The sequence below is a fragment of the Carica papaya genome, chromosome 5 (genome assembly GCF_054855325.1).
Source record: "Carica papaya isolate Zhongbai chromosome 5, ASM5485532v1, whole genome shotgun sequence".
Lineage (NCBI taxonomy): Eukaryota > Viridiplantae > Streptophyta > Magnoliopsida > Brassicales > Caricaceae > Carica > Carica papaya.
The window spans coordinates 12,340,349-12,484,527 of record NC_142313.1 but is presented as its reverse complement, the minus strand read 5'-3'; the positions used below and the strand labels follow the sequence as shown (position 1 = coordinate 12,484,527).

General features: G+C 35.8%; 5 protein-coding genes and 1 long non-coding RNA gene across 29 annotated transcripts; 3 read left to right on the top strand and 3 right to left on the bottom strand.

The window, feature by feature from the left end:
* The first annotated feature begins 14,657 nt into the window (after nt 1-14,657).
* Nucleotides 14,658-31,884, top strand: DCL1 (dicer-like 1). The gene is made up of 20 exons (XM_088220201.1): nt 14,658-16,408; nt 16,490-16,600; nt 18,403-18,613; nt 19,488-19,882; nt 24,770-25,001; nt 25,463-25,635; nt 25,728-25,850; nt 25,948-26,108; nt 26,193-26,426; nt 26,529-26,679; nt 26,792-26,974; nt 27,832-27,990; nt 28,070-28,165; nt 28,256-28,881; nt 29,216-29,316; nt 29,399-29,598; nt 29,752-30,663; nt 30,792-30,956; nt 31,061-31,434; nt 31,539-31,884. The coding sequence occupies exons 1-20, from the start codon at nt 15,275-15,277 to the stop codon at nt 31,714-31,716; spliced, it is 5,919 nt and encodes a 1,972-aa protein (XP_088076327.1). The 5' UTR covers nt 14,658-15,274; the 3' UTR covers nt 31,717-31,884.
* On the top strand, nt 19,891-22,668 carry LOC148253755 (uncharacterized). The gene is made up of 2 exons (XR_015819201.1): nt 19,891-21,223; nt 21,443-22,668. It is a non-coding gene; the product is annotated as an uncharacterized LOC148253755 (long non-coding RNA).
* Nucleotides 31,885-32,301: 417 nt separating the features above from the next.
* On the bottom strand, nt 32,302-35,522 carry PPA3 (pyrophosphorylase 3). The gene is made up of 9 exons (XM_022041576.2): nt 35,291-35,522; nt 34,481-34,612; nt 34,365-34,393; nt 33,968-34,033; nt 33,785-33,892; nt 33,400-33,465; nt 33,101-33,221; nt 32,938-33,019; nt 32,302-32,663 (listed from the first exon to the last, which is right to left on the bottom strand). Exons 2-9 carry the CDS (start codon nt 34,608-34,610, stop codon nt 32,621-32,623), a joined length of 645 nt encoding a protein of 214 aa, XP_021897268.1. The 5' UTR covers nt 34,611-34,612; nt 35,291-35,522; the 3' UTR covers nt 32,302-32,620.
* Nucleotides 35,523-53,710: 18,188 nt separating this feature from the next.
* LOC110825490 (Protein kinase superfamily protein) lies at nt 53,711-56,419 on the bottom strand. The gene is made up of 3 exons (XM_022055952.2): nt 55,409-56,419; nt 55,120-55,203; nt 53,711-54,916 (listed from the first exon to the last, which is right to left on the bottom strand). The coding sequence occupies exons 1-3, from the start codon at nt 56,166-56,168 to the stop codon at nt 53,865-53,867; spliced, it is 1,896 nt and encodes a 631-aa protein (XP_021911644.2). The 5' UTR covers nt 56,169-56,419; the 3' UTR covers nt 53,711-53,864.
* A 30,784-nt stretch (nt 56,420-87,203) lies between these two features.
* LOC110814199 (Protein kinase superfamily protein) lies at nt 87,204-92,196 on the top strand. 9 transcript variants are annotated; one of them, XM_088220051.1, is made up of 14 exons: nt 87,204-87,679; nt 87,819-87,936; nt 88,344-88,402; nt 88,673-88,737; nt 89,224-89,317; nt 89,426-89,506; nt 89,672-89,783; nt 89,928-89,982; nt 90,120-90,403; nt 90,486-90,856; nt 91,049-91,157; nt 91,314-91,346; nt 91,441-91,511; nt 91,668-92,196. In XM_088220051.1, exons 1-14 carry the CDS (start codon nt 87,434-87,436, stop codon nt 91,902-91,904), a joined length of 1,935 nt encoding a protein of 644 aa, XP_088076177.1. In that variant the 5' UTR covers nt 87,204-87,433; the 3' UTR covers nt 91,905-92,196. The 9 variants fall into 9 exon arrangements, with proteins under 9 accessions (XP_088076177.1, XP_088076176.1, XP_088076174.1 ...); XM_088220050.1 differs by having other exon boundaries at nt 91,287-91,346; XM_088220048.1 differs by having other exon boundaries at nt 91,049-91,235.
* Nucleotides 92,197-93,786: 1,590 nt separating this feature from the next.
* On the bottom strand, nt 93,787-137,082 carry LOC110814158 (protein LATE ELONGATED HYPOCOTYL-like). 16 transcript variants are annotated; one of them, XM_088219607.1, is made up of 12 exons: nt 136,952-137,082; nt 136,807-136,858; nt 136,582-136,718; nt 136,284-136,398; nt 135,932-136,123; nt 135,735-135,846; nt 135,416-135,477; nt 100,653-100,876; nt 96,514-96,735; nt 96,236-96,424; nt 94,690-95,844; nt 93,787-94,575 (listed from the first exon to the last, which is right to left on the bottom strand). In XM_088219607.1, exons 6-12 carry the CDS (start codon nt 135,806-135,808, stop codon nt 94,168-94,170), a joined length of 2,334 nt encoding a protein of 777 aa, XP_088075733.1. In that variant the 5' UTR covers nt 135,809-135,846; nt 135,932-136,123; nt 136,284-136,398; nt 136,582-136,718; nt 136,807-136,858; nt 136,952-137,082; the 3' UTR covers nt 93,787-94,167. The 16 variants fall into 16 exon arrangements, with proteins under 16 accessions (XP_088075733.1, XP_088075731.1, XP_088075737.1 ...); XM_088219605.1 differs by having other exon boundaries at nt 136,582-136,698; XM_088219611.1 differs by lacking the exon at nt 136,582-136,718 and having other exon boundaries at nt 136,746-136,858.
* Between the last annotated feature and the right edge of the window lie 7,097 nt (nt 137,083-144,179).

Here is a 144,179-nt window from a genome sequence, read left to right as displayed (position 1 = left end):
TGCATACTTTTATGTCATTTTGATGTATGTTTTCAATCTTACCAGAAAAATTCAAAAAATCTAATAATTGAAAACCATCGAGAACCATAGTAAAAAATACGGTGTCTTGGACATCAACACAGTGTAAGAATCTATCACCCTTCTCCACTGTTACGGTTAAATTAAAACTAAATCAATAATAAATAGAAAATTATAAACAATCTGGCAATTCCTTGATTAATTAAATATAGGTTGCCAATGGAGCCAGTAATCAATCTGTCCATATTGCTCTCTAGTATATTGCATTGCCTATATGCTATTTTGCCCCTATTTTTATTTGATTTTAATTACTTATTTATATTTCACCTTAATTAGTTTTATTTTTGCTTCATTTTCACTTTCTGCTTGTTAAAAATCCCACATTGAGTTAGTGTTTCATTTTATTATTATTGTTATTGTAACATGGGTGCTTTTATCCACCTATGATATTTTAATTATCTTTTATTTAACGGTTGATTTCTTTACTAATTTATAAGCATAAATTTCGTCTTCTTGTATTTTTGAAGTATGGGTTTAAATGAAAAAATATGGATGCGTAAACAAATGCGTGGAATATGAGGGCTTATTGGGTGTCATGAAAAAGAGTGTACGGACTTGGTATATAAGGTGAACCCTACCATAGACGTTACCCTCAGCCGTATGGGGCTGGAAAATCCCACACCGGATGAGATTGAGAGTTTATAGATTTCGTCTTCTTGTATTTTTGAAGTATGGGTTTGAATGAAAAAATATGGATGCGTAAACAAATGCATGGAATATGAGGGCCTATTGGGTGTCATGAAAAAGAGTGTACGGACTTGGTACATAAGGTGAACCCTACCATGAACGTTACCCTCAACCGTATGGGGCTGGAAAATCCCACACCGGATGAGATTGAGAGTTTATAGATTTCGCTATATTAGACAGGATATTGAGACAGTTTTTAATTGTGATGTCCATTAGACGAGGTATGTGGACGACCGATTTAATTACAAAAAAAGTGTATGTATTCATGTGTAGCGAGGATCTTTATAGACCCCTAGTGATACTGGTAAGAAAAAGTAAAATGATATAATAGTGATAGACATGGTAAGAAATCCGACTTTAGGCAAATAGTGAAGAGTCAAATGTTATATGTCTATTGAAATGTATACTATTAGATTGTTATTCTGATTTTATCTTAATGTATGGTGTGTGAGAAGTAACAGGTTAAGGGAGAAAATACTAATATTTTCAGTTAAACGAGTAATGAATGCACTAGCATTCAGGTTTTATTAAAAGTATACTCCATTTGTCGTTTTATATTTTCTATAGCCATTTGATTTTTTGTTAGTGGTAAGACATTGATATTCTTATTGAGTTAGTGTAGCTCACCTATTTCTTATTAACCGTTTCAGATCAAGATGACTAAGACCTGGATCCTAAACAGTAAAAGACCAGCTAAACAATTATCTCTTCCGCTTCGCCAATTTCGATTAAAGGTTATTAATGTTTTTTCTCGTTTTAAGTTCAAAGGCATTCTCGTAGTCCCTTTTTGGGCGTTTTAAGTAAACGTGTAAGGAATGTAACCTTTAAATTTTAATTCTTCTGCTAAATGAAAATTTTTAATATTATTTATATTACTATTATCGGACTAAACACTCAAAATCTCTGATAGAGGTTTGGACTTTTACAAATAGTCACTAAAAGATACTCATAAATGAAATTTTTTTATGTTTAAAAATTACTTCTCTCATTTTGCCTTGTATTATTCTTATATTTTTATTAGTAGAGTAGGTATGATGATTAACGTACACATTTTGTATTCACTCAATGTCTACCTCGTATTCGTCTCTACTTAGTAAAGCTTGTCAACTGAATAATTAACTTCATTAAGAAATTTCCTAATGTATCAATTTTTTTTAAAAAAAGAAAAAACAATTAATTTATCTTTTAACAAAAATTTTAACTTATGCAATTGATTTAGTAGATTAAGTTACAATTTTTATTCAAAATAAAGAAACTGAACTATAGTAATTTTAAATTAACATACCAATTATAGTTAAACTCTAAACTAAAAATGAGACAAAATTCTAAATTATATATATCAATATTAAACTGTAACAACCCTGGAAATTCAAAAGGAAATACATATAATAATATGAGTGCAGAAGCGAAATAAAAGATTAAGGTTAATATCCCTTACACAATAACTTAAAAGTAATAAACAATATTACGAAATAAGTTCTCTAAAAGAAATACGAGAAATGAGAAAAATAAAGAAAATTATAAAGTATCTAGCATCTACTCGCCGTCTTCTTGTGGATCGGGCTCGGGAACCAGGTCATCTTGATATGAAATTGTTAAATAAAGAATGAGCTACACTAGCCCAGTAAGAACATCACACTATATCACCGTCACAGAAGTAAATGTTGGTAGAAAATTAAAAACAACCAATGGAGCACGAATTTTAAATCAATACAATTTTTTAAAATAAAAACACTTACCCTTTTTCTTACTCTTGTAGAACCTGTGAAAACAACCTATAAAGATAATAACATCATACAGATCACAATTTCATGCATAATCAGTAACATAAAACATATCATAAATCCGTATTCATTAATAATAACTGATTATCACCATTTCTCATTTTTACCAGCCTACTAGTATCCATGGGGATCCATAGGGGTCCCCGCTACACGTGAACTATTCCCCTTAATAATCTTAATTCCAGGGCCATCCTCATACCCCGTCCGGTATGAGCGCCAAATGACCAAGTCTCCATACCACGTCTGGTATGAGACAACATTCACGGTAGGGTTCCCTATGAACCCGGTCCGTCCACCATCTCCCAGGATATCTAGTGAGGCTGTTATCTTATCCATTTATCAAATCACATCTCATTCCTATTTGTCCTTAGTCTCCGTTACTAACTCAAACATGAATACATAAGAAGTAACGTGCATCCAACAAAGCAAGCATATATTAGATTTCGAAAATCAAACAGTAGTGAAGTAAGCAATGATACATGCATTTAAAATGATAGAATAGATAGACCAGATACCATAATGCATTTAAACTGTAAAATAAATCAAATAGGAATCGACAAATAAATATATCTGGTTCAGGCTCCATTAGCAATCGTAATTAATTATGCATATCTATTTAATTTGTAAAAAATACAATATTATTATTTATTCAAACTTCAATTCCATGATAGGAAATAGGGTGAGGGGTACTTACTTGATTTGACACCGAAAATTAGATTTTCACTGCGCCTACGGGCGGTCCCTAGGTTCCCTGAATTTTTTTCGGAAACTAAAATGCGCTTATGGTACCTATACATGTCCCAAATAGCCCAAAAATCAGACCTAAGACCTACTCTGCCAATTTTAAAATTCTGGCACGACGGCTCCGTCGCGCTCTAGCGACGGCAATCCGCCTTAGGTTGGCTGTTTTCGACCGAATTCAACCAAACTTGCATCGGTTACTCAAAAAACACACTTAGGGCCCTCGGTGGGCTGAAAAAATACAGAAAATCGAAACTTATCGGCGGTGGGGCTCTCCGGTGCGACGGCTCCTCCAGCTCACGTTGCGATTGAGTGTTTTGCTTCGATCAACCTGCAGATGAGGAAACGGTGATCACAACGGTGGAAAAATCACATCGAACGGGGATCGGGAAGGGCCTCATCGGAGGTGAAAATCGAAACACCCCGCAGCGGCGCCGCTGAGCTTCGGCGGCATTTTCCGGCCAATTAGCTGTGCTTTCACTTTGATTTGGCCATAGGTGGGTTTAGAATCAAATTTTGAGCAAAAGGTAGAATTTTTACCTCGTTTGGAGGCCAAAATTGCTCCGGTACGGCGGCAGGTGGCGGTGATCGGCTCCTCGGCGGTTGGACTGTCTTCTCCAAGGAAGGGCTCTGGTTGCTAGGGTTAGGGTTTGGGTGCGGATAAGGTTACTTATACCCATCCGCTTTTGATCTAAGCCGTCCATCGCTTTTAATATGGAACATCCGATCACGATTAAATAGGGAATGAATCTGGATCGTTCATCATGATTCAATCTGGGCCGTTTGTACGTGATTCAATCTGGTATGTCTGTGCGCGATGCAATCTGGGCCGTCCGTGCGCATTTTTGATCGGGACCGTCCCTGCGCGCGGGAACGGATCTCAACCGTTCGATCACGCGCGCGCAGATCGCCCACGTGGCTCCCTCCCGCGTGGCCTCCCGCATCAGCGTCTCTGCCACCTGGCGCGTCCTGGTTGGCCGGGATTGTTGACCGGGGTAGCTGACGTGACACAACTTTTTTAAATTACGTTTTGGCTCCCAGTTTTTGATTTTTCTTTCAAAAATACCCCCATAACTCAAATTTTCACATTTTTTCTCTAAAATTATTTTTAATTAAATCCCTAAATAATTTTTTACTCTTTTATTATTATTATTATTATTATTATTATTTCTATTAAAATAAATTAAATTAAATTAAATTTTATTAATATTAAATTATATTTATATAGAATAAAATAAAATAAAATAATATAATATAATATAATATAATAATAATAAAAATGAAAAGAAATAGTTGGGTGTTACATAAACTAACTAGTATTTATTTGAAAAAAAAAAAAAACAATGGAAACATCATGATCCAGTTAGCAATCATTAATTTTTCCAATTGTGAACATAATGATTTTGATATTTCTTTTAGCATATTAATAACTCGAAATAATAATTCTTAACTTAATTATCTACTTTTCCATATTTGTTATTTTTAAAAAAAGAATTCTATTTTTTCTAAAAAATTCTATTTTATTAAAATGGTGAAAATGAGCGATAGGGTATTAGGAATAACCAACTGATACTATATAATTTAGATATTTTCATCAACCTAGAACTATTTGAATATTTAAATTATAATAAATTTCCATAAAACCAGTTTATCAGCGCAATTTAATTAAAAATACAGACATATATATATACATATATGTATTGACAATTACTTGGCTTTTGCAGAACCCAAAAGCCTGTTTAGGCCCCTTTATTAAAGTCAACGTGAGGCTTCCTGTTCTTGTTGACCGAATCTCCCTCAAACCTTTTATAAGTTTGATCTGTGTGGTCAGCTTTCTTGAGAACATTTTCTTCTTGCCAATGGAATCTTATATATTAATTTCTTATCCTGTAACCCGATCCGACCCGTCCCTTATCAAATTTCAGTCAATATATTCTTTTCATTCTCAGGAATTGGATGCTTCTCTTTTATTATGGTTCCTCTTGCTCTCTTTATATACATAGATATATATATATATATGTATATATATATATTCAATATCAAAATTGTTTGAAAGTAATTTTGGAATTCATATTATCAATATTTTGTTCCCAGCACCTTATAAATCTTCTTTTTAATATTCAATTATTTGTCTGGTAGATATTTTGTATTATTTAAATAATTAATAATTTTTGTGAAAATGTTTTCATATTATATTTATTTTTTCTTACTAGTTTCGATCTCTTTAATAAGAGCATATATACTTTTTTAATATGACCATTTTTGTTGTTATAAATTTATAGTAATGATACATGATTATAAGAGCAAAATTGTGTTATTTATGTATATTCAAATATCGTTTAAGTAATAAATTATTGTACAACCTCCAATCTACCATAAAATCAATATATGACTTTTAATTACTATATATTATATAATGTTTTTCTAAGACTTTCCATAAATCTTTTTAATAGGACGTTGGTGATTATCATATCACAACATCTATCACCAAATTACATTAGAATATGATAATTAGCACCCAAAAAAAAACATATATATATATATCAATAGAAATAATTGTAATATTGAGAATAATATATGTTAATGTGTAATAACTGGAAAAAGGGAAAAGAAAAAAAAAAGAAAATTTGTTTGGAGGAAACAGCGCCGTTTTGAAGAAGGAAAAACGACGTCGTTTTGAGTAAGCTGGTAGGATATAAATGGGGGTCGGGGAGGAAAGAAAAAAAAAAGGAAAAAGCAGGGAAGGAAGAGAGCAGGAAGGAGGAAAGAAGAGAAGGAAGAAGGTTCCAGAAGAGAGAGAGAGGGGAGTCAGAGCGAAGAAAAGCGAGAAAGGAGAGAAAAGAGGGCCGCAGACAGCGAACGGTGCGATCGGCAAGAGGAAGGAAAATGAAATGGGAGGTACGGTAAAAACTTTGGTTGTGTAGGTGTTGTGTGAGTTGTGATGTTATTTGCTGGTTGCAGAGGCCAGATAGTCCGTAGGTAGCTAGGCGGAGCGGAGAGGTGGAGTGTAGGACGGAATGGCAGAGGCGTTCGTGGAGGAGGCCGTGGGAAGGAGAGGATGGCGTTACTGGGGCATACAGGAGGTCCGTGGGAGAAAGGGGAGGTCGTGTGAGGAGAGTGTGAGCACCAAGGGAAGTCACTGAGAGGAAGAGTGAGTAAGGAATTTGGCGTGTGTGGGGGATCCGAGATGACGAAGGGAGTGGTATGCAGGAGCGGGAGTGCAGAGGGAGTCGCGAGCAGAAGGAGCAGGAAGAATGACTTCGATGAGTGTCCAGTGAGAGGGGTGAGTGTGGTGAGGGTGACAGTGAGAGTCCGGATTGTGCGAGGGAGGGGACTGTAGAATAGGAATCGATATGTATGAGGAGTTTCGGGTGAGGAAAGAGGCGTATGAAACAGTAGGGAGAGGTAGGTTTAGAGGGGGATGAGAATGTAGTTACTGGAGATGGGGATGGCACATGAGGGGATTGTAGAGTGTGGTTTAGGGTGAGAGAGTATGAGCGCGTTGGTAGTGGTGTAGCGGGAGTGTGGGGAGGGGAGATAGGTTGGTAGAGTTGCTGTAAATTTAAAGGTTGGCGAGGGAACATCGCCAGCCTATACGTGAAGTGTTGGTGTGTGTGGCCTAATAAGGTCGAGAGGTAGAGGAGTAAGCATGGGTCACTGATGTTGGTGACGTGAGATAATAGTACTGGTGTGCGTGCGTGGCCTTTTGGGGTCGAGATGTGGAGGAGTGAGCATGAGTCACCGATGTTGGTGATGTGCGAGAACGGTATTGTGTGTGTGAGTGGCCATTGGGGCCGAGAGGTGGAGTGAGTATGAGTCACCGATGCTGGTGACGTGAGATAATGGTATTTGTGTGCGTGCGTAGCCTATTGGGGTTGAGGTGTGGAGGAGTGAGCATGAGTCGTCGATATTGGTGACATGCGAGAACGGTATTGTGTGTGTGTGAGTGGCCATCGGGGCCGAGAGGTGGAGTGAGTATGAGTCACTGATGCTGGTGACGTGAGATAATGGTATTTGTGTGCGTGCGTGGCCTATTGGAGTCGAAGTGTGGAGGAGTGAGCATGAGTCGCCAATGTTAGTGACGTGCGAGAACAGTATTGTGCGTGTGAGTGGTCATTGGAGCCGAGAGGTGGAGTGAGTATGAGTCACCAATGCTGGTGACGCGAGATAATGGTATTTGTGTACGTGCGTGGCCTTTTGGGGTCGAAGTGTGGAGGAGTGAGCATGAGTCGCCGATGTTGGTGACGTGCGAGAACGGTATTGTGTGTGTGAGTGGTCATTGGGGTCGAGAGGTGGAGGTGTGAATATGAGTCGCCGACGTTGTTGACGCGAGATAATGATATTTGTGTACGTGCGTGGCCTTTTGGGGTCGAGGTGTGGAGGAGTGAGCATGAGTCGCTGATGTTGGTGACGTGCGAGAATGGTGTTGTGTGTGTGCGTGGCCATTGGGGCCGAGAGGTGGAGTGAGTATGAGTCACCGATGCTGGTGACATGAGATAATGGTATTTGTATGCGTGTGTGGCCTATTGGGGTCGAGGTGTGGAGGAATGAGCATAAGTCACCGATGTTGGTGACGTGCGAGAACGATATTGTGTGTGTGAGTGGTCATTGGGGTCGAGAGGTGGAGGTGTGAGTATGAGTCACCGATGTTGGTGACGTGCGGTAATAATATTCATGTGTGTATGTGGCCTCTTGGGGTCGAGGTGTGGGATGTGAGTCGCCGATGTTGGTGACACGAGATAGTGGTGTGTGTGTGTGGCTTGATGGGGTTGAGGGGTAGAGAATGGCGTACAGGTAGTCGATATTGGTGATGAATGTGAACAGGGGCGCTTAGGGTATGACTTCGGCTGGGGAGTCACGTTTGATAGACAACCCGAATAGTCTAGTGGGATAAGTGGGGCTGGTGTTGTACTAGGGTACTATTGAGGCAGGAGGTAGGTGGTATAGACAGGGTACTTATGGGATACTGGATTTTCTGTTGTTGTATGTGTTATTGAATAACTAGTCTTTCGAGGTAGGTAAATGATGGTTAGTTGTAGGGTGGTCCTAAGGCATGACTTGGGTGGTGTAAGAGAAATGCTTATAGATATACTAAATTCCTTGTCACCGCATATTACACCTGCAACTTGATTTTTATCGTATTGAGTTATGTGAACTCACTTCTTGTCATTCACAGATAAAGTAGGGATGGAGCCGGGATATGAGTTGCTGGTTACGGAGTCTAGTCTTTAGCGCCATAAGGCAAGGGTTTCTTTGTGGCGGGTTGCCGTCTGTAATAGTTTATCTTTATATGGATATTGACATGCTGAAAATGTATGATATGGTGTTGTTATTTGATATATATGTAGACTGCAAATTTACATTGGGTTTGAACAATGAATTGTGGACAAGTTTTGTTTTTGTGGGATGCTATGGGTATGCAATTTGCGTGTTGGGTCATAGGATTGTTTATCTTACGCGGTTGGAAGGAAAAAAAAAACGGGGCATTACATAATGTTACAAAAAATTTAATTCAAACTAATGTTATTATTGTAACACTCAAGTGATTCTAATTTTTTTCTTATTATTTTTTATTTTTCTTTTTTTTGTATTTGAATTTTTTGAATTTTTATTTAATTTAATTTAATTTAATTTAATGAAAATAAAAATAATAATAATGATAAAATTAGGTAAAAATATCATTTGGATTTAATTGAAATTGATTTTGGGAAAAAAGGGTGAAAATTTAGATTATGGGGGTGTTTTTGAAAAGAAAATCGAAAACCGGAGGTTAAAACGCAATTTAGAAAAGTTGTGCCACGTCAGTACCCATGTCAGCGGCCCGGTCAGCAGCCCCGGCCAACCAGGACACGCTGCGTGACAAGAAAGTGCTGAAACGAGACGAGCCACGTGGGCGATCAGCGTGCGCACGATCAGAAGGCCCAGATCCATTCCCGTGCGCACGGACGGCCCAGATCAAACGTGTACACGGACGGCCCAGATTGCATCGCGATGGACGGCCCATATTGCATCGCGATGGACGGCCCAGATTTAATCCCAATTAAATCGCGATCGAACGATCTAGATTTAATCTTGATGGACGGTTGAGATTAAAAGGCAAAGGGTATAAATAACCCCACCCACAAAACCCTAGCCGCTAGTGCCTCGCCGGAGAAGAAGAACCAGACGCCGGAGGAGCCGACCGCCGCCACCCGTCGCCGCATCGGGGAAGTTTTCGACCGCCGATCGAGTTAAATTTTCTCCCCCTGGCTCGTTTTTCAATGCTGAGTCCACCTATGACCAAACCGGAGCCAAACCACCAGCCAAACGGCCGAAAAACCCAGCCGAAGCCTAGCGGCGCCGCCACGCTCCCCCTCTATTTTTGCCTATGATGAGGCCCTTCCCGGCCTCCGTTCGATGCAAATTTTATACCACTGTGATTACCGTTCTTTTTTCTACAGGTTAATCGGAGCCAAACATCAAAACGCGACTCACGCCGGAGGAGCCGCCGCACCCGAGAGCACCGCCGCCGGTAAGTTTCAGTTTTACGTAATTTTTTGGCCCACCGAGGGCCCTAGGGTTGTTTTATCGCAGGGACCGATGCAAGTGTGGCCGAATTCGGCCGAAAACGGCCAACCCGAGGAGAATCGCCGCCGCTTGAGCCGGAGCACGGCGGAGCCGCCGTGCCGGAATTCCGATATTGGTCGAAAGGGGCCCTAGGTCTGATTTAAAATTTTTTGGGACACGTGCAGGTACCTGTAGTGCGTTTCAGTTTTCCGGAAAAAAATTCAGGAAAATTAGGGACAGCCTGTAGGCGCACTGTAAAGTCAAATTCAGACCCCGAAACAGGTAAGCACCCCTCACCCTATTTCCTATCATGGTATTAAAACTAAATAAATAATTAAATTGTACTTTGTGACTTTATAGATGTATAATTAATTTAGGTTGCCAATGGAGCCCGAATCTGATACAGTATTGGTTTGTTATTGTTTGATCTAATTTTCAGTATTAAATGCAGCATGATGTTTGATGTAATTATGTTTTGGTCTCGTACGCATGAATTATGGTTTCTTTTATTATGGTTTGTATTATGGTAAACCCGGTACTATATTGTCTTATTTGGTGTCAATTACTAGTTTACATGTTTTGTATGATTGGATGATTGAGATTAATAAAAAAAGCAAAAAGGTTATGTGAATTGATAAGTGGATAATGTGGACAGCCTGACTAGATATCTTGGGAGATGGTGGACGGACCGAGTCCGTAGGGAACCCTACCGGGAACGTGATCTCTCATACTGGACGGGGTATGGAGACCTCATGTGTTTTGGTGCCCATACCGGACGGGGTATGGGGACGGCCCGTTTCACCCTCATACCGGACGGGGTATTGAGGTTCATGGTTTTGGCGCCCATACCGGACGGGGTATGGGGACGGTCCTGGAATCAGGTTGTAAATGTTAATGGTTCACGTGTAGTGGGGACCCCCTATAGATCCCCAGGGATACTAGTAGGCTGGTAAAAGAGGAAAATTGTTGCCTGATGATTGAAATACAAATGCATGATATGTGTTATGTTATAAAATATGTATGATTTCATGATATTATAAGGTTATTGTTTTCATATATCGTTTTCATGGATCTCACCGAGGTAAGTGGACACTAAAGATTTTTATATTAATAAATGAGTTCATTATAAATTATGCTCCATTGGTCATTTTTATTTTCTACCCACCTTTACTTCCGTGGCGGTGAGATAATGTGATATATTTACTAGGCTGGTGTAGCTCATCCCTTATTTAATCATTTCAGATCAGGAAGACGTTGTTCCCGAGCCCATTCCGCAGGAAGACGGCGAAGGGGACGCCTAAAGATTTATAGTTATATTTATAGTTTTTATTTCGAGTATCTCTTTCAGTTAGTTTGTTCCTTCATATTTTGAGTACGTTTTGGTTATTGTGTAAGGGATGTTAATCAAAAATTTTATTATGCTTCCGCATTTGAGATTTTTAATACATATATTTCATTTAAATTTCTGGGGCCGTTACAATTATTATAAGTAAAACATATCCTCTCTGGTATGTAAATATTGCATATGCGTAAAAATTATATATCTATTTAATCAAATTAGTGAATACAAGTATTATGACAAAACATTCTATATTTTGGGTTTAGGATAAATTTTATCATAACGTTTTGTTTGTTATTTTATTTGAATTAAGTTACTAAAAATATTGTGAAGTTGAACATTTATTTCTTAAAGTAGTTGTGCTTCTAAATGTTACAATTGACTTTATAATCACTAAATATCATTATAAAATATCATAATAGTTAATATCGTGGCTACTCTAAAGCATATCAATTTTTTTAATAACACATAACTAATATCAACTTTAAAAAAAAAAATCAAAATTTGATACAATTACAATATTACATAACATGTTGTTTTCACATTATTGACAATAATATCTTTTTTACTACTGACTTATTAAGATGAATACACATAATGATCATTACCTAAATGTGGTTAATGAACACTTACATCTTCCACTAATAGGTTACAAGAGAATAAAAAATTATTTGTACTCATATGTTCTCTCTTTTGTAACTAAAGAGTACACAAGAGGATCATGAACCATGTTAATATTTTTAGGTACACATGAATTTGTGTATTAACCTTAGTAGATTATTATTAACAAGGATACCGTGTGTTAAATTAGTAATAATGTGAAAGTCACCCGTCATATTGCTAATGTCATGTCAAAAGTGACTTTATTAGTTAATGTCATTTCTAATAATAAAAGAACATATGTGGTAATTAAAAAAAAGCTCATATTCTAGCTTAAGGGGCGCAACCTTGAAACGAGAGAACACAAATTCTCTTTAGTAAGGAGGTGTTTCTATAGGTTGTGTGATGAAGAATCAACATCATAATAAAAAAATACCCCCATAAAGAGTTTGATACTCTTGTTAGAATGATTGATTAAAAGATTTATTATTCTCTTATGTTAGATGTTCTCATTAAAGTTTGATGCATTTTACTTCATGGAGTAACTTGCTTAAGTTATTATTATTATTATTTTATTTTCATTATTTTTTCTATGTCATGTAGTCTTATATCTCGGTAAAGAATTCAACTAATATCTTTAGGAATCCATAATAAAAAATAAGCCAAAAACTACACATTCACTAGTTTATCCATAATGTAAAGTTTTTCAAGAATATTGTGAAGTAAGTACACAGAGGATCCTCACTCTTTTGGTGAATTTTAAAGAGTCTGGTACTAGGTTTTTTCTATATTTGGTTATTAACAAATCACATCAAGAACTTATCTATAAAGTTTAAGTTATAAATAGATAATAGTTTATTGAGGCTATTTAGATTGGTTTATTCATTCTGACGCTTTAAGTTTACATAATTTTTAGTTTTAATAGGAATCAAACTATAGTGCTCTGAACTTAAAATGTATTTAGATTACTTAACTTATTTTTCTAACATGCATACTTTAAAAATTATGAATTATGTTGATAACTGGGAGCTTAAGCTAATAATTTAGTTAAATGACTGAAAAAGACAATGAAGAGCTTCTTTCATTAAAAATTATTTGTGTATTTATATTTCACAAAACTTATCAACACATAAGATTCTAATATTTTGATTAGATTTTTTAAAAATATTTACTTTGATCCCTATTAAGGTATTTAAATGCCATATTTCTCTATATTTAGCTATTGAATCCACAAATTTGGATATATCTAATAGTTGAGATCTAAAATAAAATATTGATACCTAAAATTATCATTAAAAATTTTGGTATTTTATAAAAGTATTTTCTAAATTTTATCGTGATAAATAATTTAAGAAAGGAATGGTTGTCTTTTTGGATCAAAAAGGTTAGAAGTTTTTAATTTATACATTTTATTTGAAGTATTTATTTATCATAAAATTGGTTTTCTAAAAATTCATTTATTTAGATATAAGCAAATTATTGTTTTAGAATAATTTTTTGCATTCCCTTAAAATAAGCTTAAAAATATGGCAAATAATACCACTTTTATAGTAAAGTATTTACTTGTTTGGCAATTTATATACTCGTTTGAATTTCTTAAGTATTTAACTAAAAAACGTGGTAATATTTTTGTTACCAAACAAGCATATAAATTTAACAGATTTTTTAAACTTATTTTAAAAGAATAAAAAAATCAGTTATTTTCGAAGTAAATGAATTAGAAAGAAAATTTATTTTTGTATTAAGAAATCGAAAGTAAAGTTAAGATCAATGAGTTTTTATTATAAATTCACATATTTTATTGATTATATGATATTAATATATTAATTAAATATAATATTCTAACGAATATATATGTGACAAAAATTTTTAATGAAAACATTTTAGAATGCGTAATTTATTATTCAAACCTAAACTCTTATAAAAAATAAATGATAGTATCCATTATTTATTAAAATGAATGGTGGGTTTACTTTAAACCTTAACTATATCTTTTTCCCATATATACATACAATTACATTATTTAAAATTTATTATACAGTGAATAATTTATACTTTATTAAAAATTATATTTTATTTATATTAAAAAATTTAAACATATAACTATTATATATATATATGATTAAGAGTACTTTTGTATTTAAAGAGTCCAATAGTACATAGTTTGTAATCAATTAAAAATTTTATTTTTGTATTTAAAAAATTTAGATAAATAATTATTATATATATTATTACACTAATATTTAATTATTATCTTAATATAATATATATAATTAAATTTTTAATTTAAAAAATTTAGATAAATAATTATTATATATATTATTACACTAATATTTAATTATTATCTTAATATAATATATATAATTATAACTAATATTTACCCATTATCTTTAATTTTACTTTAAAAAAAGACAAAGAATGCATCATGTTTGCTTTAGATATATACATAGATTATTAACTAGGTGGTGATTCCAGTTCCCACATAAGGAAGATCTCGTCGGATTAAAATCAAAAGGGCTCAGAGTAAATCCAACGGCTACCAAGGCTCCAACACATTGGACCCCTCTACGACTTGTACCACCTATCAAATATACCTGGATTCTTTTCAACTTGCCACGTGTTCACTACACACTTTCGGCAACAGAAGAAAAGTAAAGACAGCAACCAGCAACAGCTTGTTTCCAAATATCCCCTCATCCAATCATATATCTCCACGTCACCCCAATTTCGAGCCCATGTGGCATTTTCCTATTGGCTGTACTGAAAATTACAGTCTCTCTTGTTTTACTTCTTACCGTAACTCACCAATTACGGTAAGTAAAATCCTGGAAAGTGTTCAAAAATATTTGTAAGAAAAGGTTTACTGAATATCCGTGTTGGGAAAAAAAAGGAAGAGAAAAAGAAAAACTCGACCGTCTCCTTAATTACCCAGAAAACCCTTTCTTGTTTTTAATCTGGCTTGATTTAGAAGGACGGGTAGCAAGAAAAGTAGCTAAAATCCCAGCAACAAAGACCGGAGGCTGAGTACAACAGATATATACTTATATATAGAGAGAGAAGGAGGTGAAAAGAGAGCAGAATCGGGGTTGATAGACCGTGGAATCTAAGAATCACAGTCAAGAAATTTCTGGGGGTTTATACTCATAGTGGATTCTTTCTGTTTTGATTAAACCCCTTGAGACTATTGGCGTGTTTCGTACGGTCTATCCACCCTAATCTTTGCACAACTACTTCCGCCTCTACACTCTCTCATTTCCCCGTTTCTTTTCTCTCTTCCTCTCTAATCCCTTTTTCTTCAGCATCCGTCTTTCTTTCTTTATTTTGTTTCTATTAATTACCAGTTCCGGTTATGTGTTGTATGGGGTTTTGATTTTTGTGTCAAGATTTTGATTTTGTTTATTTCGGTGTTAAAAGATTTTGATTTCTTTTGTTGGGTTTTGAGAGAGTGTTGTTGTGCTTGGTGTTTTAGTGTGTTAACGTGTTTTGTAAGTCTGCTGTAATGGACTGTGGTGGGACTAGGGTTCCACTGCCCGCAGCGGCCAACGGCTCGTCCACGGAAGACGTCCGGCCGTCTTACTGGCTTGACGCCTGCGAAGACATTTCCTGTGACCTTATCGGTGATTTTGTCGATTTCGATGCTCCAGTTGCTCAAGAGTCAGTCGATAATGCTTCGAACGATTTCTTTGGGGGAATCGATCGGATTTTTGACAGCATCAAGAATGGTAGTGGCCTCACGCCGGTGGCCAACGCCAGTGTGATTGGAAATGAAGTCCAAAACTGCGGAGCTCAGGATGGTTGGTTGCAGAATGGTGCACTTGGGGATTGCAAGAATCAAGCCGGGCAGGCAGTTCCTCATTCAAATGGCGTTAAAAGAGACGCCTTTGAAAGAAACAGGCAGGGCGAGAATGGTCAGAATGATGGCAGTAGTTCGCTGGATGCCAAAGGAGAGAACATGTTGCCGGGTTATCCTCTTAAAGAGAATGGAATGCACAAGAGAGATGGTAGGAATTGTGAAGGGCCAAGGAATAGCGAATTTGACTGTGAAGATAGGTGCAGTAAAAGGGCTAGGATTGCTAATTCTAAGAGCGAGAAGAATCAGTCATGTAAAGGGCAATATTACCCTAGGGATAGAGAAAGAGTTCCTAATAGGAAATGGCTGCGTGATTGGGATGAGAGTGAGAGGAAGGATAGGGATCATGCTAGGAGAAGAGAACATTACAGTAATGGTAGGAGGGATGGTAGAGATAGGGACTGGAGGGATAGAGAGCCAAGGGGGTACTGGGAGAGGGATAAATCAGGGTCCAATGAGATGGTTTTCAGGTTAGGCACGTGGGAGGCTGATCGCGACAGAGAGGGGAGAGAGACCAATAGCAAATACCAAGAATGTTATGTAAAAGTGGAGGAGAAGCCTGAGGACCGTAAGGAAAAACTTCCTGAGGAGCAAGCTCGCCAGTATCAATTGGATGTGCTTGAACAGGCCAAGAAGAAAAATACCATAGCTTTTCTTGAAACAGGTGCAGGAAAGACCCTCATTGCTGTTCTCCTCATTAAAAGTATTTGCAATGATTTGCAAAGTCAAAACAAGAAAATGCTCGCAGTATTTTTAGTTCCAAAAGTCCCCCTCGTTTATCAGGTAGTTTATTTTGTTGGCAGTTGTCTATTCTGGAATTTAAGTGTTGGTGCCCACTGACTGCTGAATTATCTAAATTTTTAGCAAGCCGAAGTCATCCGTGAAACTGGTTACCAAGTAGGCCATTATTGTGGTGAAATGGGTCAAGACTTTTGGGATGCTCGTAGGTGGCAACGAGAGTTTGAAACGAAGCAGGTAGCTTTTCTTGTTCTTTTGGTTGGCAATTTCATGATACTGATGTAGTTGTCCTTAACATGCTAACATCATTTTTTAGTGAACAAAACATGAATCGTGTTTAAGTTGGTACATTGATGTCATTGCTTATGGTTGTATTTTAATTTCCAGAAGACCTTGCATGCAATATCAATATCACAAGCACTCACACAATATACTCCTAGGAAAATGTTAGCTGTTTGTTCTGGATTTATATATGTAAGCAATTGATGATCAGCTGCTTTTTTCACTGAAGCTCCTAAGCAATTGACAAATAGGATGGTGATGGTGTGGCATTGAAGTACCTTATCAGGAAAACTAACGAAATATGAGAGAAGAAAAAGCGAAATAAGTTCATATCTTATGAAAAAACCACCAAGATATTTATTTCAAAAAAAAAAAAAAAACACCAAGATATTGAGAGTAAAAAGAAGTTAAGGAGTGTTTTAGAGTTGAACCCAATCTACTCTATGTTCAGTTTGTAAAATGCGCTCTTTACGGCATTCCAAGAATCCCATAATGTCCTAACATAGACATGCTAGATAAATAGGTGGTGTTGATTACAAGAGAGGGGTATTTGTCTAGACTAATTTTATTCCAATACAAAATCACCTTCTTGACCTGTCTTTTATGTCACTAAGATAATAAAGAGTGAGGTGACTTATCTGATTAGTGAGTTCTTTGGCACATTCTGTCCTTCCTCACATTGATTATCTCTCTCTAAATCAATTAAAAAGTGATAATTTATGTTCAGTTAATCAGTTCTTGTAATCTCTAAGTTTCAATTTAAAGAACCATTGACACATTGGCCATACTTTCCCAAAAGCATTTTCTAATTATTCATCAATAAATGGTGAATCACTTAGCCTTCTAGGTTTCGAGGGAGGGATAACAATAATCTCTTTGTTTACTGAGATGGGACTGTGTTCATTAATAAATGGTGAATCTGAAAAACTTATTTCTCTTTGCCAAACTATGATGTTTTATTTGTTAGAGAATTCCTCCACTTGATAGATACTTTTTCTTGTGGAGGTTTAGGAGGGAATGAATTCAAGTGAGTGGTTGTGTGCTCTACTTGTTGAGAGCCATTGGTGATACAGATGTGCATTTAGGCCTGCAGGTGATTCAGTTGCTCACTTATCCTGCATCATATCATCTCTTTCTTGCTTTACCCATATTCATTTTTTGTTTCTGAGGATATGTTTTTGAGATTTCCTTTACACTTTTGATCATTTCAATCTTGGTTGGTTCTGGGAAGGAAGTAGCAGTTCTGGTTTAGTACTATTAATGATATTCCTGCTACCGGTGAATGATATGTTTGGAGAGGAATAAAGGGAAAGGATGAAGAAAATTCTCGTTCTGGGGATAGTGATCTTAAGTGTCATTTAGAGATGCCCTTGACTTTCATGAAAACAGTTGGCAGATGGTATCTGGAACCTGCTCTCATCAGGTGTAGCTTGGTTTTTGATTGTTGTTCACTTAGATAGGTGCCTTTGTATTTAGTTTGATCCTGGCGGCTTCATTTTATGGCTGCAAATTTTCATACATCTCTTAATAATTCAGGTCAATTTTGATTATGCATTCTCTTTTAAATTGGTTGGTGTCTTGATATTCTGCATATCTTATCATTTGAACTTTTGTCATCATTGCTTTTGTGTTTTTGCTATTCCATCGTAAATTTGGTAGCAAAACATAAATACATTGTTTTGGCGTACTCTTTTCTGTGATCTAGTAGCTTAAGATGATGTGCTTAATCTTTTCTTTTACATTATTCATTGTTGCAGGTTTTAGTGATGACAGCCCAAATACTTTTAAACATTTTGAGGCACAGCATAATTAAAATGGAAGCCATTGATCTCCTTATTCTGGATGAGTGCCATCATGCTGTTAAGAAACATCCATATTCTTTAGTGATGTCTGAGTTCTATCACACTACCCCAAAGGAGAAAAGACCAACTGTTTTTGGAATGACGGCTTCACCTGTTAACTTAAAGGGTACTTATTATTATTATTTTTTTAAATAACTTAAAAGGGTACATACTTATTTTATGAAACCAGGTTTTCTTTTCCAAATGTATAGAATGGTTGAAACCCTTGTTGGCTAAGATTGTGCTTTGTTGTGAAAGAGAAGTTTAGCAAAATGCCTAGCGTAGAAGTGATTTTAACGGCCAAATTTGACTTTTGATAAAGGTAACTTCAGAAACTAAAGATAAATATTTAGGAGATATGACCTATGCATATGAGATATGACTTTTAAATAGATAAATAGTGTCCATGTCTTTGTTAATTCTACCATGACTTATGTTTATGATATATGACTTTTGCTCACCATGTCTTTATCAATTCTACACTTAGTTTATTCGTATGTTTAATATTTTTAAAAATAAAGTGTCTTACTAATTCACTATTAGTAGTTTACTATTTGTCATACATTATTCAAATATTCAAAATAAAATAGTAAAAGTGTAAAGTAAATAAAGTGCATATTAAAATAGAGCTAAAAATTTCAAAAATAATTAAAATGGGAGAAATTTCAAGAAAAAGTTCGTAATAACAATTGTTTGTAATGGTAATTTTTATTGTTATATTATTATTATTTTTTAATAATTTCACCATCTGCCACTAACTTTAGATCATGATTTACTAAACACAATAACCATTACAGCACATATCAACCCTTATATGCAATTTTTTTTTATCAAATGATGTATAATTTAACTTTATTTTTACCTAAGCTGTTCTTGAAGCACTTTTAAGCAGTCGGACCACAAGCATAAGCTTGGCTAAACAGGCATCAATTTATGTGCAGAACCATCTGTGTCTTATATCTTTTGATATTCTGTTTCTGTTGATAATTTATTACATTCAGGTGTTTCAAGTCAAGTCGACTGTGCAATGAAAATTCGTAATCTTGAGAGCAAACTAGATTCCATCGTTTGTACAATAAAAGACAGGAAGGAGCTGGAAAAGCATGTCCCAATGCCTTCAGAAATTGTTGTGGAGTATGACAAAGCTGCTACCTTGTGGTCTCTTCATGAACAAATAAAGCAAATGGAAGTAGCAGTTGAGGAAGCTGCACAATCAAGCTCTAAAAGGAGTAAATGGCAATTTATGGGAGCAAGAGATGCAGGAGCCAAAGAAGAGTTACGCCAAGTTTATGGTGTCTCTGAACGAACAGAGAGTGATGGAGCTGCTAATTTGGTTCAAAAATTGAGAGCTATCAATTATGCACTTGCTGAACTGGGTCAATGGTGTGCTTTCAAGGTACTGGTACCTTTTGTTTGGGCTGAACTTATGCTGTTTTAACTGTTTATAGCTGTAGCAGGTTTTTTATTACTGTAGCATAACTTATGGTAACTTTGCCTGGAGATGATTTGCAAATATATAATTATCAAAAAGATTATAAAGATAAAATATAAAAATGATATTTTATCTTAAATAATACTAACTTTTAGTATAAAAAAATGAAACTTATATAAAAAATTTACAATCTTATGAAATATAATATCTATAATTAGAACAAAAAACTTATATCCCTAAAGGCCAAGATTAAAAAGTGGGCAAAGAAGGATGAAGGAAAAATTGAGTGTACTAATAGAATCCCTAAAGGAAATAGAAGAAATTGATAAGATGGAAGAGGAGTGGTTTCTTTCCGTGACTGATCTGGGCAGAAGAGAGTTTCTGAAGGGGGAGGTGGTGAATAAAATGCATATGGAGGCAATTTTGTGGAAGCAAAAGGCGAGGGAGAGGTGGTTGAAGGAAGATGATCGCAACGCTAGATATGTCCTGTGCATGGCAATTCATAGAAGATGTCGTTATGTTGAGGAGCTACTTATTGGCAGTCACATTATCAAGAGGAATAATGACATGAGAGAACAAGCCTGTGGTTACTTCCAACAACTGTATGAGGAAGAGGTTAGAAGTAGACCAAGACTTGATAATTTAAAAGTTAGGTAGTTGAGTGAGAATAGTAGAGCTGAATTAGAATGAGAATTCGCGGACGAAGAGATATTAGATGGCCCCAAGGATTATAATGGTGACAAAACTTCAGGACCAGATGATTTTAATACGCAATTTTTACAGGAGTTTGGGTATGTTATAAAAGTAGATTTGCTTGCTGTATTCAAGGAATTGTATGAGTCGGGTTCTTTTGTGATGTTGCTCAATTCTGCCTGTTCTCATTGCTAAGGTGGAGAGGGCAAAAGAAATAAAAGATTTTCATCCCATTAGTCTTGTGGGATGTGTTTACCAGCTTATTTCCAAGGTGCTGGTTTAGGTGTTTGTCGAAGGTACTTGGGTAGGTGATTGGTGAGAGTCAGCACGCCTTTGTGGAAGGGAGATAGATTTTAGATGCTGTGATGGTGGCTAATGAAGTGGTGGATGATCTGGTAAGCAACAAGAGAGAAGGTATTTTGTGTAAACTAGATATGGAGAAGACCTATGATCATGTGAATTGGAAGTTTATGGATTACATGCTTGGAAGGCTCATATTTGGGAATAAGCAGAGGAAGTGGATGAATACATGTATTACCACGACTTCTTTTGCTGTGATGGTTAATGGATGGTCTTCTTCTTTCTTCAAGGCAACCAAAGGCCTTCATCAAGGTGATCCTCTTTCTCTTCTCTTATTTATCATTGTTATGGAGGCTTTTAGTAGACTACTGGAGAGAGCTAGAGAAGTAAATTTGATCAAGGGGGTAAATGTCGGCAGAGGTGATTCAAGGGTTGAGATATCTCATTTGTTCTTTGCTAATGATACTCTTATTTCTGTCAATTGGGGAAAGAATGATGCTTCATCTCTGATGCATTCTCTTATGCTTTCAGGTCGTATTTGGATTGACTATTAATTTGAAAAAATCTGAATTGGTAAGAGTTGGTGACAGAAGAGATGAGGTTGGACGTGCAGGGGTGCTGGGATGCAAAGATGTTCATATCTTGGAATTCCTTCAGGGTCTAGATACAAAGAGGTGAATATGAGGGAGGATAGGAGATTGTGGAAAAGGCTTGTGGAGGCTCGTTAGGATATGGGGGAAATGGGTGAGGAAGTCAAGGATTTGAATAGACCACATGATATGGGTTTATGGAAGAAAATTAGTATGGAGAAACACAAATTTCTTTAGTGCACAATGTGGAAGGTGGGTAAGGGTGACAGAATCTGTTTTTGGAAGGATGAATGGGTTGGTGAGGGTAGACTCAAAGATCAATTTCTGAGGATTTTCGCTATTGCGTCTTCAAAGAACATGGTGGTGGAGGAGGCCTATTTGGCCGATAGCAGGAGTAAGTGGTGGAATGTGAACGTTATAGGAAATCGTAATGACTGGAAAATTGAAGAATATGAAGCCTTGTTACTCCTGTTATCTCATATTAAACTTGATGATCGCAGGGATCAATTGACGTGGAAATTGAGGAAACAAGGGGATTACTTTGTCAAGACCTTGTACAAGCATTTGACTAGGGGGGATGGAAGTGGTACTGCCCAGTTTCCGGTTAAACGGATTTGGCAAATGAAGGCACCTCCAAGAAATGCTTTTTTTGCTTGGGTAGCAAGTAGAAAATGAATCCTGACTATTGACAGACTGATGCGGAGGGCCAAATTTCTGGTTACTTGTTGTTTTTATGTAAAATGGATGCAAAATTATGTAACCACGTCTTGCTTTGGTGCTCGATGGTGTTTAGTATTTGGTCCATGGTGTACGGTCTCCTTGGGATTAATTGGATGATGGCGGGATCGGTGAGAGATGAGCTGTGGGCTTGGGCAGGATTATGTAAAAAAAAAAAAACTTATCTTCTGATTCCTTTATCTATCTTTTTGGCTGTGTGGAACGAGAGCAATGTTAGAGTTTTTGAAGGAATTAAGAGGGAGTTTGTTACTATTAGAGATAGATGGATTCATATTTTTGCTTTTATGGTTTTGGGTCATGACATTAATAGGTTGGATGATTTTGAGAATGTCATTGATCTTTAATTGATGTGTAAATATCTTGCATATGGGTGGTACCCCTTTGGTATTATTATTAATATCAATACTACGACATTTTTATTTACAAAAATGATTAGAACAAAAAACGAAAACTGAAATTTTAGTCACTTGACTATCTACTAGCAAACCCCAGGCCTCTAAAGCAGTTGAGCAATTGATGAGGCCGGATGTGATAGGTCTGATTGCAGTTAAGCCAATGAAATAAATATTGTATTCTACTGCTTTATACTAGACAGTACATACCTTACTGTTCTAATACTGGTAATGGATAGATAGAATTTGGTACCTAATTAAGTACTATTCCAAATTGGTCAATACCATCCAATACCTGTACCAATTGGCATCAACTATAAATTTTTCAATTTTTTTACTGAAACTAAAATAAAACATAAGGTTAGTTCTAATTTAGGAAGCTTAACTTAAATGTTTAATTTTAATATATTTATAGTTATTTTAGTATTGTATTTTATATTTTGTGCTTTAAAACATGAGCTTGACTTTTTTAATGTATTTGTATAGTTAACATTTAGATGTACATGATTTATTTTAGAAACATACTACTTATGTTTAATATAAGTTACTAACTTATTTAGTTTATCATTTTTCTATGAATTTGTTATGATTATTATTATTGTTAATATTATCTGTCTATATATAGTTTTATATACAAAATATAAAATAATAATAAATCCGAAACAGCTATTGAAATTTTCAGTAGACTGATAAGTACTATTCCAGTCCTAGAACCAGGATGCAGACCTGTATGGCATTTATTATTGTGAGTTAAACGTGATCCTTGAATCTGATTGGTGATTGTGATTGTGATTGTGAATATGATTGTGGTTGCTGGTAGTGCTGGTTACTAACCTGTAGCGCTAGGAGTTGTGGTGGTTAGTATTTTAGAAATGAGAGGAAGAAGAAGCTTATTTCACTTGTTCTTTTGGCTATTTTGTGGATCATTTGGAAGAAAGGAAATAGAAGAGATTCAAGGAAACTTGTTTTCCTTTTGATAGAGTTCAGGATATTTAGGTTCCATACTTTAATTTTTTCTTAGACGGCAGTCCAATCCAATTCGGCGAAAGAGTTAGGGACTTAATTGGCATATTGACTGCTTTTAGATTTATACACATTTTGTAATACTAGGGCTTTCGATGGTATAGATGGTGAGATAAAAAAAAATTAAGGATAGATGGCTTCATCCTTTTCGGTCTTTGTTTTTGGGATATGACATTTATAGGGAGGATGATTTTGGCAATGTCATAGATACCATTACGTCGTTGTAAATCTTTTGTACAATGCGGCCCTTTGGTGCCTTTTAATGTACTTTACACTTTTTATCTCAAAAAAAAAAAATTATGCACCTTTGGTCCTTTTTGTATATTTAGGTGGCACCTCATTGGTGCTATTCAATGATATTCCATTTTTCATTGTAAAAAAATATTTAAAAATAAGAAGGGTATTTTGGTCATGAGAAGAAATAATTTTAATTGTCCTAATTTGAGTTGGAGAAGTAAAAAAATTCTGGCTTGAGCTGGTTGTAGTTAAGGTGAGTGGAAGTGTGTGTTTGAGCTGCTCTTTCCCTTTATATATGTTTAATGTGCTTTCATAATGTGGAATTTGATCTTCATTTGTTTCTGTGTTACGAGGTCGCTTGAAGGATTTGTCAAGAATTTTTTCCCTCCTTTGGGTTGAGTTGCATTGGATGCATCCCAAAACCTGGAACTTTTCATGTTAGTTGTTGTGTGCTTTTGGGAGGATTAAGGTGCATTTAGTGCTTTGCAGAGGGGCTACTTGACTGGTTAATGGGTTCTCTAAATCAAAAGAAATGCAAGAACTCTCAGGCAGCATTCTTATTCTGTTAATAAACTTTGAGCGGGATTTGCATAGCTTCTCTCTGGGCTAAAGCACATGGTTTCTTTAGATCCTGTTTCTACGATACAGATGGATTGGCTTAATTGATAGTTTTGCTTACTTTTCTTCTCTTGGATGTTGGTTTCTTTTGTTTTCTGGAGGCTTGAGGTTGTATTTCTCTTTTCTTCACCTAATATATCTTTTCTTATGTATATCTATATTAGAAGTAAACTTGTTTGTCTTTTCTTTCTCTTTTGTGATTCTTGCTAAGAATTGTCATAGGAATTTTAACTTACTACTCTATTTCGAATAAATTTCAGGTTGCACAATCCTTTTTGACTGCTTTACAAAACGATGAAAGGGTAAGCTACCAGCTTGATGTGAAATTTCAGGAAACCTACCTGAGTAAAGTTGTCTCTCTTTTACAATGCCTATTATCGGAGGGTGCTGCTTCTGACAAGGATATGAAAGCTGTTGACACTGAAAATGACACTGAATTGGGTGGAAATAATCTTGATGACATTGAGGAGGGCGAGCTTCCTGATACTCATGGTGGGTCTAGTTCCAGTATTAGTGACTTTTAAATGCTAAATTATTAATTCTTGTCTAGAGTTGATTCATGGTTGGGAAACTTAGATTGGTCCCTGGTGTCAGTGATCTATGGATGGAATAAATGCATCAATGTGCGTAAGGTTCTTGTTTTCTTATTTTTGGCATGTAGGCACACAAGGGGAAGTTTCTTTTCTGTAGATTTACGTTGAATAAGCATGTATGCTTAAATGGCTAATGATGTTGTTTTCCCTGGGGTAATCTAAGTGAAGAAGAAAAACAACCTTTCCTTTTTTTTTTGAAAAACAACCTTTCGCTTGCTGGTTTGCCTTGTAGCAGGCAAAAACTGCACTCTCTTATTTTCTGATTAATATTTACTGTCTGCTCTTGCTTTATGAATTAGTTATGTGATTTTGATATAAAGCTTAAGATATTTTCTCAACTGGTACATGCATGTGGTGTAGCCGTCTCTGGTGGGGAGCATGTGGATGTAATAATAGGAGCTGCTGTAGCTGACGGAAAAGTGACTCCAAAAGTGCAGTCATTGATTAAAATACTTATGAAGTATCAACATACAGAGGATTTTCGTGCAATCATCTTTGTTGAACGAGTTGTGGCTGCTTTGGTTCTTCCAAAGGTTAAGATATATGATTTTGTTCGAGCCTTAGTGACCTACTGTCCCCTTGCGAGTCCCTCTCAGGGTTTTGTTATATTTTGCCAAGTTTGCAGGTTTTTTCTGAGCTTCCATCTCTAAGTTTTATCAAGTGTGCAAGCTTGATTGGGCACAACAACAGCCAGGAGATGCGTACATGCCAAATGCAGGACACAATTTCCAAATTCCGAGATGGTCGTGTATGTTTTAAATTTTTTTTTTTTTTCCGAGTCAATTTGTTGGAGCTGAAGCATTGTTCAAACACATCTGAAAATTTCTCCTACATGTATATGATAGGTAACACTGTTAGTTGCCACCAGTGTTGCTGAGGAAGGGCTTGATATTAGGCAATGCAATGTCGTCATTCGCTTTGACCTTGCAAAAACTGTTTTGGCATATATTCAGTCAAGGGGGCGTGCTAGAAAGCCTGGATCAGATTATATCCTGATGGTTGAGAGGTACAGATGTTGTCTCTTTATTTTGAGCATTTTCTTCCAACTAGTGGTATGAAAAATAAGATTTACAAAAAAAATTATTTCCAGGGAAAATCTTTCTCATGCGGCATTCTTAAGGAATGCTCGGAACAGTGAGGAGACCTTGCGGAAGGAAGCAATCGAGAGAACTGACCTCAGTCATCTTAAAGATACGTCAAGGTTGCTTTCAGTGGATGTGATGCCCGGTACAGTGTACCAGGTGGAAACCACTGGAGCCGTTGTGAGCTTAAATTCTGCTGTTGGACTCATCCATTTTTACTGCTCTCAGTTACCCAGTGACAGGTATTGATTCATCACTTAAACATTGATTGTTTTATAGCTATCGAACTGAAATACTTTGTTTGTTTGTGAGGATGATTTTTGCTCCATTGGATTGTTATCTAGGTATTCAATACTTCGTCCTGAGTTCATTATGGAGAGGCATGAGAAGCCAGGATGCCCCATTGAATATTCATGCCGGCTTCAACTCCCTTGTAATGCACCATTTGAAAAGCTTGAAGGTCCTATATGCAGTTCAATGCGGCTTGCACAGCAGGTATAAAATCATGTTATTGCAATTATGCTAGTTCTGTTCAACTTTCATTCAAGAAGTTTATTGCTGTTAATTACTGAAAATTTATGCAAGCATATTTCTGTCCAATATGCAGGCTGTGTGTTTGGCTGCTTGCAAGAAGCTCCATGAAATGGGAGCATTTACCGACATGCTCTTGCCCGACAAGGGAAGTGGTGAAGAAGTGGAAAAGGTTGACCAAAATGATGAAGGAGATGCACTTCCTGGGACTGCTAGACATAGAGAGTTCTATCCTGAAGGTGTAGCTGATATACTTAAGGTTAGTTCAGACCCCCTCCCCCCTTTTTTCCTCCTTGAAGAAAATGAGCTGAAAAAATTTTGTAACAACATAATCAGTTATTGGTCTACATATCTCACCTGCTAGAATAAGATTGAAATTTTCAAATTTTAGAAACATGAATGCAAATGATTTTGGTTACTGGATTACTTCTCAGACCAGAAGCATCTTGTTTATATAACTAAAGCCACTGTGCTTCTGTCTTGCCCCTTATCCACCTTCTTTGTGGAGTAGTTCTATGGTTGTCAGTAATGTATGATTGCATAAGTGCTTGCTATTTAAAAAAAAAAATGATTGTATACTTGCTTGCGTATCATGGAAAAAATAGTGGAACATGAGGAAATATTCTCTTGGCATGCAGAGGTACAAATGTCTATCTACCTTCAAATCTTAACCAATATAACACTCAAATTGTAGAATGTCCTTCTCAAAACTATACCAAGACAAATGACTGTTGACATGGCAGTTTGAATGTAAAAGATTTTGTCCTCTTTTCCTTTTCATCATGCTTAACATGAGATTTTAAATCATCTTACAACTAAGGATAGGAATGTCTATTACACTAAAAAAATGATAGGAATGTCTACTTTTTCTGTTATTAGTGGTTAAATTCCATTGCCATTATTGATTTAAGTAGAAATTCATAGCAGTAGATTATTGTGGTGCATAACGTATGGTTTTTTTATCTTTTGGCCAAGGGTAAGTGCCCTTGTAACATTTGAAACCAAATAGTGAGTGCTAGGTAGGGCAACCACTGGACGATCTTGTCCTGCTAAATTTTTAATATATGCTTCATTATTCTTGTCTTTCTTCACATGACACTGGCAAGTGATTCTCAGGGAGAGTGGATCTTATCTGGAAGAGATTGTTGTGATGATTCCGAACTTCATCTCTACATGTATGCGGTTAAATGTGTTGACAGTGGTGTTTCAAAAGATCCATTCTTAACTCAAGTATCAGATTTCGCAGTACTTTTTGGCAATCAGCTGGATGCAGAGGTATTCGTTGTTCTTGTATATTATAGCACATGTTCGATAGAAAAAGAAGTGTTAACAATGTCATGCTTAATGTTAACAGGTGTTATCGATGTCGATGGATCTATTTATCGCTCGGGCCATGATCACAAAGGCCTCTCTTGTCTTTAGGGGTGCAATATGTATTACTGAACGTCAGGTTATTTTTTATCTAATCATCAGAACAATATTGAAGTTCGTGTTTCTTCCTTTCATTGATTAAATCCCTGAATTTTTCTTGTGTACACAGCTGGCATCCCTTAAAAACTTTCATGTTCGATTGATGAGCATTGTACTAGACGTGGATGTTGAACCTTCCACCACGCCTTGGGATCCTACAAAGGCATATCTGTTTGTCCCTGTGGTTGGCGATAAGTCTGTAGATCCTTTTAAAGAAATTGACTGGGATTTGGTTGATGAAATAACTAGAGCAGATGCATGGACCAACCCCCTTCAGAGAGCTCGACCAGATGTTTACCTTGGTACAAATGAGCGGACACTTGGTGGAGACAGAAGGGAGTATGGATTTGGAAAATTACGTAACGGTATGGCTTTTGGACAAAAGTGCCATCCCACTTATGGTATCAGAGGGGCTGTAGCACAGTTTGATGTTGTCAAAGCTTCTGGATTGATTCCTAATCGAAATGCTTTTGAAATGCAAAAAGTGGATTTATCAAAAGGTGAACTTATGATGGCCGATGGTCTTGCCAATGTGCAAGATCTTGTAGGAAAAATTGTAACTGCAGCTCATTCAGGGAAGAGGTTTTACGTGGATTCAATACGCTATGATATGACTGCAGAGACCTCCTTTCCTCGGAAAGAGGGCTATCTTGGTCCTTTGCAGTATAGCTCATATGCTGATTACTATAAGCAAAAGTATGATCCAGCCCTTTCTCAAAATTTTTTCCTTTTGCATTCTTGTTCTTAAGTGAAGTTTATAGCCAAAGAGCTACTAATTTCTTTGTAATATGAGGACTTGATAGCCATAATGCACCTCAGATGTTGTGCTGGGAGAAATTAAAAGCTCATCCTCATCTGTGAAGGAATAGCAACTTCTGTCAGTTCTAATATTTGTGGGTTTCACAACCACACTACTTAAACTTCTTGTTGACGGTAGTTGTAAATCCTCATAGACTGGAGGTGCTTTTGACTTCTTCATGCACAACAAAGGGTGTATTGGGCTGTTGAGTCTTTGCTTTATTGTTAACAGGTATGGGGTTGAGCTGTTATTTAAGCGGGAACCTTTAATAAGAGGACGTGGTGTTTCATATTGCAAGAACCTCCTCTCTCCACGATTTGAACACTCAGAAGGTAATTTAAGAAGCCATACTTGCTTTTGGATTATTTTTCCTTGCCTAATATTTGAGTTAAAAGTGAACGCATTATTATGTAGCACTTGAATGTGAATCTGAGGAGACGCTTGATAAGACATATTATGTGTTTCTTCCTCCTGAGCTCTGCTTTGTACATCCACTTCCTGGATCACTCGTTCGAGGTGCCCAGAGGTTACCCTCGATAATGAGGAGGGTTGAAAGTATGTTGCTTGCGATTCAGCTCAAGGATATAATAGATTATCCTGTCCATGCATCAAAGGTATTATGTCTATCAAAGCTGAATGGTCTTTGGGGCTCTCAACCATTCCTCACTTCATTCAACAAGCCCCTCTCCCCTCACCTCTCATAGAAAACAAAAAGAAAATGGTTCGGACCCGCTTCGTTAACCAATATATGTCTACTATGTCAACAGATATTGGAGGCCTTGACTGCTGCTTCATGCCAGGAGACATTCTGTTACGAGAGAGCAGAGCTTCTGGGAGATGCTTATTTGAAATGGGTTGTCAGTCGATTCTTGTTTCTTAAGTATCCCCAGAAACATGAAGGTCAACTCACTAGGATGAGACAACAAATGGTGAGTAACATGGTCCTATACCAGTATGCCCTTAGCAAGGGACTGCAGTCATATATCCAAGCAGATCGATTTGCTCCATCTAGATGGGCTGCTCCAGGAGTGCTGCCGATTTTTGATGAAGATACAAAGGAGGACTTATTTGACCAGGAGAAATTGCTTACTGAGGATAAAGCAGGAACTAATCTCCATGATGATGATTATGAAGATGGTGAAAAGGAAGATGGTGAGCTTGAGAGTGACTCAAGTTCCTACAGAGTCCTTTCTAGCAAGACATTAGCAGATGTTGTCGAAGCATTAATTGGTGTCTATTATGTTGAGGGTGGCAAAAATGCAGCTAATCACCTCATGAAATGGATTGGCATTCAGGTAGAGTCTGATCCTGAAGAGATAGAGTGTGCAGTAAGACCAACCACAGTTCCTGAGAGCATACTAAGGAGTGTTGACTTTGATGCTCTTGAAGGTGCCTTAAACATTAAATTCAAAGATTGGGGCCTTTTGGTTGAAGCTATTACTCATGCGTCACGGCCATCTTCTGGAATATCCTGCTACCAGCGACTGGAATTTGTGGGAGATGCTGTCTTAGACCATCTCATTACAAGGCACTTATTTTTCATGTATACAGATCTGCCCCCAGGCCGCTTGACTGACCTGCGAGCTGCTGCTGTGAACAATGAAAACTTTGCACGTGTTGCAGTTAAACATAAGCTCCATTTACACTTACGGCATGGGTCGAGTGCCCTTGAAAAACAGGTTTTCAATCTTATTCGTTATCTGTTCCTCAGTTATTTTAGATGACATGACTCTGAGTTTCTTGATTAAATCTTAATCCTTCATATGAGGATCCTGCTGACATGGTTCTCTGGACATCTGTTTTCCAGATCAGGGATTTTGTGAAGGAAGTTCAAGGTGAATTGTCAAAGCCAGGGTTCAACTCCTTTGGTCTAGGAGATTGCAAAGCTCCGAAAGTTCTTGGGGACATTGTTGAGTCTATTGCTGGTGCTATTTTTCTTGACAGTGGTAGAGATACAGCTGTTGTCTGGCAGGTTAGTTACACATGAAGGCCTTGAGTTGTTTGTACTTCCTATTTTACGTTCTTTCCCTCAGATACCCACGTTTATAGGAGTAATGTTCTTAATCTCTGTCACAGGTTTTTCAACCTCTGTTGCAGCCAATGGTCACCCCAGAAACACTGCCAATGCATCCCGTAAGGGAGCTGCAAGAACGATGCCAGCAACAAGCTGAGGGCCTGGAATATAAAGCCAGCCGATGTGGTAATTTGGCTACTGTTGAAGTCTATATTGATGGTGTCCAGGTAGGAGTAGCACAAAATCCACAAAAGAAGATGGCACAGAAACTGGCAGCCCGAAATGCACTAGAGGTTTTGAAAGAGAAGGATGTGAGTGAAGCTAAGGAGAAGGGTGACGAGGGTGACCAGAAAAAGAAGAATGGCAATCAAACATTTACTCGACAAACATTAAATGATATATGCTTGCGAAGAAATTGGCCTATGCCATTCTATCGGTAAGACATTCTCTATTGTGTTTTGCTGATATTAGAATAGAACTGGAACTGTGCTAAATGATTTGATAATTATATGTATGTATGTATGTATGATCCTTCTTCAGGTGTATCAATGAGGGTGGTCCTGCCCATGCAAAGAGGTTTACATTTGCTGTTCGTGTGAATACCGCGGATAAGGGATGGACTGATGAATGCATAGGAGAACCTATGCCCAGTGTGAAGAAGGCCAAGGACTCTGCTGCAGTCCTACTCTTAGAACTTCTTAATAAATGGTATTCTTGATAGGAGCAACCCTGTTAAATATTGCCATCCAAATATTTTGTTTCCTTCTAGTTCAATTTAAGACTGGAATTATATCTAGGTTATAGGTTTTTCATTTCAATTTGGTCAAACAAAATTGTAACAGGTGCTTACTAGGTTTAATTAATGTGAAAGCAGACTTATTAACCATCAAGGGAGTTCAATTTTGGTAACTCCGTAAGTTGCAACCAGTTTCCGACTCCTCCTAAGCCTGTGTCCATCCCCTGCTTGTTCCTCACTAAGAAAACCTGGGTATCCAGAGATATTACACTTGCAAAATGTAGTTCACTTAAAAAATCTGTACTTTGGGTAAGAGCAGAATATGCGATCTCTTTATTTAACATCGTCTTAAGGCAATTAAATTTGAATATTTTAAAAATGATATAATTTTAAACTTATCTATGAATTAGTAAGATTTTCAATTAAATAAATTTGAGTCTTATTACTTTACATTTATAAACATTCCATGGTGATCAACTTGTCCATATTGATTTATTTTAATGAGTAAACTAATTGAGATACTAAGTTTCTAAAACAATAAAAAGTCAAGAAACTTAAATACAGAAATTGAAATATCAAATGTTTAATTGAAGAATTTGATTGATTATCTGGTGAAAGAATATTCATTATATCTCAGCTTAGAGTTTTTCTTAAACATCAACAGGCATCAATCCAAAAAGTTTGTTGAGAATAATACCAAGTGCTAATGATCAAGTGCTAATGATCATCAACAGGCATCAATCCAAAAAGTTTGTTGAGAATACCAAGTGCGTTAATGATCATCAAGGTTTCATAAATTAACAAAAGTAAATTTTCACATCAAAGACAACTTATTCCAAATCCTTTTGCTTGAGGTTAAAATATCATTGGACCATCACCGGTGTGTCTATCGCCGCAGGGTGTGTAGAATGTATTCTGCATAAAGGTCCCTGCACCAAAGAACCTCAATGAGTTAGAAAAGCTATATTTTTGTTCGTAAGGTAAGGATAAAATTCAAACTCGAATTATCACTTCTACAATGAAACTAGATGAGAGATACTAATATGGTGGAAGTTGTCAACTTTAGACAATTACTAGGCAGACGAGCCATGACTTTTGAGTTTTGATATAAAAGCTCCACTTTCCTGACTGTATATTAGTTTTTTCCTTAGGGCCAAGGCAAAACTCTGCCTTAAAACCTCTTTGATTGTTAAGACAACTTACATCGAGTATTGAATGGCTTCAACTGCAGTCATTGAAGGTAAAAAGTCATTAACAGCCACCTCCTTGTTCTCATTTTTCTTATCTGCACAATATGTTAAGAAACCAATACTCATGCTTTAAATGAAATCATGTCATTTAAATCAGTAAAGTTTGAAAAGGATACAGTCTTCAAAGAATCGACGGATCTCAGAAAGACGATGCGGGGGTAGATCTTTGATGTCAGTATAGTGCTTGTACTCCGGATCATCAGCACAAACGGCAATGATCTTGTCATCTTTCTCTCCCTGGGTTACAGAAATAGAGTACTCATCAGATAAATACAGTTATCCCCGCACATTGAAGAACTGGTACATGACAATTAGTGATAAAGCTTCAAAAGAATATCTGATCAGTAAACTATATAGTTATCCAGCAAACTGAACTGGTAAATAACAATGTTGTAATAAAGCTTCAAAAGCACACCTGATCAATCATGGGCATCAGTCCAATGGCCCTGGCTCGCAGAAAACATCCAGGAAGAACTGGCTCCTATTTACAAAACGAACGAATTAAGAATTTGCAATTTATGATTACGAACATTCAGCTCAAATATATAATGTGCTCCACAAATATGACTACCCAATATTTTCTTGTAATTTTTTGAAGACTATAAACATGATTTACAATCAGTTAACAGAATGTAAAGATGAAAATAAAACTAGGAAGTATATAAAACTAAACAAACTTCAATCCTTTTGGCAACACAATATTTTCATCAACTAATACTAAAAGGTCAGATATGGCTTCCCTTGAAATTAATATTAAGTAACTATAAAGTACTTTCCTAAAAAAAGGTATGAAGTATAACCTGCATGATAACTAAAACATCCAAGGGATCATTATCTTCACACAGTGTGCGTGGGATGAAACCATAGTTGTGAGGATAAACCACCGAAGAGTATAAAACTCGATCAACCTGAGGAATCGTCAATTGTCAGAAAATTCACATATGAAGTGAACAACCTAGAAGAAAATAACAGATGTTCATAACCTTGATAAGTCCTGTTTTCTTGTCAAGTTCATATTTAACCTTACTTCCCTTTGTTATCTCAACTACCTGCAAAATTTTAACAAGTTCAAGAAATAGAATAGACATATCCCGTTCTTCTTGGAACTCAACAAACTTCACAAACCGTTCATTGGAAATTAAATTAGTCACTAAAACATTTTGCATTAGAATCCCTATCATGTTTGCATATGTGATGCTCCTCGAAAGAACATTTACGCATTAAGAAAAAACAAAAGATATAACAATTGTTGGTTCGCAAAGGATCTGATGCCAGAAAATCAAATTGGCGGAGAAATATGTCTTAAGCTTTCATTTTCTTTTTCATTATCAACATAATTCCAATAAGATCTTCTACTGATTTTCATTAAGGTATACTTACAACATTGAAGATCTGTGGAGCGCCAGGTCCTGCAGAAAATGTTCAGTAGCATCATCAGCTACTTTCTAAAACTACACAAGCATCAAATATGATAAACCAACTTAATGTGAAATTACCAATTTCAAGGTCATGCCAAGGATGTGCAGCAACAGATCTCCTAGACAAAGATGAAAGGATTCTTTCATTGAGGCGAGGAGCTGGTCGCTGAACTTCTTCAACTTCACTTCCATTGGCCTTGTCACCCATCTCTAAACATTATTAAGAAGAAAAAGTTACATATGTTGATCAAGTTCACAAGTTCCAACATTTGAATGATTTATTATCAGTTCATAGTTCCTAAGTGCCCAATTTTTGGACGTAACGGTTAGAAGCTTAGAAAAACCCAGAATACGCTAGATATAAGAAAATTATAATACGATCCTGCATCAAGTATTACAGGCGAAATCCCAATAACCAGGTCCATCAATTGTCCTAAAAGATGGCTATCATTCTCCTAAAACGATATCATTATCAAATTATGAACCCAATAATCACCACATGGAAAACTGAATGAAGGAAAACAAGACCAAAAAGTAACGATCTTTCGCCAATGATGTAAAGCCATCGGGAGGGTGGTTCCATGATAACTCTGCACGATCGATTTGGGAGTTGAAAGGCACTCCATAACTTGTGCATCATAAATCCATTGATACATATAAGATTACAAACAAGGGGGTTGCTTCCAAGTTCATCACATCTATGCAAGAGTTAAATCTAAGAAGTTATAAGGTTGTGCAACGGGACTAGCGCCTGAAAACTTGGCACGACAACCCAGAAAAGATAAGATGAAAAGCACAAGTCTTGAGAAGTATAAAATACAGAGAAAAACTAGAAAAGAAAAATCGTTCATGGGTTAGAGATAAAAAAAAAAAAAGAGTGAAGCTTACCGTGATTGTTGGAAAACAAAGAGATTGTAAGAGAAAAAGAAAGAAGGTAAATGTATATGGAAGAGCGCGTTCAAATTAAGCAAGGTCTTAAAGAATATTTATAGGGGAAGAGCGAGGGTTGCAGGGGAGAGAGATTTGGTCAATTGATTTAAGTAGGGCTTCGTGTCAACTGTGGAGAGAAATTAGCCGAGTATTTTTCCTGAATTTTTCTTCTCGTTAAGCCAGCAGAAAATGCAGTAAACAAAGATGCCTCAACACGTACAACTAAAAAATATTTCATCTGTGTAATCTCCATAAGACATGGCAGATGGGAAGGAATCAAATATATTAATTTTATTTTTAATTTCATAATGTTTAATATACTTTTAGCATCGTTTATCATACAATCAACTCCAAATTTGTGATTGTGTTGCTTCCATCTAATTCTAATTTCCAAAAAAATTAATTTTTTTTTTATTCTTTGGTAATTATGTTGATTGATCTGTTGGAAGTGGAAGCACACAATAACAAATTTGGTAGGTACAACTCTATTGATACGAATACACCCAATATTTTTATCTATAAGAGTTCATAATTCGAGAATTGAATAAAATTTTAATTAATGTTAAATATTTAAATATAAAATTGAAAAATATATTACTTTTATAAAATAAAAATAAACAATCTAAATTTAAAAATAAAATAAATTAGAACAAAATCATTCAACAAATTTTATATTTATATCTTTTGAAACTAAAATATATAGATAATCATCATCTTTTAGATTATCAAATAAGAAACTATAAAATGCTACTTTAAAATACAACAAAATATTATTGTTGTGAAACTCTTCTGTAACAGCTCGAACCCCAACGGTGAGTACGGACGTTAGCACAATATTTTCAATCAATAGAACAAATAAATATTAAATATACAGTAAAACTACACTTTATTAATACATCTCTTGTGATAGAATAATTAATTGTTTGAAAATAATTGATACATCTAAATTAATTTACAATATTAAAATAAAACTAATAAAGTTTTTTTTCGTCATCTTCCATTGATCTTTAACTTCCTCATACCTAAATGATGGTGAATTGGGGTGAGATTCACGAGCTCAGTAAGAAAAAAATTTCATAACGAAGACTTACGTACATACATTCATGCAATATATAAAATATAATAATACTTACTATCAAGAAAGCATCAAACAAAACATTACAATTAAAATACACAACAAAATAAATCATCACACAAAATATATTCTAATTCTCACTCTTATAATCTAATTCTTTTGTCCTTTCAAATAATACTTATACTCGAAATATCACATCTAACATTTCATCGCGCGATACCATTTATATTGTCATCAAGGAGAGGCAAAAAAGATCCTCCCATTGTATGGATAGGACACACAATCTCATATTGACCACAACAGTTACGTTTGCTAAGTGACCCATTCACAAATACCTATCTACGTATGGACTAGATTTCAAACACTATCCATGTGCAGGTTCACCATTCCTGATGAACTTTAGTCACACACACACATTTTCCTTCTTGATTCAGACTAAACGAGTAAGTATTCGGTGTTTTTATACTCTACATTCTTTCCAAATCTCTCTCATTTCTAACTGACTTATTTCATACTTAAGATCTTAATTTCTATAGATACAAACACACATACACATAAAATACACGATATCATTACATCTAAGGGGTATATATTTCAAATCACTTTCTGAATCATCCTGTGCCAGATTACACAACAAGCACAGGATACTCAGATTTCTTATGCAACTATACCAAATCACACAACAAGTACAGTGTACTCAAATTTACACGTACACACACTCGTTATACATTTCACATATATTACATATGTATATACATATTAATACACACACATATATTACAATACAGACATGTACCCTTAGTACATGTCTCACACAAAATATATATTTATATTTACACATACAATCCCTATCGATACACACACACATGTTCATACTTAAATATGTATACACAATCACACACAACATACCATATATATATTTATTCATGTATTTATTCTTATCAATTATGTTCTTATCAACTCTGTTCTCATCAATTCATATATCATTTGTTGTATATTTTTTTTATATATACACACATATGTGTAACAACGTATATATATATATATATATATACACACACACACTACATAAACACAAATAAATATAAATTAATTATATTTATATTATATCACACATATATTTAAACATTCACACACAATGCACTATACATATACATGTTTACATAAATATATAATTTATGTCTCTATATGGAATACACATAATTCTTATCAATTGTGTGATAAAAAAGCTTTGGGAATCCTTTCTACCTCGATCTACGGTCCTCTCAGAAACATATATTTTTTTTGTTTATGATAAAAAAACACATATATTAAATTATGAATAATTTTAAAAATTATATTACACAAAATTAGGAACAGATTTTAGCTTAGAACACGCAGTCCCGATCGCCAACGTCACCACGCGCCATCACATTCGTGTCACTGAATGTGCTACATGTTGATGATCAAATTAGTGCACGTTATCGCATGCGACGCACCAACATCATATTGGTCACCACACTTCCATTTTTTCTTCCTTCATTTTTTTTTCTTTTTTTTTTCCTTCTTTTTTTTTCTTTTTTTCTTTTTTTTTTCTTTCTCCCCCCCCCCCTTTCTCTTCTTCATTTTTTTTATTTTTTTCTTCTTCTTTCCTCTTCCCCATGGCCTTTCCCTCTCCTCTTCTTCTTTTTCTTTTTTTCATTTTTCATTTTTTTTTCTTTTGAGAGATTTATCAAGAGTGAGAAATACTTCTCCATTGGGAGGTAATGTCCTGATTGGGAGAAAAGTTCTAATCCTGGTGGAAGCCCCCAAAGTGGCACCAGAAATCTCTTAAATGGGAGTTTCCCAAACGACAAGAATTCCTTAGAAGGAAGGAAATTTTCTAGTGTGAGAAATTTTCCTGCATATCAGGAAGATTCCTTAGTTAAAAAAAATCACAGCAGAGAGATTTTCTAAACGAGAGCAACATTCCTTAAATAAGAGAAATCCCTCAAGTAAAATTTTTTTTCAATATGGAGAAATTTCCAAAATAAGAGAAACTCCCAATAAATACGCTCCATATAACAAATCTTAGATTGATAGGAACCAAATGACGATTTAATTTTTCTAAAAATTCTCGTTGCATCCCTCTAGGAAAACAAATACCCTCACTATTCCAAAATTCTTTTCCAACTTTGTTTAGAGACTCTAATAGTGGTTCTGAATCCTAGAAAAATAAATAACTATATCCTTAGAAAATAAACTATCACCCTAGGAACTAAAATCAAATAATGACTAACTAAAATCCTCATTTTTAAAAGTTCTAGTACTCATAAAAAAATTTCGTAGGTGAGGGGTATAGCTGTAAGAGCTATCCTCACATCCAACTATTTATAAATTTCAATATGTTTCTCATCAAAGTAGCACAGCAGAAGCGTGATGAACCACAATCACCATACCCTAGTGATTTTTCTCTTTAAACTAAAAAGAGTAAATGGATGGTGTGAGAAAACAAAGACTTGTATATTAAGACCATACCTAAGAGAAGTCATTGAATTTTTGAGAACTTATAGTGTACTCGTGAGAATTAGAACTAAACATAACTGCTTGCAATAATGACTAAATCTGTTACTAAAAGAATTGCTAATCACCTTCAAAAATAATCATCAATCTGTTACTAAAAGAATTCCCACCCGAGAGAAATGTTTTTAAGTGAAAGGGATTCCCCAATAGAGATAAACATATTTTTAGTGACAGAAAAATCCCTTACTAATAAGAAACATTTTTCCAAGTAAGGAGATGTGTGATTCCAATTCCTTAACGTGCGATTTAGAGTACCAAATTGTTTTAAGGGGGAGACATTTGTAATATTCAGCTAGGCACCATCTGGGTACAAAAGAAAAAAAAAATAATGTACATAATTAATTATAAATGAAAAAAAAGAGAAGAAGGATGTGGAAGAGGACGTAAACAGAAAATATATATGTATGTATATATACGTAAGAAAATAACAAAAAAAAAAGAAAAAAGAAAAAAAATAGATAGAGAAGAGAAATGGCTAAGTGGCATCGAGGTCGAAAAAGGGAAGTGAGGGGAGGAGCCTTAGCCATGTGAGGAGGAGGAGTGAGCGGCAGTCGTGAAGGTGGGACGCGGCGAAAGGGGAGACATCGTAGGAAGAAGAGGAAGAAGAAAAGGAAGAAGAAGAAGAAGAAAAAAAAAGAAGAAGAAAGGAAAAAAAAGAAGAAGAAGAAGAAGAGAAGAAGAAAGAGAAAAAAAAGGGAAGAGAAGAAGGAGAAGAAGAGAGAGAAAAATCGTGTCGGTAGAGAGAAAAAGATAGAAGAAAAGAAAGAGAAAAAGAAAGGAAAAAAAAGAATAAGAGAAGAAAGAGAAGAAGAGGGAGAAGAATTATGTCGGGTAGAGAGAGAGAGAGAGAGAGAGAGAGAGAGAGAAGAGAAAAAGAAAGAGAAAAAAGGGGAAGAGAAGAAGAAGGAGAAGAAGGGAGAGAAAAATCATATTGGTAGAGAGAGAAAGAGAGGAAGAAAAAGAGAAAAAGAAAGGAAAAAAAGAGGAAGAGAAGAAAGAGAAAAAGAGGGAGAAGAATCATGTCAGAGAGAGAGAGAGAGAGAGGAGAAGAAGAAGAAAAAGAAAGGAAAAGAAAGAAGAAAAAAGGAAAAAAAAAGGAAAAACAAGAAGAAGAAAGAAAAAAAGGGGAAAAAAAGAAAAGAAAAAGAAAAAAAGAGAAAAAAAGAAAGAAAAAAATGGAAGTGTGGTGACCAATATGATGTTGGTACGCCACACGCGACAATACACACTGATTCGATCATCAGCGCATGGTGACGTTGGCAACCAGGACTGCGTGTCCCAAGGTAAAATCTATTCCTAATTTCAGGTAATATAGTTTTCAAAATTATTTATAATTTAATATATGTATTTTCTATCATAATCAAGAAAAATTATTCAAACGATATTCGGATTTCGGAAAAGACCGTAGACCGAGTTAGAAAAGATTCCCAAAGCTTTCTGATCACACAATCAGTAAGAATTATGTGTATTATGTACAGAGACATAAATTATATATTTATGTAAATGTGTATATGTATAATGCATTGTGTGTGAATGTTTAAATGTATGTGTAATATAACATAAATATAATTAGTATGTTTAATTTGTATTTGTTTGTGTTTATGTAGTGTATATATATATACATTGTTACACATGTGTGTGTATATATATAAAAATATACAACGAATAAGATATGAATTGATAAAAATAAAATTGATAAGAACAGAACTGATAAGAACAAATACGTGAATAAATATATAAATATATATATATATATATGGTATGTTGTGTGTGATTGTGTATACGTGTTTAAGTATGAACAGGTGTGTATGTATCAGTAGGGATTGTGTGTGTAAATATAAATACATATTTTGTGTGAGACATGTTTTTAAGGGTACATATATGTATTATAATATATGTGTGTATATTAATATGTATATACATATGTTATGTACGTAAAATGTATAATGAGTGTGTGTATGTGTGAAATATGGGTACAGATACATGATATATCGTACTTGCTATGTGATCTGGTATAGTTGCATGAGGAATTTGAGTATCATGCGCTTGTTGTGTGATATGGTACAAAATGATTTAGAAAGTAATTTAAAATGTACGACACTTATATGTGTAATGATATCATGTATTTTGTGTGTATATGTATTTACATTTAATTATGTATATAAATTAAGATCTTAAATATAAAATAAATCAGTTAGAAATGAGAGAGATTTGGAAAGAGTGTAGAGTGTGAAAATTCTAAATACCTATTTGTTTAGTCTGAATCGAGGAGGCAAGAATGCATGTGTTGTAACGGCTCCGTAAATTTAAATGAAATGTATGTATTAAAAATCTCAAATGCAGAAGTGTAATACAAATTTTGATTAACATCCCTTACACAATAACCAAAACATACTCAAAACATGAAGGAACAAACTAACTAAAAGAGATACTCGAAATAAGAACTATAAATATAACTATGAAGTCTTTAGGTGTCCCCTTCGCCGTCTTCCTGCGGAACGGGCTCGGGAACAACGTCTTTCTGATCTGAAATAGTTAAATAAGGAATGAGCTACACCAGCCCAGTAAAGACATCACACTATCTCACCGTCACGGAAGTAAAGGTGGGTAGAGAACAAAAATGACCAATGGAGCATAATTTATAACAAACTCGTTTATTAACATAAAAACCTTTATTATCCATTTACCTCGGTAAGATCCATGAAAACAACATATGAAAGCAATAACATTATCATCATCATGAAATCATATAAACTTTATAACATAACAGTTACCACACCTTTGCATTTCAATCATTAAACAACAGACTTTCCTCTTTTACCAGCCTACTAGTATCCATGGGAATCCATAGGGGGTCCTCGCTACCCGTGAACCATTAACATTAGAAACTGATTCCAGAGCCGTCCCCATACCCCGTCCGGCATGGGCACCAAAACCATGAACCTCAATACCCCGTCCGGTATGAGGGTGAAACGGGCCGTCCCTATACCTCGTCCGGTATGGGCGCCAAAACACATAAGGTCTCCATATCCCGTTCGATATGAGAGACCACGTTCCCAGTAGGGTTCCCTACGGACTCGGTCCGTCCACCATCTCCCAAGATATCTAGTCAGGCTGTCCACATTTTTCACTTATCAATTCACATAACCTTTTTGCCTTTTTTTCTTAATCTCAATCATCCAATCATACACAACATGTAAATCAGTAATTGACACCAAACAAGTAAACACAGTATCGGGTTCACCATAATACAAATCATAATAAAAGAAACCATGATTTATGCATACGAGACCATAACATAATTACATCAAACATCATGCTGCATTTAATACTGAAAATTAGATCAAACAATAACAGACCAACACTGTATCAGACTCGAGCTCCATTGGCAACCTCAATCAATTATACATCTATAAAGTCTCAAAATACCGTTTAATTATTTATTAAGCTTTAATACCGTGATAGGAAATAGAGTGAGGGGTCCTTACTTGTTTCAGGGTTTGAAATCGACTCTACAGTGCGCCTATGAGCTGTCCCTAATTTTTCTAAATTTTTTTTTGGAAAACTGAAACGCACTATCGGTACCTGCACGTGTCCCAAAAAATCCCAAATCAGACCTAGGGCCCCTTTTGGCCAATATCAGAATTTTGGCATGGCGGCTCCGCCATGCTCAGGCGACGGCGCCGTCGCCTGCGGCGGCGATTCACCTCGGGTTAGCCATTTTCGGCCAAATTCGGCCAAACTTGCATCAGTCCCTGCGATAAAAAAACCCTAGGGCCCTCAGTGGGCCAAAAAATCACGAAAAACTGAGACTTACCGGTGGCGGTGCTCTCGGGTGCGGCGGCTCCTCCGGCGTGATTCACGTTTTGATGTGTGGCTCTGATCAACCTGTAGAGAAAAGAACGGTGATCACAGTGGTATAAAATTTACATCGAACGGAGGTCGGGAAGGGCCTCATCGGAGGCAAAAACAGAGGGGAGTCGCGGCGGTAGCGCCGGACTTCGGCTGGATTTTTCGGCCGTTTGGCCGGTGGTTTGGCTCCAGTTTGGCCATAGGCAGACTCAACATCGAAAAACAAGACAGAGGGAGAAAATTTACCTCGATTGGCAGTCGAAAACCTCTCCGGTGCGGCGGGCGGCGGCCGGCTCCTTCGGCGTCTGGTTCTTCTTCTCCGGCGAGGCACTAGCGGCTAGGGTTTTATGGTCAGGTGTGGGTGGGGTTATTTATACCATTTGCCTTTTAATCTCAACCGTCCATCAAGATTAAATCTGGACCATCAGATCGCAATTTAATTGGGATTAAATCTGGGTCGTTCGTGCCTGATTGAATCTGAGCTGTCCGTACGCGTGAATCTGGGCCGTTCGTGCGCACGTTTGATTTGGTTCGTCCGTGCACGCGGGAACGGATCTGGGTCGTCCGATCGTGTGCACGCAGATCACCCACGTGGCCCATTCCGTGTCAGCATTTCCTTGTCACGTGGCGTGTCCTAGTTGGCCGGGGCTGCTGACGTGGCACAACTTTTCTAAATTGCGTTTTGACCCCCAGTTTCTGATTTTCTTTTCAAAAGCACCCCAAGAATCCAAATTTTCACCCATTTTTCCTAAAATCAATTTCAATTAAATCTAAATAATATTTTTACCCAATTTTATCATTATTATTATTATTTTTATTTTCATTAAATTAAATTAAATTAAATTAAATTAAAATCTAAAAAATTCAAATAAAAAGAAAATAAATAAAAATAATAAGAATAAAATTAAAAATACTTGGGTGTTACAACTCTCCCTCTCTTAAAGAAATTTGGTCCCCCAAATTTGCCTCTTACTCTTGGTCGAACAAATAGGGATACTGGGCTCTAAATTCTGATTCTAGCTCCCAGGTAGTCTCCCTGGGCGTGTGGTTTTGCCACACGACCTTTACAAATGATATTTTCCAGTTGCGGAGTATTCTGCTCTTTCGGTCCGTGATACCGACTGGTACTTCTTCATAAGACAAGTCCTCTTGGAGTGGAAGCGGTTCATGAGCTAAGACATGAGAAGGGTCCGGGTTATACTTACGTAGCATGGATACGTGGAACACGTTGTGGACTCTGGAGAGCTCTGGAGGCAGTGCTAATCTGTAGGCAGCAGTACCAATCCTGTCTAAGATTTCAAAGGGTCCAATATATCGGGGGTTTAATTTTTCCCTTCTGCCGAACCTACTAATTCCCTTGAAAGGAGTGACCTTAAGAAACACCCGGTTGCCTTTCTCAAATGCTAGGTCTCTCCTCTGGTATCTGCATAACTCTTCTGCCTACTCTGAACTGTCTGAATGTTCTTTCTGATTTTAACTATTTTGGATGTGGTCTCCTCTACCAACTCCGGGCCGAACAATGTTCTATCGCCCACCTCCTCCTAACAAATCGGTGATCTGCACGGGCGCCCATATAACGCCTCATATAGAGCCATGCCGATGCTTGCTTGGTAGCTGTTGTTGTAGGCAAACTCTATTAGGGGTAGATGATCGTCCCAATGGCCCCCAGTGTCTAGGACACAAGCTCGGAGCATATCCTCAAGCGTACGAATTGTCCTTTCTGATTGTCCATCAGTCTGGGGATGGAAGGCAGTACTAAGAGACAGTTTTGTTCCCATAGCTTACTGGAATCTACTCCAAAACCGAGAAGTGAACCTAGGATCCCTGTAGGATACTACTGTCACTGGAACCCCATGCAATCTGACTATCTGCCGGATATATATCCTTGCTAACTTGTCCAATGAATCGGTCATCCTGATGGCTAGGAAGTGGAAAGACTTGGTAAATTGGTCAACGATTACCCATATGGCATCATGTCTTGAACGTGCCTTGGGTAGCCCCGATACGAAATCCATGGTGATATGTTCCCACTTTCACTTCGGGATCGGTAAAGGCTAAAGTAACCCACTTGGGCACTGATGCTCTGTCTTGACCTACTGACATACCAAACATTTAGATATAAAGTTGGCTATGTCTCTTTTCATCCCATGCCACCAAAACTGGGGTCGCATGCTTTGGTACATTTTGGTGCTTCCTGGATGCATGGCAAACTTCGAGCTATGGGACTCCATCATGATATCTCTTTTTAACTCACTGTCATCTGGGACACACACCATGTCTTGGAAACGAAGTAATCCATCGGCAGAGATTCGGAATTCTGAGCTCCCTCCCTGTTCTGCATCCTTCTTGCGGGCTACCAGGGCGGGGTCAATTGTCTGGGCTTCCCTTATTCTCTGGATTAACTCGGACTGGACTGTCAGGCGGCCCAAACATGTGACTCTCTTCAGATCCTGAAATCGAACCTGTTGTGTGGCCCCAATTGGTCTGCATTCTGAAACTATCAAATGGGCTAAGATACCTGCACTTTTCCTGCTGAAAGCATCTGCTACCACGTTGCCCTTACCCGGATGGTATAAGATATCACAATCATAGTCCTTAAGGAGTTCCATCCACCTTCTCTGACGCATGTTGAGATCATTCTGAGTGAATATGTGTTTCAAACTCTTATGATCAGTATAGATCTGAAATGTCTCTCCGTACAAAAAATGGTGCCAGGTCTTCAAGGCGTGAATGATTGCGGCAAGCTCCAAGTCATGGGTAGGATAGTTCTTCTCATGATTCTTTAACTGTCTGGACCCATATGCTATAACTTTTCTATGCTGCATCAGGACACAACCTAGGCCCAGATAGGAGGCATCACTATAAATTGTATATCCTCCCGATCCACTCGGTAAAGCCAGCACAGGTACAGTGGTCAGTCGCTTCTTTAATTCTGAAAAACTTCTTTCGCAGTCCTCATTCCACTCAAACTTGGAATTCTTCTTTGTGAGTCGGGTTAGAGGAGCTGCTAGACTGGAGAATCCTTCAACGAACCTGCGGTAATAACCTGTCATTCCCAGGAAGCTACGAATTTCCTCAACTGATGTCAGCTTCTCCTAGCCAAGTACCACTTCAACCTTTTTGGGATTCACTGATACCCCTTCCTTCGATATGATGTGTCCTAGGAAGGCGGTCTGCTCAAGCCAGAATCCACACTTACTCAACTTCGCATATAACCTCTTGTTTCTAAGGACCTGCAAAACTTGGGCAAGATGGTGAACATGTTCTTCTCTGCTTTTTGAGTAGACTAAGATATCATCGATGAACACGATGACAAATTGATCCAAAAACTCTCTGAAGACCCTGTTCATCAGATCCATTAAGATTGTCGGGGCATTGGTTAGCCCAAATGACATGATCAGGAACTCATAATGTCCGTACCTGGTTCGGAAGGCCGTCTTGGGGATGTCTTCTGTTCTTATCTTCACTTGATGGTAACCTGATCGTAGGTCTATTTTAGAGAAGACCTGTGCATCCTGTAGCTGATCAAAGAGGTCATCAATTCGAGGAAGAGGATACTTGTTTTTGATCGTAACATTGTTCAATCCTCTGTAATCAATGCACAATCTCAACGTTCCATCTCCCTTCCTTGCAAAAGTGACTCCGGCACCCCAAGGGGACAGACTGTGTCTAATAAAACCAATGTCTTGCAATTCAGTGATCTGTTTTCTCAGCTCTTCCGTCTCAATGCGGCTCATGCGGTAAGGAGCAACCGAAATGGGCTGGGTACCTGGTTGTAGGTCTATAGTGAACTCGACTTCTCTGTCCACTGGCAGACTGGGTAGTTCGTCCGAAAACACATCTGGAAAGTCTCGGACTACTGGAATATCTTGAATAAAAATTTCATTCTTAGGCTTGCCTAGTCAAAGAAAACAGCAAGATTAAGGCACTAGAAGTTAAGAAAACTTGCCATCAAGGAATAAGTACTGAATAATTTTATTAATTTGTAAATGGCTCCTCGTTAGGAGGATTAAATATAACTTTCTTGCTAAAGCAATCTATGATGACGTGATACGCCGCTAGCTAATCCATTCCTAAGATTACATCAAAATCCCCCGTGTCTAACCCTATCAGGTCTACACTCAGTTTTTTATTTGCTATCTCCACAGCAGAAGCCCTATAGATAACTTTTTCTAGTAGTGTTTCACCCCCGGCAGTAGACACAAACAACAATGAATCAAATTTATCAGGTGATACATTAATTTTGGAAGCAAAAGCATGTGAAACAAAGGAGTGCGATGCACCAGTGTCAAATAAAACATGAGCAATATAGTCACAGATAGTATACATACCCTGTACCACATCCGGGTCGGCGTCGGCATCCTGCTGGGTAAGGTTGTAAGCTCTGCCCTGGATAGGAGACCTTCCTTGATTCTGGTTCCTTGGGCATTCTCTTGCATAATGCTGGGCACTGCCACAAATGCGACAAGTGCTGTTGAGGCGGTAGTAGGGTCGGTCCTCGTGATCTCTGCCGCAGTGCTGACAGATCTTCCCACGTGCTGCCCCTGGAGCCTGAGGAGGGGCCTGGATGGCTGGTCTGGGCCTCTTATTTGGTTGGACAGGCGTAGTAGGTGCTGGCCTACGGAACGGAGCTGAGGGTCGGGAACTCCCTCCTGGTTGAGGATGGGTGTTGAAGCTTCTTTCCACGATCTGTGCCTTTGCTAGGAGTGCTGAATATGTCTTGAGCTCCAGTATTAACAAGTGTTGCCTGATCTCCGGGCGAAGACCCCACTGGAATCTCCTGGCCTTTCGGCCCTCATCCATCAATGTCTCCGGGGAGTATCGGCCCAGCTCTAGGAACTTACGAGCATATTCTGATACTGTCATGTTTCCCTGAATCGGTTGAACAAACTCCATTTCCTTTAGGTGTCGGATGTGCTCAGGGAGATACTCTGCGTGGAAGGCCGTTAAGAACTGCTCCCAAGTGACTGGTGTAGGCAGGGTGGTCTGCTTGAGCTCCCACCAACGTTCTGCTTCCCCTACCAGCATGTAGGAAGCAATGGCAACTCTCTGCTCAGGAACTACTCCTAAGGTCCTGAAAGCACTCTCAATCTCCGCCAGCCAGTACTGGGCCTCTTCAAAAGAGGATCCCCCTGCAAATGTGGAGGGGTTCAGTCTCCTGTACCTCTCTATATAGCCCGGGTCGATCAAGAAAGGAGCGGAGTCCCATGAAAGAGGGACTGGACCCGGCTAGGGATAGACTGGGGTGTCCTGTGGTGGCACCTGATGATATGATGGGGGCACTAGGTTGTGCTGTGGCAGTGCCGGGTAGTACCGTGGCTAGGGCACCGGGTTGTACTGCGGCAGTAGTGCCGGGTGGTACTGTGGAGGAGCAGGCTCGTGCCAGGGTGGCTCGGGATCAGCCTGCTGTAGCGGAGGCTCAACCTGCGGTAGTGGAGGAGGGTCGGGTAACTCCCTTCTCTTCTCTCGCCCTTGCTGGGCAGCTATGAACCCTTCCATCATCTCAAATAACCTGTCTATATCCTCCCGAAGTGAATTATCTCGGGCCGCTCGGTTTAGTGGGGGTCATCCTCTCCTCATCTCTCTGCACCTGCATTTCATAATGAATGGTTGAGTAACGATTTATCGGTGAGTATTTCTCTAAGCATTATTGTGTAAGGAATGGGTCCGAGGAACGCGGCTCTGATACCAACTGTAACAGCCCCGAAAATTTAAATGAAATGTATGTATTAAAAATCTCAAATGCAGAAGCGTAATAAAAATTTTGATTAACATCCCTTACACAATAACCAAAACATACTCAAAACATGAAGGAACAAACTAACTAAAAGAGATACTTGAAATAAGAACTATAAATTTAACTATGAAGTCTTTAGACGTCCCCTTAGTCGTCTTCCTGCAGAACGAGCTTGGGAACAACGTCTTCCTGATATGAAATAGTTAAATAAGGAATGAGCTACACCAGCCTAGTAAAGACATCATACTATCTCACCGTCACGGAAGTAAAGGTGGGTAGAAAACAAAAATGACCAATGAAGTATAATTTATAACAAACTCGTTTATTAACATAAAAACCTTTGCTGTCCACTTACCTCGATGAGATCCATGAAAACAATATATGAAAGCAATAACATTATCATCATAATGAAATCATATAAACTTTATAACATAACACTTACCACGCCTTTGCATTTTAATCATTAAACAACATATTTTCCTCTTTTACCAGCCTACTAGTACCTATGGGAATCCATAGGGGGTCCTCACTACCCGTAAACCATTAACATTACAACCTGATTCCAGGGCCGTCCCCATACCCCGTCTGGTATGAGCGCTAAAACTATGAACCTCAATACCCCGTCCGGTATGAGGGTGAAATGGGTCGTCCCCATACCTCGTCCGGTATGGGTGCCAAAACATATAAGGTCTCCATACCCCATCCGGTATGAGAGACCACGTTCCCGGTAGGGTTCCCTACGGACCCGGTCCATCCACCATCTCCAAGGATATCTAGTCAGGCTGTCCACATTTTCTACTTATCAATTCACATAACCTTTTTGCCTTTTTTTCTTAATCTCAATCATCCAATCATACACAACATGTAAACCAGTAATTGACACCAAACAAGACAACACAGTATCGGGTTCACCATAATACAAAACATAATAAAAGAAACCATGATTCATGCATACGAGATCATAACATAATTACATCAAACATCATGCTGCATTTAATACTGAAAATTAGATCAAACAATAACAGACCAACACTGTATCAGACTCGAGCTCCATTGGCAACCTCAATCAATTATACATCTATAAAGTCTCAAAATACCGTTTAATTATTTATTAAGCTTTAATACCGTGATAGGAAATAGAGTGAGGGGTCCTTACTTGTTTCGGGATTTGAAATCGACTCTACAGTGCGCCTATGGGCTGTCTCTAATTTCTATAAATTTTTTTCAAAAAACTGAAATGTACTACCGGTACCTGCACATGTCCCAAAAAATCTCAAATCAGACCTAGGGCCCCTTTCGACCAATATCAGAATTCCGGCACGGCGGCTCCGGCGATAGTGCCGCCGCCTGCGGCGGCGATCCACCTCGGGTTAGCCTTTTCTGGCTTAATTCGACCAAACTTGCATCGGTCCCTGCGATAAAACAACCCTAGGGCCCTCGATGGGCCCAAAAATCACGAAAAACAGAGACTTACCGGCGGCGGTGCTCTCGGATGCGGCGGCTCCTCCGGCATGAGTCGCATTTGATGTTTGGCTCGATCAACCTGTTGAGAAAAGAACGGTGATCACAGTGGTATAAAATTTACATCGAACGGAGGTTGGGAAGGGCCCCATCGGAGGCAAAAACAGAGGGGAGTCGCGGCGGCGGCGGCGGCGCCGGATTCGGCTGGGTTTTCCGGTCGTTTGGTTGGTGGTTTGGCTCCAGTTTGGCCATAAGCGGACTCATCATCGAAAAACGAGCCAGGAGGAGAAATTTTACCTCGATTGGCGGTCGAAAACCTCTCCGGTGCGGCGGCGGGTAGCGGCGGCCGGCTCCTCCGGCGTCTGGTTCTTCTTCTCCGGCGAGGCACTGGCGGCTAGGGTTTTGTGGTCATGTGTGGGTGGAGTTATTTATACCCTTTGCCTTTTAATCTCAACTATCCGATCGCAATTTAATTGGGATTAAATCTGCACTGTCCATCGCGATGCAATCTGGGCTGTCCGTACGCGTGATTCTGGGCCGTCCGTGCGCACGTTTGATCTGGGTCGTCCGTGCGCGCGGGGACGGATCTGGGCCGTCCGATCGCGCGCACGTGGATCGCCCACGTGGTCCGTCCCGTGTCAGCGTTTCTTTGCCACGCGGCGTGTCCTGGTTGGCCGGGGCTGGTAACGTGGCTGTTGACGTGGCACAACTTTTCTAAATTACATTTTGACCCCCGATTTCTGATTTTCTTTTCAAAAACACCATAGAATCCAAATTTTCACCCATTTTTCCCAAAATCAATTTCAATTAAATCCAAATAATATTTTTACCCAATTTTATCATTATTATTATTTTTATTTTTATTAAATTAAATTAAATTAAATAAAAATCTAAATAATTCAAATACAAAAAAAAAATAATGATAATAAGAATAAAATTAAAAATACTTGGGTGTTACATGTATGGCTGAAGTTCAGCAGGTATGGTGAATCTATACATGAATAGTATTTGAAACATAGTTCAAACATGGATAAATATGTGAACGAGTCATCTAGCAAACATAACTGCTGTGACCAATGTGAGATTGTGTGTTTTATCCTTGCAATGGGGGGGATCCTTTTCGCCTCTCTTCGATGACGATATAAACGACATCGCGTGATGAAATGTTAGATATGATATTTCGAGTGTAAGTATGATTTGAAAGGAAAACAAAAATTAGGTTATAAGAGTGAGAATTAGAATATATTTCATGTGATGATTTATTTTGTTGTGTATTTTAATTGTGATGCTTTGTTTGACACTTTTTTAATTATAAATATTATTATATTTTATATATTGCGTGAATATATATACATAAATTTTCATTATAAATTTTTTTTTTCTTACTGAGCTTGTGAATCTCACCTAATTCACCCCATCCAGGTTAGAGGAAGTCAAAGATCAATGAAAGATAACGAAGAAAATTTTATTAGTTTTATTTTAATATTGTAAGTTAATTTAGATGACTAAATTATTTTCAAACAATTAATTATCCTGTCACAAGAGATGTATATTAAAGTGTAGTTTTACTGCATATTTAATATTTATTTATTTCACTAGTTAAAAATGTTGTACTAACATCCGTACCAACCGATATTGGGGTTCGAGCTGTTACATCCTCAAAATTTGTCTTTCCAATAAACTTATTATTGTAAGTTATAATTGCTATTTCTTTTACTCTTTATTCTAATAACTTAGAATTGAATGCCATAAAGCTTAATTTAGTTGTAAAGAAATCCTTAAGTGCATTGCTTTTTTGGCCCTTCATTAAGAATTAATATGTTTTTTTTTTTAAATATGAAATAAATAATAACTTTTTAAAACATAAAGTAGAATATAATTAATTAATTAATTTATAAAGGCAAAAAAAGACATTAAACCGCATATAAAATTATTTACATATCAATTAGGATATCAATAATATTCTCAACATCTTCTACAAAATAAATTTGAAGAATTATGAAATAAATAATAAACCTTTAAAAATTTCTTCTTGAATCAGAAAGTTTTTACTTTTCTAAATCCAAAACCAAAACTTGAATTATTATTATTTTAATTCTCAAAATTTGGACTCTCATTGTAATAATTCATTCGTACCCACAGTCTTTAGTTGCTTCTTTGTTACTTTTTTTTTTTATGAAATAATATTTTTTTTAAAGTATAATAATTTATAATATTTACCATTACATATAAGTTTTCTCTCAGGTACAAATTTAATCAAACTTTAGAATTTTGCAAAAACTTTATTCATTATTAGGCTGAGAAATTTCAATTTTTCCAAATCTTTAAAGTCTTATTATTATTATTATTATTATTATTATTTCATTGAAAACTTATCAACTTTTTATAAGTTAAATATTAAGGCTCTCTTTAATATATTGCCATTGGTTTCCAAAGCATAATCTCGGTTGCAGCAAATTCATGTTGTATTTTTTATTATTTTTCCAAAATTTTACCATTGAAAGAAACGTAGCAAATAACATTCACTATTAAACTTAGATTAATTACTAAATATTTTGATATATAGTTTCTTCAAAATAGTTAATAAAATTTATTAATCATGTAAATATATTTCAACTTCCAAAAAATAAAAGCTTTTCGTAAATGCAATATAATTATATTAATCATGTTTACAATTTTTCTTTTATATGTATTAAATATTTGTACAAATCTTAATATTATTTTGTTAAAAATAATTATTAACCAATTGAATTACTTTTGGAAATAGAAACTTCTTTTTAATAACAATATTTTTTTTTAGAAAATATATTTTTCTTACAAATAAATTTTTTTTTTTTAAAGTATAAAACTAATTTGACACATAATCAAAACAAATACTAAATAAAATAAAAATAATATTACAAGAATCAAATATATATTGTAGCGTATTTATTAAATACTTAAAAGAACCTCCAATATATTATTTTAAAAATTTTGGCGTCTTAAGTATATATTTTTTATTATTTTCTTAATAGATTAACAGTGGGCAAAAAAATAAAATAAAATCTAAAATAAACTAGAATGATTTTGTTTAGTCTTAGAAGTAAATACTTTCTATATAATAATAATAATAATAATAATAATAATAATAATAATGAGATATTGGAATATTTATAATTTCTTATATACTAAGCATTGATTTATTAAGCTGGCAGCTTCTTGGTGCAATATAAAAGAAATGATGAAATATTCTATAAAATGAAAATTTGAAAACATTATTTAATTTATAATTTATCACTCCAGTTGTTTAGTCAAATTTTCCCAAGTTGCATGCACGTTTAATTTCTTATCCTACTTTAAAATTCACAACTGGGTAGGGAGTTGCATTCGTCATTTCAATGTTCTGCTTCACCTTTTGCTCTGTTCAAGGTCTGCATTTAGAGGTGCTGGTTTAATTTTCACCTGGAAAGATCTGGGATGATTTGGGTCCAGATTAAAATTTTGGAATAATTACTTATTCAATCCTACTAATTGTTTGAATCTTCAGTAATAATTATGGGGTTGTTACATTAATTAAAATAGATATAACATCGGAGTGTTTTTAAGTTGCTTTTTATACTTTTTTCCTTATGAATTTGAGTTTTACTGTAAATTTTTCTGTCAAAATTTTCTTTTGTAGAAAACACTTCACTTGGGAGAGAATCAAACTCTGTTTATAAGTAATTCTTCATAAACCAATTTTGATTCTAAAACAGCATACATGAGTTTATATAGTGATTCAGAGAATCAATATCATCACTCCCCAACTTCATGTACAAAAGCTGATATATATATATATATGTAGATGCAACCACTTACATCTTAGGTTAGAAAATAGAAGAGATAGTTCAAGGCACATATATGGAGTCAGGTGACATTGAGATCATCTGGAGGAGGCTTGAATTAGAGAAAGTTTCTTCCAAAGCACCTCCTATTTTACTACATCCATCATTATTCTCTTTCACAATATGAACCAGCTCCTTTGCAACATCAATCATCCCAATTTTTCCATCTACACCAAACAACAAGCACCTTGTTGCAACATCTGCAACTTTCTCAATCTGCTCTCTTCGATTACTTGCTTGCTCGTGATAGTACAGACATGGGTCAACAATTTCTTCTAGTTTCCCACTTCTGATGTTCTGCAATGCCACTGTTGTCATATCCAACTGCTTAGACCCAGTAATGATCTCTAAAAGTATCAACCCAAAGTCATACACATCATTTTTGTGATGCAACCCATGTGAAAAACTTCCATCTGGAATACTGGGTGAAGAAAGAAACCAAAACCCAGAAAGTTTAACAGAGAAATCATTGTCCAGAAGGATGTAACTGGATTCGAGATTATGGTGGAAAACAGGAGGAGAGATTTCATATTGGAGAAAAGCTAGAACACTTGCCGTTTCAGCTGCAATGTTGAGCCTCTTGTTCCAGTCTAGCCCAATTGATTGGCCTTTATTTTGGTGCAGATGTTCCTCTAGTGTGCCATTTGCAGGATACTCATAAACCAGTAATGGTGCGTGGCCAAAGTCAATAGAGCAGCCAATTAGTCTAGCCAAGTTCCTATGTAGGACTGAAGATAGAACCTCTATTCCTGATAGGATCTCAATAAGGTCTCTTTCATTTTGACATTGTACTTTGTGAATAACTGCATGTGAGCCATCTCCCAAAACCCCTGCGTAGAGTATGTCGTCGACGAGCTTCTGCCCATCTTCGAATCCTTTGGTTGCTTCTTTGAGTTCGCGGTATGTAAATAGTCGAGTCCTACATGCTTTGCGGAAGGAGATGGTGCTGTGAAAATGGGCTTGTTCAGAATCATATGTGCTTGGTTTAAGAGGTTTTCTCAGCATATAAAGAAGTGCTAACAAGGAGCCAACAATGAAAGCTGGAGCAACAACTCCTGTATGCCAATTTGAAAATACCCTCAGAAATTCCATTTACCATAACTGTCCAAGAAGTCACCAAACGGACATTACAAGCTTCATTGCATCAATCTAAATGATTTTCATATCGATAAAGATCAATTTGGCCTATGCAATTCGCCATTATCTATTTTCTGTATAATGAACACCAACAAGTATTAATCCATATATAGCTTCATACCTGTGACGATTACCAGCTTTTTGTCACTATGCTTTTTGCTAAAGCATTCCTCGCCTTGTGCTTCCCGGCCGTCCTTGAAGCAAGCTGTCAAAGTTATGTTGAACATATAAATCAATATAGCATTTTTTATCGGAGAAGATATAAATATATACTACAATAGCAGAAGAAGATTGCAGTATTGCAGGCAAAATAGCAAGGCTTATTAATTCAATACAATAATACAATCTGCTGAAAGAAGAAAAAATTAAAGAAAATGAAGGACGATGATTAAGAAAATTAGGGAACTCACATCTCAAGCATCCAACTCCATTTGCAAATCCATCACCTACAAACCCATCTTGACATGAGCACCTCACGCCTGCTTCAATGGCGGTAGCATTGACAATGTGAGTATTGGTATCACAAATGTTGTTGGACATATTTCTGGGAACAGCCCATTCCAGTTTCACACCACGCTTCCCTGCATTTGTTCCTCGCGAGACAACCCAAGAAGAGAACCCCCTGCAACCAAACTTTGAGAAAGCAGAGAACCCATCTCCCAAACGCCACACACTCTGATCAGACAACGGATAGCAGCAGGCAAGAGAGCCGCCGTCGTTGCCGTCACAACCAGGAAGGTCGTCGGTCTCGCAGTCAGCTTTACACAGCGAAGAATCTTCACAGTCATACAGGCCAACCACGTTCTCAACCGAGATTCCGAAATACTCGTTTCCGGCAAACCCAAATGAATTCAAGTCGTTGTACTGGCGGCAGGTAGAACCGCCGGGAAAGTCCACTATCAGACCGTCACTGAAGAAATCGATAATGCGATAGCTTTCCCGACCAATAGTGAGGTAAAGGGTCGAGGAATTCACGCAAGAAAGACGGAAAGCAGTTGAAAGAGAAGAACAAGAAGTGTTGAGGTGGAAGGGGAATGGGATTTGAAAGACACCACAAGTGTCGTTGCATTGATTCTTTGGAAGAGAAAAGGAACGTTGGGATTGGTCGCAGAAGGTTTGTTGATGAAGAAAGGTGAAGACAGTGAAGTAAGTTATGAGGAGAGGTAACATTTAAGCTCTGCAAAAAAAGTACCCTCTTGAGTTGACTGTAGAAGAAAAAGATAAGAGAATTAAAGGAAGAAGAAGAAGAGGAAGAAGAAGAAGAAGAAGAAGAAGAGGAGGAGGAGGAGGAGGAGTTCTGGGTTCATAGGCTTTTCAGTCTGCAAGCTTAGACACTTTCGGTTCTGGATTCTTGAATAATACAAAAAGCAAAATGTTTGTAGCAGAATGCTGACAGAAACTCACTCAGAAGATCCAGTATTGTGATCATGCATGAACATAAAGAAGAAAGTAGCAGGGTGAAGTGGGGGCCCACAAGGGGGTGGGACCAGAATGCCAGGTGGCAAGATCAGAAAGTAGGATCCGTAATCTTGAGAAAAGATGATGGTGATTATCAAAGAAGGCGACCATAGAAGTTTGAGAAGGGGAGACGATTTGTCTGGGGAATGGGGTACAGAGTAGAGTTGATAGCATATGGGATGGTGCGCTGCGTTTTGATTCGGGTGATTTTGCATGGTTTTGGAGCTTCGGTAATGTAAATGTGGAACGTAGTTATGTATATATAGTTTAAGAATTTACGGAATGTCAGATCTAAAAATATTAATTATTATTTTATAATTTCCAATACCCAATATCACGTTTGGCGAGTACTCTACTCGCTTCTCTGCTTATCTAGTGGTGACATGTGTGATTTCGTCCTAAATACAAGTGCAAAATAAAAATTTTCTTGATTAAGGTGAGTTTTGCTTGTGTTGAGATTCTAAATTGAATTGCTTTACAATGTACGAAGGGTATTATCGAAATACCAAATATATTATATGTATATTTTTAAATATGATATCCTCCTATTTTCACCTCTCAAATTATATTACAAAATAATATGGTATCCTTCTATTTTCATTCACTTCTTTTTTGGATGCAAAATACAGTTTTTTATAGATGATGATATGATATTACACTAATTAACCTAATCATAACTAATCTTTTGCTAATTTGGGTAATCTAAATAGTCCTAATTAATTTGGTTCTAACAAATCCTAGCCATTATTAAAATTGGGTCCTGATAAATTATGTTTCTTTTGAGTGTTTTGTGATACTACTATAAATTAATTCTTTTATATTTCTATAAACCAACATATGTATATGTGCTAATATATGTTCTTAGATGCCCGAGTTTGCATGAGTAGTATGTGTTATTATTCGTACAATAATGTGATGCATGCATTCTTGCATATGCATATGAAAAAAAAAATAAGAATATTTGAATATAAACAAAATAACCTTCATTAACCTAATAATATCTATAAAAATCTTGAATATCTATAACAACTTTATAAAGTACAAATGACCTTAATTATCCTTAAAAATCATTAATGAAGGTTAACGTCAATTATTCCACATATTACCACAGTTCAAGCAATATTCAGTCACTCTAATAACAAGAAAATTAAATAATTTTCATGTTATAAAATTGTTGCCGATTGTATTAGATGATATTAGATTTATAAATATGAATTCGTAAAAATATGAAAATATAAGACATTCGTATTAATGGTGCTAGCTAATTATCTGAAACCTTATCAACATATCAATCTTTCTATCTTAGTTGTAGTATACATGTATTTACGCATTCTTAATTAAGTTTGCTAGAATTATTATACATTTACAAAAGCAAATATGAACTTAACCATTCTCATGTAAGCATGCTCAAGAAGTCTCCAATTTTTCCTCTCTTTTACCAGGCTCCATGAGTAAATGAATAATAATATTAAATATTTAATTACAAATTTTAATAAAACTAAAACTGTTTAATTATAGTGCTATTGATAAAAGTAGATTTTTAAACGTATCATTTTCTGACATACATATATCAAGATTTTCTTTAGACAAATTTTTAAATATATAAATAGATTAACTTAAATTCTAAATTTATTAATTCAAAATAAGAAATAAAAGTATGTTTTCTAAAATTCTTTCTTATTTAAAAATTAAACCAAACCAATAATATAAATTTTAATAAAATCAAAATTAATATATATGTAAGACTATATTCATTGATTTTGATAATTAGCAAAAACTTATGTAAAGGCCCATCAATATCTAAATAAATAATATTGAAATTTATTAGTTTTACGAAAATAATTTAAAATTTGGGATTACATTTCTTGCACAGTTTAATTGAAATGTCCAATAAGTCTACAGGAATACCTCTTGAAAAACATAAAAGAAAGAAAAGTATAATATGAAAGACCTATGTTATCAACATCCACGGCGCAACTGGAAAAATAGGAGACAATTTTTTTTGCTAATTTTCTTGTTATTTAGAATCTAGATATTGATCGTTTAGATCTGAAATGATTAATAGTAAAGGGATGAATTACACTATCTCTGTAAGAATATTAACATTTTACCACTGATATAAAAAATTAAAAGTTTGTAGAAATCGTAAAACAATCAGTAGAGTTTATTTTCTTTCTGAAGTAAATTCATTTAACTGAAAATATTTATTTCTCACTCGCCTTTAAGTTTTCAGATGTCATTTATGAAGGAAAGAACTAGAATAATAATTCACATTAAATATTTTAAAAGGCCAACAGTAATCAACATTTACCTTTTTACTTACTTACTGGTGTTGCTGGGGTATATAGGGGATTTCACTACACGTGGACCAAGTATCCATTCTAGTAATTAACTGGCTGTCCCTATACCCCATTCAGTGACGGGCGCCAAACACACCACCGCTTCAATACCTTGTCCAATAATGAGTGTAATTAAATAATTTCCAACCCTTTATAGTATGGAATTCTTCAGCCCTGTCTGATTGAGAGTAATGTCCACGGCAGGGTTTACCCTATGTATCAGGTCCGTTCATCATTTTTCGTGATACTCGGTAAGCCCCTTTAATTTTTTAACAATGGTTGATACATATACAAATTTTCATTACCATCTAGCCACTAAATACGTGTAACACTCACATTGTATAATTACAGAAAAATAAAATGATTGTTTAATAAGCGATATAAATTAAGATCCAATGATTCAATAAAATGAAATTAACACATTCATTTCAAACTGAATTAACGGATAAGGATAAAAATGGTCGAGTAAATTAAATAAAAAAGAAAAATAATTAAAATTAATAAATTAAAGTACATAAAGTAATAGTAAGCAATTAAAGTAATATAACAACAAATAGACAACATAGATGAGATAAGGACAATTATACACTGACCAGTTACTGACTCCATTGGTGACCTATATTTAATTAATCAAAGGGTTACCAACATTTATAATTTTTCATTTATTACTTGTTTAACTTTAATTTAACTGTAATATGAGAAAGAATGAGAGATTCTTACCCTGATTTGGTGTCCGGAATACCGCATTTTTTACTATGCTTCCTGGCAGTTTCTGATTCTTGGCTTTATTGGGTTTTTTGGTTAAAACCAAAACATATGTCAAATATCATGGAAATATGTGAAAAATACCCAAAAATTGTCAAAATTCTCCCGGAGGCCGGTTTAAAATTCTGGCACGGTGGCGCCATCGTGTTTTGATGCCGGTTCTGCCATCTACGACAGCTCATTCTCTCAGTCAGACTAGTTTCGACCGGTTCTGGGTGAAAACCTGTGCAATTCAGGGTTAGGTGGCTTTTATTGGTGGAAAAAAGAGGAGAACTAAAACTTATTAGTGGTTCTGATTTTTCGATACAGCGGCTCTGCCACTTTTTCCTCGTAGTCGCGACCTTCATTTGGTTGCCCTGCACTAAGAACACGTTAGATAGCCTAGGGTTAAGAAATGAAAAGAAATGGAAAAAGGATTCGGGCTCACCGGAGGGTTTTTTTCAGTTTTAGGTGCGGTGGCTTAATCGAGCTCCACCCTCTATTTTTGGTTTTCCCTCAGGTTTTTAGACATCGATAAGGGTTTTGGGTGGTTTAGAATGAAAAAACAGAACCAACGAGTGAAAAATTCACTTACCGGTGTCGGTTTGGGTCTCTGATGTAGCGGCGACGGTGGTCGGTCTTCTTCTCTAGCGATTGGTTCACTTTCTGGCTGCACTTCTTCTTGTTCTCCAGTGATCTTTGGTAGCTAGGGTTTTGGGGAGTCTGGCTAGAGAGTTTTAAATATCTCTCTGTGTTCGATCTGGGTCGTTCATTCGGGCCCGCGTGGGCTGATCTCGACCGTTGGATCTCATCTATTTGGGAAGCAAATCAGGGCTATCCGATTGAAAGTGTGTGGGTCGTTCGTTCACGCCTCCGTTTGTGCGCGCGAGAGTGAATCTGGATCGTTGGATCGATTGGCACGCATATTGCCCACATGGCCTCCTTTGTGGAATGCGTACTGGCGTGTCTGCCACACGGCGCATGGTGACTGATCGTGCTGTTGACGTGGTCGTCCTACGTGGCAAATTTTTCTATTTTTCCACTTTAGCCACATTTTTCAAATTTTCATTTCAAATGAGTCTTTCTTTATTTCCAGTTTGACCACTCCCTTTTAAAATTATTTTTAAATACATTCAAAATATAATTTTCTTTTCAAAAATTATAAAAAAATTAAAATTAAAATTAAAAATTTCTAAAATTATTATTAATATAAATTTATCATCCCGAGCTCGAAGTGTTACAACTTAATTATGCATTAATAAGTGTTAGTTGAGTTTTTGGTTTACTAGTGCGGTATGAATGAAAAAAGTGGAAGGGAATGTTAAAGATCATAACTCTAATGTAAGAAGAAAAATATTTGAAGAATATTTGCGTTATTGCTTATCTTTTATATGATCATGTGCTTCAATTTTGAAAGTTTAAGATGTTTTATTATTCAAGTTTTTCATTTACTAAAATCTCTTAGAAAATATTTTTTAAAGAATATTTTTTTACTAATTTTTCAAAGACTTAATTTGATTGAAAAATAAAATTTCTAAAAAATATTTAATGGTAAATTATCAAATTGGTCCCTGAAGTTTGTCATTTGTTATATTTTAGTTTTAAATATTTTTAATTATAATTTGATCTCTGACGTTATGCATTTGTTTGAAACGCATAAAGTTATGTTTTGATAGTTTTAGAAATAACTCAAAAGATAAATGTTGGCTAAGCCATACTTATTTTAAGTTTTAAAATAATTAAAAACTTGAAAAAATTAAAAAAAAAGAGAGAAAAAGACGGAAAGAAGACATTTCTAAAAATTTGAAAAAAATGGAAAATAAAGTTTGTAACGCCCAAACATGGGTATTTTTGTAATTTTCTTATTAATTATTTTTATTAAGTTTATTAAAAAAAAAGAGAGCGCCACGTCAGCAGCCACGTCAGCAGGCCCAGTCAACAGTCCTGGCCAACCAGGACCTGCCACGTGGCAAGACCACATCGACCCGGGGACGGGCCACATTGGCGATCCGCGTACGCGCGATCGGACGGTCCAGATTAAGCGTGCGCACGGACGGCCCATATGCAATCGCACGGACGACCCATATTCAATCAAAAACGGACGGCCCAGATTAAATCAAAATGGACGGCTGAGATCAAAAGGCAAAAGGGTATAAATAGAACCCCCACACCTGACCACAAAAACCCTAGCCGCCTGCCCTCGCCGGAGAAGACGAACCAGACGTCGGAGAAGCCAGCCGCCGCCACCCGCCGCCGCACCGGGGAGATTTTCGACCGCCGATCGAGGTAAATTTCATACCTCGACTCGTTTTTCCACGCTGATTTCCCCTGTGGCCAAATCGGAGCCAAAATTCCGGCCAAACGGCCAGAAAACACGGCCGAAACCCAGCGGCGCCGCCGCGCCCCTCCTCGGTTTTTACCTCCGATAAGGCCCTTCCCGGCCTCCGTTTGATGCAATTTTTATATCACCGTGATCACCATTCTTTTCTCTACAGGTTGATCGGAGCCGAATCACCAAAACACGAACCTCACCAGAGAGTCGCCGCACCCGGAGCACCGCCGCCGGTAAGCTTCGGTTTTCTGTAATTTTTTGGCCCCCCGAGGGCCCTAGGGTTGTTTTATCGCAGGGACCGATGCAAGTGTGGCCGAATTCGGCCAGAAACGGCCGAAAACGGCCAACCCGAGGCGAATCGCCGCCGCCGGAGCACGGCGGAGCCGCCATGCCAGAATTGCGATATTGGCCGAAAGGGGCCCTGGGCCTAATTTGGGAATTTTTGGAACACGTGCAGGTACCAGTAGTGCGTTTCAGTTCCCTGGGAAAAATTCAGAGAAAATTAAGGACAGCCTGTAGGCGCACTGTGAAGCCGTGTTCGGACCCCAAAATGAGTAAGGACCCCTCACCCTATTTCCTATCATGGTATTAAAGTTCAATAATGATAAAACGGTATTTCTTGAATCAACGAATGTGTGAAATTGCTTAAGGTCGCTAATGGAGCCCGAGTCTAGTGTGTTTGTCGGTTAACTGTTATTTGGCCTATTTTACAGTTTTAAATGCAGTATGAGGTTTGATGTTTTCATTTCATAATTTCGTGTGCATATTTTACTGTTTTATTGATTATGGGTTGAATGACTGAGAAATCGATGCTGTATGTTGTCTTGTTTGGCATAAATTACTGTTTTGCTTGTTTGTACGTGAATTGATGATGCTGACTGAGGAAAAGGAGAATGAAAGATTATGTAGATTGATAATTGTATAATGTGGTCAGTCTGACTAGATATCCTGGGAGATGGTGGACGGACCGGGTCCGTAGGGAACCCTACCGGGATTGTGGTCTCTCATACCGGACGGGGTATGAAGACCTTATGTGTTTTGGCGCCCATACCGGACGGGGTATGGGGACGGCCCGTTTCACCCTCATACCGGACAGGGTATTGAGGTTTATAGTTTTGGCGCCTATACCGGACGGGGTATGGGGACGGCCCTGGAATCTGATTACAAGTGTTAAGGGTTAACGGGTAGCGAGACCCCTATGGATCCCCATGGATACTAGTAGGCTGGTAAATGAGGAAAAATATATTGTGTAATGATTGAATTACAAAAGGCGTGATAAGTATTATGTGTTACAGTTTATATGATTTCATGATGATGATAATGTTATTGTTTTCGTATATTGTTTTATGAATTTCACCGAGGTAAGTGGATGGTAAAGGTTTTATTATTAATAAAAGGACTTGTTCTAAATCATGCTCCATTGGTCTTTTTGTGTTTTCTACCTACCTTTACCTCCGTGACGGTGAGATATCGTGATGTCTTTACTGGGCTAGTGTAGCTCATTCCTTATTTAATCATTTCAGATCAGGAAGACATTGTTCCCGAACCCGTTCCACAGGAAGACGACGAAGGGGATGCCTAAAGACTCCATAGTCATATTCATAGCTTTTACTTTCAAATTTCTCTTTTAGTTAGTTTGATCTTTTATATTTTGAGCACGTTTTTGGTTTTAGTGTAAGGGATGTTAATCGAAATTTTGACTTCGCTTCCGCATTTGACATTTTTAATACACATATTTCATTTTAAATTTCCGGGGCCGTTACAGTTGGTATCAGAGCCGCGTTTCTTCGGACCCATCCCTTACACAATAGCGCCTTAAAGAAATACTCACCGATATATCGTTACTCAACCATTCCTTGTGAATGCAGGTACACGGAAATGAGGAGAGGAAGGCCCCCACTAAACCGAGCGACCCAGGATAATTCGCTTCGGGAGGATTTAGATAGAGTATTTGAGATGGTGGAAGCTCTCGTAGCTGCCCAGCAAAGGCGAGAGGAGAGAAGGGAGTTACCCGGACCTCCTCCGCTATTGCAGGTTGAGCCCCCGCTACAGCAGGCTGATCCCGAGCCACCCCGGCAGGAGCCTGCTTCTCCACAGTACCACCCGGCACCACAGCCGCGGTACGACCCGGTACCACAACCACGGTACCACCAGGCGCCGCCACAGCACATTCCAGTACCCCCACCACATCAGCAGGTGCCACCACAGGGTCCCCCAGTTCACCCTCAGTCGGCCCCAGTCCCTCTACCTCGGGACCCCGCTCCTTCCTTGATCGACCCTGGCTTCATAGAGAGGTACAGAAGACTGAACCCTTCTACTTTTGCAGGGGGATCCTCTTTTGAAGAGGCTCAATACTGGCTGGCAGAGACTGAGAGAGCTTTTGAGACCTTGGGAGTAGTTCCTGAGCAGAGGGCTGCCATTGCCTCCTACATGCTGGTAGGGGAAGCAGTACGCTGGTGGGAGCTCAAGCGGACCACCCTGCCTACACCAGCTACTAGGGAGCAGTTCTTAGCGGCCTTCCACGTGGAGTATCTCCCTAAACACATCCAACACCTAAAGGAAATGGAGTTTGCTCAATTGGTCCAGGGAAACATGACAGTGTCGGAGTATGCCCGTAAGTTCCTGGAGCTGGGCCGACATGCCCTGGAGACATTGATGGATGAGGGCCGAAAGGCCAGGAAATTCCAGTGGGGTCTCCGCCCGGAGATCAGACAGCACTTACTGGTGATGGAGCTCGAGACATATTCAGCAGTCTTGGCAAAGGCGCAGATCATAGAAAGGAGCTTCGACACCCACCCTCAGCTAGCGGGAAGTTCCTGACCCTCAGCCCCGCTCCGCAGGCCAGCACCTACCATGCTTGTCCAACCCAGTAAGAGGCCCAGACCCGCCATCCAGGCCCCTCCTCAGGCTACGGGGGCAGCACATGGGAAGATCTGCTAGTACTGCGGCAGGGATCACGGGGACCGACCCTGCTACCGCCTCAACAACACCTGTCGCATATGCGGCAGTGCCCAGCACTATGCAAGGGAATGCCCTAGGAACCAGAATCAAAGAAGGTCTCCAATCCAGGGCAGAGTTTACAACCTTACCCAGAAGGATGCCGACGCAGACCCAGATGTGGTACATGGTATGTATACTATCTCTGGCCACATTGCTCATGTTTTGTTTGATACTGGTGCATCACATTCTTTTATTTCACATGTTCTTGCTTCCAAAATTTGTGTATCACCTGATAGACTTGATTCATTATTGCTTGTATCTACCGCTGGGGGGAGACATTGCTAGGAGAGGTTGTCTACAGGGCATGTGCCATGGAGATAGCAGATAGAAAATTGAGGGTAGACCTGATAGGGTTAGACATGGGGGATTTTGATGTAATCCTAGGAATGGATTGGCTAGCGGCGTATCACGCCATCATAGACTGCTTTAACAAAAAGATTGTATTTAATCCTCCCAACGAGGAGCCATTTATAACTTAATAAAATTATTCAGTACTGATTTCCCCTAATGGCAAGTTTTTTTAATTTCCAGTGCCTTAATCTTGTATTTTCTCTAACTAGGAAAACCCAAGAAAGAAGTTTGTATACAAGAGATTCCAGTAGTCCGAGACTTTTCAGACGTATTTTTCGGATGAACTGCCCGATCTACCAGCGGACAGAGAGGTCGAGTTCACCATAGACTTACAGCCAGGTACCCAGCCCATCTCGGTTGCTCCTTACCGAATGAGCCGCATCGAGATGGAAGAACTAAGGAAACAGATCACTGAGCTACAAGACAGTGGTTTCATTAGACACAGCGTTTCCCCATGGGGTGCCGGGGTTACTTTTGCAAGGAAGGGAGATGGAACGTTGAGACTGTGCATTGATTACCGAAGGATAAACAAGGTAACAATTAAGAACAAATATCATCTTTCCCGGATTGATGACCTTTTCGATCAATTGCAGGGTGCACGGGTCTTTTCTAAAATAGATCTACGATCAAGTTACCATCAGGTAAAGGTAAGAGCAGAAGACATCCCCAAGACAGCATTTCGAACCAGGTACGGACACTATGAGTTCCTGGTCATGCCGTTTGGGCTGACCAACGCCCCGGCCATCTTTATGGATCTAATGAACAGGATCTTCAAAGAGTTCTTGGATTAATTTGTCATCGTGTTCATTGATGATATCTTAGTCTACTCAAAAAGTAGAGAAGAACATGCTCATCATCTTGCCCAAGTCCTACAGGTACTCAGAGAAAAGAAGTTGTATGCAAAGTTGAGCAAGTGTGGATTTTGGCTCGAGCAAACCGCCTTCCTAAGACATGTTATATCGAAGGAAGGGGTGTTAGTGAACCCCGAAAAGGTTGAAGCGGTACTTGGTTGGGAAAGGCTGACAACAGTTAAGGAAATTCGCAGTTTCCTGGGGATGGCAGGTTATTACCGCCGGTTTGTCGAAGGGTTCTCTAGTCTAGCAGCTCCTCTAACCCGACTCACAAAGAAGAATGCAAAGTTTGAATGGAATGAGAACTGCGAAAAGAGTTTTTCAGAATTGAAGAAGCGACTGACTACTGCACCCGTGCTGGCTCTACCGAGTGGATCAGGAGGGTATACAGTTTATAGTGATGCCTCCTATATGGGCTTGGGTTGTGTCCTGATGCAGCATGGAAAGGTTATAGCATATGGGTCTAGACAGCTAAAGAATCATGAGAAGAACTATTCTACCCATGACTTGGAGCTTGCCGCAATCATACACGCCTTGAAAACCTGGCGCCATTATTTGTATAGAGAGACCTTTCAGATCTACACCGATCATAAGAGTTTGAAGCACATCTTCACTCAGAAGGATCTCAACATGCGTCAGAGAAGGTGGATGGAACTCCTCAAGGACTATGATTGTGACATCCTATACCATCCAGGTAAGGGCAACGTAGTAGCCGATGCCCTCAGCAGGAAAAGTGCATGTACCCTAGCCCATTTGATGGTTTCAGAATGCAGGTCCATTGGGGCCACGCAGCAGGTTCGACTGCGAGATCTGAAGAGGGCCACATGTTTGGGCCACCTAGCAGTCCAACCCGAGTTAATCCAAAGAATAAAGGAAGCCCAGTTAGTCGACCCCGCCCGAGTAACCCGCAAGAAGGATGCAGAACAGGGAGTGAGCTCAGAATTTTAGATCTCTGCCGACGGATTGATTCGTTTCAAGGACAGAGTGTGTGTCCCAGACGACAGTGAGTTAAAAAGAGACATCATGACGGAGTCCTATAGTTCAAGGTTTGCCATGCATCTAGGAAGTACAAAAATGTACCAAACTATGCGACCTCGGTTCTGGTGGAATGGGATGAAGAGATATATAGCCGACTTTGTATCTAAGTGCTTGGTATGTCAGCAGGTCAAAGCAGAACATCAACGCCTAGGTGGGTTACTTCAGCCTTTACTGATTCCAGAGTGAAAGTGGGAACATATCACCATGGACTTCGTGTCGGGACTACCCAAGGCACGATCGGGACATGATGCTATATGGGTAATTGTTGACCGACTCACTAAGTCTTCCCACTTCCTGGCCATCAGAATGACTGATTCTTTGGACAAGTTGGCAAGAATGTATATCCGGGAGATAGTCAGACTGCATGGAGTCCCAGTGACAGTGGTATCCGACAGGGACCCCAGATTCACTTCTCGATTTTGGAATAGTTTCCAGCAAGCTATGGGAACAAAGCTATCTCTTAGTACTGCCTTCCACCCCCAAACTGATGGACAATCAGAGATGACAATTCGTACGCTTGAGGATATGCTCCGGGCTTGTGTCCTTGACTCCGGGGGCCATTGGGACGACCATCTACCCCTGATAGAGTTTGCCTACAACAACAGCTACCAAGCAAGCATCAGCATGGCCCTATATGAGGCGCTATACGGGTGCCCATGTAGGTCACCGATTTGTTGGGAGGAAGTGGGCGATAGAAGATTGTTCGGCCCGGAGTTGGTAGAGGAGACCACGTCCAAGATAGTTAAAATCAAGAAGAACATTCAGACAGCTCAGAGTAGGCAGAAGAGTTATACAGATACCCGGAGGAGAGACCTAACTTTTGAGAAAGGCGACCGGGTGTTTCTTAAGGTCACTCCTTTCAAGGGAATTAGTAGGTTCGGCAGGAGGAGAAAATTAAACCCCAGATAAATTGGACCCTTTGAAATCTTAGACAAGATTGGTACCGCTGCCTACAGACTTGCACTGCCTCCTGAGCTCTACCGGGTTCATAACGTGTTTCACGTATCCATGCTACGTAAGTACAACCCGGACCCTTCTCATGTCTTGGCTCATGAACCGCTTCCACTCCAAGAGGACTTGTCTTATGAAGAATTATCGGTCGGTATCACGGACCGAGAGAGCAGAATACTCCGCAACCGGAAAATATCATTTGTAAAGGTTGTGTGGCAGAACCACACGCCCAGGGAGGCTACTTGGGAACTGGAATCAGAATTTAGAGCCCAGTATCCCCATCAGTTCGATCAAGAGTAAGAGGCAATTTTGGGGGACCAAATTTCTTTAAAGGGGGGAGAGTTGTAACGCCCAAACATGGGTATTTTTGTAATTTTCTTATTAATTATTTTTATTAAGTTTATTAAAAAAAAAAGAGCGCCACGTCAGCAGGCCCAGTCAGCAGTCCTGGCCAACCAGGACCTGCCACGTGGCAAGACCAAGTCGACCCGGGGATGGGCCACGTTGGCGATCTGCGTACGCGCGATCGGACGGCCTAGATCAAGCGTGCGCACGGACGGCCCAGATGCAATCGCACGGACGGCCCAGATTCAATCAAAAATGGACGGTCCAGATTAAATCAAAATGGACGGCTGAGATCAAAAGGCAAAAGGGTATAAATAGAACCCCCAACCCTGACCACAAAAACCCTAGCCGCCTGCCCTCGCCGGAGAAGACGAACCAGACGCCGGAGAAGCCGGCCGCCGCCACCCGCCGCCGCACCGGGGAGATTTCTGACCGCCGATCGAGGTAAATTTCATACTCCGACTCGTTTTTCCACACTGATTTCCCCTGTGGCCAAATAAGAGCTAAAATCCCGGCCAAACGGCCGGAAAACACGGCCGAAACCCAGCGGTGCCGCGGCGCCCCTCCTCGATTTTTACCTCCGATGAGGCCCTTCCCGGCCTCCGTTTGATGCAATTTTTATATCACTGTGATCACCATTTTTTTCTCTACAGGTTAATCAGAGCCGAATCACCAAAACACGAACCTCACCGGAGAGCCGCTGCACCCGAGAGCACCGCCGCCGGTAAGCTTCAGTTTTCCGTAATTTTTTGGCCCCCCGAGGGCCCTAGGGTTGTTTTATCGCAGGGACCGATGCAAGTGTGGCCGAATTCGGCCGAAAACGGCCAACCCGAGGTAAATCGCCCCCGCCGTGCCGGAATTGCGATATTGGCCGAAAGGGGCCCTGGGCCTAATTTGGAAATTTTTGGAACACGTGCAGGTACCAGTAGTGCGTTTCAGTTCCCCGGGAAAAATTCAGGGAAAATTAGGGACAGCCTGTAGGCGCACTGTGAAGCAGTGTTCGGACCCCGAAACGAGTAAGGACCCCTCACCCTATTGCCTATCACGGTATTAAAGTTCAATAATGATAAAATGGTATTTCTTGAATCAACGAATGTGTGAAATTGCTTAAGGTCGCTAATGGAGCCCGAGTCTAGTGTGTTTGTCGGTTAACTGTTATTTGGCCTATTTTACAGTTTTAAATGCAGTATGAGGTTTGATGTTTTCATTTCATAGTTTCGTGTGCATATTTTACTGTTTTATTGATTATGAGTTGAATGACTGAGAAACCGATGCTGTATGTTGTCTTGTTTGGCATAAATTACTGTTTTACTTGTTTGTACGTAAATTGATGATGCTGACTGAGGAAAAGGAGAATGAAAGATTATATAGATTGATAATTGTATAATATGGTCAGCCTGACTAGATATCTTGGGAGATGGTGGACGGACCGGGTCTGTAGGGAACCCTACCGGGATTGTGGTCTCTCATACCGGACGGGGTATGGAGACCTTATGTGTTTTGGCGCCCATACCGGACGGGGTATGGGGACGGCCCGTTTCACCCTCATACCGGACGGGGTATTGAGGTTTATAGTTTTGGCGCCCATACCGGACGGGGTATGGAGATGGCTCTAGAATTTGATTACAAGTGTTAAGGGTTAACGGGTAGCGGGACCCCTATGGATCCCCATAGATACTAGTAGGCTGGTAAATGAGGAAAAATATGTTGTGTAATGATTGAATTACAAAAGGCGTGATAAGTATTATGTGTTACAGTTTATATGATTTCATGATGATGATAATGTTATTGCTTTCGTATATTGTTTTATGAATTTCACCGAGGTAAGTGGATGGTAAAGGTTTTATTATTAATAAAAGAACTTGTTGTAAATCATGCTCCATTGGTCTTTTTGTGTTTTCTACCCACCTTTACCTCCGTGACAGTGAGATATCGTGATGTCTTTACTAGGCTAGTGTAGCTCATTCCTTATTTAATCATTTCAGATCAGGAAGACATTGTTTCCGAGCCCGTTCCGCAGGAAGACGACGAAGGGGATGCCTAAAGACTCCATAGTCATATTCATAGCTTTTACTTTCGAATTTCTCTTTTAGTTAGTTTGATCTTTTATATTTTGAGCACGTTTTTGGTTTTAGTGTAAGGGATGTTAATCGAAATTTTGACTTCGCTTCCGCATTTGACATTTTTAATACACATATTTCATTTTAAATTTCCGGGGCCGTTACAAAGTTTATTAAAATTAGGGCTTTCACAATGAAGAAAAGAAGAAAATGATAGTGATTTCATTGTGGGGAAAAAATTGAGGTAAGAAAGAAAACTAAAACCAAATAAAAAAAAAATTAGGGACTTCATAATTAATATTTTTTAAGTAATATAAATTTCTTTACTTAAAAAAAACTACAAAAGTAGGAGCACAAAGGGGCTCATAGGAGAGCTTGGAATCATAAGGAACTTAAACATTCATTCTTAGCCAATTTTTAACAGTTTTAGTTATATGAAAATTTGTAATTTTTTAATATTATATTAGATTTTAAGTAGATGTATGTCAATAAGATTTGAGCTTATGATTAATTTATAATATTTTAATAGATATTAAGAATCAAGCTTAATGGTTACATTTGTTTTATTAGGTAAAAGTTGTATTAATTTATTTCACAAACTATACGTAGATAATATAGTTAAATTCCAAACATTTGTTAATGTTACAATGTATTGTTTAAAGTTTTGCCCTTGTTGAAACTAAACTACTGACTTTCATTTTTCATAGTATACGATGAAAGAAAATCATATGTCATTAGTGCATGTAAAACTTTAAAGACAAATTTGTAACGTCAATAAAAATTAAAGACTCAACTCTATCATCTACCTTTAGTTTACGGACTGAATTTATAATAGCTTGAAAATATCTCTGAGTTAATTTTTTATATTTGATATATTTAATTTAGCTTTGCATGTGTTTGAAAATATACAATTAGGTTGTGTAGAGTCAAACAGAAAAAAGGATAGATAAGGATGAAGGACCTAAAATAAGCACGAAAAGACATGAGAAAATGTTGGAATATTTTAAATAAAGTGGTATAATGAAAAGTCATAATTATTAGACAAAATGACATAACAAAAAATGAAAACTTATAGATGATGTGACATATGAAAAAGTCTTTTAGATATAACGACTTGTGAAAAGTAGTAACTTTTTAGATGAAATGACATGTTAAAAGGCCTTTTAGGTAAAACGACATGTGAAGAATAGTAACCTGTTAAGTGAAGTGACATGATGAAAAGTGACAACTTTTAAATAAAATAGTAAGACAGAATGGTGGTAACTTTTTTCTCGTGGCTCCCCACTCCTATAAATAAGGGATAAGAGAAGGGAGGAAGAGACATTCCGAATGAGAGAAAAATAGTAAGAAGCATAGATGTGAATGAAGAAGAAAGAGTACAAAGTATGTGATATTTGAGAGTATTTTAAGGTTTAAAAAAAAAACATTGGTAAAACTCTGCTAAATTATGAGAGCAGATAAAGAGGAAGAGAAGAAGAATAAAGCTCACGATCATAAGGAAGCTATAAACCGTTAGAAATGTGAGCTTATTCTTAAGTTTTGAAGTTCGGTTTCTCTTTGATTTTTGGGATTAGTTTTTGAGTATTGTGTTAGATATTTTTGAGTCAAGAAAGTGATCAAAAATCATCTCGAAACTCTACTGAATTTTTTAGAGGAAAAATTCATAAATAAAGTCAGAACTCTGCCAAAATTAAGACTATAATTGTTAAGGATATAAGGTAAGTGGATATTATAAATTCATAATCTATGTAGTTTTGAAGTATTTTACGTATTTTCAGTATAAAAATATGCATATGTTTAATTTTTCTTTCGTATCTATTAAGTAAGTATTTGTTAAAGTTTTACTTTGTTATAAATGTTATTTCGCTTTGTGTTTTCAAAATGTGATTTTGATATGTGTACAGCACTCATTATGGAAAGAAGTTATCCAAAAGCTCCTGTATTATGTTAGGCTTCAATCTAGTCGTACATAACTATTCCGTATTTGAGTGTATTGGCAAATGATAAGTGTATACCCATACATAATTATTCCGTGTTCGAGTTTATGGGGAAACAGTCTAATTTGTGTGTCCTAACTGTTCCGTGTTCAGGGGGTAGTAGTGTTTTAAGGTACTCATGTATGCCATTCCGTGTTCGGGTATATGAAAAACTAGTGATAAGTATCTGTGCCTATGCATAATATATAGTAACTGATTGATCATCCATAATAGTGATGCAGTACACAGCATTCATATGTTTTATGATTTGTGTTTTCGTCTTCTGATTCATATATGTTTTGGAAGGATTATATGATATATGTTCTATTGTGTGTAAAGAAACTATATATTGCAAGTACTATGTTGTGATTTTATAATATTGCTTATTGAGATATTTTATCTCACCCCTCCTATCACCCTCTAGATACAGACACCACAGAGTGAGCGGTGATACAGAGGAAATCTCTGAAGCCTTGACTCTGATATTAAGGTTACTGTTTCGTATTTTTGTTTAGTAATGTAAGTAAGGAAATTTAGAGTTTCGTATATATGTTTATGTTTTATATTTAAGGGATATAATGCTTATGCAACTCTTTTATTATTAATAAAGTTAAATTATTTTACTTAACTCGAGTCTATATAATTTAAAGAAATATACTCTGATTATTATCCTATAAGATGGGGTGTGGTCCGTGACAAGTGGTATCAGAGCACGATTCTAGGACATCCATTGAATACGAGGCTTAGGGTTACATAAGACTTAGATAAAGTTGGAAAACATAGAGAAATGTCTCTAAATTTGAATTTCATGAATGTAGAAAATGGCAAGGATACGGAGAGGGTAGACACATTGGATTTCGTAAGATCGGATCGAGCAGAGTCTAGATAGACTCATGCGTATAGTAGAAGGCTTGGCCACGGTGGTGACTCAACATGTAGTCCATAGCCAAAGTGCTACAAATAGTAATAATGCTAGTTCCAGTAACACCCAACCGATGGAGGAAAATAATGAAAAACTCATTGAAAGATTTAAGAGAATGAATCCACCTCATTTGCTGGAGCAACCGACTCGATATTAGCCGAACAGTGGATCATAGAGTTAGAGAAGATATTTGATGTTCTCAACGCCACTTCAAAGCAAAAGGTATAATTAGCCACATTCACGTTCAAGGGAGCTGCAGAACACTGGTGGCGCCTGAAGAAGGGATCATTGAGGACATCGATCCTTTGGGAAGTATTTGGAGCGACATTCTACGAGAAGTATTTCCCTGACTTTTTTCGGGAACAAAAGCAAATTGAGTTCTTAGAATTAAAGTAAGGGAATATGAGGGTGGTAAAATATGCAGAAAAATTTATAGAGCTAACTCAGTTCGCGCCCAACCTAGTAGCAAATGGAAGTCTAAGAGCCAAGAAGTTTTAGAAAGGCCTGTGTAAAGAGATCTGGGATAAAATATTTGTTTTAAACATTAATGACTACCAAGAAGCACTGGAATGATCCCAAATTGCAGAAGAGGCTACAAGTTCAGTCCCACAACAAATCCAGCAGGTTCAACCATTCATACCTAATAATAAGAGGAGGTTTATGAGCCACAACTACTTGATAAAAGGCAAAAAATGGATCTCTTAGTCCCAACATAAGGGCAAGAACAGATATGTCTCCATTGTAAAAAGAACCATGATAGCAGACCCTGCTATAAGTTAACAAATAGATGCTTCAAATGTGGTAGTACTCAATATCGGATCAAAGAGTGTCCTATAAATAAAGAGCAGATCATACCAATAACTTAAGGAAGAGTATATGCCATTACAGAGATAGATGCTTAATCCTCGCAGGATGTAATCCAAGGTATGTTCACTATCTCTAGTACCTTGGCTAAAGTTTTAATAGACCCAGGATCTACACTGTCTTTTGCATCACATGAGTTTGCTCAACATCTAAACATTGAACAATCACCTTTAGAATATGTATTAGTAGTCTCTATCACAGTCAATAAGGACTTGACCTCTAGTACAGTCTGCCGAGCACGTATTGTAGAGATTGCCAACAGAGAGCTACCGGTAGATCTTATACTCCTAGAGATGCATGATTTTGATGTCATACTAGGAATGTATTGGTTGCCAGCGTATTATGCCAATATAGATTGCCATGGAAAGAATGTTACTTTTAAATACCCAATGACAAGGCCTTCAAATTCAAAGGGATTAGGGAGCCCCAATATCTATGTCTCGTATCTTGCATTCAAGCTCAATGATTACTTGAGAAGGGATGTGCAGGGTATTTGGCTTACATAATGGAGAATAAAAATAGAGAAGTCAATCTAAAACAGATACCGGTGATGAAGGAATTTTTTGATGTTTTCCTGGAAGATCTTTTAAGTTTAGTTGCAGACTGGGAGATCGAGTTCTTCATTGACTTAATTCTTGGTATGAGTATTGTCTCTAAGCCTCTGTATCGAATGACGAAAAGTGAATTAGAGGAACTCAAGAAATAATTACAGGAATTATTGGATAAGGGTTTCATCAGACCAAATGTATCACTGTGGGGAGCTCCAATATTATTTATAAAGAAGGAGGATGGTACCATGCGATTCTGTATCAACTATAGACAACTAAATCAAGTTACCATTAATAATAAGTATCTGTTGCCTCGTATCAATAATTTATTCGACCAACTTCAAGGAGCCCAGATATTTTCAAAGATTGATCTATATTATTGATACCGTCAACTAAAAATTAAGAAAGATGATATTCCCAAAACTGCTTTCAGAACTAGGTATGGCCATTATAAATTCTTAGTCATGCCTTTTGCTCTAACAAATGCTCCTGCAACATTTATGGATTTGATGCACAAAGTCTTCCAACCATTATTGGATAAGTTTGGCTTTGTCTTCATTGATGATATGTTGATTTATTAATGGAATGAGGCTGAACATACAGAGTATTTAGCAATAGTGCTTGTGATACTTAGGAAACAGAAGTTATATGCCAAGTTTAAGAAGTATGAGTTTTGGTTAAATGAGGTTGTCTTCCTTGAACATATAGTTTCAAAGGACGGAATATCAGTAGATCTGGTTGAAGTAGAAACGGTAGTAAACTAGAAAAGGCCTACAACGGTAACTGAAGTTTGAAGTTTCCTCGGTATAACTGGATACTACAAGAAGTTTATTGAAATTTTTTAAAAGGTTGTTACTCCACTAACTCATCTTACTAGAAAGGATATAAAGTTTGAGTGGAATGATAAGTGGGAACAAAGTTTTCAAGAACTAAAGAAATAGTTAACAATAGCTCCAGTATTGACTATTCCTAATGGTACTGGTGGATTCTCTATCTACAATGATACTTCAAAATAAAGATTGAGATGCGTGTTAATGCAACACGAAAAAGTGATAGCTTATGGTTTTAGACAATTAAAGAATCATGTGTAAAATTATCCTACCAATGACTTAGAACTAGCCGACATAATTTTTACCTCAAAGATCTTATACCATTATCTATATGGTAAAAGTTTCGAGATTCACATAAACCATAAGAGTTTGAAGTATTTATTCTTGCAGAAAAAACTTAATATGCGCCAAAGGAGATAGATGGAATTACTTAAGGATTATGATTGCAAGATCCTATACTATCCAGGAGAAGGCAATATGGTTGCATATGCACTTAGTAGGAAGAGCACTTGCACTCTTGCCTACATAATGGCTTCAGAGTGGAGATTTATAGAAGAGTTCTAGAAATTGAATTTGAATGTCTGACATAAGAGATCAAGAAGATACCTAGCCAATATAAAAGTACAACCCATTTTGATACATAAAATTAGAGAAGTTCAATAGTTTGATCTTACATTGAAGTCGATTATGGAAGATATCAGTAAGGGACTTAGGTCAGAATTTAGACTATTGGAAGATGGTGTATTAATGTTTAGAAATAGAGCATGTGTGCCGAATAATAATATTCTGAAGAATGAGATATTGGAAGAAGGGTATTGCTCTAAATTTACTATGTACCATAGCAACACTAAGATTTATAAAAATTTGAGGAGCAAATATCGATGGAGTGGGATGAAGAAGGATATAATAGAGTTTGTTTCTAAGTGTCTAATATGCTAACAAGTGAAGTTGAACGTCAAAGACCAGCAGGACTAATTCAACACTTGTCAGTAGCAGAGTGAAAATTGACACATATTACTATGAATTTCATGGTGGGTTTACCTAAAATAAGATCCCAACATGATGTTATATAGGTTATCGTTGATAGATTAACCAAGTTTGCTCATTTTTTGGCTATCAAAGTAAATGACCCACTGGACAAGTTGACCAGACTCTACATCAAGGAGATTGTGAGATTGCATAAAATTTTAATCACAATCGTCTCCAATCAAGATCCCAACTTTACTTCAAGATTTTGGACCAGTCTATAGAATGTTATAGGGACCAAGCTATCCTTTAGTATGACTTTCCATCCTCAAATAGATAGTCAATTAGAACGGATAATTTAACCTCTAAAAGATGTGCTACGAGCCTGTATCATTGAGTTACGAGATAATCAGGACGATTATTTACCTCTGATTGAGTTGAGGTGTAACAATAGTTATCACTCTAGCATTCAAATGACACCCTATAAGGCTTTATACGGAAGACCCTGCAGATCACCTATTTGTTGGAAAAAATTAGATAACGAAAACTTGTTGGACTAGAATTAGTGAAAAAAATTATAGAGAAAGTGAAATTGATCTGTAAACATCTTCTGATGGCTCAAAATAGGCAGAAAAGTTATGCTGACAATTATAAAAGAGATTTAGAATTCGAAGTAGGTAACCATGTATTTTTAAAAATCTCACTAATTAAAGGGATTATGATGGGAAAAAAAAAACTTAGTCATCGATTTATTGGACCTTTTGAGATATTGGATAAAGTGGGAGTTGTTGCCTACCGTTTAGCATTGCCACCTGAGTTAGCCAACATACACAATGTCTTCCATGTGTTGATGTTGAAGAAATATCACCCAGATCCATCATATGTACTTCGATATGAACTCCTTGCACTTCGGGATAATTTATCCTACATTGATCTTCTTGTGCAGATAGTGGATTGTAAAGAAAGGATATTACGGTCCAAGGTAATCTCATTAGTAAAGGTATTATGGTAGCACAATTAAACTGAAGAAGCCACATGGGAGCCATAAGAGAAAATGAAGGTCAAATACCCACATCTGTTTATGACTATTGGTAAGTCCAATTTGGAGGACTAAATTTTAAGGGAGAGAGTTTGTGATAGCTTGAAAATACCTCTGAGTTAATTTTTTATATTTGATATATTTAATTTAGTTTTATATGTATTTGAAAATATATAATTAGGTTAAGAACATAGTGTAGAGTCAAACGAAAGAAGGATGGATAAGGATGAATGAGCTAGAATAAGCATGAAGAGGCATGAGAAAATATGAGAATATTTTAAATGAAGTGGCATAATGAAAAGTGATAACTATTAGACAAAATGACATAACAAAAAATGACAACTTTTAGATGAAATGACATGTGAAAAGTGGTAACCTTTTAGATGAAGTGACACGTGAAAAGATCTTTTAGATAAAACGCCATGTAAAAAGTGATAATCTTTTAGATGAAGTGACATGTTAAAAGGCCTTTTAGATAAAATGACATGTGAAAAGTGGTAACTTTTTAAGTGAAGTGACATGATGAAATGTGACAACTTTAAGATAAAATAGTAAGATGGAATGGTTGCAACTTTTTCCTTGTAGCTCCTCACTCCTATAAAGAGGGGATAGGATAAGGGAAGAAGAGACATTCCAAATGAGAGAAAAATAGTAAGAAACATAGAGGTGAGAGAAGAAGAGGGAGTATGAAGTGTGTGATATTTGAGAGTATTTTGAAGTTTTAGATAAAAAATTAGGAAAACTCTGTTAAATTTGTGAGAGCAGACAAAGAGGAAGAGAAGAAGAATAAGGCTCACGATCAAAAGGAAACTATAAACTGTTAGAAAGGTAAGCTTTTTCTTAAGTTTTGAAGTTTAGTTTCTCTTTAATTTTTAGGATTAGTTTTTGAGTATTGTGTTGGATATTTTTGAGTCAAGAAAGTAACCAAAAATCATCTCGAAACTCTACCAAATTTTTTAGAGGAAAAAGTCATAAATAAAGGCGAAACTCTACAGGAATTAAGACTGCGACTGCTAAGGACCTAAGATAAGTGGATATTATGAATTCATATTCTATGTAGTTTTGAAGTATTTTACGTATTTTCAATATAAAAATGTGCACACATTTAATTTATCTTTGGTATTTTTAAAATAAGTATTTATTAATGTTTTACTTCATTATAAATGTTATTTCGCTTTGTATTTTCGAAATGTGATTTTGATATATGTACATAACTCATTATAGAAAGAAGTTATCCGAAAGCACTTGCATTATACTAGACTTTAATCTGACCGTACATAATTGTTCCGTATTCAGGTGTATTGATAAAGTGATAAGTGTGTACCCATACATAACTGTTTCGTGTTTAGGTGTATGGGGAAACAACCTGATCTATGTACCCTAACCGTTCTGTGTTCGGGGGTTAGTAATGTTTTAAGGCACTCATGTATATTGTTCTGTATTCAGGTACATGAAAAACCAGTGATAAGTATCTGTGCCTATGCATAATGTATGGTAATTGATTGATCCTCCATAATAGTGACAAAGTATACAATATGTATATGTTTTATGATTTGTGTTTTCGTCTTCTAATTCGTATATGTTTTGGAAAGATTATATGATACATGTTCTGTTGTATGTAAAGAAACTATATATTACATGTATTATGTTGTGATTTCATAATATTTCTTATTGGGATATTTTATCTCACCCTGCCTATCACCCTCTAAATACAGAAGACATCGCTGCAGAGTGAGCAGTGATACGAAGGAAATCTCTGAAGCCTAGACTCTAATATTAAGGTTACTGTTTCGTATTTTTGTTTAGTAATGTAAGTAAAGAAATTTAGAGTCTCGTACATATGTTTATGTTTTATATTTAAGGAATGTAACGCTTCTGCAACTCTTTTATTATTAATAAAGTTAAGTCATTTAACTTATATGATTTAAAAAAATATGCTCCGATCATTACCCTATAAGACGGGGTGTGGTCCATGACAGAATTATTACAACTTTTATTTCCTTAACAAAACTAGTAAAACCATTAAGTTTGATTTGCATATGCCCTAGAACCTTATAAATCAATCATAAAATTAAATTATATTGACATAAACTTACTTAAAACGTAATATAATATAAAAATTACAAAATTTTTAGATACCTAAAACCGTTAAACATTGAATAATAAGGAGATATTCTGGTTCTTTATAATCTGAAGTTCTCTTGTGAGTCCCTTTATGCTCATACTTTTGTAAGTTATAAAAAAAGTAAAAGAATAATCAATTATATAACTATAGGAAACTTAACCATGAAACTTCTTAGTTTTCTTTCTATATATGGTTTGATTCTAATTTTCTTCTTTGTTTCATATTCTTTCCACAATGTAATCACTATACATTTTCTTGTTTCTTCATCGGAAAAAGCCTTAGTTTTCATAAACTTTATTTTTTATTTTTCCTAATTTTCAGAAAATTCTTCTTTGGGTCTTATTTTTTGCTTTTTTTTAGTTTTCAAATTTTTAATCATTTTAAATTTCAAAATAAATGTAACTTAGTTAATATTTTTTTTTTGAGTTTGTTTTTAAAATTATCCAAACATGACCTTGCATATTTTAGTTTGTCTTGTTGCATTTGAATGGAAGCTTTACATTTGAAAGAGGTGCATAATATCAGAGACCAAATTATAACAAAAAAAATCAAAGACCAAATTATAACAACATATCAAGAACTAATTTAGTAATTTGTCTGTATGTTAAATTAAAAATTAGTTATAATTTTTTAAAATATTACAAGTGTATTTAAATTAATCTTGATTGATTTGAAGACATATTTATGAAAATCACGTTAGAAATCACAAGGTCTTTAAAACATATTTTTTATTGATGTATCACAGAGTGTGATATGCAGGGTCACATGCGAAATCACGTTAGATGCATATTTTGAAAGGTATGACACTGAAAGTATAGTAAATGCTGAAATTTCGAATCTTTATGTCTCTAACGCTATTTTCTCTTTCATCCTTTAAACACAATTCTACACTTCATTTTGGAGAGAAAAGAGAGGATTTTGAATAGCATTTTGAGAGATTATTTACATAAAAGCTCATATCTTTAATCTTTTTTCATATTCAAATCCTCTAGTGTGCTTTTAGTTGCATAGTTATATTTTGAGAAAGATTCTTTGGGAAACTCTTTCAAATTTTTTTTTGGATTTTTTAAATATAACTTCATCTACAACTTTTGAAAGAGTGTTTAAAAACATCAAGTAAAAAAGTTATCTTTTTTATTTGTGAGTCCTCAAGTATTTGAAAAAATATATATTTGAGAAAATTTTCTAAAAAATATTTTTAAACTCTTATATATTGTTTTAAAAATAATTTAAAATTTTTTGAAAAACGATTTTTAAATTTATCTTTTTTATTTATGAGTCCTCAAGTATTTGAAAAAAAGAAAGATTATTTGAGAAATTTTCTAAAAAACCTTCTTAAACTCTTATATATTGTCTTTTAAAATAATTTTTAAAGTTTTTGAAGAATCTTTTTTTTTTTTAAATCAAGCCAAAATCTTCATCGTTCTCTCTTGACTATTGATTAATCTCTGAGTGAACTTTAAGTTATAAAATCACTGTTTACGAGATAAAATATACAAATTTCATCTTATTCTCTTGTAGGTATTGTAAGAGATGAGTGGGTGTTCCTTTCATGGTTAAGTGTTAGAAAAAATACTTGATAGGTGGGTTTGCCCCTTGATATAAAGTATTTGTGCTTTAGGGAAACACATGTAAAAGATGAGTTTAACACGTTGATATACAAATGTGTATTAAGAGGAATACGTGTGATAAATGAAGCTTAATATCTTATTAACAAGGATCTTATACGAAAATTTTGAAGAACAGTGGAACTCTCAAGTTGGTGACTTAATGAGAGGATGTAGGTATAGGTTAGAGCTGGACCCATGCAAATCGAGTTTGCACACTCTCTCGTTCTCTTATATTTACCTTTTGTTGTAGCTTTATAAATTTCTTGATACTGATAAAGCTTATTGAATGTTAATTACTTACAATTTGAATATTGTTAATTCAACAGATTACTTATAATCGATATTTTGCTAGTACACTAATTATTTAAGACACATATTCTTGCAAAATAATAGTTATTTCACATTGATATATTTAAAAGTATATTTATTAATTGAAGTTTGCATGCTTACCATTGTTATAAATTGATGTGAATCTCATAATTTTTGTAGCAAATTAATTATTTGATTTGTACATTTAGTTGGATTTGATTTACTTATGTAATATAATCTAAAGTTTGCATAAAAGATTGAAATTTTAAAAAACTCAATTCATCCTGCTCTTGGTTGGCCTTAGGATTTGAGTTAACAATTGGTATCAAAGCTAAAATCTTATGAAAACCATGTTTGATGAAATATATTTTGTCTTAGAAGAAAGATTTTATGACAACCATGTATGATGAAAGGTATTTTGTCTTTAGACATGTATCTTTGATAGAACACATTGCCATTATTAGAAATGTAGAGTAAAAATTTGTATTCAAGCTATGAGTTTTGATATGTGGAAAAAAATTGTAAATGATTTTCGTGTTACATATAAAAAAGATGACCTTATAGAAATCAAGAATAAAAATGCCCAAGCTATGGATGCTTTATATTGTGCCTTGGACACTTATATTATTGATTAAGTTTCCATTTATGAATCAATGAAGGAAATTTAGAAAAAGTTAGATTTATATATGAAGAGTCTTATCAAGCTAAGGATCCGAAGAACAATGCAAAAATTTCTATAATGATTAATGATGAGAAAACTTGTAGTAAATGTACTAAAGGTGAATAAAAATATATAGAAAAGTTATATTTCGTGGTTCAAGATAACAAATAAGATGAGACAATCTAAATCTCAAATATTCCTTTGATAAATTACAAAGAGTTTTTGAGGAGTTATATGAGAATATTAGAAAGCTTGTATTAAAGGAGAAAGCTCTTAGAAAGGTTGTTTCAATTCATAGTCACAAAAATAAATATATAGAGAAAGTAGGGAAGGGTTGAAATAAAAATTGGAGAAATAAACAAATGAATTAAAATAAAATTATATCTTTACAAGAAAATATTGACTATTTAAATAACACATTCTCTATGCTTAAATAAGAAAATAATTTATTTGAAAAGTTATGCTCTAATGAAGAGATTAAGAATGATTGAATTAAATTAGGAAGTGATTATGTTAAAAAGAAGAGACTATCAAAAAATGACCTTAAAAATCTCTAAGTTTTAGTTATCCAAATATTATTTGTAATTATTGTGGTAAAAATAGACATATTTCTCATTCATTTTTAATTGAAAAAAAATATATATTTTAGAATGAAGAAATAAAATGAATCATACCTTCTTGCACTGATCCTCATGGAGTGAAAAAAATTTAGGTCAATGACCAATGATTGATTGTACCTGTAGGTATTTCTTCGAAAATTGCAAAAAGTGAAGAACTAAAAGTTAAATTATGATCATTTTTGGAGATATTTGGATCAAAATGGGTAAATATACAACCTAAGAAATTGGTAATATTGCATTTAATTTATTGAAATAATTATTTATTTGATGAAATAATTAATGGATTGAGCTTTTACATAATTGTAAAACTTATTTGGAAAAACATGGAACATGTAAAAACTATTCTTAGATTTTTGGCAATTGATTTGATGATTATACTTGATCCATTTGAGGATCATGAGTTTGTGACTCGACTACTTAATTATCGATCTCTAAAATGTTACTTTTGTAAGATCATGAGTTTGTGACTAGACTACTTAATTATCGATCTTCAAAATGTTACTTTTGCATTAGTTGGATATGATGGTGCTAAAAGGCACAATTATGGATGAATATATTTTGTTTAAGTACTTTGAATTAGCATACCTCGAACTAGTTGAATACATTGAAATGCTTATGTGAAAATGTAATACCCGGGCCTAGAATTTGGCCCGGAATCAATTTTAGTGTTTATAAGAATAATTAAAAGTATTATTTTAATTTAATTTTATTAAATTATTTGAGAAAAATAGGTTATGGATGAAATTGAAAGTAATTTTGGGAAAGAGAGATGAAATTTTGAGTTTGGGGGTGGTTTTTGAAAGACAAATTGAAACAGGGGGTCAGAATATTAAAAAGAAAAATTCGACCACATGAGACAGCCCAGCCAATAGTCACAGTGAACTAGAGCATGCCGTGTTACAAAACATGCTGATGTTGGCGCCACGCAGAAGGCCACGCGGGCGATCCACATGCCCAGCGATCCGACGGTCCAGATTGAATCCCGTATGCGTAAACGATCCAGATGTGTTTCCTCTTTAAACACGATCGAATGGTGAGATTTAATCTAATTGTGCGGTTTAGATTCATTCCCCGAATAGGATAGATCCAATGGACGAGAGAGGATCACGCATACACGGACATACAGCCCAGATCGACACGGGATGTGTATTTAAATATCACGTCTCAAGGAACCCTAACCTAGCTGCACCTGCCCTCACCAGAGAAGAAGAGCCAACCGCCAGAGAAGGGGACTGACCCCCGACCGTCACCGCTGACTGCCAACTGCCAAAAAAGGTAAAATTTCTCCATACCCACTCGGAATTCAATTCTAAATCTCCCTACCATATCGGAGCAAAAGGGACGACAGATGAGTTAGAAATCGTAGGTAAAGTTCGGCGGAACCGCCATATGAAACCCTAAAACCCCTCTGATGAGCCCCTTTTCGTTTTCGTTTCACACAATTTTTTGACCATTATTTTTACCGTCATTTTCTATGTAGGTTAGTTGAAGGAGAAACCCCAGTCGCGAACCCACCAGTAGGTTCAGTTTTTTTTTTTTTTTCTGGCCAACCGAAGCTTCCTAACGTATTTTTTTACAGGGATATGTGTAAAATTAGCCAAAATCGATCAGGCTTAGGTGAACCATTGCCATGGGCGGTGGAGCCGGCGGCGGAGCACGATATTGCAGCCCTACCGAAATCCCAAAATCGGTCAGAAAGGGTTTTCAACATCGATTTTGAGTTTTTGGGATATTTTTAGGTATGTGACATCATGACCCGTTAGGAGGTGTAATAGACAGCAGGGCATTTTGAAACATTGATCAGGGTAAGGATCTCTCACCCTATTCTCTGTTATGGTAAATTGAGGATTAGTAATCGATAATTGTATATTTTATGAAAAATTAGAAAAATTCTAAAAATATTACAAGTTACTAGTGGAGTTGGAACCAGTTAGTTCACATTTGTTCTGCTTTCCCTGTTTATTTTTTTGTACTAGCTAAATTGCTTATTATTATATTATACATGTTTAAATTGATAGTTTTTATGATCTTCTCGATTATCTAGTTTATTTGGTTCTTCTTGCATTGTTTATTTGGTTATCTGGTTACCTGGTTATTGGTTATAATAAATTATATTGCTTACTTAATGGCATTTAAATTGATAAGTGAAAATGAAATGAGACGTTAGTATGCTTTGATGGTTGTTTGAATGATGAGAATCTAAATAAATGAGAGCTTACTAGACATCCTGAGAAAGGGTGGACGGACCTGGTACATAGGGAACCCTGCTGTGGATGTTACCTCAGTCAAATAGGGCTGAAAAGTCCCATACTAGAAGGGTTTTAGGAGATATGATTCACCCTCATACTGGACAGAGTATTGAGGCGAATGTATTTTTAGGTGCCCATTTCAGACGGGGTATGAGGACGGCTGGATTAATTGTCAATTTTAATACTGAGTTCACGAATAGAGGAATATTCCTATGGAACCCCAATGGTCCCAGTAAGTAGGTTAAAAAGGAAGGATTGTTGATCCTATGCATGAAATTAAATTCATTTGGTTAATTGTTTTCATAGGTTAATTTTGGAAAAAAAATTGTAACAGTAAGTATCGAATAAAAAGTTTTAAAGTTAAATATATTTACTTAAAGTAAAGGTTTCATTAGTTATTTTGTGACTTTTACTAACATTCGGTTTTTCGTATAAGTGATTAGTGTGATATTCTTACTGAGTTAGTGTAGCTCACCATTTTATTAACTATTTCAGATCAAGATCTAAATCCTAATCAACAAGAGGGTTGTGAGTAGTTCATCTCTTGGACTTCCTTCAAGTACTAGTGAAGGTGAACCCCTAGGATATCTACTTATCTATATTTAATTACCGTTTATCTTTTTATGAATAAGTATAGAAGAAATATTCTCGTAACTCTATTGAGCATTCTAATTTACTGTGTAAGGTATGTAAACCCTAATATTATTATTCGCTTCCGCAATTATAAATACAAATTTATTTCCCTTAAGGTTTCGGAGCTTTACAGAAAACAAATTGGATGCAAAATGGCTTGGTACATAGGAACAATGCTAGACTTGTGGCTAAAGGAAATGAAGAAGTTTATATTAACTTTGACGAATTCCTTGTCAATATAGCATTTTCTACGACTAAGGCCAAAATATGAAAATTTTAAAAGTTATGCTAAAAGTGAAATAAATTAAACAAATAACTTATATATTTTGGAATAGAAGTGAGTTGTGATATTAATCTAAATAAAAATTTTAATTAGCACTCGGTTAACACACTAGATGACATAGCCTTTCTCTAATGTCATACTTGATCCTTAATAATCTCCATCTTTACAGGCTCCATCCACTCATTGAACATAAATAATTGTAAGATTGGTGTTTAAACATTGAACATAATTTTTGTGCATGTGCTTTCCTAGTTGTTTTTTTTATTTTTTTATTTTTTATTTGAGCGCGATTGTGATTAATTTATAAAAATTGATGTTTCTTTAAAAGTAATATAAATTACGAAGTAACTTTAATATTAATTAAATATGATAATTGATAAGATATTTTATGTAAATCAACCTTTGAAAAAGAAGAAAAAAAAAAAAGAAGAAGATTAGTATTGAATATAATGATTTGGTTTCCAATTAATTACCATGAATTATCATTGTATGTTGGTTAAGTGTCAACATAATCTTAAATTCGTCAAGGACGGGGTAGAGTTCAATCATTAATTGAAGTCTAATAGTTTTAGGTACGTGATAAAACTTCATCTTTTTTTTTTTTTTTCGTTCTTAATAAATAAATAAATAAATCATAATAATACTATGTTTAACAAATTATATATAAAGTATAATTATTTAATGATATATATATATAATTTTAACAATATTAGTTTGAAAACAATTACTAAAATTTTATTCATTAAGTATTTTCAAAGGTAATAAATATACATCACTGAAACTGAATTTAGAAAATAAAAATAATTATATATATATATGTATATATTAATTATTCTTCTTCACCTTTCACCTCACAGAAAAAGTAAATTAATTATTACTTATAAAACACTTAGGTCAATCAGGTTATAATTGAAAGCCAAAAACATTTATCATTTTATTTTTTAAATAAAAGATTTAAATTCAAATAATAAAAATACTAAAATAACAAACGAGTTCAAATTTTATTATTAAGATGCGGATTAAGTAGGAGAAGATAACAATGAGTAATAATAATAATTATTTAATTTTAATATTAAAAATAATATTGCAGAGAACAATTCCCAGTACAGTACAGTTCCCTGCCAAGAAGAAATCACCACAGTAAAAGCGTCCCCTACAAGGACGAAAACTCTCTCTCCTTCAAAAACTGGCTCCTTTCCCTGCTGCTATAATTAGCTTCGTTTCCTCATTTTGAAGGACCCCGATTACATCATGAATTTCCTGCAATTGACCATGGTGTTGAATAACTGCAACACCTAAAACCGGAAAATTCCAGTTGCTAGTCAACTCACATGGATCTCCCAGATCCTCCCCACGCCCGATTGGTCGGCGACTACATACTCGGACAGAGAATCGGCTCTGGCTCCTTTGCCGTTGTATGGCGCGCGAGACACCGTCAATCTGGTTTGGAGGTTGCAGTGAAGGAGATTGACGATAAATTGCTTAGCCCAAAAGTTCGTGACAACTTGCTGAAGGAAATCTCTATCCTCAGCACCATCAATCACCCTAACATAATTCGCCTATTTGAGTCTATTAAGGTCATCATGTTCACTCTTTTTATACTTATGTTTATTTGGGCTCGTTGTGTATTTGAACGTCGTACATGTTATTATTTTTATGTCATGACAATCCTGCTCAGTGTCGGTGTTTTTTGTTATTCCATTTTGTTAAGTGCAGATTAATAATAGGATATATCTGGTTTTGGAGTATTGTGGGGGTGGGGATCTTGCGGCGTATATTCATCGACATGGAAAAGTATCAGAGGATGTTGCAAGGCATTTTATGAAGCAATTGGGTAAATAAATGATTAACACTACATGCATACTTGCTCCAATTGGTTTTTGGATGTTAATAATTGCAATTGATTCGTCTATTTAGTGCTTGGAAACTGGGTATTTCTCATTATTTTACATATATGGATAATATCTTGGCTGTTCATATGATATAATCTCGTTTCCTTTTTGGTGCTTGCTTGACTGTGTAGGCACTTCATGTTGTAAATATAATATAGCTAGCCTCTTTGAATAAGGTCATATTAATGTTATTACGCCTAGCGCATTGTAGTTTCCTTAAAGTGTCTGCTAATTACCAATAGAACAGTTCAACAGCCATGTAAACAGTTCAACATTTTTCTGTCATGCATGTGGGAAAGATATTAATAAAAGGTGCTGATTTTGTCCATTTTTATGATTATGTATGCAGCTGCAGGATTGCAAGTGCTTCAAAAAAAACACCTTATTCATAGGGATTTAAAGCCACAGGTATTTTCCTTGATCTCAATTCAGTTAATACATGTAATAGGATTAAGGCTGTTTGCTTATTAGTAAGTTCATTGTAGGTCAAGGACATGATCCCTGTGCAGTTCCATCGGAACTCAAAATGATTTTTGTTGGGTATGGGAGGTTTAATTTAGGAATTGCTTGTATTATTGTGGTTGATTTGAAACAAAACATCTAGAGTTGCAAGTCATAGTAAGTTTGATATCTATGATAATTGGTTGATGTCTTCTTAAATGTCTGCTCAAACTGCAGAACTTGCTCCTGACAACTAATGAAGTAACTCCATTGTTGAAGATAGGGGATTTTGGTTTTGTAAGGTAATCTCCTGTAATCTCACATTCCAAATCAATTAGAAAAGGCCCTAATGTCAATATTTTTGACTTGCGCAGTAGGATACATCAAACTTATATTGAGCCAGTAATCAGGTTAGCTGTTAGTCATTTATGAGTAGCAGCATGGTATCAGATTGAGCCCTTGACCAGACCAAGTGAAGTAGGTCTGACTGATATCAAGAGCTTTTCCATTCCAACTCTTGAAACCTGGGTTACATTATACGTGAAACATTTTCATCTTCAAAGTAATTGTTTTTATATCTTGTGTCGGGGGGTGGGGGGGGGGGGAGAATGTTTCAATTCCTTTGAAACTTAAGTATTATGAGGAGTTCAGTTCATTAAAATGGAACTTGTTTGGCATGTGGATTTTGAATGACACTCCTAGATAGTGCAATTAAAGTATGGAATAATATGTCAATTTCACAACAAGTCATATTTACTTCTCATTTTATGTAAATTTCCTTGTGCAAGGTCCTTGACACCACAAAACTTGGCTGAGACACTATGTGGTTCTCCATTATACATGGCGCCAGAGATTATACAGAACCAGAAATATGATGCAAAGGTCCGGAAATTACATGGGAACGTGTTCACACACTGTCTTTCTATTTCTCTTTTTAGATCTCTTGTGATATTGTCTTCTGTTAGCTTAAACTTATGTAATGTATTGCAGGCTGATTTATGGAGTGTTGGTGCAATCTTCTTTCAATTGATGACTGGGAAACCACCATTTGATGGCATTAACCAATTACAGGTTTTTGGAGTAAACCATAATATGATTTCCATATCAGACATCTTAAAGTCACCTAATATCCTCAAGCTAGAAAAGCCAGTAAATGGAGCTCATAACATGGAAGTTTTTAACCTTCTAAGTGCTCAAACCAACTCTGTACTTATTCTTGTTCTGTGTTGAATGCAGCTTTTTCAGAATATCTTGGCATGTAAAGAGCTGCAATTTCCTGAAGGTGCTTTGCAAGTACTACATCCAGATTGTGTGGATCTCTGCAGAAGACTTTTATGTCCAAACCCAGGTAGTGATTAGCATGTGTATGGCCACCTTTGCACTTGTGCTCAGGCCTATTTTCTGCAATGTATTACATTGATTATAACCCTACAAGGTGAGAATCATACTAATTTAGTAAAAATTTTCTGTAAATTTGAAATCCAATTTGCAGTTGAGCGCCTAACATTCAAAGAATTCTACAATCACAAGTTCCTACAGGGACAAAGGTAAATTTTCCATATTATATAATGCAAAATTCAGGTGCCTTTAGCATTTGATGACTGTATGCATCTCGCTTCAGTTATTTTATGTAGAAGTCAGATGATTCAAACTAGTCAGTTTAGTTTCATATCATTATGTATAGGCAAAGAGCGGATGTTGAGCGGGCCTCTCAGCTAATGATCAACTGTTCTGATCCTTTTACCTCTGATAATCGTAAGCCTCTTTTGCATTCTGGGCATTTCATGGATACATCTAGTGGACATCTGAGAGCATCAATTTCATCTGTACATGACAATGTTGTATCACATACAGTAAGTCATGGAGCTTCTTCAAGTGCTAAAGTTATCCCTGGGTTCTTACCAAATCCTGGGTGTGACAGATTGAGAAAATCTGGTGACAGCCAATGCTCATCAAATCAACTTGGAGGTCTCTTTTCTTTTTTTGTTAGTATATCCCAGATTATGCTCAATCTCTTTGCGATTTGCTGATGTTATCCTTATCTCTGCAGTTGTTGATTCCATGGAATTGATTGAGAAGGATTATGTTCTCGTCGATCCTCATTTTGCTTCAGTGGAGAGTCTCTCTCTCTCTTATTATCTTGAGACATCACTGCAAGCTAGTTATCCAACCAGGATTTCTAACTATCCTTCAAAGAAGAATGACCAGGGTTTAGCAATTTCAATAGGAACAAAGGGGGTGGGCGCCTGTTCTTCGAATGTCGCTGAAACTTTGCAAGTCCATTCACCTAGTTCACTGATAACATCATCTGAATCAACTATGTCGATGGAAGTGCAACGGCCTAATTTTCTCCATCCCTCATCTAGGCTCTACTTTTTACATCAGTGTGTGCGGGCTCTTGAAGAACTAGCTCAAGACAAGGTGGTTTCATGTTTTCTGATGAATAGCTTCTAGCTGATAGATTGAATTCACTCAATCTTTTCTAGTACTACTACATGTTGGAATCAAAACACATTTTACCTATAAGGAAACTTCTAAGAAAAAGAGACATGATTAGAATTACATCTAAGTGTTTGGATTTATATATCTGAGTTGTGATTGCTATGCTTGCAGTATAAAGCAGGAGAATTACTAGAATCTTTCTCAGTTGAGCTTGTTGTTTTGGCTATATGGAAGAAAGTTTATGAAATTTCTGGTTCCTGGATGTCCTCAAGAGAAGAGGGTAAGTTGCCTGGAACTTATTCAGCCAAAGAATCTGCAGTTAATCTTGAAGGCACCAGCTTAGCTCCACGTTCAGAAGGCAATGTAGATTTTATTAATCCTTTATCTGTTTACATGTGGGCGGAACAAGGGTTTATTGTTGCTTGTGATCGTGCAGAGCAGTTATCAGATCATTTCAGGAACATGGATGGTTAGTCTCTAAGTCAATTTTTTATAACATGCTGTGTTATTCTTCATTTGTAATTCTGGTTTAAATTTTACTGGAAGACATCTCTCCACTGCAGCTACTGCTGAGATGCCTGATGCCATGGAAATTATATATCAAAAAGCCCTTGCTTTGGGCAAGGCAGGTTGTGTAAGTAATTCTATTACATATCTACCTTGTTGTGATATTAAAGACCATTCCTTTCACTCATAAAGTGTGGTTTGTTCCAAACATGGTGTAGGGTGTAAGCCATTAGAACTTAATTATTGACTTCATATTCCCTAAGTTGGTCTTGTATGGTTACAGGTAGATGAGTTAATGGACAACAAGAGTAGTGCAGCAGCACTGTACTCCAAAGCAATGTTTCTTCTTTCATTCATAATGGGAGAAGCAGCAACTCTGCCACTGAACCCTCCACTTTTGTTAACTCTTGACAGTAAGAAGCAAATTGAAAATTTTATTATGGTCTTGCAGTCTCGTCAGATGCACTTCTTAACATCACCAAGATCTACTGAGCGATCCCCAAAACCACTTACGAAGTGAACACAACTGGTGTCCAGCAATTTTAGATCACCAGCTTACAAAGATAAAACATGGAGATCATGATGAGAAGAGGGGGAAATTTTGAATTCATACAGACATTTTAACATATCTACTGATGACATGATGGAAATACATTGATATATCTTTTTGTGTATAAAGCATTCAATAGCAAACTGCTGGCAATTTGGTGCAAGATGGCCAATGTTGCGAAGGAGAAAATGTAAATAAGATTATTCTATTCGTTCACTTTATGGAATGTAAATAGAAATGCAAAGAATGGCATGTACAGTGATTCTTTTTTCTTTTTTCTTTTGGTTTGCCAAAGATATATAATGGATAATACTGTTTTAGGAAGCTGCCCATAGTTCTATTGAGAGTTTAGCCTAGCAGGAACTTCCATAGCCTTACCAAGTTTTGACCGGTTACTAGCTCTCTGCCTGTCTGACAGGTGAAAAAGATGTCTTATTATACTAATACATTTATATTTAATCATTAGTAGAGACGGTTAATATTTTTATATTTTATTAAAAAATTATGAATTTAAATTTTATTAAAAATATAAAAATTATCACTTAATAAATATATTAATATTTAATTCAATAAAAATAAGAACTTAATTAATTAATCTATTAGTGCGAATATATGATTAAATTAAGTTTGTGACTTATTAACTGTATTATAGGTTGACGGTAATTCATTTATAATAATTAATTTAATAGAATTAAAAATTTAATTTATTATTTTGTTGGTGGGGTGCATAACAGTTGAGTTTATTACTTAATGAATATATTATGCACCAACGTTAGTAATTTATAATAATATTTTATTAAATAAAACTAAGATTAAAATTTATTAATTTGTTGACGAACTGCATGATCAAATTGAACTAAATGTTAGAGAAACTATTACTTTTTGAGCGAAAAGAATATTTAAAATTTTTTAGGTAGGGTAGTAATAATTTGTGAGCCAAATGATATTATATATCATTTAGATTCTCTTATTTAAGTTATTATAACTGGTTAAAAACTTGATTTAAAGTTTATTTTACAAAGAAAACATTACATCTATACCATTGAATAATAAATCCAACATTTAAAACAAAAATTCAAAAGTTTATTAAACTCAAGTAAAACAAATAGTTGTTTCTGTTGTGCTTATTAAAGTCAATTTTCAGTTATTGTAATTTTTATACTTACAAAAAACAAAATATGAATAAAATTAAAGAATTTTCTTTATTTTATATTAATTTTTTAGAGATGATAAAAAAATTATATTATATAGTTTAAAAATCAAATTATAAAAAAAGAAACTGTAGAAAAAAATTGTAGGAATAGTTTCAAAATGAAAGTATTTTTCTTATAGTTATATTAGAGATTGTAACCTGATTTTCATTTTCTATGGGTTCACTAAATTGGTTACACGCAGACATCGGATTGTCAACACTCTGAAAAGTGTATTTCCTCTTTTAAACTTGTTAACCACTTCCTCAGTTGTTCAGTGTGTGTGTGTGTGTGTATATATGTTTATAATATGTAGAGAGATGGTTGCATGTGAGGAAAGATACGTCCAGATCGTTGATGATATGATGCAACAGTCCAAAAAAGGTAAACAAGAAAATCTCCGGCACAGCTTCTTCACATCCATGCTTACAGCTTGGCGAAGGGGGGGGTTCCTTCGTTAAACCGCCACCCAAAGACAATAGCTGTTCAGATGGTTTTCTGTGATTCAACATTAGGGCATTTGTTAGAACACCCATCTCAAGGAAAAGCTGATATGATGCCATATCTAATCTCTACAAGAGAAATTATAAACATTCCACTCCAGCCACAGGCATATACACTGCCCGTAACCTACATTCCTATGTATAATCAAAGCATTCACAAAAGTGAAGAGACAGACTCTCTTGATGCCCAAGGTCAGTATTACAAGATCAAAATATCTATTCACACAATCAATCTAGGAAGATGAACAACGTAAATAAGAGAGACATACTTGGACGGAAGGGGCCAACTAAAGGCCCATTTAATACGTAATGGTCTTTATCTAGGTCTATCATGGAGTTTTTAGGAGCTATTGCACAAATAATGGAAAGTAAATGAAGTCAATGCAGACAGATATAATACACACACCTACACGAAAAAGTCTCGTGGGCTGAAAGTCTCGAACTTATAACAGGAAAGTAAATATAGATAAAAGGAGAAAATTAGGAATTACACGCAAAAAACAAAGGTTTCCTCTGTTTAGTTGCATGCAATGTTAAATGTCAAGTTGAAGCCTCTCCTTCCAAGCGCATCCTCTTGGGACCCTTCTCGTCACCCTGGCTTGTGGCGTTCACTAACCTGTTTTCCTTGGCTTCCATAGAACACCGCTTGTAGGGTTTGAATCCAGTTTTTCGGGACTTGAGTTTTGCATGTCCCAACCCAATTGTCAGCAGACTCTCCTCACAATTATTCTCAACCTTTGATAATGCATTTTTCGCCACTCCTTGGTGGTCAGAAGACTTGCTGTTGAGATCAAATGCTGATGTATCTCCACCTTTCTCATCTGTGGTTTGTTTTTCTTCTTGTTTATCCTCCTCTTTTTGATGTCCTTTACTTTTCAAATCATGTGGAGGTGAAAAGCTTTGTGGCAAAACCTCTCTGGAGAAGAGAGCCTGAAAAGCAAGCCGGCCCTGACACAAGAAAAACAAAAGCAACAATAAATTCAGAAACAACATATAGATGGAACCCCACTTATTTTCTAGAACAACATACTCAAAAGATTCACCCAAGTAATGTCCAAGTACCTCTTCAGAGACTGACTTCCAAGAATCACTAGTGTTGCTGCTGCTTCTATTGCGACGATTGCTACTCTCATTTGCTAGCAGGTTTGCTTCTTTCAGCTCTTCGTTGTCTTTCTCTTTCTTCTCTAAGTCATCTCTCTCTATTTCACTACTAGAGGTTGTATTTGAACCACAAGAAGAGCGATCAACTTGTTTTCTGCTCTTTGTTTTGTTTGAATCAAGAATTTCAGCAGTTACTGCCGTAGCTTTCTCATGATCAGCAGCTTCTGATACAGCATTTTGCTTCGTGCCTCCACTTTCCTCAGAATCCGATGATGATGAAATTGGTGATTTAGAGGCTGAATGTTGAGCTTGCAAAGCTTCAGAGTGTTCTGCGTCAAGTTGTTGATCCTGCAAAGAGGGATTTTGAAGGATGTTTTCTTTCCTCTCCGCCTTTGCTGCTGGAGCTTGGCCATTATCTATTGATGGAACTGCAGTAGCAGATGGAGGAGAACAGGTAAAACTGGCATGAAGAGGAGCACATAAGGGAAGGAGTCCATGGGCTGCCCACCAGGCAGTTGCAGCTGCGACAGTAGCAGCAGCAATAGCAGCCATACTAGGAGCGGAGTTCGCTTGTCTGGCTGGAAAACCTCCTTGGGTGGCTGTGGGAGAATTAGCAGAAGCTTCCACATTTGCATAGGGCCAAAAGGAAGCTGCAAAGCTTGCTGCAGTATGAGCAGCTGGATTTTGTAGCAGAGTGGACACGATAAGACTAGAAAAAGTGGAAGAGAAGTGGAAAAAAGATTGATAATCATCTTCACTGTGACGAACTGGGTTAAAGGGAGGATGAAAAGTTGGAAATGTTTGATGAGCAGACCTTGGCACATTACTCTGATGTTCTGTTGCAGAAGATGCCACCGGATTTGTGAACAAACTGGAATGTTCATGAACTCCTCTTGTGGCATGGAATATAGAGTTGTGATATGGCAAATCTGGGGGAGGAGTTGTTCCCAAGTTCCTTTCTAGAACATGCACAGGGACATGCCTTGGGTAGTTTTGTATGCCTTGCATATCATCTGTTGGCAGCGAATCATTCATACCCTCTTCAGCACCTTGAATTGATTTATCTTGTAGGAGACAGGAATTCTCTATGTTTGAGGCCTTACTCGTCCCATTGTCCTGAATTATTTGTCTCATGTCAGATTTATCAAAATTTAGTTTCCTTTTGGCTATGATTGGAGCAAATGAACTTTATTTATCTACTTTATTTGAAAATCCAGACTGATCTTAATTAGATGATAGAAAATATCCTTACAAAAAATGAAAATCAGTATATTAGAAAATTCCAGATAGAATTGAAATGCTGCGTGGCAAAATTTATAATAGAATTGGGAACATATTGTTTCAATTTCACTTTCAAGTTCCTAGGAACTCAATTTTTATATTTATTAGATTTAATAGTTAAAATAAACCTGAATTTCTAAATAACTTCCATAAATTAAGTTCATTATTCCATGCAAAACCTTTAAGTTCAATAGTGGCATGACATTACATCATTCTGATAAACTACCTGTTTCAGTGGAGATACAAACTCCCTAAAAGAGCGCGAATTTCTGAGTGCCACTGTTGCTGGTGTAGAAGTTTTGTTCACTGAAGACACTGAAGAACAATGAGCTTCTTGGTGAAGGGTGAGAACCTGTGAACAATTATCACCCTGATTTTCATTTTCATCTGATGGCTTCTCATCTCCATTATACTTCTAACAAACAAGGAAATGTTAATATAAAAGAATAAAACAAGGAAATGAGAAGATGAATAAAACCAAGAAAACAGAAGGGATAAATTCACCTCAGGAAGTGGTTCTTTCTCCAAGTCCAGTGCTTGTTTACAATGCACAGAAGTAGCTGACGCAATTTGTCCATCCTTTGCTCCTGCATGTAATGTAGTACCGCTAACACTTGTTTTTCGAGGATACGGATTGCTTGGTTTTCTTTTCGGGCGTGGAGGTGGAATGTCTATGTCCAATGTTTGACCTACTGGTATGCCTTTAGCATGAGCCTCTTTCTCTAACTGCAAGTGGAAACTTTATAAGCATTCTTAAGTAGTGATGACATCAAGCATAATCTTGAGCCCATAAATAGCAGCTATACTAGGTAAAATAGAACTAAATCAAATGTTGGTACTTATAACATGAAACCATAATTTTTTGCTATCCAAGAATGAGAAAACAGTAAGATGAGTGTCAACTCTCTAATCAAAGTGAGACAAAATAGTTATCAATAGCCATTTTTTAATGGATGTTTATAGAAAAGAAACTCTCCCAACCAATCAGGATGGCTCAAGATATAGGTAGACACAGTTGGTAGGGGGCTCAATGATCAAAAATAGTTTGCTAACGCTAAACAATTATTAACTCTTTAAAAATAAATGCTACATATTATCTAGTGTATGCTGTTGAGAACTGAACTTGTTTTTTAATTAAATAACAAGACCCTATACATAAAAGTTTTTTAGTGCAAGAAAAGAAATTATTAAATTACATAAAGGTGTATTTTACTACGACGTTCTTTAGCTTAATGCTCCTAAAATAACTACATATAAAATACAGTCTTCGACTCTCGAAAAGTAGATATCGTCTATTTCCAGCTTGCCAATGAATAATTTAGAATACTAGATTGCTCAAATATTTAGTCAACACATCTGCAAGTTGTGAGTTGGTACATATGCATGGAGTATATACTAGACCACTATTAGCTTCTCTTTAATAAAGTGTCTGTTAACTTCAATATGTTTATTTTTATTGTGTTGTACTGAATTGTGAGTGATATTTGTAGTTGATTTGTTGTTAAAGTATAAGAGCATGGTGCCATTTCAGTTGTTTTTCAGATCTTTTGAAATTCTCTTCAGCCATAATAACTCACATATCCTTTGAACAATTACTCGAAATTCTGACTCTACACTAAACTTTGAAATTGCATTCTACTTCTTACTCTTCCAAGTAACCAAGTTATCTCCAAGGAAAGTACATCAATCTGTGGTACATCTTGTGTCCAATATAGACCCTACATAATCTACATAAATATAAGCTTCTAAAAGCATCATGTCATTCTCTTTGGACATGGTATCTTTTGTTAAGTTTCTCTTTTAGGTAATATAGCACTCTATAGGCTGCTTGTAAGTGCACTTTCTTAGAATTGTATATGAATTGACTTATAACATTCATTGCATAGACAATATTCTGTCTTGTGTGTGATAAGTATATGAATCTTTTAACCAATTTCTGATGTACCTCTTTATCAATATGAATATATTTATGTTTGCCTCAATTTATGATTGGGATCGATAGAAGTACTACCTGATTTACAAACTAGGTATGAATGTATTTTTGCTAAAAGATGAAAATTTCTAATTTTGAGCTGGGGCTTAATTTCCAAGGAAGTATTTAAAGTTTCCTAACCTTTGATCTCGAACTTTTTTGCAAGACATTGTTTGAACATCAATTTTTCTTTTTTATCGTCTCTTATTACAATGATATCATCAACATATACTATGAGAGGTGTAACTCCTCTTAACTCTGAGGGCTTGATAAATACGGTGTGGTCTCCCTGGACCAAATTATATCCCAAGCTTCTCATTACCTTTGCAAATATGCAAAACCATATTTTGGGTGATTGCTTGAGTCCGTAGAGTGTATTCTCCAATTTACATACTTTATTTGATCATGCCCTCTAGTAAATCTTGATGGTATTCCAGATAAATTTCTTTTGTGTTGATCTCCATGCAGAAAAGAATTTTTTAGATCAAATTAATGTAGTTGCCAATAAAATTTTATAGCCAGAAACAACAAGAAATGCACTGTATTCATCTTAACAACTGGTGCGGATGTCTTTTGATAATTTATTCCACAGGTTTTGGTATAACCTTTGGCCAGCGGTCTTGCTTTATATCTCTTTGTCGTTCCATCAACCTTGCACTTATTATGAATACCCACTTGCATATCACAGGTTTCTTTTTTGGTAAGTCCACCACTTTTCATGTTTGATTCTTCTCCACATCCTGCATTTCAACTTTCATAACATTTTTTTGTTATTCACTGGTCAAAATCTTAGATAATGTATTAGGAATTGATACTATATTTACAATCATCATGAAGTTTTTATTAGATGGAAAAGTTTTCAAATAATACGAATTTTGAGATCGAGCAGAGTGCATGCTTAGTGCATCCTCTCGTCTTTTTGCTGAGTGTAATAGGTAAGTTTATATTAGAAGGTAAAGAATCCTCATAACTTAACTTGTTTCCAGCACCCCACTTGGATCCATGAATTCGCTTTAAATCAGAATTCAAGTTTTTTCTTCTTGAGTACACTGCAAGTATCGTGTGTCCTGTATGGTTGAGGATTTTGGTTCATTTTCTTAGTCTTAGTTCCTGATAATATGTGTTCATGTTTATCTTACGGTGGTATGTGTTCAGGTGTATCTTGTGGTGGCTTTTGGTTTTCTAGTGGTATATAAAGGGGTGGAGTATTTAGGGGTAGAGAAATATCAAACAAGAATTAGTCATCCTTATTTTCCAATATACTCTCCTCCTGAAGATAAAAATGGCTTTTGGTTATCTTCTAATAACATCAACAAATACATAAAACAGAACAGTGGTAACAATTGTATTCTTTCTATGTAGATGAGTACCCCTCAAATTCATATTTAATGGCCCTAGGGTCAAGTTTTCCTGTTGAGATTGACGTCTGTGAACATACGCAACATAACCGAATAGTCAAAGAATAAGGTTAGTGGTGAGACACTTCAGGAAAAAAGGTAGCTAGAACTTTCGTAGGATTTTGAAAGTCTAGTACCCAAGATAATAATTTGTTGATAAAATAGGTTGTAGTAAAAATGGTGTCCCCTACTAGTTTTTGAGTACATGGTTATGAAACAAAAGAGCATAGGTAGTAGTAAATAGGTGACTGTTTTTCTATTTTATCACTTCACTTTACTTGAAGTGTAAATACAGAAATGCTCATGAGCGATTCCATCATTTTGAAAAAAGAAGGATGTTGTATGAGCATTATCAGTTCAAAAACATTTGACCTTCACTTTAAATTGGGTTTTGATCATGTTGTCAAATTTGAGAATAATGTGACTAATCTCATACTTGGATTATAACAAGAAAAATTAGGTTACTTTGGTATAATCATCTATAAAAAAATAAACTATCGGACCTCAGAAATACTAGGAGTATTTGAGGGTTTCCAAGTATCACTATGAACCAAATTAAAAGAAAAATTGTTTCTTTTATTATTGAGAAAAAAATTTATGCTTTTATATTTTGCCAATTCACATACATCACAATGTATATTTGTGTTAGTAGGGTCCAAAAACAAAGAAGAAAACATAACTTTCAGGGTGAAGAATGAGGGCTGACCTAACATTATGTGGTAAAGTCATATCTTATCAAGTATCCTAGTCGAAAGGGAGGTCTTATATTCATGAGGTGTAATCCATTCCGAATCTTAACACATTTAATCATAACACATTTAATCATCCTCCCTGAGTTCTAATATTGAAATTCACAAATAGAAGAAAAGGTCAATTTGCAATTGAGGTCTCGCAACAACTTAGTTACTGATATTATATTGGTGCACAATTTATTGACATGTGATACATCAATAAGTGTAAAGTGAGGGCTAAGTTTTGTGGTTTTGACTCCTGCTACTATTCTTAGTGAACCATCAAAGAAAAAATCTTCCTATTGCTAGGGTATGAGAAATAGGTTCCAAAAAATTGAGTGGAGTTAGTTATGTGGTTTGTGGTTCTTGAGTTTAAAATCTATGACAATGCTAAGGCATTATTTGAGGCATTTAAAATATGGGAGATGGAAAATATACCTGAATAGGCCAAGTGACTGGTACATTGCAATGCAACCTCTAACATGATTTAACATTTTTAGGCAATTGAGACCACCTATTAAATAGAAAAAGATTAGCGATTACCAGGCCAGAACATAACTTTCTTGTTTGGACAAGCTGCCTGTGGAGGAGTAGGCATGGCAGTTGGCTGTGCGCTGAAGGCAGACGCGACTGTGGAGACTGCATGCAGAAGGGACGCAGGAGTGTCTCTGCTTGCAGCTGAACAGAAGGTGTCCGCTGGAGCTGAGCTTGGCAGAAACAGGCAAGACCAGGGGCTGTGCGTGCGAAGCACAACATGTGAAACAAGGCTGAAACAAACAAAACAGGGGCTGTGCGTACAAATCAGAGCACGCAAAACAGGGAGGAACAACATGTATCTGAGCAGAGCAAAAAACAGAGTGCACAGATGAGAAGAGCAAAAAACAGAGGGCACGGCTGGCAGGAGTAAAAATAGAAAGGGATGGTTGGATGCTATTCTAGCTAGTCACGGCTGCTTCCTGATTGAAACAGGGGGCGAAAACAGAGTTGCTGCAGCTGAAACAAGGCGCACTGGAATAGGCAGCTTTGTGGCGCAGCAGGGCTGTTTTTCTGTCATGGCAGGGGCATCTTACTGGTACGAAGGCCACCTAAGAAAGATGGATACGGGTTAAGGGTTTTCTGCTTTTTGTTCCAGAAATAAAGGTCAGTTTAAGGTTTGTGGAAAAAATTAGGATACTTTTCCTATATCTCTGGTATTATCTTGAGAACAATTGAGCTTGTTTTTTATTGAATAACAAGATCCTATGCATATAAGCTTTGTAGTGTATGAAAAAAAAACCAACAATTAATTACATAAGGTGTATTTCACTAAAATGGCTTTTAACCTAATTCTCCTAAGTTAATTACATATAAAATACACTCTTTAACATATTCTTCTCACAGCAAGATCAGGAATCAGGATGATATTCTCAACTTAAAAGTAGTAAAGAAAAAAACTTGGTTAAAGACAGATGAAATATGCCCCTTGACCTAAGTGTTGATGAAGCCTTGGGCTCTTTCAAATACAGATTTTATAATGGCCCACTAACAACAGTAACCCATCTCTAAATGATGAGAATACACTAAATTATTTGCCCTTTATAGACACTAAATATAGACAATTTCAGTTTGTTTTCCTAGATTCTTAATTCCTCAAAGCTCAACCTGCTTCCAAGATTAAGTAGATACTAAAGCAGTTTATCATAGAGAATCTCTCATGGTGTTGACCTTTCTACCAGCAAAGTTTCATCATAGAATCTAAACTTCAATAATGAATAGATTTGGTCAATCTGATATTCAGTACACTGTTGATTTCAAGCAGCTTTGATTAAATGGATAGAAAGTAATTCAACATAGAGTCGATTCCCACTATTGAAAAAAAAGAGCTAAATGTGCTATTAGGTGTCTGAACTTTCAAAGTTTGTTTAACTGATACTCTAAATTTTGATTTTGAGAAATCAAGTGTCTGAACTTTCAAAGTTTGTTTAACTGATACTCTAAATTTTGATTTTGAGAAATCAAGTGTCTGAACTTTTAGATGGTGGCCGCATAAATGTCCAGCCTAACATTTTAAATTACAGTGTTAGGTATAGGACCACGTGACATACAAATGCTACATAGTCTACCAAGTGGCCCACTACTGCAAGGTAGCATGTTAAATAAATAAATATCTTTTGGTTTAACAGTCATTGCAATTAGAAAAAACTGTACTAAAAAAATGTATTCTTTGATTTACTTAACATGCTTACGTATCATTAATATGCCATGTGGTAACCTATTTAATATTGTTATTTAAAGTGTTATGTTGAACACATACTCAATTTAATAAAATATGGGAGTTTAAGCACTTAATAATGCACATAGCAAAAAAAAAGAGAGAGAAACAGAAAGCATTGAGGTAATCCCTTATTGTGTTGCCTTATTGCAAAGCAACTTTCATACTCAGTTCAAACTCTAACATCCAATGGATACCTATTTTTTACTTGTACACGACATATTATGCTTTTGATTTTAAGCATTGACCTTCCTTGAATTTCCTTTTGTCCAAAAGAAAAGTGTAAAAACAGTATCTTTGTTAAGTTAATGTTTTCCATGCTTAATATGAAATGAGATAATGTAACATCCGGGCCCGAAAATCGGCCCGAAATAATCTTTTTTATTTTAAAAATTATATAAATTTTGAATCCGGGGGATGTTTTTGAAAAAAAATTAAAAACAAGAGGTTAAATTACAAAAAGAAAAAGTTTGGCCATATGGGACTGCCTAGTCAATAACCCAAGCGAACCAGAGCACGCCGCATGGTAAACAAACTGACATTGGCACCACGCAGAAAGCCACACGAGCGATCTGCGTGCCTAGCAATCCAACAGTTTAGACCTCATCTCGCGCACGTGAACGGCCTAAATGCATTCCTTCTTTAAACGCGATCGAATGGACGAGATGGATCATGACGGACGGTCCGGATTCATCCATGCCATCAATGGGAAATCATCAAACGGTTTTCCTCACTCTACGTCAACACAAACGGACAGCCTGGATCGAAGAGGAGAGGAGCATTTAAATTCCTCTTCGCAGGAGAACCTAACCCTAGCCTTTCAGCATTCGCTAGAGTAGAACCAGACGACGGAAAAGCAGGCCGACCCCCGGCTACAGCCACACCAAAACCACAGCCGACCGCCAAAAAAAGGTAAAAATTTTTCCTCCCTAGTCGAAATTCAATTCCGAGTCTCCCTATATCTATATCAAAGCAAAAGGGACGGCGAGTAAGACGGAAACCGTGGGTAAACTCTAACGGAGCCGCCGCGGCCAAAACCCTAAACCCTCTTTGAAGACCCCCTTCTCGTTTCTCGTTTTACACGATTCTTTGACCATCGTGTTTATCGTCTTTTTTTGGTACAAATTAGCCGAAGAAAAATCTCAGCCGCGAAGGAGAACAGACGAAACCGCTGCGCCTGAAGACCCCCACTGGTAGGTTTCGATTTTTTTATTTTTCTTACAAACCGAGATTTTCTAACGTGTTTTTTCAGAGGGATACATGTAAAACCGAGCAAAATCAATAAAAACCGGCCACAAACGAGGCAAACCGCCGCTGTGGGCAACGGAGTCGACGCTGAAGCATGACTGTGCCAGAACCCTAAAATTGGCTGAAAAAATTTTCAACATCGATTTTGGATTTTTGGGTACGTGACAAACATTTTGATTTTCACAAAAAAAAAATTCAGGAAACTCAAAACTTATTGAGAGGAATAGTAGATAGTACGACGTTTTGAAATATCAATTCAGATAAAAATTCCTCACCTCATTCCCTATTACGATAAATTGAGGCTTAAATAATAAAAAGTTTTGTGTTTTGTGAAAATTAGATGAATCCTAAAAATAATTACAGGTCATTAGTGGAGCCGGAGACTGTTTAGTGTACGATTGCCCTATCTCGTCTGTGTTTCCTGTTTATTTTCCTATAGTGCTTAAATTGCTTATTGTTCAACCGTTTTATTTAAATTATTACTTTTAAATTATTTTTTCATTTAATGATTGCTTAAATCGTGATTTTTATCTGATTAACTGATTTGAAATAAAGGCTCTATTACGTTCTTAATTGTTTAGGTATGAAATTGTACTGTTTGCTTTAATGTTGTCTGATTGATCTGTGAATATAAAATAAAATGTTGGTATGCAATTGGTGGTTGTTTTGTTGATGGGGATCTATATATGAAAGACTTACTGGGTATCTTGGAAAATTGTGGACGAACCCGATAAATAAAGAACCTTAATGTGCACGTTATCTCAGTCGGACGAGATTGAAAAGTCCAATACCGGAAGGGTTTGGGAGATATGGTTCACTCTCATACCGGACGGGTTATTGAAGCGATAGTGTATTTGGGGCCCATTACTGGACGAGATATGGAGACGGACGGATTAATTGACAAATTTATAAATTGGGTTCACGAGTAGGGGAATATCCCTATGGACTCCTAGAGGTACTGGTAAGCAGGGAATGAAATAAGTTTACTGTTATTGTTAATGTAAATATGTCATAAGAATGATATTCAAATTGATTACCTTCATAGATCGTTTTGGAAAACTTGCAACGGTAAGTACGGAATAAATAGTTTACTTTATATTAAATGAATTTACTCAAATTAATGGTTACATTAATTATTTTATGATTTTTACCAATTTTTAGTTTCTCGTATCAGTGATTAGCATGATATTCTTATTGGATTAGTGCAGTTCACCCTTCTATTAATCATTTCAGATCAAGAAAACGAAAATCTAGATCCTGATCAGTAAGAGGATTGTGAATAGATTACCTTCCGAACCCTATCAAGTACTCGTGAAGGTTAATCCCTATGATATTTATTTACTGATCAGCATGATTTATTCGTTTATTTTTACGAACCGCTGTAAAAAGGATATTTCTGTAATCTTATCAGACATTCTAATTTACTGTGTAAGTAATGTAAACCCTAACATTATTGTTTGTTTCCGCGTTTAAAATACAAATTCATCTCCTTTTAAATTCCAAGCTTTTACACATAAAAACAGGTGTCCTTGGTATACAGTTATATGTATGATTTCCTTTCCCTGTACAAACCAATCTCTAAAGTTTTTGTAAGAGATACCAAGATCACACAACATTGCGACCTATAAACTATGGTGGATGATTATTTTTGGCGAGCTTAGCGCTATAGTTTGGCTTCTAGTTTAGAGTCAATTCTACTATAATTGAATAGGCATCTGTATCAGTCCTATTTGAACCAATTCAATTATCATCCCAATCAGACAACAGAACTTGGAAATTCTTAGGTTTTTATACTTGTAAGTCTTTTTTCAATCACCTCAAAAAAGCCCCCTCTCTAGAAAATTTCATATTGCCAACAAATTTTAAAGAACTCTGGTACCTACAAAGATAAAGGTATTTTAATACACTACCATCCATCAGAAGCTCAATACCAATTAGATACTTTAAGCTCAATACCAATTAGATACTTTGAGTGCATTAACCTCATTGTGCCTTGTCCCCAAATATTTGCACTCATGTGCTTCGGAGGAGGAGAGATCCACCGCATGGTTTTTTGAAATAATAGTTTAAACAAGAGAGACCCACCACATATTTTATATTGTAACATAACATGGAAGATGGGGACAAATTTTTTGATTTGTTTGACTTGAACAGAGTGACTACTCCCACAGTGGAAGTTTTCTACATTCCCTTATCCGAGGGAAAGGATGAGGAAAGAAGTTAAACCTGTGTGGTAAAGAGTAATGTTTGCAGGTTATGGTGTATATGGCTTGCACAGAACTGTCGATCTTCAATAGCCATCATATCTCCTTTTATGAGTTGTCGGAGAGGGCAGTTTTCTTGACAACTTTATGGGTAAAAGCACATGGGTATTATTCTAACACTAGTCTCTCAGTTCTCCAATGAAACTAGGAAGCAATCATATATAGCTCATACGAAATCAACATTTTGTGCACTGTTTTATCGTTTGAGGAGGGTGCCTTATTCTTCGGGTTTTATAATTCCTTTGTTATCTAGTAAAACTTATGCTTTTGTCGGGTTTTGTAATTCCTTTGCTATCTGGTAAACTTATGCTTTTGTCTAAAAAAATGAAGGGATAAGGATTGAATAAAACGGACCATTAGTTGGTCATTCATATAATGCTTTAATTTGCAGGATTATTCTATAATACTCTTCCATTTATTCATAAATAAATCAAAGAATCTTCTTTGATTATTATCACATCTATGTTAATACAACTAGTCTTCCATGAGTAATTTCTTTTTATAGAAAAAGAAATAATATTAGGAAGAGAACAAAAGTACAGAAGTAATCTAATCTATCCCTTTTTCTTCACTATTTCCTTCTTTTTGTTTTTGAATGGTTTCATCAAATCATGATTTACTTTGCATAAAACACAGACAAATTAGAAATTTCATTAAGCTTTATGGCACATTAAATGTCCTAATGCAGTGTATGTAGCCTTAAGTGTTTTGAAGGCATGCACAAACAATAGTTTCACAATGAAATAAAAAAAAGGGGGCTGGTTTGGCCAACCAATCAAACTGATTAGTTGGCCAAACCAGCCCCCTAGATAAAAGTACTGCAAATTGTTATACTAAAAAATGAACTTTTGGATTTTCTCGAAAGGAAAAAAAAAGAATGAACATTTGGTGGGCACAGATAGAGAGAGAGAGAGCTTATTTTAAACTATCATCTATTAGACCATAGAAAAAATTCTAACAAAACAAAATCAGGCTTCTAAATATTACGCAGCCTTCTCACGTATCTATTCCACTTTCATGCTATGCAAATTTGTACACCAATCTCCAAAATTGAATCTTATCCCACTCAAATTGTTAAGTGGCCGAAAAAAATAGCTTTTATCAATTTTGAAGTCTCATGGGTAGCCGAATGCTGCAGACAAGCTTATCTAATTAAATCTGGTTTCTCACTTAAGGCACCTGTCTGACACAAAACTAAAGCAGCTAAGATCAGACAGCAAAACCTCTAAAGTTACTTTTTATATATGAGATCAACTGATAAGAGGATGGCGAAACTAACTCGTGAACAAAAATGACAAATAGTTTGTATATGACAACTTTTTTTTGCTTAGCCCCTAAAACGGGTTTGTAAAGGCTCAAACTTGAAATGTTGGATAACCCATACAGGGGAAGCACCAACTAAGCTAAACCCAATTGTTGTCTGTAAACCCAGTTGGTGTCTGTAAACCCAGTTGGATAACCCAAATAGTTTGTATAGAAGCCCATTGAACTCAGAATTGTGCTAAAATCCTTTAGAAGTCCTGCTTTTGTTTCCATTTAAATATTTTTTTTCATTAGAAGTGTAGTTGATGTAGGATAAAAAGAATTTAAAGAGAAAATCTAGAGAAATTTTATTAACAACAAAAATTTGAAGAATTTTTTTTTTAAATAAACAAAAACTTGAAGATCTTGAATCTCAATAATCAAAACAATAGATCAATCTTTAAATAATAATCATGAATAATCCACCTCATAAATAAACTATATTCCTTATTTTAGACACCAAATACATCAAAAATAGGAAACCTAGAAAACCTAGTAACTAGGAAAATGAATTAAATAGAAAGAACTAGAAAAATAGAAAATATAAAAAATAAGCAAATGAATGTTCCTATTTTTCTTTATTATAAAACTTTGCCAAACTTAGAAAAGGAAATTAAATATTCCTATTCCTTTTAGTTCATTTTCAAACCGTTTTATCTTCCTATATTGAATTTACCTCATATTTGTTATTATTGAAAAATATCCACTTTAGGAGCTTCTGATTATGCGTAAGTGGTTTTACCTTTTCTCTTGCAGTTCCAGTTCCTATGGCTAGTTCATACTCTATTCTGTGTCAGCAAAGCGCATGAAGGAGAGACGCAGCAAGAGCTGGGTGATTTCTCTGATGTCTTCTGGTGGGATTTCCTTTGGGGGAAGGGTTTGATTGGCACTGTTAATGGACAATTTATGAGTAAATTGTCTCAGTACTTACGATTTTAGCATAGGTATTTAAACATGCTAGAAACACATGTTGAGACTTCGGAAACTACTACGAGTCATAGTTTGGACAGAAGATGATCAAATCTGTTTGGCAGAAGCCCATGGTGTAATATTGGTAGAATCCCTACTGATGGATCTATATGGGTCGATTTACATAGAAATTAACGAATAGTTTTGAGTGTTTTTGAAAAGACTCAGGGCTGATAAAAATCTTGTTCTTATAGAAGATTAAGTTATGCTGGAAAACCTCAATTGTTATTCAACTATCCGTTGAGAATTTTATTGATTAGTTGCTGGATTGAAGCAGAATCCTTAACTTCAGCATGAATGGCATCGAAGTAATAACGGGATAGAACGGAAATAGCATCACAGATGTTGTCTTCCATCTGTCTATAGAGCACATGAATAGAAATGTTTTCTCAGCGAGTACGATACTCAACTACAAAATCAAACCCAACAATTTACTAATCCAATGTTGTCGTGGAAAATTCGTCATACAATTGCTATAACAAGAAGTTGAGACGGTAAGGATCAGTTTTTATGTGAAGTTATTGATCCCAAACATAAGGCGACTAGTGACATATAGCTTTGACCAATCCAATGAATTTTTTCTCATGGGTAGACAAGCACACATGACATACAGCTAATAGTCTACTAAAGAACACTACAGAACAACCATTTTGTTATATCCAATAATCTGACGTGTCACATTCAATTGCAAAAGATTGTGAAAATTTTGATAGAGCCAATTCCGGAGTAGTTGACATAGTTGTCATAGGAGTCAGGGACACGGTAACCAGCTTCTATCTAGACAAAGGCATGTTTTTTGAGCATGTTAGTTAAGGTAACAGCAACTTGACCATAATTCTTTACAGATTTTAAATAATACCTTGTAAATCCACAAAACTGACACAAACCTTTGGTGTTGGTGGGGAAGAAAAACCATTGCATGGCAGCAAGCTTTTCAATGTTAGCAGATACACCTTGTCAAGAAATGTTATTGACTAGATAAGATGACATTTGATTGATCAAAAATGCACTTAGATTTTGTGAGAAACAACAAATGTTGTTGCAAAGTAGCAAAGACTATTTGAAGATGCTGAATATGTTCCATCCAAGACTCTACATTGAGGATATCATTAAAAAATACCATAACAAATTTCCTCAGATACTTCTCAAAAATATCAATCATCAACGATCAGGAAGTAGATGTGTTAGTTAAACAAAAGGGCATTACCAGAAATGTTGTGCAATCTCATCCTTCTTATTAACATAGATGAAATAACAGCCAGGCTGGATCCTTGAGCTCAGAAAATCAGAGAGCCCTTGTAAACTCACAATACGCCAATTGTATAGAAAATTTATTTTGATCAAGTGCAAATCCCAGTTAATGGAACTCAATATATGCAGCCAATTTACACCAAAGATGCATTGGAACTCATAATGAAATTAAGAGGAAGCCCAAAGTAAATGTATTCTCACCCAAATAGAGGCACAATGTGGCACACTCTAGCACCACAAATGCGTTTCATCGTTGAAATTCATCTTGTTAATCAATCAACCAACAAATTCTGTGGCAATACTTCAATTAAAAAACTATATTTGCTGCCAGAACATATGAGAATGACCTATCATCACGTGAAGAGTTTCTTTTGGTGCACCGACTGAGATTTCTTCCTCAAGGTTAGGTTTCTCTTGATAAGTGGTGTCGGTCTGCACTATTCAGCAACCTTCAAGAACAAACGACACTAGCATTGGTGATCCATCACAAATTTCTATTTGTAATTGAAACAACGTCCTTGCACGCGTTGGGCAAAACTCATGGTGATCATTAAATCCTGCAGATTCTGCAACTCAACCTCAACAACAATATTCCTTCAAGCCAGTTAAGAAAATCTCCACTTCTTACTCCTATGTCAAAACACTAGCTTGAACTAATAATAATTTGAACTACCACTGGTACTTGGCCATCGGTCCCAACGGCCTAATGTGTTGCTTGTGATCGGTGGTCCAAAACGCAATAGGCAATAGTGCTTTAGATCATCCCAATTACAGGCAAGCCATTCATGCTACAACTTAAGGAACCAACAGTGATTTGCATTCCAAATGAAAAGGTTCCAGCATAACCTTCTTCTCTTGAGTTTGTTGATGCCAAAAAAAGTGTTCACCAAATCCCCCATGGCAGGGGTCGATTAATCCATCATACATGGGAAAATCAAGTTTGGTGTACTTTGGAATGGAAGCACCCCCTCTTTTTCAGCAGGACTATTGTCGTGGTGCTTTCTATGGCCATGATGGACCTTGCCTTCTCTTTGTTTCCTTGGTGCACTTCTACCGGCCAAAAGTTTCTAGCAACTTCATCCAAACATCCTGCCAACATATCAAACCTCTAGAGTCTTGAACCTGCTCTTTTTGCAAGTTTTAGAGAAAGATTCAAATATAGAATATAAATCACCTATAACCTGTTACAATACCAAATTGGTAGAGTCCCTATTGATGGATCTCGTTATGCTCAGTTTACATAGAAATCAGTGGCTAGTTTTGAGTATTTTTAAATTCTTTTTTCTTTACTTATGATAATCTAATTTATAGAATCATTAAGAGAGGACCCAATGACCTCTTTAGCAAGTACTCAAACTCTGATTAAAATTCTTCTCATAAGAATCTGTCCAGAAAACAGCCATAAAGTTGGTTACCATGGAAGAAAGAGTTGTTTAATTGCAGTTCAACTGACAATTGATCTTCTATGAACCATGAAGGTTACGATAAGTTGCTTGTTGTTTGTTGAAGTTGGTAAAAAAAATGTTCGTCAAGGCAGTTTAGTTGTTCAATTGTCAGTTGATCTAAAACTTTACTGTTGTTCGATTGTGCAATTAGTTACCCCACTGTAAGTTACTCCTTTGTTGTTGTCCGAATGATAAGTTGTTCAAGTCTATAGTTTTTGACCTTGTTGCAAATTGTTATTTGATATGTCTATATCCTTCATTTCCTCAAATATTTCTATTCTTCTCAATCAGACATTCCCAAACACCTTATTCCACAATTTCTGTTTCACTTTCAAATTCTTTAGTCTCCTCATGCATTTTGTGTCCCTCCAACGCATCTTCCGTACCATTGCGCCACCATTCCCTCACTCTTGACCCAAATTCCAAATGTTGCAGCCACATGTTCTCATTTCAGAAGGGAGTAAGACCCAATCTAATATACTGGGATTCAAGCATAAGGGAAGTTATGCCGTACATGTTGTGGGAGGATTTCTTGTATTATATCAGGGAACCTATCCTTTCGATGTGTAGAGATTAAAAACTGGTCTAAGCGTGATGAAATTGTCCTTCAACAGTCAACTGATCAAGTAAATTAGTCATTTGCTAAAGAGAGGTCTTTATTTTCTCCCTAAGCCTCTCATGCGTAAATCTAAAAGCATTGAGATCCCCTCTTAGACATTGAAACATATTGCAAAGACCTAACAGATAGGACGATTCCTCCCACCGTAAACCCTAAAATCTATATCTTGTTGGCTTGTATACACCGGTGAACCACCAACTTTTCTTTCCTTTTACATCTAGAAGTAACGACAATGAGAATGTTCCTCAAATATGTCCACTCCTGATGCAAATCTAATATCCCAGATGATTAGGATGCTCCGCCAAACACCTAGTGATGGTAAGATTTCCTTAAACAGATTTTCCCACACACTTTGGGCTAGAAGACTGCGATCTCTTCTTTTTTCGTTTAATGAATCATTACACTATTTGAATTCGCCCTTGCTAAAAGTTTTTAAATTTTTTCTCTTTAATGCAGTACCTAGTCCATTAATATTCTAATATACTACTCTCATGGACACTTTGAAGACCCATGTCTATCACTTACTCCACCAAGACCTCTCCCATGCGCTAAATTCCTAATTCTCGACTCAACATGTTTCTTTCCCTATGCATAAATCTTAGATGATACCACCATCCTCATCTCCTCCTTGATTCATCCACTAATTGTGTCCAAGTTGTTCATGATGTTGTTTAGTTTATCCTAATCACTATCTATCAAGTTTGGCTTTATGGCTATGGCGCTTCTTGATTATACTATGCTCTTTCGAGTCACAAGTTAATCTCCATATTCATGTTTGTCGTGTGAACTGGGTAGAATACCTTTGCCTAATGATACCATATCCTCATCATTCCCTATCAGCTCGTAAAACAAAAATGAGTTGTGGAAAGTACTAAGGTTAGGATGGTTACTAGGAGATGATAGTTTATTGCATTACTATTTGGATCACACACCATTTCCTTCTTCAATATTGGGCAATTAATTGGATCACCATGCATCTCTAATCCATAACTTTCTCCGTGTTATTCATCCTTACCTTATCTTGCCTCATCTTTGCTATCTTATCCATGAAAATAAATTGTCATGTTTCCCATATTACGTTAATATCCTCGTTGTAAATCTTTTCTTGGCCAAAGTCTTCCTCATACTCTTGTTCTTCCTCTAAAATTGTCATGTCAGAAGAAGATTCCTTCGACATGGGTTCTGTTTCGAAGTCTCCCACTAGCTCCTTTATTTGTTTCCAGCCCCATTTTCCTTCAATAGTTTTTGTCATCACAATATTTACATAATTGTTTTAGATCAAGAATGTCAATCTGCCTAATCTGAAAATTTTTTTTATACGCCGAATCCTTCTCTTGCATATAATTTTCTTCTATTTTGCTGCACCATAGGAGGAGAAGAGTTAGGGTTTTGTTCTCTCTGAAATGAGATCCTTTTCTCTTGATGTACTGCCGCAAGGAAGGAGGAAAGATCAACAAGGATGATGAACTTCAGTCCCCTCAGTTCGGTAGTGGGGCTACTTTCATCTACAATCGACTTCAATTCAAATGTCAACTCAGAATTCAGCTCAACCGTGGGTTTGGTAAGGCAAGGTCAGGTTGCACATTTGGATCTCCGAACCCTAATTTGTAGGGTTTTTGGATTTGATCCGGATTTGGGCCCGGGTAGAGTTTTATGGAGAAATTTGTACTTCTTATTGAATATTGCAAGTGATTACACACATACTTATGGTATTGTCATGACTACATAAAAAGAAAACTTAATTGTTTTGGAATTCCATGATTTGTGGGATATATCACTGTAATAGTGTCTTATTTAAATAGGCATGATTCTATATATTACAAAAAGAAAAAAAACATACACACTTTCTTCTCCAACCCTGTTAAGTTAGTGAATAGGTATTCTCCATTTCCAACTTGGTAACAATATTCTGAAATACTTTATTCAGTCCTTTAGTAAGCACAACAGCTAACTGACCACGCGAGGGCACAAATAGTTTATAAACTAGTCTACTCTCTAGTTTTGTTTTGATAAAGTATCTGTCAATTTCAATATATTTTGTTCAATTATGTTATACCAAATTGTGGACTATGCTAATAACAAACTTATTATCATAATAAAGTCTCGTTGGTCCATCTCATTTAATTTTCAGATCTTTAAGATGATCTTTATCTGTAGTAGTTTACTCACACCTCAAGTTATTATCTAGAATTCTGCTTTTGCACTTGACCATGCCACCATGTTTTACTTTTTACTTCTCCAAGTTACTAGACAACCACCAAGAAACGGTACAACACCCGGAAATTTTCTATTAATAATTGATCCAGCATAATTAGCACTCTAGAATGCTTCAATAATTAGACCTCTATTTCTTTTAAAAAAATACATTTACCTTATGTGTCTTTAAGGTACTACAAAACTCGATGAGCTACTAGTAAATGGATTTCTCTTAAACCGTGCACAAATTGACTTATCATACTTACTGTACAGGCAATATCTGGCCGTGTGTGAAATAAATAAATTATTCTTCCCATAAAGCTTTGAAACATTTCTTTGTCCGCCTCCATCTTCTTCTGTTTTTCGCAACTTAAAATTTGGGTCCATTGAGGTACTTGTTGGTCTGCAAGCTGTCTTGCCTGCTTCCTTAAGGAGATCAACGACATATTTCTGCTGAGAGATGAAGATGCTTCATTTTATAGCGAGCTACCTCAATGTCAAGAAAGTCCAAGGAAGTGTTTTGATATCGAATTCGTTAGTTAGGCACTAATTTAATCGTTTTGATGTGAGCATGGACAACTTGGATTATTTAAAAAATTAACCAAGCCAAGGAGATTACAAGTCTTGTAAACCACAGTTTAGCCCTCATAAGGCATGGAAGACACGGTAATGTCCATGCAAGAAAAGAGTCATGGCTTAATCCATTTAAGCAGAAAAAAGATCCAATTCAAGTTAAACCAAGTCCATATGGAGAGAAGCATATATGGATCCACTTCAAGGTGTACTTGCGCTTTATGGATTGAGTATCACTAAATCATGAGCCAATAAATTCAAAGAATATTTTTAAATCTATATTAAAGGATGGATCCATGAAGAAGATAGGTTTGGGCCAAAAGTAAAGGAGGAGAACCAAGTTCATTGTGCCAAAGAGAGAAAAATTTCTTTGTTATCCTTCAGGGATGTTTTTCCCACACAAAAGATATTTTTCTCCCTCTCCTTATCTTTCTCAAACAACAAAGAGGAAACCAAGATTAAGGAATTTTGGGAATCCAATCCAAAGAGAATCCGATCATATGTTTCCAAGTTTCCAAGTCAAAATCATATCTTTCAAAAAGAAGTAAAATCAATATGTGAAAAATCAAGAATATTAAACACAAAATCATGGAGGGATACTTCTTTCCAAAAATGCATGTTAAATCGAGGACATTTAATTCACAAGATGATAGACAAAACCATGGACAGATTCTTAAAATCGTGGACAGATTCTTAAAATCGTGGACAGATTTCACTTATTTTCTTAACTAATTAAACAATAAACTAAAATAATTAATTAATAAAATATGCTTATCAACACTCCTCTTCAAGTTGGTGGAGAGATATCTCTCATACCCAATTTGCAGACCAAACACTGAACAGTCATCTTGCAGTTTACCAGTGACAATTCTCTTCCTTGTTCGAAAATTCTAATTTTACTACATTTGTTGCACCTATAACTGATGAAGAATTAAATTGAGACAGAATACGCTTCAGAGTTTGAATCTTCTCATTTGAAAAGACTCAAACTATTGGTTTGTCAGGTGTTTCACTTGTCTCAACTAAATTTTCTTGAGCTCTTGTAGGTCCTTCATTCTTTCTCTCACGATCTCGAATCGGTTTTTCATGCAACTTCCAAAAAAGTTTGCTTAGTGTATTTTGGCTTATTACAATAATCACACTTCCGTAGGTCTTTGTACTGGTCAGGCTGAGCAACTAATGCAGTTTTCTCAACTAGTGTTATATGAAACATGGCATTTCTTCTACATTCTTCTTACTGAACATAACAATAAACTTGTTATAACGAGAGAAGAGGATCCTTACTCAACATCTAAACCCGTATCTGATCATATTCGATGTTTAAAATAGTTAAAAAAATCATAAATCCGCTCTTTTTCTATCAGTTTCTGAAATTTGACTGTATCTCCAAGACAATCTGCCTGTAAGTTTTTATAGTAATTTACCTTCTAAATTTACATAGTTCTGAAAAATATTGAAAAATAATCATCTCTCATTTCTTTATACCATAAACCTTATTTCGGAGTTTATAAATTTGGGCATCAGTACCCACTTGTGAGTATGTAAGAGATGTTACATTCTATAATTTTGTTGCAGTATCGAACAACAAATATGTTTGTGTAATATAGGGTTTCATGAAATTGATGAGTCAAGATATTACTAAAGAATTTTTAGAGTCCCATTTGTTATATTCCAAATCACCTATATCTGATTTCTTCATATCACCCGTAATGTTCTCCTATAATTCTCTAACTTTAATAAGTAATAAACAAAATATTGAACAAATAAGATAATTAATTATATCAAGTTTTATAGGATTGATTTGTAATGAGGGGTTATTCGAATAAGAAACCATCACATTTTTTGTTTTTATCATTTTAGAGTACTAGAAATAGCAAAAGATAATACTCAGTGATGATGAACAGACCTTCTAATCAACAACAAAAGATGCCAAAAAAGTGCTGCAAACTGGAATTAAATCTGTTAGGTAGCAACTCGGCTCAGTTCGGCTCAAGAAAAGGGCTCCAGTTTGGCTCAAAAAAGATTCGGATTCAACTTAGAAATGGCTCGAAGTCGGCTAAAAAAGAGTTTGGATTAGACTCAAAAAATGGTTCGAATTCGGCTAAAAAATGGCTCGAACTCAACTCAAAAATCAACTCAACTTAAAAAAGGCTTAGCTAAAAAACAACTCGACTCAATAACAGCTTGGCTCGAGTTTAAACTCGACTCGGGTTGGCGCAAGCAGCTCGGCTCAGGCTAAGATTGGCTCGGCTCAGAAGCTCAGATCGGTTCAACGCAATGCGGCCAAAAAAATTTCTTGCATGCGGTAGAAGAGGAAGATTGGTGTGCGGCATATTAGAGCAACTCCGCATGTGTCTGTGCAACTCAAAAGGCTGGTGAGTCGTAGCTAGCAGCCCTGTTCGACCCAAATCTCTCAAGCGACGCCTCTTAGTCTCTCTGTGTGCGATGAGGGCGATTTGTTTTCCCCCGACGCGACCAGATTGACATGGAGAAGGGAGGCACTGCTCGAGTGCACGTGGTCTCGCGGTGGAGAAGAAACCGAATGCTTTCTCTCTTCCTTTGATCTGGCTTCTCTTCCTAAATTTAGCTCTCTTCCTCTCATCTAACTCTTTTTAGGGTTTTTAGGGTTTGAAAAAAAAAAACTTGAAATTAGAATTCTAAGATAAATTTAATTTTGCTATGATACCATGTTGATTTTGGAAAAAAAATAATAATTTTATTTCTTACTTTTTATATTGTTACGCTTAGAGAATTTATAAAATTCTCAACCTATTAATAGAAAAAATCTTATTTTAATAGATTTCTAATTATATGAGATAATTATTTTCATAAAATCTAAATTATATAATACTAACTAATTAAATAATAAACTAAAATAATTAACTAATAAAATATGGTAGTCAACATTTAGATAATTCGTAACCTTCACAATTGAATTGTTCGACATCTAAACTTTTAAATAAAGATGGGAACAAAATTTTAATAATTTTGGACGAAGGATCTCCTAGTTTCGATGATAGAGCCAAACTTTCTCCTCATTAGATATAAAAAGTTAGAAAAAAAGATTGAGAAAATTTACCCTAGAGAATGTTTGATTGATTATGTATTTCAGAGTGGTAAAGGAAATCCCATTCTCTAAAAAGTCCAATAATCTTTCCCGAATCTCTGTCCTAAAATACACAATGATCATAGTAAAAAATAATATTGCAACACGTCTTGAGTGAGTTTCTGAATGGAAATAAGATATGTAGACAGCATAGGGACATGAATGACATTTTTTAGTGTTAGAGATGAAAGGAGTTGGATATCTCCCTTCCTTGCTACAGTGGTTAAGGAGCCATCACCAGTGGCGATTTGCTTATTGATTGGGTATGGAAATAAGTGGAGAAGTAATTAAAAGAATGGGAGGTGACTCTTAATTCCATGACCCAAGAGTTAGCCACTGTACTTGAGACATTTAAACCAATAAGAAAACGAAATTTACTTGAATACGCCAATTAACAAGTACTAAAGGTTTGTTTAAACTGCTAATAAGGGATCTTACCTTCTCAAATTCTTTATCATTCAACCCTCCAGTTTCTGTAGCTTTGTGTCCTCTGATTGTGTCATGGTAACATGGCTCTGCCTATGCTTTCTTTGTTGTTCTCCCTTTTTTTTTGAGTTAAAATGGTAAGTCTTTGTTGTTCTTCTTTATGTCCCCACTCTCGACTTAGAGGTTTACTATATAACTTCCAACATCGTTCCTGAGTGTGATGTACTTTCTTGCAATAGATACACCATTTGTTATCACGATTCTGAAATTTTTTTGACCAGATTTCTCATGGTCTAAGGCTGGTGCTTTATCAGTGGCATGCTAGACTTTACTCAATATGGTGTAGTGCTACAACAAGGCCGGCCCATAGCCTTCTTTAACATCTCTTTGGCTCTACATCACTTTGGCCTTCCAACATATGAAAAGGAATTAATGGAACTGGTCAAGGCAGTGAAGTATTAGGGACCTTATTTATGGGGACAGAAATTTCGTATTAAAACGGACACTACAATCTCAAGATTTTACTGGAACAGCCAATTCTACATTCTCCTTGGAAACACTGGATTAGTGAACTCTACAGATCTGATTTTGTCGTCAAATATCATGCCAAAAAAGAGAATGTGGTGGTTGATGGACTTCCAAGCCAATTTGACAAGTCTTCTGCTTGTCATGCTCTCTCCATTCCTTCTCTTGATTACTTTGACAGTATTCACCAAGAGATTGAAAATTCAACCTCTATGCAGCAATTGACCACTAGAATTCTATAGGGGGAATTGAATGATCATTGGCAAGTTCAGGATGGCTTGATTTTCTACAAGCACAAAATCTTCCTTCCCTCAGATTCACCCTATGTATCTTGATTTTGACTGTGCAATCCACAATCAATTCTACAAAGGGTATCAAAAAACACTATGATGCCTCTCTATGAATTTCTTTTGGAAGAGAATGAAAACTCAAGTCAAAGATTTTCTTCCTTCTATCATAGTTTACCAACGGAATAAGTGGAACATTTGCAACCAGCTGGGTTGTTGCAGCCATTGTCGGTTCCTTCTCAAGTATGAGTGGTACTTCCTTGGATTTCATGGAAGGTCCTCCAACTTCTAAAGGTAAAAATGTCATGTTTGTGGTGGTGGGCAGGTTCTCCAAGTATACTCATTTTGTTCTCCTGTCCCATCCATATACAGCTATCACAATGGCAAGACTCTTCTTTTGACCACATCTTTAAACTTCATGGATTACCCATATCTAGTATCATTAATCGTGAAGTCATTTTCACAAATTTGTCCTCGAAAGAGTTTTTTACCCTTTTGCACTAAGCAAACTTTGAATTTAGTATATCATCCTCAATCAGATTGTCAAACTGAGGAGGTTAATTGAATGATGGAAGTGTACCTTTGTTGTTTCATAGGCAACCCCAATATAGTGGGCTCAATGAATTTCTTGGGCAGAGTATGCTGACAATACAGGGTTCTTCTTTAAAGGCTACTCCTTTTTGGATGACCGGCTTCTTGGCTCCTCTCTTATTGTTAGAGTCTCTCTAAACTAGAAGTTGTTGATTGTAAACTCCAGGCCATGATAAGGTATTAAACAATCTATGTACTCAGCTGATCCAAGTCCAACAACAGATGAAACAAATATATGACAGTAGCCACCGAAGTCGTCTTTCAAGTGGGAGACTTGGTTTTTTCGAAGCCCCAACTTTATAAACAGATTTCAATCGCAATAAGAGGATCCAAAAGTTGTCACTGTGATGTTATGGACATAAGATGAAAAAGAAGTGGAGGAGTTGGGTACTTCTTCCACTTAGTGTTATGGACACAATTGTACAGTGTAAATATGGAAGGCACGGCAAGAGGCTAGATGGCAGTTAAATAAGAAATTGAAGTTCAATTAAATATGGAGTCTTAATTAGTATTAAATTCTCAAATAATAGGAGATTTTGGTTCAATTAAACATGAAATCTTAATTAGTATTAATTTCTTAAATAATATATAATTTTTCATTAATATTAAATTCCTAAATAGTGTAAGATTTCTAATATTTTAGTTAAATATTTATACTTTTATTTACATTAATATTCCTAATTAGATTAAAATTAGTATTACTAATTAGATTTATATTTCTAAAACTTATAACTTAACATAAAGAGGTATTCTTGGTATTAATAAAATAAGTCAAAATTTATCTCAAACTACGAGGTTTAAGGCAGCAGCTCCCTTTTAATAAATTGTAATCTAGTTTCATAAAATAGGCCTCTCTCGTATTGGAGCATAGATATTAATTATGTCCAACTGGTTTCGAAAATACTCAATTCGTGTTTTATTCAGAGACTTTGTGAATATATCACCAACTTGTTCTCCTGTCTTCACATAACTAGTACAAATAAAGTTTTCCTGAATCTTCTCTCAGATAAAGTGACAATCAACTTCAATATGTTTGGTTCTCTCATGATACACAGGATTTGAGACAATATGAAGGGCAGTCTGATTATCGCACCAGAGTTTTGTAGAAGATGTGGGATTCAAACCCATTTCATCGAACGGATGATGTATTTATAAGATTTCACATGTGAACTTGTCATAACTCTATATTCGCACTTTGCACTTGAGCGAAATACAACTATTTGCTTCTTATTATTTCATGATATGAGATTTCCACCAACAAAAACACAATAGCTCGTAGTAGACGTCATATAAATCTTAAATCCATCCCAATCAACATCTGTAAAACATTCGATGTGAGCATCCCACAATTTCTAAACACTACCTTTTGAGTAACACAAAATCTGTTTCAAGGCCTCCTAATATTTGATTGTAGGTACCGACATAAACTAACTAACAACACTGACAGGATATGCTATATTTGGACGACTCACAGTAAGGTAATTCAGTTTCCCAACCACTCGCCTGTATTTCTCTAGGACATCAAGGGGATCACCATCATCTTTTGTAAAATATACATTTAATACCATTGGTGTATTGCATGACTTAGCTCTCAGTTTTCCTGTTTCTACAAGTAGATTAAGTATATACTTTCTCTGAGATAACAGAATCTCTTCTCAACTTCTTATTACTTCAACCCCCAAAAAGTATTTTAGCTGTCCCAAATCTTTGGTATTGAACTTGGTATGTAAGAATGACTTGAGAAAGGATATTCCTACATAGTTATCTCCTGTAATCAAAATATCATCAACATAAAACAACGATAAGCATAATACTAGCTGTTGATTATTTATAAAAGACTGAATGATCACACTTGCTCTTCTTCAATCCGAACTCACATAATATCTCACTAAACTTGTCAAATCATGCACAGAAACTCTACTTCATACCATACAAAAATTTTTTCAAATGACAGACTTTTCCGTACTCCCATTGAACAACAAACCTAGGTGGTTGCTTCATATATACTTCGTCCAAAAGATCACTATGAAAAAATGCATTTTTAATATCCAACTGATGTAAAGGCTACTCTCGAGAGACTGCAATAAATATGAATAAACAGACAAAGATAAACTTTGCCACTAGAGAGAATGTATCAGAATAATCCATCCCCATAAGTTTAAGTATACCCTTTTGCCAATAGTCGAGTTCTAAGTCTTGCTACAAAGTCATCTGAATTCACTTTGATTGTAAATACCCATTTGTACCCTCCAGCCTTTTTTCCTTTGAGTAAATCTACCAAATTCCATATATGATTATCATCAAGAGTATTTGTCTCCTCAAGCATAGCATTACGTCAACTAGGACGATTCAAAGCCTCCTTAACTATCTTGGGTATAGAAATTGAATCTATAAAAGTAATTAAAGCACTCGACGAGGGAGACAAATAGTCATATGATATAAAATTAGCAATGGGATAAGTTGGTGTAGAGATGGTGCACTGACGTTTACCTTTATGAAAACTAATAGGAAGATCAAGGTCATGTGAAGCAAAATCAGATGACGACGGATCTAGTACAGGACATGTATCATTAGCTTGTTGTTTTCTGAAATAAATATGAACAATCGGCAGTGCTACTTGGGTTAAAGGTATACGAACACTATCATCAACTTGCTCAAGTGGAATTGGAGGCATATCATCAACAAGAACATTTTTATCTGTTTGCTCAGTAAAGGCACCTAGTGTGAAACTATATATGAGTCACTTCTTGTCCGCTTCCTGACTTAGACGATGAGGAGAAGAACAATATATTTTCTGAAAAAACTACATCAGTTAATACCAAATACTTGATGAGATCTGTAAAGTAGTATCTGTATCCTTTATGAAGGCGAGAATATCCTAAAAATATATACTTCAAGAACTTTGGGTCCAATTTTATCACAATATGTCGCACATCTCGAACATACCAAATATTATCAAATATTTTAGATTGCACTGAAAACAAAAACTTGTTTGGAAAAAGAAGACTACAAGGAACATTCCCATCAAGCACTGTAGATGGCATACGATTAATCAAAAAACAAGCTGTACAAACGGCATCAGCTCATAATTGATTAGGGACTTGTGTTTGGAACAAGAGAACTCAAGTTGTCTCAAATAAATGTTTATTCTTTCTCTCAGTAAATCTATTTTGAAATGGTGTATCAACACACGATGATTGGTAAAAAATCCCATATTGAGTCATATAGTTCTGAAATAAATCTAACATATATTTTTTGACATTATTACTCCCCAATACATATACTCAGAAATATTGAGTTGTGTCTTAACTTTAGAATAGAAAATACAAAAATGAGAAAATATTTTCAAATGATTCTTCATAAAATATATCTAAATCATTCGAGAAAAATCATACACAAAAGTAACGAAATACTTAAACCCAATTTTGGACGGAACAGAACAGGGACCTCAAACATCATAATGAACTAATTCAAAAGTAGACTCAGCTCGTCTATTGACTCTTGGACCTGATGGACAACGATGATGCTTTGCAAACCGATATGATTCACAATCTAGTGAGGGTACATCATGAAACTGATGACATATCTTATTCAATATAAATAGAGATTGATGTCCCAATTGACACTGTGCTTCAAATGAAAAGATAATATTAGAGCAAACAACTGATTAAGATACCCAAGTATCAAGAATGTAAAGACCACCCGATATATTTCTTTTACCAATAATCTGTTTCGTCATAATAACTTGAATAACACTGTATTAGGAAAAGATATAATACAGCAATTCAAATCTGTAGTAAACTTACTCATAGAGATCAAATTGAAGGTAAACGTATTGACAGAGTAATAGATGATATTAGTTTGGTGGTCCCCGAACCACAATATTATATATTGACTCATCAGCAGTAATTACAGGAAAATATGTTTTGTATGGTCGAAAATTAGAAAAAATATTAAGATTACTTGTCATGTGATCTGTAGCATCGGAATGAATCGTTCATCTATTTGAGGAGGAGATAAGACATTTTTTCTTCGATTCAACAAGAGCAGAAAATTTATTTAAAGATTCCCGATACTGAGTGAATTTAGCGTACTCATCAATTCAAATTATAATAGTTCTCTCATAGGATGGACTAGCAGTAGCAACAACTATATTAGCAGTCTGTGCCCTTCGATTAAGATTTTGCAATTTCTTATAATATCGTTTTATATTCCCATATTCACAGCAACAATAGCAAACAATATTATCATTCATTTCAATCCAAAAATTAAAAATATACTCCTCAGAATACCCAAAACTCAACAGTCAGAGATATCCAAAAAATATTGCAAATAAACCAACAATTTTGAAAAAATAGAATACTTCCTCACACACGAAAACCCAAGAGAACCACACCGCTACCACCGGAGCTCACATGTCACCGCACGTGCCACCGCAGAAGTTTACACACCACCGTTGGAAATCACCAAAATGCTTCCTTTTAGTCGGAAATCACGACAGACTAACCGAACAACCAAAATCCAGAAAGGGCTCGCGAAAACACCTCAAATTGCACTAGAAAACTCCAAAAAACTTGTCGCGCATTCTACTCCGCGGCGACTTTTCTCCGCTCCAGCCTTATGGTTTCTTACTCATAACAGGCTGGTCGAGCATCTCTTCAGATCCTAACCTCGTTCCGAACTCGACTCGCACACAAACCGACCTTCTCCAATTCAGCCGACGCATGAGGACTCAAACCTGCCGGAAAAATGACTTCCTCCGCCTCTTCTGCGTACACCACCGTGTCAGCCATGATCTGAACTAGTTAAAGAACGGTGGTCGACTTCCTCCGGCACCGGGAATGGGTTGTTCAACTCTTATTTGGTTTAACCCTTAAAAAAAAATTAACTCTAACCCTAACCCTAGCTCAGATACCATGTAAAGGGTTAGGAAAGAAAAAATACTGAATAATTCTTGTGTCTTTATTGAAATGAAAGTTGTGATATATATACATGTAAACAGATTCATATATGGTAACCCTTATTATTTTCTTCCTAATTACGCTTATATATTTCAAAAGATAATCATATTATTATGTATAAAAAATATTTTATAATATTATAACAGTTAGCAATCAACTTACTTTTCTCTACGATTGCAAATTTCTTTTTGGGCTTAGAAAAGATAAGTTTCACACCTCTAGTCCCAATAAAGGACATCTTTATGGAGGGTTCCTTGCCGAAGACATTTCTTAAACTTCATAGTGAGTCTACAATTTCTAGATGTTTACTTCTACAAGAGGGAAAAATTAGAGCTTTTTGCTTCATGGTGATTTTATCCTAGTTTTTAGGTCAAAGTTAGTAGACTCTTTTCTTATATACACTCAAATTTCAATAATAAAATAATTAAAGAGTAATTATAAAGAAAGTATAATTTTTGAAAAAAAAATATTCATTTATTTCTGATACACTTTATGTTGTTACACTTATGACATATATAGAAAATTCCTACCTACAGATAAAGAAATCATTATTCAAGTAGGATTCTAATTATAAAAAAATTACTGTTCTAATAAAATTTTAATTAATTATATCATCTCAACTAATTAAATAACAAAATATTTTAGTCAACACTCTCCCCCAAGTTGGTGCAGATATATCACACATACCCAACTTGTAAACCAAATTCTTAAGAAATTTGTCGCAAAGTCTTGTAGTGAAGATATCAATCACTTTCTCTTTTATAAAATGTCAATCAATCTCAATGTGTTTTATCCAGTCATGTTAAGTTAGATTATTGGCAATGTCAATGGCTGCTTTATTATCATAAATCAATTATATAATTTTTTTTTTAAACAATTTTAATTCTCAATAATTCATATATTTCTTGTGTCATATATTATAGTTTAACACTAGTGCAGGAAACTACATTCTACTTCTTACTTTTTCATGTAACTAAGTTGCTTCCTATATGCAATAACTAGTAGTTGATCTTCTATCATTCGGAGATCTATCCCCATCGACATCTGTAAATACTTTTATCTTAAGATGGTCATTTTTGTAGAAGAACATATATTTTTCTGATGTAAATTTCAAGCATAGTAATATGCAAAAAATGATATGTAAATGAGTCTCGCAAGAATCATACATGAACTGACTCACCAACCTAACTGCATATGCTATATTAGGTCTAGTATGTGAGAGATAGATGAATCTTTCAACTAATCTCTGATATCTTCCCAAATCAACTGATGTACCACTACCTGCTTGTAATTTGTAATTGCTTTTAATGAGAGATTCTGTCGACTTGTAACCCATCAATCAGTCTCTTCTAATAAATTTAAAAGATACTTTCTTTGAGAAATAAAGATCTCTTTTACATCTGTCAACTTCAATTCTCAAGAAGTGTTATAATTTTCCTATATCCTTTATTACAAACTCTTGACCAAGAACTTCTTTTAATTGAACCATTTTTTTGTATTATCTTTAGTTACCACAATATTATTTACATAAATAATGAGAAAAGTAATTTTACCCTCATGATATTTGATAGATAGGGTATGATCAATATTACTTTGTTGATATCTAAAAAAAATCATAAGTCTTTTAAACCTTTCAAACTATGCTCTTAAAGACTGCGTTAACCAATATAAAGCCTTTTTTAATTTGCAAACATTCCCTTGTATTCTTCCATCCATAAATTCACAAAGAATTTTCATATATACCTCTTCTTTTAAGTCTTAATGGAGGACGCATTTTACTCATCAAACTGTTGTAAATCTTAATCAAGGTTAGTTGCACAAGATAGTAGTATTTTGATTCTATTCATCTTCACGATAGGTGCAAGTCTCTTGATGGTCAACTGCATAAGTATAAGCAAACCTTTTAGCCATCAATCTAACTTTGAACCTTTCAATCGACTCGTCTACTTTGTGCTTCACAGTAAACACTCATTTATAACCAACTATCTTTGTTCACGGTGGAGGTGAAACAAACTTTTAGGTTTCATTCTTTGTCAAATATTTCATTTCTTCAATCATGTTTTCCTTTCATTTGGGATCCCGTAGAATTTCTCTCAAATCCTGTGGAATAGACACAGAGGAAACAGATAAGACAAAGACTCTATAAGAGGGAGATAGAGAGTCACAAGAAATCAAACTAAACATAAGGTGTTCAGTGCAAGACCTAACTCTTTTTTTAACAACAATGTGTTTATCCACATCATCAAATAAATCACAAAATAAAAGGAACTCACCAGTATTTTCAGAAACTGAGAAAAATCTTGACTTGGATCAGACTGCATAACGGCTTTCTCTGTCTTGTTCTTTCTTGAATACCTCTTCAAGTCTAGTTTATCCAAGTGTCCTACATTATCTCCTTGAATGAGACCTTTCGAACTACAACACTTCCTCTAAATAATAACTGTCAAGAGTTAACAACGGGTTTATCCATTGTGCAAGACCTGACTCTTTTTTAATAGCAACGGATTTATCCACATCATCAGATAAATCATAAAATAAAGGTAACTCACAAATATTCTCAGGAACTGTGAAAACTTTTTGACCTGGATCAGACTATATAATGGTTTTCTCTGTTTTATTCTTCTTTGAATACCTCATCAAGTCTAGTTTATCCAGGCGCCCTATATTATCTCCTTAAAGGAGATCTTCCGAACTAGAACTCTCCCTAAATATAACTGTCAAGAGTTAACAAACTGAGCATAATCTCTTATTTCTCACTCTCCCTACGAAGAGGTGTTGAATTTGGATTGAAATAAGGCTTAGATTGTCTAAAAATAATATCCATAATCACAAAGCATCTTTCAATGGAGGATAATAATATTTCTAACATTTTTAAGTAGGAGAGTATCCAACAAATATACATTTAAGAGCCCTAAATTCTAACTTGTCCACATTTCTAGTATGAACAAAACAAACACATCCAAATATCTTTGGGGAATAGTATATGAACTTTTTCCTTGCAAAATTTGTAAAAGACTTCTAAAATCAAGAGATCTCAAAAGCATTCTGTTGATAAGGTAAGTAGTTACAATAACTGTATTTCCTCAGTAACTTTTGAGTAAATTCATGGTGAACATAAGAGACTGAGGTACCTCCAATATATGTTTATTTTTTTCTTTTTAGTAATATCATTTTATTCAATAGTATAGGCGCAACTCATCTGATGAATTATTCCATTAAACTCCAAATAGGCACAGAATCTACCATCTATATATTCTATATTATTGTTTGATTTTAAAATTTTAATTTTAGCACCAAACTGTATATATATCATTTTATAAAATGATTGAAAGTATAAGAACACACCATTTTTTGCTTTCAACAGATAAATCCATGTTAATGTAATACAACAATTAATGAAAGTAACAAACCATCTATGACCAGATAAGGAAGTACTCTAAGTAGGACTTTTATGGTTACTTATATGATAAGAACTCTTTCTATGTTTAACTAGCTCACATATATTACAAAATAAAAAATTTATGAAATTTTTTTTAAATAAATTGGGATACAATTTTTCTAGAGCAAATAAATAAAGATGTTCCAACCGTTGATGCAACTGTAAAATTTCCTAATTGACATCCATATTTGCAAAGGCAACTTGAATCCTAATTATGTTTTGACTTCTATTCAAGACGTATAAACCATCTTGCCGTCTACCAGTGTCAATCGTTTTTTTTATTTGAAGATCCTGAAGGACATAATAGTTAAAAAAAAAATTCAGTTTTACAGTTGAGATCTTTACTGATTGTACTAATGGAAAAGAGACTGTCATAAAAACTAATCACATGAAGGACTGAAGATAGAGTAATCGTTGGAATATAATTAATATAACTTGTTCCAAATACAGAAGTGTATGATCTAAAGGCCTCCAATGGGTCCTTTTGTCACCACTACTTCTCCTTACCATTATGGAGGTGTTTAGTAGATTAATGGAGAGACAAGAAGAGTTAAATTTGTTGAAGGAGTGGATGTTGGGATTGGGGAGGAAAAGATGAGAGTTTTTCACCTATTTTTTGCGGATGATGGTTTAATTGTTTGTGAACCGAATGTTAATGCCATTTTACACTTGAGATGCATCCTACTTTGCTTTCAAATGGTTTCTGATCTTAGAATCAACTTGAGAAAGACGAAAATGGTGCGAATTGGTGATAGAAATGATGAAGCTAGATTGGTCATGCTATTGGGTGGCAAAGTCATTAATCTACCTATAAAGTACCTTCGTCTCCCACTTGGAGCTAAATATAAAGATGTGAGAACTTGGGAGCCTATTATTGAGATGTTTGAAAAGAGGTTAGCAGGGTGGAAGAGGAATTTTTTATCTAAAGCAGGTAGACTTACTTTGATTAAGAGTACACTAGTTAATTTACCGATTTATTATCTTTTCATCTTAACAATTCCAGACAGCATAGCAAAAAAACTTGAAAATATCCAATGTAGATTCTTTTGGGATGATGAAGAAGGTAACAGGAAATATCATTTGATTAGGTGGGAGGAGGTTAAAAAACTGGTTATGGAGGGGAGGCTCAATTTAAAGTCAATTTTGGATTTAAATTGTGTCTTCCATTGGAAATGGTTGTGGAGGTCTCTTGGGGAAGAAGTGAAACCATGGTGGAAGGTGGTGCATGCTAGATGGGGTGATTGGGGAAGGGAGAGGCAGAGAAGAGGTAAATTTAAACTTCACGGGTTGAGCTTTTGGAGGAAGATTCAGGATGACAGCCACTTTATCAAGGGTTGTATGGAATGGCAGGTTGGCAGGAGTGATGGGGTTAGGTTTTGGCACGATGAATGGGTGGGGAACTTCAGTTTAAATGACAGATTTAAAAAAAAATTTGATATTGCTTGCAACAAGGATGCCAAGGTAGAGGAGGTGTATGAGTTATTGGAGAGGGAAGGGTGTGGGATGTGAGGGTGAAGAGAAGTCTACAAGATTGGGAAATAGATGAGTATAGCAGCCTGTTATCATGCCTGAATGAAATGAAATTGAACAATGAAAGAGATAAAAGGCTTTGGAAGCTGGATAAGAAGAAAGGGTTCTTGGTGAAATCCTTGTATAGCTTTCTAACTAAGAATGATAACAGCCGCAACAAGTCAGCTCCTTATAAACAGATATGGAAGTTCAAAGAACCCTCTTGGAATGGCTTTTCTTGCATGGAAAGCGGCCAATTAATGTATTTTGACTTTGGACATGCTAAAAAGAAAAGGGAATGTTTTGGTTAATAGATGCTACTTATGCCATGCTGCTGAGGAAACATGCAACCATTTATTATTATCTTGCCCTGTGATGTACAGCATATGAACCTCTGTTTTGGGTTGTTAGGGTTAAGTTGGGTTATGTCTGGTAGTGTGAGTAATGAATTGTGAGCATGGGTGGGTTTTTGTAAAAAGAAAAATTATTTATTCCTTATTCCACTTACTATATTTTGGGTGGTGTAGAAAGAAAGAAATGGGAGAGCTTTGAAGGGTATATAGAGAACTTTGCAAGAATTTGAGATAGATAGATTCATACTTCTGACTCTATTTTGTTGGGTCATAACGTCAAAGATTTGAATGATTTTGTTGTTGTCATGAACCACTTGATTGACATGTAACTATTTTATATATGGATGGTACCTCCTTAGTATCTTGTGCATAATAATACTTTCTTTTTATTTCAAAAAAATGATCTATCTGTTATACAAACATTTTTCTGTTTAATATAAGGAAAATAGATTAGAAATTTTTAAAATAGTCTATCATGTGTCTTTTAGTTTCAGAGTTTATAATTCAAGTATCATAATTGAAAATACTAGAGAGATGACCAATACCTGATTTTACTATTTTTAACATACCAATAGCTGATGAATGGTTAAATTGATATATAAGACATTTTAGGTTTTGAATCTTTTCATTTGAAAAAACTCCAACAATTGATGAAGGGTCACCCGAACTAGAAACAACTAATTTTTTTACTCTTCTCATTATTTAAAATAACTAGACATAGGGAAAGAACAATACTCTGTAGTTAATTTCAACGAAATAGAAAAGACTCTCTAATCAGCACCAATGGAGGCGGAAAAAGCGGTGCAAGCCTAAAGAAGATCAATGGAAATAGATCTATCTAGAAAGGGATCGGTCAGATCGGCTCAAGCGCATACGAACCAGATCGAAGTGGTCTGGTGCACGGAATGACAAAAACTGGACATCTGGGTGTGCAGAAGGCTAGAATGGCGCTGCGGAGGGGGCTCTAATTGGCAGATGCAGCGCAGCTCTTCTTCTAGCCTTCTGGTGTCAAACAAGCACAAGACCAACAGATCCATTGTCTCTTCCTCTTCAGTCACACAGATCTGTCGCGCTAAGGACAGATCGCTATGCGATTCGTCGCTTCAAATCTGGTTTCACATGGCTATGGCTCTTCAGATCTGTTCTTTGACCATCCACAACGACGCTTCTCTAGTTTCGCCGATCGCCACATGTCTTCCCTTCAAGCCACACACAGATCTGTGTTTTCAATTAGATCTAGTTATCTGATCAGCTAAATCACCACCTCTTCTATCAACCACTGCCGCACATCGGGGAAGATATGTTCTAGTTCTCTCTCTTTCTCTAATCTGGCTTTCTCTCTCTAACCCAAGCTCTGATACTATGCAAATTTTTAAAGAAAAATATTCTCTTTTATTTCTGATACACATTATATTATTATATTTATAGTATATATAGAGAATTTATATCTATAAATAAAGAAATTATTATTTTAATAGAATTTTAATTATAATAAAATTATTATTGTAGTAGAATTCTAATTAATTACATAATCTCCACTAATTAAATAACAAAATATTTTAGTCAATAGAAAGATTTAGAGTATCTAAGCCTAATGATAAAAAGGTTCTCTAACAAGCTCCAAATCCTAATTTCATATAATTCAACACATAACTTGATTCTAAAACTAAAATCATAACAATTTGGTAGCGAAGTAGGTGGTTATGAGAGATCTTAGTACCTTTCCACAACATTATTTTTTCTTCAAACTTACTAGGAGGACCATGTTAGCATGGATGAGAGGCATAACAAGCTCATTGCGCATATTAAGGACATCCCTATAGAGCTCTCATGTGCAAAACCAGTTAGCAATGCACCATCAGAAGGAAGCATAAAATGGCTACAACAAGAACCCCAACAATTTTGTAGAAAGATTTGATATCAGGGGCCACATTCCTAACGGCCCATTGGTTACAGCTTTTGGCTGTATTTTCTGCTGTAGAGAAGCTAAAAGTTACCAAACAGAATTTTCTAAAAGCACTTTTAGCAAAAGTTGAAGCTAGATCAGCTTCTACTGTATATAAACACAGAAGATAAGATTACCTATTTTTTTATAGACTGTTTATGTTTTCAATATTTCATTTCTAAAATTATCCTCATTCAAAGTATTTACTTACATAACTGTGCAAAAACCATGAAACTCCTCATCTTCTTACTAGCAGCGTCCCTCTCTCCCTTTGTCACTGCCGCCATCCTTCACCAAATCCAAAGCCTCACGCAACCATCCCCGCACTTGCTCTCTGTGGTCGCTCTTCCTATTCTCAGCCCGCGCATATTCTGAGTTAATTGAAGTTGATTTATTTGTTTCAGTTTTTACTTGTAATTCTATAGGTCATTTAAAACCTTAATTCTTTTTTCATTTAACTTTTTCTGCTAAAGTTTCTGACTATTAATCTTTGAAACTGGGTTAATCCATTAGAGCTAATGGGAGAACTTTTGGTTAGATTTTCTATTTTGAGACTTTCCTTGAATTGCATGCGAAGTTATGACCGGTAGAAAATTGTTTAATTGAGATTTAATAACAATTTAATGTTCTTATCTTCCCTTATTCAGTATCTCCTTCTTTTTTTGTATCCTTTTTGGACATTTTAGTACCTGTAACTATTTTCACCAAAAGAAATAGCTTCTGTTTAAAAGTGACAGTATGTCTTACAGCTATTTTAACTAAACATAGTACAACTTCTTAACTGAAAGCACTTATACTTAAAAGTTACTTTAACAACAATTTTACTATTCACAGTACAAGCACCAGTTATGCCGAACAAGTCCTAAATTTTCCGAACTTAGTTCCTCGCATCCTGATAGATCTATTAATCTCTTGGTCAGTTAATTAGTTCAACCAATTTTTAGCACGACAGAACTCAATCAATTCCACCTATACATTTCTCAACAAATTTGGTTACTGGCAATGTTTATAAATGATTTTAATACAACCACATGACCATTTGGACTCCAATATACACTGACAGAATTTTCTTGGAGTCTATTGGTTGATAGCAAATTATTTTTGCCACAAAGGGAAAATAATTTACCCATAGATGGTTGAAGACTTAGAGTCTACTTATTTATTCAGACACCGCCATGATCTTAAGGATTCATTATAGCTTTGCCACCATTAAACACTGCAGGGAGATGACTTCCAATTTTCTTATTTTCTATCACTTGAATTTTTGTTCTGGGACACTTGTTTACTCTATGTTGAACCCATTTATCATGTTCGATTATGAGGACTAGCACCTCGTGAAAGAGGCATGCTATAGTTAATGAAAGCCGATACCTTACAAGACTATAGAGCAAGCAACAAACAGTAAGCAAAAAATAAGCAAATGGCCAAAAGAGGCATGCTATAGTTAATGAAAGCCGATACCTTACAAGGCTTTAGAGCAAGCAACAAACAGTTAGCAAAAAATAAGCAAATGGCCAAAAGAGGCATGCTATAGTTAATGAAAGCCGATACCTTACAAGGCTGTAGCGCAAGCAACAAACAGTAAGCAAAAAATAAGCAAATGGCCAAAAGAGGCATGCTATAGTTAATGAAAGCCGATACCTTACAAGGCTGTAGAACAAGCAACAAACAGTAAGCAAAAAATAAGCAAATGGCCAAAAGAGTTGCATTAAGCTCTTTTCCTCTATTTGGTTAGGTTTAGATATGATTTGGGAATTTTCTTTTAATTATATATATAAATAAGTTAATTAAGAGAGTCTAAATCTGGTGGTCATATGTTAGGTTTTAGAAAAAGAGCTAGTTGACTCATTATTATTACTTTTTATAGGGAAAAAAAATTATTATTAAGAGAATGAAAAGTTACATTACAATGACAAAAGAAAAGATATTATCCTAGAGCCTTCTTGAAAAAGAAACCCAAATCATGATATAGTTACAACTAGTCAACATTCAGTAATATCATCGTCACCCCAATTCCTATGTAACGTAGAAATAGAAGTATCAAAAAATTTCACACTCCTAAATAGTTACATGTTTACTTCGTGTTTGCTATTGAAGAAATTGATCGTGCACATAGTTTGTTGAATTTTTATAAGAAAACAAGAATCAAGATTTTATATTATCCATCACTTCAAAACTCGTGGAAGAGTTTTCTCCAATTAAGGAAGAATGATGCAGGATGGATTACCTTTAGATTTCCTAAACGGATTATAAATTATAAGTTTATTAAATCTAAAATTATTATAGTATTTAGGAACTTATTATTATTATAACTTTAATAATTTCAGGATTTTATTCTTATTAGTATTTCATTTTTCTATTTATTTAATATTTGTCATTTGTATTAGGATTAATATTCCTATTTTATTAGAAGTAGTATTCCTAAATCAGTTTTGATATTTTCTAATCTAGTTGGAAAATACTTAACTAACATTCTATGAACATTGTTATAACCTCTTTAAGAGCAACATTCACTTATTCAACAAAATAGTTTGAAACTATATCAATTTTTTGTTCTAAAATACAATCACACTCTTAAGTTTGATGATTAAGATTTTTTAGACGTGATGTCTAAAAAATCTTGGGTTTGACATATAAGACCTCAAATCCTTAATTGGACAAATCAACTATTTTTATCCTATGTCATTATTCAACTCTCGTAGGTGAATAAGTACTCACCTTGGGGTGGACAGTCTCTTACTGTACTCATAAAAGAATTATCTTCCGAGCATTGGGTAAAATAGGACAAGGGGTCTTACTCACTCATTTTTCTATTCTAACCATCATATCATACATAGCCTAAGGAAGAAGAAGGTGCCCTCCAAACGAAATAAAAACAAATAGAAAAACTGTGTTAATTTTAGAAAGCATCATAATCCCTTTGTAGTATGCATAAAGGAATCCTCCTTGAATAATCATGATTATAGCCCTAAGAAAAGCCAAAAGTTCACCGTCTTCACCCAAATGTCACAAAATGATTGAGATTGTTGCTTAAATACTCAGTTTTTCTCAAACCAAAAGGACCTATGATCCAGCAAACATAGCCAGTCCTTAAAGCATTATGATCCTTCCTCCACTTGAAACCACAAAAGGAAATACAAATTAAATCTTTGAGTCAGGAAATGCTCACGAGCGTAATTGTATCCTACAAGCCATCCCATGAACAAATTATTACTATATTTCGAGCTGTAAAGAAAAACAGTTCTTATTGTCTTTTTGTCCTAGAAGAGACTTGCACATCACTGAATTTAATGGTAGGTGTTACTTTAAAATCTCTTTAACCAGAATTTCAATTGATGCTCTGCTCGAATTGAGGGAAGATGGAGGTATGACAGGAAATTGAGATTTCTTGAAAACCTACTTGTGTGAAAATTTCAATCATTTTCTCCGACTCACTCAAGCTTTTCAATAAACAGATGTGTCATGTTTATTTCCACATCAAACAAGTTTCTATGCTGGACAACCTTTTTCGTCTTGCCAATACTGTAATAGGTGTAGTTAAAGGCTAACCTACTTAGTTACAGAAAGAAGCTTGTGATCCTAACACAAATACACACTACTTCCGCAACAAGACAATTTCTCAAAGTTAGCTTAATGATAATTACTAGGTTACTTCAGGGTTTTTACATTATAAATAAATCTAATAGATTCCTATAGCTTTTAGACACCAAAAGGAAACCTCAAATAACCGTATAAGACATCTATGTATTTCACAAAATATGAAGAATTTGGTATTGTCATGAATGTAATTTCAACTATGTTCTTGCACGCATATGCAATATTGTATCTTTGACATTAGGGAATAAAGAGAGCATGTCAGATCATATCTCACTGAACTTGCAAAGAAAGTAAAATTGAAAAGAAAAATAAACGAAAGCTAAAGACAGTTTAACGTGCAGGAATAGATCAAAACTGCTTCATGGCTTATTTTGAGGCAGCACTAAGCAGTAAGAAGCAGAAGTATACTTTTAACTAAAAAGCATTAAGGCAAAGAGGTAACAATTGACCTTTGAAAAGAATTTTTGCGCATGGCTTCGGATCTGCACAGCGGTCTTTGTTCCTATGTGTTCTACACATAACCACCAAAAAACAAAGAAGAAAGAGAGGACACAGATGCCCAATTATGAGAAATTAAAAAAAAAAAAAGGACTTCATGTAATTCCAAATGGGAATATCGAGTGAAGTCAGTTCCAGAAATGTCAAGGAAAAATTTAAATTTGCGTCATCAACCATAATTTACTGTGGTCAGACAACAACAAACAAGGATAACAGATACCAGTCCAACAGAAAATAGCAAAGAGTTAAAAGGTACAAGAAAATTATAACCTTCTATGCGCTGCCAAGCTCTTCCATAGAGTTTCAAGGCTTCCAAGAACCGACTGTGCTCCTCCTCTGTCCATCGTTCACGTTGCTTTGTGATTGTATATGGCTTTCTTGTCTGTTACATAAGGAAAACTCATAATTCCCCCCATAAGCAAAGATTAAAAAAATTAAGACAAAACGGAGCCTCTAAATTATATTACCTTAATAATCAATTCTTCTCCAGAGGAGTAGGTGTCCATCACCGGACCTGGGCAGCTGACGCTGCTTCAAATCCACTATAACCAGAAGCGGGTAAAACATATATCTTCTTTCATTTCTTGCGACATCGAATACTATAAACGATAAAGCCGTCGTGGTTATAGAAATTGATAATGCCTGATAAATGAATATTACTGCAAAAGAAAAAGCAACAACAATCGATAGAGATCCGTCTCTTTTTTTATCAGCAGTGCATAATGAAGCACTCCAATTCACATACACTGCCACTTCGAGAATTATAATAAACATAAACCAGATATATTCATGTATATAATAACTGAAAATAAATCCTACAAAATTTTTTTGAATCCACCGCAACGCACAGAAGAGAGACGCTTCTCCGAAAGAACTTAACAGAAAATTCCTTTATTCAGAATCCTCACGAAAACGAACCCGTAGATGCCAAAACCTTTAGAATGTGAAGAAAAAAAAGGCAAAGAAAAAGAGAAAAACTTATATCAGTAACCAACCACCAAGTCTACATCCATCTTCGGATAAAGCTTCAATACGTTATCAGTTCTAAATAAAGAAAATTTAACTCCATATTCGGTTGCCGATAAAATTTACAAGCACCGAAGAAGTTCAACTTTACCAAGCAATAAAATCAGCTTAGCTGGAGGAGAGTTGACAGACAAAACGAAAATCTAAATTTCATTTCGTTTTCCTTGAATTTTCTCAGCAACCAAACATAGAGCAGAAGGTGAAATCCCTAGAAACGGAAGAGAGTAGCTTTGAAAATAAGCCATGGAAGTTTACAAGTTAGGAAGCAGCGATCAAGCAGAAGATGATGCATGAACTGAATTCATCGGAAACTCACTGGACAAATCACAGTTTGTAACAATGGAGGATCAAAGAGCCGATTGCAAAAACTACATGAAGAGGAATGAGAAAACAAGATGAGGAAAGTAGCAAAAGAGAAGAACATAGAGGTTAGACAGTGCTTGGCGTTAGACGTAAATTACCAGAAACTACAGTTTGGAGACAACGGAGTAATCTCAGCCACTATAATTTGTTATGGATTTATTTTTCCAAAAAGGAATTGGGGATTTTATTTGAGGCTGCAAAAGATCGAAGTTAACCTGGGCAGCGAAGAAGAGAGACGAGAAGGCGCGGATCGCAGGACGATGCCAAGTGGCAATAATTTAGTGGCTGATTAGCTTAAAGCCCACCCTTTCGCTTTTTCCTCATTTTCTTTTCTTTTCCTATTGGTCTCGTCTTCAAATCTCAGCCACAAGTTTCCATACGACGAGGTTATGTACGTAAAAGCGCTTCCAGACTGTGATCTGGTGGGGTCCCACACTGCGTGGCCCGTTTTAGATACCGGTCTTGTCCGGTCACCTCCGTAAGGACATAGATTAAAGAGGTCGACGTTGCGCCAGCGTGGCAGGGAAAACCGGTATCTGGCGGTTACTAGGAAAAGCGGAGCCCGGTAATGTTTGGTTCAGACAGTACCGAGCATGCGGGTCGTGCGATGCCGCAAAGGAGGGGTTTTGTTTGTTTGACCTGGTCAGCTAGAGTCAAACCTATAGTTTTGTGATGTACAGTGATCTTCTTCTTCAATCTGAACCATACATCAAGACTGGCCCTCTAAGTGGATCTAGACGTGCTTTGCATCCATGGCAAAGGCCTTTGTATGAATTAAAGACTAGGAATTTGGTATCCAACACTTGTACAATACCAAACACTAGCTTTGTTATGTTATTGTGCCACGTCTACATCTCTAGAAGTTTCACCTCACACATTCATTCATTTGTTTTTTTTTTTTTTTTTTTGGTTTCGGAATTCTGTCTAAATTATAAATTTTTTTTAAATGCAATTTTCTTAAATAACAAAGTAATATATACCATTACACATTTGCATTTCCTAAATTATTACTCCGCCATCTTATTTAACAATAAGATCATATACCCTCAATAAATTATTAATTATAATTTTTATTAATATTTAATTATATAATTATATAAAATACATTTGTAAAACTCTTAATTTCTCAATTCTGAGTTGAATCATTCATTAAATAAGGAGATGAGCATCAAAAATACATTTTTTTAGAAAGTTAGTGGTTATTCTTTATACTTATAAATGGTGTTTTATGAACAAAATTAATGAGAGAAATAGAAACAGGATGGAGGACTTTCATCATGTATTGCGACTTTGTAACTGAGGAAAATGATAAAAGATAAGAAATCAGGGAGATGTGGTGTGAAAATTATTGCTTTTGTTGAGATTAAAAAGCATGGAGAAATTTCTTACAAAGACATCAAAAGCCTTTTTATGAAATTTAATTCTCAAAATGTACACAGTTACAGAAAATAAAGAACATAATAAGAAAAAACAAAAAATTTAATATGATTCAATAAGTATATCTATATTTACATGTAAGATTAAAAAAAATTACTATGAAAATTGAGAGTACATCATCAATAAAGTTGTAAACTTTTATATATAAAAATTATGAGAATTTTTCTCCTAAAATATTTTTTATGATAAATATAAAATATTTTTCAAGATATACATAAAATATCCCTCAAGATATAAATACGATATCCTTAAAATGAAGTCATATCAATAAATTTTCATATTGACTTGAATTATCTCTATCAACAAAGAAAGTGAATGTCCTCTCATAATGTCTTGCCAAAATGCGCTAATAGAAGCACTATTGAGTAATATAAACTCCAATCAAGTTTAGATAGTGTCTAAACTTATTAACTGGGATCGTATTTGTTATCATATCTGCAGGATTCTTGTGTGTAGACATGTTCTGCACAACTTTAGCATAATGTGATGTAAATACCCAAAACTTAATGGAAAATGATATATTAAATTAGTAAAATAATAGCGGAAGCAATTATGAATTTAGGGTTTATATTCCTTACACAGTAAATTAGGATGCGCAATAGGGTTACGGAAATATCTCTTTAACGAACTAAAAATAACAAAAATAAAGAAAATATAATTAAAGTCCTATAGGGTTAACCTTCGCTAGACAATTCTGGTAGAAAGTGGGAGGCAAATTTTTAGTCGCAACATTCTTACTGTTCACGATCTAAATCTTGGTCTTTTTGATATGAAATAGTTAAATAAGGGGGATGAGCTACACTAGACCAGTAAGAATGTTAACGCTTAACACCGATATGTAAAATCAGATATTGGTAAAAATCATTAAAACAACTAATGGAGTCATTTTCTTTCTTAAATAAATTTATTTAATACAAAACGTGACTTTCATATCTACCATTTTTAAGTTTCCAAAAATGATTCATGAAAGCAATAACTATGATAGAAATTTATTGTATATTTAAAGAAACAATAACAATAAACTTATATTTTTACTTACTTACTAATACCTTTAGGAGTCCATAGGGATTCTCCCTACGCGTAGACCTAATATCTAATTTATCAATTAACCGGTCATCCTCATACCATGTCCAATAATGAGCGCTAAACATAATACCGCTTTGATACCTATCCGGTATGAGAGTGAACCATAACTCCCAACTCCTTCCGGTATAAAACTTTTCAATCCCGTTTGACTGAAGTAATGTCCACGGTAAGGTTTTTTCTATGTATCGGGTCCGTACATCATTACCCAAGATACCCGATAAACATTTTATATACATCTCCATACCATTAACTAGTCACCAATTACAGACAACCGTTTTATATTTATATATCAGTAATATAGCATGCAAATAGATAATACAAACAATCAAGAAAATGTGATTAAGGCATTTACTTCGAATCAATCAATAGCTAAGAATGACAGTCAAACAATCAATAAACGAGAAAGTGATTAAAATCAATAAAAAATACCAATTTATGCAGTATAAGAATAAATGACAACACAGCTAAGACAATTATACATTGAACGGTTCTAGCTTCACTAGTGACCTGTAATTAATTTAAATATATCTAATTTTTATAAAACACACCGTTATTAATTATTAAACTTTAATTTACTATAACGGGAGAAAATGGTGAAATATTCTTATCCTCTGTCGGTGTTCGAGACACTGCCTTTTTCACTGCGCTTCGTGGAGATTCTCGAGTTTTCTGGATTTTTTCTGCGAAAATCAAAACACACGTCACGTATTCTAAGATACCCCAAAAGATCTAAGCTTTCTGGCGAGTTTAGGGTTTTGGCACGGCGGCGCCGTCGTACTCCTACGCCGGCTTCGCCGTCCATAGCGTAGTCTCCTCTTGGCCTAGTCGTTTTTGGCCAGTTGTGGCCGGTGTTACATAAAAACTTGCAAACAATAGGGTTAAGTGGCCTTTGTTAGCCGAAAAAGGAAAAAACTGAACCCTTATCGGTGAGGGAAGAGGGGGGGGGGGTTTCCTAGTGTAGCGAGTTTGTCGTTTCTCTCTCGCGGTCGGGAGTTCTCTTCGGTTAACCTGCACCCAAAAAAAATGAGGAACACAAGGGTGTGAAGAAAACAGGAAATAGAAAAGGGCTCATTGTAGTGGTTTTGAGTCGCAGTCGTAGTGGCTTAGCCGAGCTTCACTTACATTTTTCAGCTTACCTTTTGGGCTTTTGGCTCCAATATGGATGTGGGGAGGTTTAGAATCGAATTTCGAATGAGAAAAGGGAAACAATTACCTCTCCGGCATCGACAGTGGTTTCGGTGTAGCGACGACGATGGTCAGTTTCCTTTCCGGCTGCCCTTCTTCTTCTTTTCCGGCGAGGACTAGTGTGGCTAGGGTTAGCGTTTCCTAGAATGCGACGTATAAATACCCTCCCCGAATCGATTTGGACCATCCGTGCAAGGACACATGGCGCTCTCTCATCCGTTAGATCGCTCTTATTCGAAAAATAAATCTAGGCACGATCGGATTGAATCTGACCATTCGATCGCGCGGTGGGAAATCTGGGCCGTTGGATCTATTGGCATGCGGATCACCTGCATGGCTTCCCATATGGACGTGTGCCATGTGTCTGCTATGTGGCGTACGACGACCAGTCGTACTGCTGACGTGGCAGTCCATGTGGCCAAAGTCTCATTATTCTCACTTTTACCCCAATTTTTAGATTTCTTTTCAAATAAGTCCTAATTATTTTTACTATGACCTTGATTTTTAAAAATATTTTCAAATGCATTCAAAACACAATTTTCTTCAAAAAAACTAAAATTAAATTATTTTATTTTATTTTTTTATTATTATTAAATTATCACATGCCTACTTTTTAGGTCTGGGTGTTACATGTGATACAATATCTTGAATGAAATAATATCAACTATCAAGTTTTTCATACACAGCACCAACCTACCTATCATATCTAAACTCTCTTGTTCTTATAAATCAGTTGTCCCTATAATTGATAAAGCATATGTTACTAGATTTTGATACCTTTATGGTAGTCTAATCTATTTTTTTTCTATGTATGTTGTAATATTATATTGTTGTTGTTGATTAGGTGCATCATCACCTTATTGAGTAAGAACATGTACTTCATTCCCTATATTTTAGATTAAACTTCTAGTTCTATTCATTTTTTAACATTGTGATATGATTCTGCTATTACTTTTTTCTTTTAACTATTTAGTGAAGTTGACTAATTAAATATCACATTTTTATTAATAATTAACTTTGGAGACTTTGGATTATTACACCACAAATTATAACCTTTCACTTCATATGCATACCTTAGAAATATGTATTTTTTTGCCACCAACTCAATTTTATCATCTCTCACATGAGCATAAATAGGACAATTAAACATTATCTATTAAGAGTAATCAACATTTGAACTAGACCATATCTCAAAAGGAGTTTTGTACCCAACAGCTAAAGATGAAGATTTATTAACCAATAAATAAATAGTGTTCACAACCTCAGCCCAAAATTCTTATTCCAAACTTGAATGGGACAACATGCTTTGTGCCTTATCACAAAGCTTTATATTCATACGTTCTGCAATATCATTCTATTGTGATATTCCTATACAAACGTGATATCTCACTATACCTTCTATATTAAAGAAAACATTATATGTGTGATTGCAAAATTCTAACTTATTGTCGCTTCTAAGACACTTGGTCTTCCTCTTTGTCTAATTCTCAATTAAGGTCTTCCATCTAATAAATGTTGAAACTATCTCTTCTTTATTTATATTTTTTAAGGAAAATCTTTTTATTTAAATTCTTTTAAATTCATTCACTCAAAAGAAATAAATAACGAGACACTTATCACATTCATTATACAATCCCGCCCCACTTCTAAGGCTCCTTACTAATAAGGAATGATTAATTACTTGAAAAAGCTTTCCTGATAGCTCTTGGGCTGCTCTCATACCAGGAATACAAACTTTGTATTCAACGACATTGTTCATACATACATGGTAAACTCTACTTGAAGGCTAATGGGATGGTTGCAAAGTCAGGTGATCATGGTCAGCCAATTGTTTGCCCAAGGTACACCTAAATCATGAGAGAGTAATCATCAATCAAAGTCATGAAATATCTAGTACCACTCTTGGAGGAAATCTTGTTTAGACCCCATAAGTTAGAATAAATATAATCCAACTTACAGTTAGTTTTATGCATTGCTCTTTTGTTGAACTTCACCCTTAGTCTACATATGAAACACACAATGTTCACACAAATCCATAGTTTCATTTTTATACACGTTCAATAAACTCTATTTACTCAAAATAAATAATTCCTTGTTAGTCATATGACCCAAACACAGATGCCATAATTTAGCTTAATTCATCTCACTGCTCCCTAATGTTATAACAGCTTTGCCTGAAACTATACTACCCTGAAGAATATACAATCTAAATTCCAAAATACTTTTCATGAATACCTTAGAGCATTTACATAGTTTGAATATACCATTGTCTACATGGTATCTATAACCTTGAGACTCTAGTATAAAAAGAGAAATTAGATTTCTCTTCATCTTTAAAACATGCCAACATTAATAGTTCTGGTAACATAATTAAATATTTTAATATGATATTACCAATCCTATCTATAGATAATGAACTATAATTAAAAATATACGCAGTATCACCCATTTACTTGTAGGTAACAAATTATTGCTTGTTTGGACAAATGTGGAATGTAGCATCAGAATCTAGAATCCAAAAGTTTGTTATATGATCTAAGCTTACAAATAAGACTTCCCTAATAATATAGCTATCACTATCATTATAATTATTTATGCAGATTATATTACTGGAATTTTTTCGTTTCTTTTCTTTTTCTCTTTTAACTTATGACACTTTCTCCAAAAGTGACCTTGCTCCCCAACCTCAAAATAGTTTACTTTCTTAGCTCTAAATTTTGATGTGTCTTTTGTTTATGCTATTTCCTTATTCACCAAAATATCCCATTCTGTTCTATAATATGGAGAGTTTTTTCTTAACTCTTTAAATTTTAATGTAACACCCAAATTTATTATTTTTATTTTTATTTTTTCTTATTTATTTTAATTTATATTAGAATTTTAGTTTAATTTTTTAATATTTAATTTATAAGGTTTTAATTTAATTTAATGAAAATAAAAATAATAATGATGATAAAATTGGGTAAAATTATTTTTGGGATTTAATTGAAATTGATTTTGAAAAAAATGGGTGAAAATTTGGATTCTGTGGGTGTTTTTGAAAAGAAAATCAGAAATCGAGGGTCAAAACGCAATTTAAAAAAGTTGTGCCACGTCAGCGGCCACGTCAGTAGCCCAGTCAGCAGCCCCAGCCAACTAGAACACGTCGCGTAGCAAGGAAGGTGACGCGGGAGACCACGCGGATGGAGCCACGTGAGCGATCCGCGTGCACGTGATCGAACGGTCCAGATCTCACGCTTGCGGACGGGCTAGATCTCACGCGCACGGACGACCTAGATCTCACGCGTGTGGATGGCCTAGATTGAATCATGCACGGATGGTCCAAATTTATTCCCATTTTAATCGCGATCAGACGGTCCAGATTAAAACGTGATGGACGGCTGAGATTAAAAGGGGAAGGTTATAAATAACCTCACCCACACCCGACCCCAAACCCTAGCCATCAGTGCCTCGCCGGAGAAAAAGAACCAGTCGCCGGAGGAGCCGGCCGCCGCCACCCGCCACCGCCCTAGAGGGTTTTTCGACAGCCAAACGAGGTAAATTTTCTCCCCTTGTCTCGTTTTTCGAAGCTGAATCCGCCTATGGTCAAATCGGAGCCAAACCACCGCCCAATCGATC

Bases quoted from the DNA above. Each gene is read 5' to 3' on its own strand.
- DCL1 (XM_088220201.1), top strand. From the start codon at position 15,275: ATGGACTGTGGTGGGACTAGGGTTCCACTGCCCGCAGCGGCCAACGGC. The intron at 28,166-28,255 runs GTTATTTTTTAT...TTGTGTACACAG, and splicing joins TATGTATTACTGAACGTCAG to CTGGCATCCCTTAAAAACTT. The intron at 28,882-29,215 runs GTATGATCCAGC...TATTGTTAACAG, and splicing joins GCTGATTACTATAAGCAAAA to GTATGGGGTTGAGCTGTTAT.
- PPA3 (XM_022041576.2), bottom strand. From the start codon at position 34,610: ATGGGTGACAAGGCCAATGGAAGTGAAGTTGAAGAAGTTCAGCGACCA. The intron at 34,034-34,364 runs GTAAGTATACCT...AAAATTTTGCAG, and splicing joins CTCCACAGATCTTCAATGTT to GTAGTTGAGATAACAAAGGG. The intron at 33,466-33,784 runs GTTATACTTCAT...TTTTGTAAATAG, and splicing joins ATGTTTTAGTTATCATGCAG to GAGCCAGTTCTTCCTGGATG.
- LOC110825490 (XM_022055952.2), bottom strand. From the start codon at position 56,168: ATGTTACCTCTCCTCATAACTTACTTCACTGTCTTCACCTTTCTTCAT. The intron at 55,204-55,408 runs GTGAGTTCCCTA...TAACTTTGACAG, and splicing joins TGGAGTTGGATGCTTGAGAT to CTTGCTTCAAGGACGGCCGG. The intron at 54,917-55,119 runs GTATGAAGCTAT...ATTGGCATACAG, and splicing joins AAAGCTGGTAATCGTCACAG to GAGTTGTTGCTCCAGCTTTC.
- LOC110814199 (XM_088220047.1), top strand. From the start codon at position 87,434: ATGGATCTCCCAGATCCTCCCCACGCCCGATTGGTCGGCGACTACATA. The intron at 87,937-88,343 runs GTAAATAAATGA...TTATGTATGCAG, and splicing joins GCATTTTATGAAGCAATTGG to CTGCAGGATTGCAAGTGCTT. The intron at 90,857-91,048 runs GTGGTTTCATGT...CTATGCTTGCAG, and splicing joins AAGAACTAGCTCAAGACAAG to TATAAAGCAGGAGAATTACT.
- LOC110814158 (XM_088219611.1), bottom strand. From the start codon at position 135,808: ATGGACAGAGGAGGAGCACAGTCGGTTCTTGGAAGCCTTGAAACTCTA. The intron at 135,478-135,734 runs GTTATAATTTTC...GGTTATGTGTAG, and splicing joins AGCTTGGCAGCGCATAGAAG to AACACATAGGAACAAAGACC. The intron at 96,736-100,652 runs GTAATCGCTAAT...TTCCACTTGCAG, and splicing joins GAAAGTTATGTTCTGGCCTG to TTAGAGAAAGAGGCTCATGC.